Source organism: Hemitrygon akajei, chromosome 5 (assembly GCF_048418815.1).
Source record: "Hemitrygon akajei chromosome 5, sHemAka1.3, whole genome shotgun sequence".
Classification (NCBI taxonomy): domain Eukaryota; kingdom Metazoa; phylum Chordata; class Chondrichthyes; order Myliobatiformes; family Dasyatidae; genus Hemitrygon; species Hemitrygon akajei.
The window spans coordinates 103,607,673-103,751,851 of record NC_133128.1 but is presented as its reverse complement, the minus strand read 5'-3'; the positions used below and the strand labels follow the sequence as shown (position 1 = coordinate 103,751,851).

Genomic DNA, 144,179 nt, shown 5'->3' with positions numbered 1-144,179 from the left:
GCCATGCTGCACCGTCTCTGACCGAGGACTCTATTCCTATGTGGGGAATCGCCATGCTGCACCGTCTCTGACCGAGGACTCTATTCCTAGGTGGGGATTTGCCGTGCTGCACCGTCTCTGACCGAGGACTCTATTCCTAGGTGGAATCGCCATGCTGCACCGTCTCTAACAGAGGAATCTATTCCTAGGTGGATTTGCCGTGCTGCACCATCTCTGACCGAGGACTCTATTCCTAGGTGGAATCGCCATGCTGCACCGTCTCTGACCGAGGACTCTATTCCCAGGTGGGGAATTGAGATGCTGCACCGTCTGTAACCGAGGACTCTATTCCTAGGTGGGGAATTGCCATGCTGCACCGTCTCTGACCGAGGACTCTATTCCTAGGTGGGGAATTGCCATGCTGCACCGTCTCTGACCGAGGACTCTATTCCTAGGTGGAATCGCCATGCTGCACCATCTCTAACCGAGGACTCTATTCCTAGGTGGGGAATCGCCATGCTGCACCGTCACTTTTAGAGGACTCTATTCCCAGGTGGGGAATTGAGATGCTGCACCGTCTGTAACCGAGGACTCTATTCCTAGGTGGAATCGTCATGCTGCACAGTCTCTGACCGAGGACTCTATTCCCAGGTGGGGAATTGAGATGCTGCACCGTCTGTAACCGAGGACTCTATTCCAAGGTGGAATCGTCATGCTGCACAGTCTCTGACCGAGCACTCTATTCCTAGGTGGAATCGTCATGCTGCACCATCTCTAACCGAGGACTCTATTCCTAGGTGGAATCGCCATGCTGCACCGTCTCTGACGGAGGACTCTATTCCTAGGTGGGGACTTGCCATGCTGCACCGTCTCTGACCGAGGACTCTATTCCTAAGTGGGGAATTGCCATGCTGCACCGTCTCTGACGGAGGACTCTATTCCTAGTTGGGGAATTGAGATGCTGCACCGTCTCTAACCGAGGACTCTATTCCTAGGTGGGGAATCGCCATGCTGCACCATCTCTAACCGAGGACTCTATTCCTAGGTGGGGATTTGCCGTGCTGCACCGTCTCTGACCGAGGAATCTATTCCTAGGTGGAATCGCCATGCTGCACCGTCTCTAACCGAGGACTATATTCCTAGGTGGAATTGCCGTGCTGCACCATCTCTGACCGAGGACTCTATTCCTAGGTTGGGATTTGCCGTGCTGCACCGTCTCTGACCCAGGACTCTATTCCTAGGTGGAATCGCCATAGTGCACCGTCTCTGACCGAGGACACTATTCCCAGGTGGGGAATTGAGATGCTGCACCGTCTGTAACCGAGGACTCTATTCCTAGGTGGAATCGTCATGCTGCACAGTCTCTGACCGAGGACTCTATTCCCAGGTGGGGAATTGAGATGCTGCACCGTCTGTAACCGAGGACTCTATTCCAAGGTGGAATCGTCATGCTGCACAGTCTCTGACCGAGCACTCTATTCCTAGGTGGAATCGTCATGCTGCACCATCTCTGACCGAGGACTCTATTCCTAGGTGGGGAATTGCCATGCTGCACCGTCTCTGACCGAGGACTCTATTCCCAGGTGGGGAATTGAGATTCTGCACCATCTCTGACCGAGGACACTATTCCCAGGTGGGGAATTGAGATGCTGCACCGTCTCTGAACGAGGACTCTATTCCCAGGTGGGGAATTGAGATGCTGCACCATCTCTGACCGAGGAATCTATTCCTAGGTGGGGAATCGCCATGCTGCACCATCTCTAACCGAGGACTCTATTCCTAGGTGGGGATTTGCCGTGCTGCACCGTCTCTGACCGAGGAATCTATTCCTAGGTGGAATCGCCATGCTGCACCGTCTCTAACCGAGGACTATATTCCTAGGTGGAATTGCCGTGCTGCACCATCTCTGACCGAGGACTCTATTCCTAGGTTGGGATTTGCCGTGCTGCACCGTCTCTGACCCAGGACTCTATTCCTAGGTGGAATCGCCATAGTGCACCGTCTCTGACCGAGGACTCTATTCCTAGGTGGGGAATTGAGATTCTGCACCGTCTCTGACCGAGGTCTCTATTCCCAGGTGGGGAATTGAGATGCTGCACCGTCTCTGACAGAGGCCTCTATTCCTAGGTGGAATTGCCATGCTGCACCGGCTCTGACCGTGGACTCTATTCCTAGGTGGAATTGCCATGCTGCACCGTCTCTGACCGAGGACTCTATTCCCAGGTGGGAATTGAGATGCTGCACCGTCTCTGACCGAGGACTCTATTCCCAGGTGGGAATTGAGATGCTGCACCGGCTCTGACCGTGAACTCTATTCCTAGGTGGAATTGCCATGCTGCACCGGCTCTGACCGTGGACTCTATTCCTAGGTGGAATCGCCATGCTGCACCGTCATTGACCGAGGACTCTATTCCTAGGTGGGGAATTGAGATGCTGCACCGTCTCTGAACGAGGACTCTATTCCCAGGTGGGGAATTGAGATGCTGCACCATCTCTGACCGAGGACTCTATTCCTAGGTGGGGAATTGCCATGCTGCACCGTCTCTGACCGAGGACTCTATTCCTATGTGGGGAATCGCCATGCTGCACCGTCTCTGACCGAGGACTCTATTCCTAGGTGGGGATTTGCCGTGCTGCACCGTCTCTGACCGAGGATTCTATTCCTAGGTGGAATCGCCATGCTGCACCGTCTCTAACAGAGGAATCTATTCCTAGGTGGATTTGCCGTGCTGCACCATCTCTGACCGAGGACTCTATTCCTAGGTGGGGATTTGCCATGCTGCACCGTCTCTGACCGAGGACTCTATTCCTACGTGGAATCACCATGCTGCACCGACTCTGACCGAGGACTCTATTCCTAGGTGGAATCGCCATGATGCACCGTCTCTGACCGAGGACTCTATTCCTAGGTGGGGAATTGTCATGCTGCACAGTCTCTGACCGAGGACTGTATTCCTCGGTGGAATCGCCATGCTGCACCGTCTCTGACCGAGGACTCTATTCCTAGGTGGAAACGCCGTGCTGCACCGTCTCTAACCGAGGACTCTACTCCTAGGTGGAAACGCCGTGCTGCACCGTCGCTGACTGAGGACTCTATTCCTAGGTGGGGAATTGCCATGCTGCACCATCGCTGACCGAGGACTCTATTCCTAGGTGGAAACGCCGTGCTGCACCGTCTCTGACCGAGGACTCTATTCCTAGGTGGGGAATTGTCATGCTGCACATTCTCTGACCAAGGACTCTATTCCTAGGTGGAATCGCCATGCTGCACCGTCTCTGACCGAGGACTCTATTCCAAGGTGGAAACGCCGTGCTGCACCGTCTCTAACCGAGGACTCTACTCCTAGGTGGAAACGCCGTGCTGCACCGTCGCTGACTGAGGACTCTATTCCTAGGTGGGGAATTGCCATGCTGCACCATCGCTGACCGAGGACTCTATTCCTAGGTGGAAACGCCGTGCTGCACCGTCTCTGACCGAGGACTCTATTCCTAGGTGGGGATTTGTCATGCTGCACATTCTCTGACCGAGGACTCTATTCCTAGGTGGAATCGCCATGCTGCACCGTCTCTGACCGAGGACTCTATTCCTAGGTGGGGAATCGCTGTGCTGCACCGTCTCTGACCGAGGACTCTATTCCTAGGTGGAAACGCCGTGCTGCACCGTTTCTAACCGAGGACTCTATTCCTAGGTGGACACGCTGTGCTGCACCGTCTCTGACCGAGGACTCTATTCCTAGGTGGAATCGCCATGCTGCACCGTCTCTGACCGAGGACTCTATTCCTAGGTGGGGAATTGCCATGCTGCACCGTCTCTGACCGAGGACTCTATTCCTAGGTGGGGAATTGCCATGCTGCACCGTCTCTGACCGAGGACTCTATTCCTAGGTGGAATCGCCATGCTGCACCATCTCTAACCGAGGACTCTATTCCTAGGTGGGGAATCGCCATGCTGCACCGTCAATTTTAGAGGACTCTATTCCTAGGTGGGGAATCGCCATGCTGCACCGTCTCTGACCGACGACTCTATTCCTAGGTGGAATTGCCATGCTGCACCGTCTCTGACCGAGGTCTCTATTCCTAGGTGGAATCGACTTGCTGCACCGTCTCTGACCGAGGACTCTATTCCTAGGTGGAATCGCCATGCTGCACCGTCTCTGACCGAGGACACTATTCCTAGGTGGAATCGCCATGCTGCTCCCTCTCTGACCGAGGACTCTATTCCTAGGTGGAATCACCATGCTGCACCGTCTCTGACCGAGGACTCTATTCCTCATTGGAATCGCCATGCTGCACCGTCTCTGACCGAGGACTCTATTCCTAGGTGGGGAATCGCCGTGCTGCACCGTCTCTGACTGAGGAGTTTATTCCTAGGGGGAATCTCCGTGCCGCACCGTCGCTGACCAAGGACTCTATTCCCAGGTGGAAATGCCGTGCTGCACCATCTCTAACCGAGGACTCTATTCCTAGGTGGGGAATTGCCATGCTGCACCGTCTCTGACCGAGGACTCTATTCCTAGGTGGGGAATTGCCATGCTGCACCGTCTCTGACCGAGGACTCTATTCCTAGGTGGGGAATTGCCATGCTGCACCGTCTCGAACCGAGTACTCTATTCCTAGGTGGGGAATTGCCATGCTGCACCGTCTCTGACCGAGGACTCTATTCCTAGGTGGGGAATTGAGATTCTGCACCGTCTCTGACCGAGGTCTCTATTCCCAGGTGGGGAATTGAGATGCTGCACCGTCTCTGACAGAGGCCTCTATTCCTAGGTGGAATTGCCATGCTGCACCGGCTCTGACCGTGGACTCTATTCCTAGGTGGAATTGCCATGCTGCACCGTCTCTGACCGAGGACTCTATTCCCAGGTGGGAATTGAGATGCTGCACCGTCTCTGACCGAGGACTCTATTCCCAGGTGGGAATTGAGATGCTGCACCGGCTCTGACCGTGAACTCTATTCCTAGGTGGAATTGCCATGCTGCACCGGCTCTGACCGTGGACTCTATTCCTAGGTGGAATCGCCATGCTGCACCGTCATTGACCGAGGACTCTATTCCTAGGTGGAATTGCCATGCTGCACCATCTCTGACCGAGGACTCTATTCCCAGGTGGGGAATTGAGATGCTGCACCGTCTCTGAACGAGGACTCTATTCCCAGGTGGGGAATTGAAATGCTGCACCATCTCTGACCGAGGACTCTATTCCTAGGTGGGGAATTGCCATGCTGCACCGTCTCTGACCGAGGACTCTATTCCTATGTGGGGAATCGCCATGCTGCACCGTCTCTGACCGAGGACTCTATTCCTAGGTGGGGATTTGCCGTGCTGCACCGTCTCTGACCGAGGATTCTATTCCTAGGTGGAATCGCCATGCTGCACCGTCTCTAACAGAGGAATCTATTCCTAGGTGGATTTGCCGTGCTGCACCATCTCTGACCGAGGACTCTATTCCTAGGTGGAATCGCCATGCTGCACCGTCTCTGACCGAGGACTCTATTCCCAGGTGGGGAATTGAGATGCTGCACCGTCTGTAACCGAGGACTCTATTCCTAGGTGGGGAATTGCCATGCTGCACCGTCTCTGACCGAGGACTCTATTCCTAGGTGGGGAATTGCCATGCTGCACCGTCTCTGACCGAGGACTCTATTCCTAGGTGGAATCGCCATGCTGCACCATCTCTAACCGAGGACTCTATTCCTAGGTGGGGAATCGCCATGCTGCACCGTCACTTTTAGAGGACTCTATTCCCAGGTGGGGAATTGAGATGCTGCACCGTCTGTAACCGAGGACTCTATTCCTAGGTGGAATCGTCATGCTGCACAGTCTCTGACCGAGGACTCTATTCCCAGGTGGGGAATTGAGATGCTGCACCGTCTGTAACCGAGGACTCTATTCCAAGGTGGAATCGTCATGCTGCACAGTCTCTGACCGAGCACTCTATTCCTAGGTGGAATCGTCATGCTGCACCATCTCTAACCGAGGACTCTATTCCTAGGTGGAATCGCCATGCTGCACCGTCTCTGACGGAGGACTCTATTCCTAGGTGGGGACTTGCCATGCTGCACCGTCTCTGACCGAGGACTCTATTCCTAAGTGGGGAATTGCCATGCTGCACCGTCTCTGACGGAGGACTCTATTCCTAGTTGGGGAATTGAGATGCTGCACCGTCTCTAACCGAGGACTCTATTCCTAGGTGGGGAATCGCCATGCTGCACCATCTCTAACCGAGGACTCTATTCCTAGGTGGGGATTTGCCGTGCTGCACCGTCTCTGACCGAGGAATCTATTCCTAGGTGGAATCGCCATGCTGCACCGTCTCTAACCGAGGACTATATTCCTAGGTGGAATTGCCGTGCTGCACCATCTCTGACCAAGGACTCTATTCCTAGGTTGGGATTTGCCGTGCTGCACCGTCTCTGACCCAGGACTCTATTCCTAGGTGGAATCGCCATAGTGCACCGTCTCTGACCGAGGACTCTATTCCTAGGTGGAAATGCCATGCTGCACCGTCTCTGACCGAGGACACTATTCCCAGGTGGGGAATTGAGATGCTGCACCGTCTGTAACCGAGGACTCTATTCCTAGGTGGAATCGTCATGCTGCACAGTCTCTGACCGAGGACTCTATTCCCAGGTGGGGAATTGAGATGCTGCACCGTCTGTAACCGAGGACTCTATTCCAAGGTGGAATCGTCATGCTGCACAGTCTCTGACCGAGCACTCTATTCCTAGGTGGAATCGTCATGCTGCACCATCTCTGACCGAGGACTCTATTCCTAGGTGGGGAATTGCCATGCTGCACCGTCTCTGACCGAGGACTCTATTCCCAGGTGGGGAATTGAGATTCTGCACCATCTCTGACCGAGGACACTATTCCCAGGTGGGGAATTGAGATGCTGCACCGTCTCTGAACGAGGACTCTATTCCCAGGTGGGGAATTGAGATGCTGCACCATCTCTGACCGAGGAATCTATTCCTAGGTGGGGAATCGCCATGCTGCACCATCTCTAACCGAGGACTCTATTCCTAGGTGGGGATTTGCCGTGCTGCACCGTCTCTGACCGAGGAATCTATTCCTAGGTGGAATCGTCATGCTGCACCGTCTCTAACCGAGGACTATATTCCTAGGTGGAATTGCCGTGCTGCACCATCTCTGACCGAGGACTCTATTCCTAGGTTGGGATTTGCCGTGCTGCACCGTCTCTGACCCAGGACTCTATTCCTAGGTGGAATCGCCATAGTGCACCGTCTCTGACCGAGGACTCTATTCCTAGGTGGAAATGCCATGCTGCACCGTCTCTGACCGAAGACACTATTCCCAGGTGGGGAATTGAGATGCTGCACCGTCTATAACCGAGGACTCTATTCCTAGGTGGAATCGTCATGCTGCACAGTCTCTGACCGAGGACTCTATTCCCAGGTGGGGAATTGAGATGCTGCACCGTCTGTAACCGAGGACTCTATTCCAAGGTGGAATCGTCATGCTGCACAGTCTCTGACCGAGCACTCTATTCCTAGGTGGAATCGTCATGCTGCACCATCTCTAAACGAGGACTCTATTCCTAGGTGGAATCGCCATGCTGCACCGTCTCTGACCGAGGACTCTATTCCTAGGTGGGGAATTGCCATGCTGCACCGTCTCTGACCGAGGACTCTATTCCCAGGTGGGGAATTGAGATTCTGCACCATCTCTGACCGAGGACACTATTCCCAGGTGGGGAATTGAGATGCTGCACCATCTCTGACCGAGGATTCTATTCCTAGGTGGAATCGCCATGCTGCACCGTCTCTAACAGAGGAATCTATTCCTAGGTGGATTTGCCGTGCTGCACCATCTCTGACCGAGGACTCTATTCCTAGGTGGGGATTTGCCGTGCTGCACCGTCTCTGACCGAGGACTCTATTCATAGGTGGAATCGCCATACTGCACAGTCTCTGACCGAGGACTCTATTCCTAGGTGGAATCGCCATGCTGCACCGTCTCTGACCGAGGACTCTATTCCCAGGTGGGGAATTGAGATGCTGCACCGTCTGTAACCGAGGACTCTATTCCTAGGTGGAATCGCCATGCTGCACCGTCTCTGACCGAGGACTCTATTCCCAGGTGGGGAATTGAGATGCTGCACCGTCTGTAACCGAGGACTCTATTCCTAGGTGGAATCGTCATGCTGCACAGTCTCTGACCGAGGACTCTATTCCTAGGTGGAATCGCCATGCTGCACCGTCTCTAACCGAGGACTCTATTCCTAGCTGGAATCGCCATGCTGCACCGTCTCTGACCGAGGACACTATTCCTAGGTGGGGAATTGCCATGCTGCACCGTCTCTGACCGAGGACTCTATTCCTAGGTGGGGAATTGAGATGCTGCACCGTCTCTGACCGAGGACTCTATTCCTCGGTGGGGAATTGCCATGCTGCACCGTCTCGAACCGAGTACTCTATTCCTAGGTGGGGAATTGCCATGCTGCACCGTCTCTGACTGAGGACTCTATTCCTAGGTGGGGAATTGAGATGCTGCACCGTCTCTGACCGAGGACTCTATTCCTAGGTGGGGAATCGCCATGCTGCACCGTCTCTAACCGAGGACTCTATTCCCAGGTGGAATTGCAATGATGCACCGTCTCTGACCGAGGACTCTATTCCTCCGTGGAATCACCATGCTGCACCGACTCTGACCGAGGACTCTATTCCTAGGTGGAATCGTCATGATGCAACGTCTCTGACCGACGTCTCTATTCCTAGGTGGAATCAAAATGCTGCACCGTCTCTGACCGAGGAATCTATTCCTAGGTGGAATCGCCATGCTGCACCGTCTCTAACCGAGGACTATATTCCTAGGTGGAATTGCCGTGCTGCACCATCTCTGACCGAGGACTCTATTCCTAGGTTGGGATTTGCCGTGCTGCACCGTCTCTGACCCAGGACTCTATTCCTAGGTGGAATCGCCATACTGCACCGTCTCTGACCGAGGACTCTATTCCTAGGTGGAAATGCCATGCTGCACCGTCTCTGACCGAGGACACTATTCCCAGGTGGGGAATTGAGATGCTGCACCGTCTGTAACCGAGGAATCTATTCCTAGGTGGAATCGTCATGCTGCACCGTCTCTGACCGAGGACTCTATTCCCAGGTGGGGAATTGAGATGCTGCACCGTCTGTAACCGAGGACTCTATTCCGAGGTGGAATCGTCAAGCTGCACAGTCTCTGACCGAGGACTCTATTCCTAGGTGGAATCGTCATGCTGCACCATCTCTAACCGAGGACTCTATTCCTAGGTGGAATCGCCATGCTGCACCGTCTCTGACCGAGGACTCTATTCCTAGGTGGGGAATTGCCATGCTGCACCGTCTCTGACCGAGGACTCTATTCCCAGGTGGGGAATTGAGATTCTGCACCATCTCTGACCGAGGACACTATTCCCAGGTGGGGAATTGAGATGCTGCACCGTCTCTGAACGAGGACTATATTCCCAGGTGGGGAATTGAGATGCTGCACCATCTCTGACCGAGGACTCTATTCCTAGGTGGGGAATTGCCATGCTGCACCGTCTCTGACCGAGGACTCTATTCCTATGTGGGGAATCGCCATGCTGCACCGTCTCTGACCGAGGACTCTATTCCTAGGTGGGGATTTGCCGTGCTGCACCGTCTCTGACCGAGGATTCTATTCCTAGGTGGAATCGCCATGCTGCACCGTCTCTAACAGAGGAATCTATTCCTAGGTGGATTTGCCGTGCTGCACCATCTCTGACCGAGGACTCTATTCCTAGGTGGGGATTTGCCGTGCTGCACCGTCTCTGACCGAGGACTCTATTCATAGGTGGAATCGCCATACTGCACAGTCTCTGACCGAGGACTCTATTCCTAGGTGGAATCGCCATGCTGCACCGTCTCTGACCGAGGACTCTATTCCCAGGTGGGGAATTGAGATGCTGCACCGTCTGTAACCGAGGACTCTATTCCTAGGTGGAATCGTCATGCTGCACAGTCTCTGACCGAGGACTCTATTCCTAGGTGGAATCGCCATGCTGCACCGTCTCTAACCGAGGACTCTATTCCTAGCTGGAATCGCCATGCTGCACCGTCTCTGACCGAGGACACTATTCCTAGGTGGGGAATTGCCATGCTGCACCGTCTCTGACCGAGGACTCTATTCCTAGGTGGGGAATTGCCATGCTGCACCGTCTCTGACTGAGGACTCTATTCCCAGGTGGGGAATTGAGATGCTGCACCGTCTCTGACCGAGGACTCTATTCCTAGGTGGGGAATCGCCATGCTGCACCGTCTCTAACCGAGGACTCTATTCCCAGGTGGAATTGCAATGTTGCACCGTCTCTGACCGAGGACTCTATTCCTAGGTGGAATCGCCATGATGCAACGTCTCTGACCGACGACTCTATTCCTAGGTGGAATCAACATGCTGCACCGTCTCTGACCGAGGACTCTATTCCTAGGTGTAATCGACATGCTGCACCGTCTCTGATCAAGGACTCTATTCCTAGGTGGAATCGCCATGCTGCACTGTCTGTAAACGAGGACTCTATTCCTAGGTGGAATTGTCATGCTGCACCGTCTCTAACCGAGGATTCAATTCCTAGGTGAGGAATCGCCATGTTGCACCGTCTCTGACCGAGGACTCCATTCCTAGGTGGAATCGCCATGCTGCACCGTCTCTAACCGAGGACTCTATTCCTAGCTGGAATCGCCATGCTGCACCGTCTCTGACCGAGGACACTATTCCTAGGTGGGGAATTGCCATGCTGCACCGTCTCTGACCGAGGACTCTATTCCTAGGTGGGGAATTGCCATGCTGCACCGTCTCTGACAGAGGACTCTATTCCTAGGTGGGGAATTGCAATGCTGCACCGTCTCTGACCGAGGACTCTATTCCTAGGTGGGGAATTGCCATGCTGCACCGTCTCTGACCGAGGACTCTATTCCTAGGTGGGGAATTGCCATGCTGCACCGTCTCGAACCGAGTACTCTATTCCTAGGTGGGGAATTGCCATGCTGCACCGTCTCTGACCGAGGACTCTATTCCTAGGTGGGGAATTGAGATTCTGCACCGTCTCTGACCGAGGTCTCTATTCCCAGGTGGGATTTGAGATGCTGCACCGTCTCTGACCGAGGACTCTATTCCTAGGTGGGGAATTGCCATGCTGCACCGTCTCTGACCGAGGACTCTATTCCTAGGTGGGGAATCGCCATGCTGCACCGTCTCTGACCGAGGACTCTATTCCCAGGTGGGGAATTGAGATGCTGCACCGTCTGTAACCGAGGACTCTATTCCTAGGTGGAATCGTCATGCTGCACAGTCTCTGACCGAGGACTCTATTCCTAGGTGGAATCGCCATGCTGCACCGTCTCTAACCGAGGACTCTATTCCTAGCTGGAATCGCCATGCTGCACCGTCTCTGACCGAGGACACTATTCCTAGGTGGGGAATTGCCATGCTGCACCGTCTCTGACCGAGGACTCTATTCCTAGGTGGGGAATTGCCATGCTGCACCGTCTCTGACTGAGGACTCTATTCCCAGGTGGGGAATTGAGATGCTGCACCGTCTCTGACCGAGGACTCTATTCCTAGGTGGGGAATCGCCATGCTGCACCGTCTCTAACCGAGGACTCTATTCCCAGGTGGAATTGCAATGTTGCACCGTCTCTGACCGAGGACTCTATTCCTAGGTGGAATCGCCATGATGCAACGTCTCTGACCGACGACTCTATTCCTAGGTGGAATCAACATGCTGCACCGTCTCTGACCGAGGACTCTATTCCTAGGTGTAATCGACATGCTGCACCGTCTCTGATCAAGGACTCTATTCCTAGGTGGAATCGCCATGCTGCACTGTCTGTAAACGAGGACTCTATTCCTAGGTGGAATTGTCATGCTGCACCGTCTCTAACCGAGGATTCAATTCCTAGGTGAGGAATCGCCATGTTGCACCGTCTCTGACCGAGGACTCCATTCCTAGGTGGAATCGCCATGCTGCACTGTCTCTGACCGAGGATTCTATTCCTAGGTGGAATCGCCATGCTGCACCGTCTCTAACCGAGGACTCTATTCCTAGCTGGAATCGCCATGCTGCACCGTCTCTGACCGAGGACACTATTCCTAGGTGGGGAATTGCCATGCTGCACCGTCTCTGACCGAGGACTCTATTCCTAGGTGGGGAATTGCCATGCTGCACCGTCTCTGACAGAGGACTCTATTCCTAGGTGGGGAATTGCAATGCTGCACCGTCTCTGACCGAGGACTCTATTCCTAGGTGGGGAATTGCCATGCTGCACAGTCTCTGACCGAGGACTCTATTCCTAGGTGGGGAATTGCCATGCTGCACCGTCTCGAACCGAGTACTCTATTCCTAGGTGGGGAATTGCCATGCTGCACCGTCTCTGACCGAGGACTCTATTCCTAGGTGGGGAATTGAGATTCTGCACCGTCTCTGACCGAGGTCTCTATTCCCAGGTGGGGATTGAGATGCTGCACCGTCTCTGACCGAGGCCTCTATTCCTAGGTGGAATTGCCATGCTGCACCGTCTCTGACCGAGGACTCTATTCCCAGGTGGGAATTGAGATGCTGCACCGTCTCTGACCGAGGACTCTATTCCTAGGTGGGGAATTGCCATGCTGCACCGTCTCTGACCGAGGACTCTATTCCTAGGTGGGGAATTGCCATGCTGCACCGTCTCTGACCGAGGACTCTATTCCTAGGTGGGGAATTGAGATGCTGCACCTTCTCTGACCGAGGACTCTATTCCCAGGTGGGGAATTGAGATGCTGCACCATCTCTGATTGAGGACTCTATTCCTAGGTGGGGAATTGCCATGCTGCACCGTCTCGAACCGAGTACTCTATTCCTAGGTGGGGAATTGCCATGGAGCACCGTCTCTGACAGAGGACTCTATTCCTAGGTGGGGAATTGCCATGGTGCACCGTCTCTGACTGAGGACTCTATTCCTAGGTGGGGAATTGAGATGCTGCACCGTCTCTGACCGAGGACTCTATTACCGGGTGGGGAATTGAGATGCTGCACCGTCTCTGACCGTGGACTCTATTCCTAGGTGGGGAGTTGAGATGCTGCACCGTCTCTGACCGAGGACTCTATTCCTAGCTGGCGAATTGAGATGCTGCACCGTCTCTGAACGAGGACTCTATTCCTAGGTGGGGAATTGAGATGCTGCACCATCTCTAACCGAGGACTCTATTCCTAGGTGGGGAATTGCCATGCTGCACCGTCTCTGACCGAGGACTCTATTCCTAGGTGGGGAATAGCCATGCTGCACCGTCTCTGACCGAGGACTCTATTCCTAGGTGGGGAATTGCCATGCTGCACCGTCTCGAACCGAGTACTCTATTCCTAGGTGGGGAATTGCCATGCTGCACCGTCTCTGACCGAGGACTCTATTCCTAGGTGGGGAATTGAGATTCTGCACCGTCTCTGACCGAGGTCTCTATTCCCAGGTGGGGAATTGAGATGCTGCACCGTCTCTGACAGAGGCCTCTATTCCTAGGTGGAATTGCCATGCTGCACCGGCTCTGACCGTGGACTCTATTCCTAGGTGGAATTGCCATGCTGCACCGTCTCTGACCGAGGACTCTATTCCCAGGTGGGAATTGAGATGCTGCACCGTCTCTGACCGAGGACTCTATTCCCAGGTGGGAATTGAGATGCTGCACCGGCTCTGACCGTGAACTCTATTCCTAGGTGGAATTGCCATGCTGCACCGGCTCTGACCGTGAACTCTATTCCTAGGTGGAATCGCCATGCTGCACCGTCATTGACCGAGGACTCTATTCCTAGGTGGAATTGCCATGCTGCACCATCTCTGACCGAGGACTCTATTCCCAGGTGGGGAATTGAGATGCTGCACCGTCTCTGAACGAGGACTCTATTCCCAGGTGGGGAATTGAGATGCTGCACCATCTCTGACCGAGGACTCTATTCCTAGGTGGGGAATTGCCATGCTGCACCGTCTCTGACCGAGGACTCTATTCCTATGTGGGGAATCGCCATGCTGCACCGTCTCTGACCGAGGACTCTATTCCTAGGTGGGGATTTGCCGTGCTGCACCGTCTCTGACCGAGGATTCTATTCCTAGGTGGAATCGCCATGCTGCACCGTCTCTAACAGAGGAATCTATTCCTAGGTGGATTTGCCGTGCTGCACCATCTCTGACCGAGGACTCTATTCCTAGGTGGGGATTTGCCGTGCTGCACCGTCTCTGACCGAGGACTCTATTCCTAGGTGGAATCGCCATACTGCACACTCTCTGACCGAGGACTCTATTCCTAGGTGGAATCGCCATGCTGCACCGTCGCTGACCGAGGACTCTATTCCCAGGTGGAAATGCCGTGCTGCACCATCTCTAACCGAGGACTCTATTCCTAGGTGGAGAATTGCCATGCTGCACCGTCTCTGACCGAGGACTCTATTCCTAGGTGGGGAATTGCCATGCTGCACCGTCTCTGACCGAGGACTCTATTCCTAGGTGGGGAATTGCCATGCTGCACCGACTCGAACCGAGTACTCTATTCCTAGGTGGGGAATTGCCATGCTGCACCGTCTCTGACCGAGGACTCTATTCCTAGGTGGGGAATTGAGATTCTGCACCGTCTCTGACCGAGGTCTCTATTCCCAGGTGGGGAATTGAGATGCTGCACCGTCTCTGACAGAGGCCTCTATTCCTAGGTGGAATTGCCATGCTGCACCGGCTCTGACCGTGGACTCTATTCCTAGGTGGAATTGCCATGCTGCACCGTCTCTGACCGAGGACTCTATTCCCAGGTGGGAATTGAGATGCTGCACCGTCTCTGACCGAGGACTCTATTCCCAGGTGGGAATTGAGATGCTGCACCGGCTCTGACCGTGAACTCTATTCCTAGGTGGAATTGCCATGCTGCACCGGCTCTGACCGTGGACTCTATTCCTAGGTGGAATCGCCATGCTGCACCATCTCTGACCGAGGACTCTATTCCCAGGTGGGAATTGAGATGCTGCACCGGCTCTGACCGTGAACTCTATTCCTAGGTGGAATTGCCATTCTGCACCGGCTCTGACCGTGGACTCTATTCCTAGGTGGAATTGCCATGCTGCACCATCTCTGACCGAGGACTCTATTCCCAGGTGGGGAATTGAGATGCTGCACCGTCTCTGAACGAGGACTCTATTCCCAGGTGGGGAATTGAGATGCTGCACCATCTCTGACCGAGGACTCTATTCCTAGGTGGGGAATTGCCATGCTGCACCGTCTCTGACCGAGGACTCTATTCCTATGTGGGGAATCGCCATGCTGCACCGTCTCTGACCGAGGACTCTAATCCTAGGTGGGGATTTGCCGTGCTGCACCGTCTCTGACCGAGGATTCTATTCCTAGGTGGAATCGCCATGCTGCACCGTCTCTAACAGAGGAATCTATTCCTAGGTGGATTTGCCGTGCTGCACCATCTCTGACCGAGGACTCTATTCCTAGGTGGGGATTTGCCGTGCTGCACCGTCTCTGACCGAGGACTCTATTCCTAGGTGGAATCGCCATACTGCACACTCTCTGACCGAGGACTCTATTCCTAGGTGGAATCGCCATGCTGCACCGTCTCTGACCGAGGACTCTATTCCCAGGTGGGGAATTGAGATGCTGCACCGTCTGTAACCGAGGACTCTATTTCTAGGTGGAATCGTCATGCTGCACAGTCTCTGACCGAGGACTCTATTCCTAGGTGGAATCGACTTGATGCACCGTCTCTGACCGAGGACTCTATTCCTAGGTGGGGAATTGCCATGCTGCACCGTCTCTGACCGAGGACTCTATTCCTAGGTGGGGAATTGCCATGCTGCACCGTCTCTGACCGAGGACTCTATTCCTAGGTGGGGAATTGCCATGCTGCACCGTCTCGAACCGAGTACTCTATTCCTAGGTGGGGAATTGCCATGCTGCACCGTCTCTGACCGAGGACTCTATTCCTAGGTGGGGAATTGAGATTCTGCACCGTCTCTGACCGAGGTCTCTATTCCCAGGTGGGGAATTGAGATGCTGCACCGTCTCTGACAGAGGCCTCTATTCCTAGGTGGAATTGCCATGCTGCACCGGCTCTGACCGTGGACTCTATTCCTAGGTGGAATTGCCATGCTGCACCGTCTCTGACCGAGGACTCTATTCCCAGGTGGGAATTGAGATGCTGCACCGTCTCTGACCGAGGACTCTATTCCCAGGTGGGAATTGAGATGCTGCACCGGCTCTGACCGTGAACTCTATTCCTAGGTGGGGAATTGAGATGCTGCACCGTCTCTGAACGAGGACTCTATTCCCAGGTGGGGAATTGAGATGCTGCACCGTCTCTGAACGAGGACTCTATTCCCAGGTGGGGAATTGAGATGCTGCACCATCTCTGACCGAGGACTCTATTCCTAGGTGGGGAATTGAGATGCTGCACCGTCTCTGACCGAGGACTCTATTCCCAGGTGGGGAATTGAGATGCTGCACCGTCTCTGAACGAGGACTCTATTCCCAGGTGGGGAATTGAGATGCTGCACCATCTCTGACCGAGGACTCTATTCCTAGGTGGGGAATTGCCATGCTGCACCGTCTCTGACCGAGGACTCTATTCCTATGTGGGGAATCGCCATGCTGCACCGTCTCTGACCGAGGACTCTATTCCTAGGTGGGGATTTGCCGTGCTGCACCGTCTCTGACCGAGGATTCTATTCCTAGGTGGAATCGCCATGCTGCACCGTCTCTAACAGAGGAATCTATTCCTAGGTGGATTTGCCGTGCTGCACCATCTCTGACCGAGGACTCTATTCCTAGGTGGGGATTTGCCATGCTGCACCGTCTCTGACCGAGGACTCTATTCCTACGTGGAATCACCATGCTGCACCGACTCTGACCGAGGACTCGATTCCTAGGTGGAATCGCCATGATGCAACGTCTCTGACCGACGACTCTATTCCTAGGTGGAATCAACATGCTGCACAGTCTCTGACCGAGGACTCTATTCCTAGGTGTAATCGACATGCTGCACCGTCTCTGATCAAGGACTCTATTCCTAGGTGGAATCACCATGCAGCACCGTCTCTGACCGAGGACTCTATTCCTCGGTGGAATCGCCATGCTGCACCGTCTCTGACCGAGGACTCTATTCCTCGGTGGAAACGCCGTGCTGCACCGTCTCTAACCGAGGACTCTACTCCTAGGTGGAAACGCCGTGCTGCACCATCTCTGACCGAGGACTCTATTCCTAGGTGGGGATTTGTCGTGCTGCACCGTCTCTGACCGGGGACTCTATTCCTAGGTGGAATCGCCATACTGCACACTCTCTGACCGAGGACTCTATTCCTGGGTGGAATCGCCATGCTGCACCGTCGCTGACCGAGGACTCTATTCCCAGGTGGAAATGCCGTGCTGCACCATCTCTAACCGAGGACTCTATTCCTAGGTGGGGAATTGCCATGCTGCACCGTCTCTGACCGAGGACTCTATTCCTTGGTGGGGAATTGCCATGCTGCACCGACTCGAACCGAGTACTCTATTCCTAGGTGGGGAATTGCCATGCTGCACCGTCTCTGACCGAGGACTCTATTCCTAGGTGGGGAATTGCCATGCTGCACCGACTCGAACCGAGTACTCTATTCCTAGGTGGGGAATTGCCATGCTGCACCGTCTCTGACCGAGGACTCTATTCCTAGGTGGGGAATTGCCATGCTGCACCGACTCGAACCGAGTACTCTATTCCTAGGTGGGGAATTGCCATGCTGCACCGTCTCTGACCGAGGACTCTATTCCTAGGTGGGGAATTGAGATTCTGCACCGTCTCTGACCGAGGTCTCTATTCCCAGGTGGGGAATTGAGATGCTGCACCGTCTCTGACAGAGGCCTCTATTCCTAGGTGGAATTGCCATGCTGCACCGGCTCTGACCGTGGACTCTATTCCTAGGTGGAATTGCCATGCTGCACCGTCTCTGACCGAGGACTCTATTCCCAGGTGGGAATTGAGATGCTGCACCGTCTCTGACCGAGGACTCTATTCCCAGGTGGGAATTGAGATGCTGCACCGGCTCTGACCGTGAACTCTATTCCTAGGTGGAATTGCCATGCTGCACCGGCTCTGACCGAGGACTCTATTCCTAGGTGGAATCGCCATGCTGCACCGTCATTGACCGAGGACTCTATTCCTAGGTGGAATTGCCATGCTGCACCATCTCTGACCGAGGACTCTATTCCCAGGTGGGGAATTGAGATGCTGCACCGTCTCTGAACGAGGACTCTATTCCCAGGTGGGGAATTGAGATGCTGCACCATCTCTGACCGAGGACTCTATTCCTAGGTGGGGAATTGCCATGCTGCACCGTCTCTGACCGAGGACTCTATTCCTATGTGGGGAATCGCCATGCTGCACCGTCTCTGACCGAGGACTCTATTCCTAGGTGGGGATTTGCCGTGCTGCACCGTCTCTGACCGAGGATTCTATTCCTAGGTGGAATCGCCATGCTGCACCGTCTCTAACAGAGGAATCTATTCCTAGGTGGATTTGCCGTGCTGCACCATCTCTGACCGAGGACTCTATTCCTAGGTGGGGATTTGCCGTGCTGCACCGTCTCTGACCGAGGACTCTATTCCTAGGTGGAATCGCCATACTGCACACTCTCTGACCGAGGACTCTATTCCTAGGTGGAATCGCCATGCTGCACCGTCTCTGACCGAGGACTCTATTCCCAGGTGGGGAATTGAGATGCTGCACCGTCTGTAACCGAGGACTCTATTTCTAGGTGGAATCGTCATGCTGCACAGTCTCTGACCGAGGACTCTATTCCTAGGTGGAATCGACATGATGCACCATCTCTGACCGAGGACTCTATTCCTAGGTGGGGAATTGCCATGCTGCACCGTCTCTGACCGAGGACTCTATTCCTAGGTGGGGAATTGCCATGCTGCACCGTCTCTGACCGAGGACTCTATTCCTAGGTGGGGAATTGCCATGCTGCACCGTCTCGAACCGAGTACTCTATTCCTAGGTGGGGAATTGCCATGCTGCACCGTCTCTGACCGAGGACTCTATTCCTAGGTGGGGAATTGAGATTCTGCACCGTCTCTGACCGAGGTCTCTATTCCCAGGTGGGAATTGAGATGCTGCACCGGCTCTGACCGTGAACTCTATTCCTAGGTGGAATTGCCATGCTGCACCGGCTCTGACCGTGGACTCTATTCCTAGGTGGGGAATCACCATGCTGCACCGTCATTGACCGAGGACTCTATTCCTAGGTGGAATTGCCATGCTGCACCATCTCTGACCGAGGACTCTATTCCCAGGTGGGGAATTGAGATGCTGCACCGTCTCTGAACGAGGACTCTATTCCCAGGTGGGGAATTGAGATGCTGCACCATCTCTGACCGAGGACTCTATTCCTAGGTGGGGAATTGCCATGCTGCACCGTCTCTGACCGAGGACTCTATTCCTATGTGGGGAATCGCCATGCTGCACCGTCTCTGACCGAGGACTCTATTCCTAGGTGGAATCGCCATGATGCAACGTCTCTGACCGACGACTCTATTCCTAGGTGGAATCAACATGCTGCACAGTCTCTGACCGAGGACTCTATTCCTAGGTGTAATCGACATGCTGCACCGTCTCTGATCAAGGACTCTATTCCTAGGTGGAATCACCATGCAGCACCGTCTCTGACCGAGGACTCTATTCCTCGGTGGAATCGCCATGATGCACCGTCTCTGACCGAGGACTCTATTCCTAGGTGGAAACGCCGTGCTGCACCGTCTCTAACCGAGGACTCTACTCCTAGGTGGAAACGCCGTGCTGCACCGTCGCTGACTGAGGACTCTATTCCTAGGTGGGGAATTGCCATGCTGCACCATCGCTGACCGAGGACTCTATTCCTAGGTGGAAACGCCGTGCTGCACCGTCTCTGACCGAGGACTCTATTCCTAGGTGGGGAATTGTCATGCTGCACATTCTCTGACCAAGGACTCTATTCCTAGGTGGAATCGCCATGCTGCACCGTCTTTGACCGAGGACTCTATTCCTAGGTGGAAACGCTGTGCTGCACCGTCTCTAACCGAGGACTCTACTCCTAGGTGGAAACGCCGTGCTGCACCGTCGCTGACTGAGGACTCTATTCCTAGGTGGGGAATTGCCATGCTGCACCATCGCTGACCGAGGACTCTATTCCTAGGTGGAAACGCCGTGCTGCACCGTCTCTGACCGAGGACTCTATTCCTAGGTGGGGATTTGTCATGCTGCACATTCTCTGACCGAGGACTCTATTCCTAGGTGGAATCGCCATGCTGCACCGTCTCTGACCGAGGACTCTATTCCTAGGAGGGGAATCGCTGTGCTGCACCGTCTCTGACCGAGGACTCTATTCCTAGGTGGAAACGCCGTGCTGCACCGTTTCTAACCGAGGACTCTATTCCTAGGTGGACACGCTGTGCTGCACCGTCTCTGACCGAGGACTCTATTCCTAGGTGGAATCGCCATGCTGCACCGTCTCTGACCGAGGACTCTATTCCTAGGTGGGGAATTGCCATGCTGCACCGTCTCTGACCGAGGACTCTATTCCTAGGTGGGGAATTGCCATGCTGCACCGTCTCTGACCGAGGACTCTATTCCTAGGTGGAATCGCCATGCTGCACCATCTCTAACCGAGGACTCTATTCCTAGGTGGGGAATCGCCATGCTGCACCGTCACTTTTAGAGGACTCTATTCCTAGGTGGGGAATCGCCATGCTGCACCGTCTCTGACCGACGACTCTATTCCTAGGTGGAATTGCCATGCTGCACCGTCTCTGACCGAGGTCTCTATTCCTAGGTGGAATCGCCTTGCTGCACCGTCTCTGACCGAGGACTCTATTCCTAGGTGGAATCGCCTTGCTGCACCGTCTCTGAGCGAGGACTCTATTCCTAGGTGGAATCGCCATGCTGCACCGTCTCTGACCGAGGACACTATTCCTAGGTGGAATCGCCATGCTGCTCCCTCTCTGACCGAGGACTCTATTCCTAGGTGGAATCACCATGCTGCACCGTCTCTGACCGAGGACTCTATTCCTCATTGGAATCGCCATGCTGCACCGTCTCTGACCGAGGACTCTATTCCTAGGTGGGGAATCGCCGTGCTGCACCGTCTCTGACTGAGGACTCTATTCCTAGGGGGAATCTCCGTGCCGCACCGTCGCTGACCAAGGACTCTATTCCCAGGTGGAAATGCCGTGCTGCACCATCTCTAACCGAGGACTCTATTCCTAGGTGGGGAATTGCCATGCTGCACCGTCTCTGACCGAGGACTCTATTCCTAGGTGGGGAATTGCCATGCTGCACCGTCTCTGACCGAGGACTCTATTCCTAGGTGGGGAATTGCCATGCTGCACCGTCTCGAACCGAGTACTCTATTCCTAGGTGGGGAATTGCCATGCTGCACCGTCTCTGACCGAGGACTCTATTCCTAGGTGGGGAATTGAGATTCTGCACCGTCTCTGACCGAGGTCTCTATTCCCAGGTGGGGAATTGAGATGCTGCACCGTCTCTGACAGAGGCCTCTATTCCTAGGTGGAATTGCCATGCTGCACCGGCTCTGACCGTGGACTCTATTCCTAGGTGGAATTGCCATGCTGCACCGTCTCTGACCGAGGACTCTATTCCCAGGTGGGAATTGAGATGCTGCACCGTCTCTGACCGAGGACTCTATTCCCAGGTGGGAATTGAGATGCTGCACCGGCTCTGACCGTGAACTCTATTCCTAGGTGGAATTGCCATGCTGCACCGGCTCTGACCGTGGATTCTATTCCTAGGTGGAATTGCCATGCTGCACCGTCATTGACCGAGGACTCTATTCCTAGGTGGAATTGCCATGCTGCACCATCTCTGACCGAGGACTCTATTCCCAGGTGGGGAATTGAGATGCTGCACCATCTCTGACCGAGGACTCTATTCCCAGGTGGGGAATTGAGATGCTGCACCATCTCTGACCGAGGACTCTATTCCTAGGTGGGGAATTGCCATGCTGCACCGTCTCTGACCGAGGACTCTATTCCTATGTGGGGAATCGCCATGCTGCACCGTCTCTGACCGAGGACTCTATTCCTAGGTGGGGATTTGCCGTGCTGCACCGTCTCTGACCGAGGATTCTATTCCTAGGTGGAATCGCCATGCTGCACCGTCTCTAACAGAGGAATCTATTCCTAGGTGGATTTGCCGTGCTGCACCATCTCTGACCGAGGACTCTATTCCTAGGTGGGGATTTGCCGTGCTGCACCGTCTCTGACCGAGGACTCTATTCCTAGGTGGAATCGCCATACTGCACACTCTCTGACCGAGGACTCTATTCCTAGGTGGAATCGCCATGCTGCACCGTCTCTGACCGAGGACTCTATTCCCAGGTGGGGAATTGAGATGCTGCACCGTCTGTAACCGAGGACTCTATTTCTAGGTGGAATCGTCATGCTGCACAGTCTCTGACCGAGGACTCTATTCCTAGGTGGAATCGACATGATGCACCGTCTCTGACCGAGGACTCTATTCCTAGGTGGAATCGCCATGCTGCACCGTCTCTGACCGAGAACTCTATTCCTAGGTGGAATCGCCATGCTGCACTGTCTCTGACCGAGGACTCTATTCCTAGGTGGGGAATTGCCATGCTGCACCGTCTCTGACTGAGGACTCTATTCCCAGGTGGGGAATTGAGATGCTGCACCGTCTCTGACCGAGGACTCTATTCCTAGGTGGGGAATCGCCATGCTGCACCGTCTCTAACCGAGGACTCTATTCCCAGGTGGAATTGCCATGCTGCACCGTCTCTGACCGAGGACTCTATTCCTACGTGGAATCACCATGCTGCACCGACTCTGACCGAGGACTCTATTCCTAGGTGGAATCGCCATGATGCAACGTCTCTGACCGACGACTCTATTCCTAGGTGGAATCAACATGCTGCACAGTCTCTGACCGAGGACTCTATTCCTAGGTGTAATCGACATGCTGCACCGTCTCTGATCAAGGACTCTATTCCTAGGTGGAATCACCATGCAGCACCGTCTCTGACCGAGGACTCTATTCCTCGGTGGAATCGCCATGCTGCACCGTCTCTGACCGAGGACTCTATTCCTAGGTGGAAACGCCGTGCTGCACCGTCTCTAACCGAGGACTCTACTCCTAGGTGGAAACGCCGTGCTGCACCGTCGCTGACTGAGGACTCTATTCCTAGGTGGGGAATTGCCATGCTGCACCATCGCTGACCGAGGACTCTATTCCTAGGTGGAAACGCCGTGCTGCACCGTCTCTGACCGAGGATTCTATTCCTAGGTGGGGAATTGTCATGCTGCACATTCTCTGACCAAGGACTCTATTCCTAGGTGGAATCGCCATGCTGCACCGTCTCTGACCGAGGACTCTATTCCTAGGTGGAAACGCCGTGCTGCACCGTCTCTAACCGAGGACTCTACTCCTAGGTGGAAACGCCGTGCTGCACCGTCGCTGACTGAGGACTCTATTCCTAGGTGGGGAATTGCCATGCTGCACCATCGCTGACCGAGGACTCTATTCCTAGGTGGAAACGCCGTGCTGCACCGTCTCTGACCGAGGACTCTATTCCTAGGTGGGGATTTGTCATGCTGCACATTCTCTGACCGAGGACTCTATTCCTAGGTGGAATCGCCATGCTGCACCGTCTCTGACCGAGGACTCTATTCCTAGGTGGGGAATCGCTGTGCTGCACCGTCTCTGACCGAGGACTCTATTCCTAGGTGGGGAATTGCCATGCTGCACCGTCTCTGACCGAGGACTCTATTCCTAGGTGGAATCGCCATGTTGCACCATCTCTAACCGAGGACTCTATTCCTAGGTGGGGAATCGCCATGCTGCACCGTCACTTTTAGAGGACTCTATTCCTAGGTGGGGAATCGCCATGCTGCACCGTCTCTGACCGACGACTCTATTCTTAGGTGGAATTGCCATGCTGCACCGTCTCTGACCGAGGTCTCTATTCCTAGGTGGAATCGCCTTGCTGCACCGTCTCTGACCGAGGACTCTATTCCTAGGTGGAATCGCCTTGCTGCACCGTCTCTGAGCGAGGACTCTATTCCTAGGTGGAATCGCCATGCTGCACCGTCTCTGACCGAGGACACTATTCCTAGGTGGAATCGCCATGCTGCTCCCTCTCTGACCGAGGACTCTATTCCTAGGTGGAATCACCATGCTGCACCGTCTCTGACCGAGGACTCTATTCCTCATTGGAATCGCCATGCTGCACCGTCTCTGACCGAGGACTCTATTCCTAGGTGGGGAATCGCCGTGCTGCACCGTCTCTGACTGAGGACTCTATTCCTAGGGGGAATCTCCGTGCCGCACCGTCGCTGACCAAGGACTCTATTCCCAGGTGGAACTGCCGTGCTGCACCATCTCTAACCGAGGACTCTATTCCTAGGTGGGGAATTGCCATGCTGCACCGTCTCTGACCGAGGACTCTATTCCTAGGTGGGGAATTGCCATGCTGCACCGTCTCTGACCGAGGACTCTATTCCTAGGTGGGGAATTGCCATGCTGCACCGTCTCGAACCGAGTACTCTATTCCTAGGTGGGGAATTGCCATGCTGCACCGTCTCTGACCGAGGACTCTATTCCTAGGTGGGGAATTGAGATTCTGCACCGTCTCTGACCGAGGTCTCTATTCCCAGGTGGGGAATTGAGATGCTGCACCGTGTCTGACAGAGGCCTCTATTCCTAGGTGGAATTGCCATGCTGCACCGGCTCTGACCGTGGACTCTATTCCTAGGTGGAATTGCCTTGCTGCACCGTCTCTGACCGAGGACTCTATTCCCAGGTGGGAATTGAGATGCTGCACCGGCTCTGACCGTGAACTCTATTCCTAGGTGGAATTGCCATGCTGCACCGGCTCTGACCGTGGACTCTATTCCTAGGTGGAATTGCCATGCTGCACCGTCATTGACCGAGGACTCTATTCCTAGGTGGAATTGCCATGCTGCACCATCTCTGACCGAGGACTCTATTCCCAGGTGGGGAATTGAGATGCTGCACCATCTCTGACCGAGGACTCTATTCCCAGGTGGGGAATTGAGATGCTGCACCATCTCTGACCGAGGACTCTATTCCTAGGTGGGGAATTGCCATGCTGCACCGTCTCTGACCGAGGACTCTATTCCTATGTGGGGAATCGCCATGCTGCACCGTCTCTGACCGAGGACTCTATTCCTAGGTGGGGATTTGCCGTGCTGCACCGTCTCTGACCGAGGATTCTATTCCTAGGTGGAATCGTCATGCTGCACCGTCTCTAACAGAGGAATCTATTCCTAGGTGGATTTGCCGTGCTGCACCATCTCTGACCGAGGACTCTATTCCTAGGTGGGGATTTGCCGTGCTGCACCGTCTCTGACCGAGGACTCTATTCCTAGGTGGAATCGCCATACTGCACACTCTCTGACCGAGGACTCTATTCCTAGGTGGAATCGCCATGCTGCACCGTCTCTGACCGAGGACTCTATTCCCAGGTGGGGAATTGAGATGCTGCACCGTCTGTAACCGAGGACTCTATTTCTAGGTGGAATCGTCATGCTGCACAGTCTCTGACCGAGGACTCTATTCCTAGGTGGAATCGACATGATGCACCGTCTCTGACCGAGGACTCTATTCCTAGGTGGAATCGCAATGCTGCACCGTCTCTGACCGAGAACTCTATTCCTAGGTGGAATCGCCATGCTGCACTGTCTCTGACCGAGGACTCTATTCCTAGGTGGGGAATTGCCATGCTGCACCGTCTCTGACTGAGGACTCTATTCCCAGGTGGGGAATTGAGATGCTGCACCGTCTCTGACCGAGGACTCTATTCCTAGGTGGGGAATCGCCATGCTGCACCGTCTCTAACCGAGGACTCTATTCCCAGGTGGAATTGCCATGCTGCACCGTCTCTGACCGAGGACTCTATTCCTACGTGGAATCACCATGCTGCACCGACTCTGACCGAGGACTCTATTCCTAGGTGGAATCGCCATGATGCAACGTCTCTGACCGACGACTCTATTCCTAGGTGGAATCAACATGCTGCACAGTCTCTGACCGAGGACTCTATTCCTAGGTGTAATCGACATGCTGCACCGTCTCTGATCAAGGACTCTATTCCTAGGTGGAATCACCATGCAGCACCGTCTCTGACCGAGGACTCTATTCCTCGGTGGAATCGCCATGCTGCACCGTCTCTGACCGAGGACTCTATTCCTAGGTGGAAACGCCGTGCTGCACCGTCTCTAACCGAGGACTCTACTCCTAGGTGGAAACGCCGTGCTGCACCGTCGCTGACTGAGGACTCTATTCCTAGGTGGGGAATTGCCATGCTGCACCATCGCTGACCGAGGACTCTATTCCTAGGTGGAAACGCCGTGCTGCACCGTCTCTGACCGAGGACTCTATTCCTAGGTGGGGAATTGTCATGCTGCACATTCTCTGACCAAGGACTCTATTCCTAGGTGGAATCGCCATGCTGCACCGTCTCTGACCGAGGACTCTATTCCTAGGTGGAAACGCCGTGCTGCACCGTCTCTAACCGAGGACTCTACTCCTAGGTGGAAACGCCGTGCTGCACCGTCGCTGACTGAGGACTCTATTCCTAGGTGGGGAATTGCCATGCTGCACCATCGCTGACCGAGGACTCTATTCCTAGGTGGAAACGCCGTGCTGCACCGTCTCTGACCGAGGACTCTATTCCTAGGTGGGGATTTGTCATGCTGCACATTCTCTGACCGAGGACTCTATTCCTAGGTGGAATCGCCATGCTGCACCGTCTCTGACCGAGGACTCTATTCCTAGGTGGGGAATCGCTGTGCTGCACCGTCTCTGACCGAGGACTCTATTCCTAGGTGGAAACGCCGTGCTGCACCGTTTCTAACCGAGGACTCTATTCCTAGGTGGACACGCTGTGCTGCACCGTCTCTGACCGAGGACTCTATTCCTAGGTGGGGAATTGTCATGCTGCACATTCTCTGACCAAGGACTCTATTCCTAGGTGGAATCGCCATGCTGCACCGTCTCTGACCGAGGACTCTATTCCTAGGTGGAAACGCCGTGCTGCACCGTCTCTAACCGAGGACTCTACTCCTAGGTGGAAACGCCGTGCTGCACCGTCGCTGACTGAGGACTCTATTCCTAGGTGGGGAATTGCCATGCTGCACCATCGCTGACCGAGGACTCTATTCCTAGGTGGAAACGCCGTGCTGCACCGTCTCTGACCGAGGACTCTATTCCTAGGTGGGGATTTGTCATGCTGCACATTCTCTGACCGAGGACTCTATTCCTAGGTGGAATCGCCATGCTGCACCGTCTCTGACCGAGGACTCTATTCCTAGGTGGGGAATCGCTGTGCTGCACCGTCTCTGACCGAGGACTCTATTCCTAGGTGGAAACGCCGTGCTGCACCGTTTCTAACCGAGGACTCTATTCCTAGGTGGACACGCTGTGCTGCACCGTCTCTGACCGAGGACTCTATTCCTAGGTGGAATCGCCATGCTGCACCGTCTCTGACCCAGGACTCTATTCCTAGGTGGAGAATTGCCATGCTGCACCGTCTCTGACCGAGGACTCTATTCCTAGGTGGGGAATTGCCATGCTGCACCGTCTCTGACCGAGGACTCTATTCCTAGGTGGAATCGCCATGCTGCACCATCTCTAACCGAGGACTCTATTCCTAGGTGGGGAATCGCCATGCTGCACCGTCACTTTTAGAGGACTCTATTCCTAGGTGGGGAATCGCCATGCTGCACCGTCTCTGACCGACGACTCTATTCCTAGGTGGAATTGCCATGCTGCACCGTCTCTGACCGAGGTCTCTATTCCTAGGTGGAATCGCCTTGCTGCACCGTCTCTGACCGAGGACTCTATTCCTAGGTGGAATCGCCTTGCTGCACCGTCTCTGAGCGAGGACTCTATTCCTAGGTGGAATCGCCATGCTGCACCGTCTCTGACCGAGGACACTATTCCTAGGTGGAATCGCCATGCTGCTCCCTCTCTGACCGAGGACTCTATTCCTAGGTGGAATCACCATGCTGCACCGTCTCTGACCGAGGACTCTATTCCTCATTGGAATCGCCATGCTGCACCGTCTCTGACCGAGGACTCTATTCCTAGGTGGGGAATCGCCGTGCTGCACCGTCTCTGACTGAGGACTCTATTCCTAGGGGGAATCTCCGTGCCGCACCGTCGCTGACCAAGGACTCTATTCCCAGGTGGAAATGCCGTGCTGCACCATCTCTAACCGAGGACTCTATTCCTAGGTGGGGAATTGCCATGCTGCACCGTCTCTGACCGAGGACTCTATTCCTAGGTGGGGAATTGCCATGCTGCACCGTCTCTGACCGAGGACTCTATTCCTAGGTGGGGAATTGCCATGCTGCACCGTCTCGAACCGAGTACTCTATTCCTAGGTGGGGAATTGCCATGCTGCACAGTCTCTGACCGAGGACTCTATTCCTAGGTGGGGAATTGAGATTCTGCACCGTCTCTGACCGAGGTCTCTATTCCCAGGTGGGGAATTGAGATGCTGCACCGTCTCTGACAGAGGCCTCTATTCCTAGGTGGAATTGCCATGCTGCACCGGCTCTGACCGTGGACTCTATTCCTAGGTGGAATTGCCATGCTGCACCGTCTCTGACCGAGGACTCTATTCCCAGGTGGGAATTGAGATGCTGCACCGGCTCTGACCGTGAACTCTATTCCTAGGTGGAATTGCCATGCTGCACCGTCTGTAACAGAGGAATCTATTCCTAGGTGGATTTGCCGTGCTGCACCATCTCTGACCGAGGACTCTATTCCTAGGTGGGGATTTGCCGTGCTGCACCGTCTCTGACCGAGGACTCTATTCCTAGGTGGAATCGCCATACTGCACACTCTCTGACCAAGGACTCTATTCCTAGGTGGGGAATTGCCATGCTGCACCGTCTCTGACCGAGGACTCTATTCCTAGGTGGGGAATTGCCATGCTGCACCGTCTCTGACCGAGGACTCTATTCCTAGGTGGGGAATTGCCATGCTGCACCGTCTCGAACCGAGTACTCTATTCCTAGGTGGGGAATTGCCATGCTGCACCGTCTCTGACCGAGGACTCTATTCCTAGGTGGGGAATTGAGATTCTGCACCGTCTCTGACCGAGGTCTCTATTCCCAGGTGGGGAATTGAGATGCTGCACCGTCTCTGACAGAGGCCTCTATTCCTAGGTGGAATTGCCATGCTGCACCGGCTCTGACCGTGGACTCTATTCCTAGGTGGAATTGCCATGCTGCACCGTCTCTGACCGAGGACTCTATTCCCAGGTGGGAATTGAGATGCTGCACCGGCTCTGACCGTGAACTCTATTCCTAGGTGGAATTGCCATGCTGCACCGGATCTGACCGTGGACTCTATTCCTAGGTGGAATTGCCATGCTGCACCGTCATTGACCGAGGACTCTATTCCTAGGTGGAATTGCCATGCTGCACCATCTCTGACCGAGGACTCTATTCCCAGGTGGGGAATTGAGATGCTGCACCATCTCTGACCGAGGACTCTATTCCCAGGTGGGGAATTGAGATGCTGCACCATCTCTGACCGAGGACTCTATTCCTAGGTGGGGAATTGCCATGCTGCACCGTCTCTGACCGAGGACTCAATTCCTATGTGGGGAATCGCCATGCTGCACCGTCTCTGACCGAGGACTCTATTCCTAGGTGGGGATTTGCCGTGCTGCACCGTCTCTGACCGAGGATTCTATTCCTAGGTGGAATCGTCATGCTGCACCGTCTCTAACAGAGGAATCTATTCCTAGGTGGATTTGCCGTGCTGCACCATCTCTGACCGAGGACTCTATTCCTAGGTGGGGATTTGCCGTGCTGCACCGTCTCTGACCGAGGACTCTATTCCTAGGTGGAATCGCCATACTGCACACTCTCTGACCAAGGACTCTATTCCTAGGTGGAATCGCCATGCTGCACCGTCTCTGACCGAGGACTCAATTCCCAGGTGGGGAATTGAGATGCTGCACCGTCTGTAACCGAGGACTCTATTTCTAGGTGGAATCGTCATGCTGCACAGTCTCTGACCGAGGACTCTATTCCTAGGTGGAATCGACATGATGCACCGTCTCTGACCGAGGACTCTATTCCTAGGTGGAATCGCAATGCTGCACCGTCTCTGACCGAGAACTCTATTCCTAGGTGGAATCGCCATGCTGCACTGTCTCTGACCGAGGACTCTATTCCTAGGTGGGGAATTGCCATGCTGCACCGTCTCTGACTGAGGACTCTATTCCCAGGTGGGGAATTGAGATGCTGCACCGTCTCTGACCGAGGACTCTATTCCTAGGTGGGGAATCGCCATGCTGCACCGTCTCTAACCGAGGACTCTATTCCCAGGTGGAATTGCCATGCTGCACCGTCTCTGACCGAGGACTCTATTCCTACGTGGAATCACCATGCTGCACCGACTCTGACCGAGGACTCTATTCCTAGGTGGAATCGCCATGATGCAACGTCTCTGACCGACGACTCTATTCCTAGGTGGAATCAACATGCTGCACAGTCTCTGACCGAGGACTCTATTCCTAGGTGTAATCGACATGCTGCACCGTCTCTGATCAAGGACTCTATTCCTAGGTGGAATCACCATGCAGCACCGTCTCTGACCGAGGACTCTATTCCTCGGTGGAATCGCCATGCTGCACCGTCTCTGACCGAGGACTCTATTCCTAGGTGGAAACGCCGTGCTGCACCGTCTCTAACCGAGGACTCTACTCCTAGGTGGAAACGCCGTGCTGCACCGTCGCTGACTGAGGACTCTATTCCTAGGTGGGGAATTGCCATGCTGCACCATCGCTGACCGAGGACTCTATTCCTAGGTGGAAACGCCGTGCTGCACCGTCTCTGACCGAGGACTCTATTCCTAGGTGGGGAATTGTCATGCTGCACATTCTCTGACCAATGACTCTATTCCTAGGTGGAATCGCCATGCTGCACCGTCTCTGACCGAGGACTCTATTCCTAGGTGGAAACGCCGTGCTGCACCGTCTCTAACCGAGGACTCTACTCCTAGGTGGAAACGCCGTGCTGCACCGTCGCTGACTGAGGACTCTATTCCTAGGTGGGGAATTGCCATGCTGCACCATCGCTGACCGAGGACTCTATTCCTAGGTGGAAACGCCGTGCTGCACCGTCTCTGACCGAGGACTCTATTCCTAGGTGGGTATTTGTCATGCTGCACATTCTCTGACCGAGGACTCTATTCCTAGGTGGAATCGCCATGCTGCACCGTCTCTGACCGAGGACTCTATTCCTAGGTGGGGAATCGCTGTGCTGCACCGTCTCTGACCGAGGACTCTATTCCTAGGTGGAAACGCCGTGCTGCACCGTTTCTAACCGAGGACTCTATTCCTAGGTGGACACGCTGTGCTGCACCGTCTCTGACCGAGGACTCTATTCCTAGGTGGGGAATTGTCATGCTGCACATTCTCTGACCAAGGACTCTATTCCTAGGTGGAATCGCCATGCTGCACCGTCTCTGACCGAGGACTCTATTCCTAGGTGGAAACGCCGTGCTGCACCGTCTCTAACCGAGGACTCTACTCCTAGGTGGAAACGCCGTGCTGCACCGTCGCTGACTGAGGACTCTATTCCTAGGTGGGGAATTGCCATGCTGCACCATCGCTGACCGAGGACTCTATTCCTAGGTGGAAACGCCGTGCTGCACCGTCTCTGACCGAGGACTCTATTCCTAGGTGGGGATTTGTCATGCTGCACATTCTCTGACCGAGGACTCTATTCCTAGGTGGAATCGCCATGCTGCACCGTCTCTGACCGAGGACTCTATTCCTAGGTGGGGAATCGCTGTGCTGCACCGTCTCTGACCGAGGACTCTATTCCTAGGTGGAAACGCCGTGCTGCACCGTTTCTAACCGAGGACTCTATTCCTAGGTGGACACGCTGTGCTGCACCGTCTCTGACCGAGGACTCTATTCCTAGGTGGAATCGCCATGCTGCACCGTCTCTGACCCAGGACTCTATTCCTAGGTGGAGAATTGCCATGCTGCACCGTCTCTGACCGAGGACTCTATTCCTAGGTGGGGAATTGCCATGCTGCACCGTCTCTGACCGAGGACTCTATTCCTAGGTGGAATCGCCATGCTGCACCATCTCTAACCGAGGACTCTATTCCTAGGTGGGGAATCGCCATGCTGCACCGTCACTTTTAGAGGACTCTATTCCTAGGTGGGGAATCGCCATGCTGCACCGTCTCTGACCGACGACTCTATTCCTAGGTGGAATTGCCATGCTGCACCGTCTCTGACCGAGGTCTCTATTCCTAGGTGGAATCGCCTTGCTGCACCGTCTCTGACCGAGGACTCTATTCCTAGGTGGAATCGCCTTGCTGCACCGTCTCTGAGCGAGGACTCTATTCCTAGGTGGAATCGCCATGCTGCACCGTCTCTGACCGAGGACACTATTCCTAGGTGGAATCGCCATGCTGCTCCCTCTCTGACCGAGGACTCTATTCCTAGGTGGAATCACCATGCTGCACCGTCTCTGACCGAGGACTCTATTCCTCATTGGAATCGCCATGCTGCACCGTCTCTGACCGAGGACTCTATTCCTAGGTGGGGAATCGCCGTGCTGCACCGTCTCTGACTGAGGACTCTATTCCTAGGGGGAATCTCCGTGCCGCACCGTCGCTGACCAAGGACTCTATTCCCAGGTGGAAATGCCGTGCTGCACCGTCGCTGACCGAGGACTCTATTCCTAGGTGGAAACGCCGTGCTGCACCGTCTCTAACCGAGGACTCTATTCCTAGGTGGATACGCCATGCTGCACCGTCTCTAACCGAGGACTCTACTCCTAGGTGGAAACACCGTGCTGCACCGTCGCTGACTGAGGACTCTATTCCTAGGTGGGGAATTGCCATGCTGCACCATCGCTGACCGAGGACTCTATTCCTAGGTGGAAACGCCGTGCTGCACCGTCTCTGACCGAGGACTCTATTCCTAGGTGGGGAATTGCCATGCTGCACCGTCTCTGACCCAGGACTCTATTCCTAGGTGGGGAATCGCCATGCTGCACCGTCACTGACCGAGGACTCTATTCCTAGGTGGAATTGCCATGCTGCACCGTCTCTGACCGAGGACTCTATTCCTCGGTGGAATCGCCATGCTGCACCGTCTCTGACCGAGGACTCTATTCCTAGGTGGAAACGCCGTGCTGCACCGTCTCTAACCGAGGACTCTACTCCTAGGTGGAAACGCCGTGCTGCACCGTCGCTGACTGAGGACTCTATTCCTAGGTGGGGAATTGCCATGCTGCACCATCGCTGACCGAGGACTCTATTCCCAGGTGGGGAATTGAGATGCTGCACCATCTCTGACCGAGGACTCTATTCCTAGGTGGGGAATTGCCATGCTGCACCGTCTCTGACCGAGGACTCTATTCCTATGTGGGGAATCGCCATGCTGCACCGTCTCTGACCGAGGACTCTATTCCTAGGTGGGGATTTGCCGTGCTGCACCGTCTCTGACCGAGGATTCTATTCCTAGGTGGAATCGCCATGCTGCACCGTCTCTAACAGAGGAATCTATTCCTAGGTGGATTTGCCGTGCTGCACCATCTCTGACCGAGGACTCTATTCCTAGGTGGGGATTTGCCATGCTGCACCGTCTCTGACCGAGGACTCTATTCCTACGTGGAATCACCATGCTGCACCGACTCTGACCGAGGACTCTATTCCTAGGTGGAATCGCCATGATGCAACGTCTCTGACCGACGACTCTATTCCTAGGTGGAATCAACATGCTGCACAGTCTCTGACCGAGGACTCTATTCCTAGGTGTAATCGACATGCTGCACCGTCTCTGATCAAGGACTCTATTCCTAGGTGGAATCACCATGCAGCACCGTCTCTGACCGAGGACTCTATTCCTAGGTGGAAACGCCGTGCTGCACCGTCTCTAACCGAGGACTCTACTCCTAGGTGGAAACGCCGTGCTGCACCGTCGCTGACTGAGGACTCTATTCCTAGGTGGGGAATTGCCATGCTGCACCATCGCTGACCGAGGACTCTATTCCTAGGTGGAAACGCCGTGCTGCACCGTCTCTGACCGAGGACTCTATTCCTAGGTGGGGAATTGTCATGCTGCACATTCTCTGACCAAGGACTCTATTCCTAGGTGGAATCGCCATGCTGCACCGTCTCTGACCGAGGACTCTATTCCTAGGTGGAAACGCCGTGCTGCACCGTCTCTAACCGAGGACTCTACTCCTAGGTGGAAACGCCGTGCTGCACCGTCGCTGACTGAGGACTCTATTCCTAGGTGGGGAATTGCCATGCTGCACCATCGCTGACCGAGGACTCTATTCCTAGGTGGAAACGCCGTGCTGCACCGTCTCTGACCGAGGACTCTATTCCTAGGTGGGGATTTGTCATGCTGCACATTCTCTGACCGAGGACTCTATTCCTAGGTGGAATCGCCATGCTGCACCGTCTCTGACCGAGGACTCTATTCCTAGGAGGGGAATCGCTGTGCTGCACCGTCTCTGACCGAGGACTCTATTCCTAGGTGGAAACGCCGTGCTGCACCGTTTCTAACCGAGGACTCTATTCCTAGGTGGACACGCTGTGCTGCACCGTCTCTGACCGAGGACTCTATTCCTAGGTGGAATCGCCATGCTGCACCGTCTCTGACCGAGGACTCTATTCCTAGGTGGGGAATTGCCATGCTGCACCGTCTCTGACCGAGGACTCTATTCCTAGGTGGGGAATTGCCATGCTGCACCGTCTCTGACCGAGGACTCTATTCCTAGGTGGAATCGCCATGCTGCACCATCTCTAACCGAGGACTCTATTCCTAGGTGGAATCACCATGCTGCACCGTCTCTGACCGAGGACTCTATTCCTCATTGGAATCGCCATGCTGCACCGTCTCTGACCGAGGACTCTATTCCTAGGTGGGGAATCGCCGTGCTGCACCGTCTCTGACTGAGGACTCTATTCCTAGGGGGAATCTCCGTGCCGCACCGTCGCTGACCAAGGACTCTATTCCCAGGTGGAAATGCCGTGCTGCACCGTCGCTGACCGAGGACTCTATTCCTAGGTGGAAACGCCGTGCTGCACCGTCTCTAACCGAGGACTCTATTCCTAGGTGGATACGCCATGCTGCACCGTCTCTAACCGAGGACTCTACTCCTAGGTGGAAACACCGTGCTGCACCGTCGCTGACTGAGGACTCTATTCCTAGGTGGGGAATTGCCATGCTGCACCATCGCTGACCGAGGACTCTATTCCTAGGTGGAAACGCCGTGCTGCACCGTCTCTGACCGAGGACTCTATTCCTAGGTGGGGAATTGCCATGCTGCACCGTCTCTGACCCAGGACTCTATTCCTAGGTGGGGAATCGCCATGCTGCACTATCTCTAACCGAGGACTCTATTCCTAGGTGGGGAATCGCCATGCTGCACCGTCACTGACCGAGGACTCTATTCCTAGGTGGAATTGCCATGCTGCACCATCTCTGACCGAGGACTCTATTCCTCGGTGGAATCGCCATGCTGCACCGTCTCTGACCGAGGACTCTATTCCTAGGTGGAAACGCCGTGCTGCACCGTCTCTAACCGAGGACTCTACTCCTAGGTGGAAACGCCGTGCTGCACCGTTGCTGACTGAGGACTCTATTCCTAGGTGGGGAATTGCCATGCTGCACCATCGCTGACCGAGGACTCTATTCCCAGGTGGGGAATTGAGATGCTGCACCATCTCTGACCGAGGACTCTATTCCTAGGTGGGGAATTGCCATGCTGCACCGTCTCTGACCGAGGACTCTATTCCTATGTGGGGAATCGCCATGCTGCACCGTCTCTGACCGAGGACTCTATTCCTAGGTGGGGATTTGCCGTGCTGCACCGTCTCTGACCGAGGATTCTATTCCTAGGTGGAATCGCCATGCTGCACCGTCTCTAACAGAGGAATCTATTCCTAGGTGGATTTGCCGTGCTGCACCATCTCTGACCGAGGACTCTATTCCTACGTGGAATCACCATGCTGCACCGACTCTGACCGAGGACTCTATTCCTAGGTGGAATCGCCATGATGCAACGTCTCTGACCGACGACTCTATTCCTAGGTGGAATCAACATGCTGCACAGTCTCTGACCGAGGACTCTATTCCTAGGTGTAATCGACATGCTGCACCGTCTCTGATCAAGGACTCTATTCCTAGGTGGAAACGCCGTGCTGCACCGTCTCTAACCGAGGACTCTACTCCTAGGTGGAAACGCCGTGCTGCACCGTCGCTGACTGAGGACTCTATTCCTAGGTGGGGAATTGCCATGCTGCACCATCGCTGACCGAGGACTCTATTCCTAGGTGGAAACGCCGTGCTGCACCGTCTCTGACCGAGGACTCTATTCCTAGGTGGGGAATTGTCATGCTGCACATTCTCTGACCAATGACTCTATTCCTAGGTGGAATCGCCATGCTGCACCGTCTCTGACCGAGGACTCTATTCCTAGGTGGAAACGCAGTGCTGCACCGTCTCTAACCGAGGACTCTACTCCTAGGTGGAAACGCCGTGCTGCACCGTCGCTGACTGAGGACTCTATTCCTAGGTGGGGAATTGCCATGCTGCACCATCGCTGACCGAGGACTCTATTCCTAGGTGGAAACGCCGTGCTGCACCGTCTCTGACCGAGGACTCTATTCCTAGGTGGGTATTTGTCATGCTGCACATTCTCTGACCGAGGACTCTATTCCTAGGTGGAATCGCCATGCTGCACCGTCTCTGACCGAGGACTCTATTCCTAGGTGGGGAATCGCTGTGCTGCACCGTCTCTGACCGAGGACTCTATTCCTAGGTGGAAACGCCGTGCTGCACCGTTTCTAACCGAGGACTCTATTCCTAGGTGGACACGCTGTGCTGCACCGTCTCTGACCGAGGACTCTATTCCTAGGTGGGGAATTGTCATGCTGCACATTCTCTGACCAAGGACTCTATTCCTAGGTGGAATCGCCATGCTGCACCGTCTCTGACCGAGGACTCTATTCCTAGGTGGAAACGCCGTGCTGCACCGTCTCTAACCGAGGACTCTACTCCTAGGTGGAAACGCCGTGCTGCACCGTCGCTGACTGAGGACTCTATTCCTAGGTGGGGAATTGCCATGCTGCACCATCGCTGACCGAGGACTCTATTCTTAGGTGGAAACGCCGTGCTGCACCGTCTCTGACCGAGGACTCTATTCCTAGGTGGGGATTTGTCATGCTGCACATTCTCTGACCGAGGACTCTATTCCTAGGTGGAATCGCCATGCTGCACCGTCTCTGACCGAGGACTCTATTCCTAGGTGGGGAATCGCTGTGCTGCACCGTCTCTGACCGAGGACTCTATTCCTAGGTGGAAACGCCGTGCTGCACCGTTTCTAACCGAGGACTCTATTCCTAGGTGGACACGCTGTGCTGCACCGTCTCTGACCGAGGACTCTATTCCTAGGTGGAATCGCCATGCTGCACCGTCTCTGACCCAGGACTCTATTCCTAGGTGGAGAATTGCCATGCTGCACCGTCTCTGACCGAGGACTCTATTCCTAGGTGGGGAATTGCCATGCTGCACCGTCTCTGACCGAGGACTCTATTCCTAGGTGGAATCGCCATGCTGCACCATCTCTAACCGAGGACTCTATTCCTAGGTGGGGAATCGCCATGCTGCACCGTCACTTTTAGAGGACTCTATTCCTAGGTGGGGAATCGCCATGCTGCACCGTCTCTGACCGACGACTCTATTCCTAGGTGGAATTGCCATGCTGCACCGTCTCTGACCGAGGTCTCTATTCCTAGGTGGAATCGCCTTGCTGCACCGTCTCTGACCGAGGACTCTATTCCTAGGTGGAATCGCCTTGCTGCACCGTCTCTGAGCGAGGACTCTATTCCTAGGTGGAATCGCCATGCTGCACCGTCTCTGACCGAGGACACTATTCCTAGGTGGAATCGCCATGCTGCTCCCTCTCTGACCGAGGACTCTATTCCTAGGTGGAATCACCATGCTGCACCGTCTCTGACCGAGGACTCTATTCCTCATTGGAATCGCCATGCTGCACCGTCTCTGACCGAGGACTCTATTCCTAGGTGGGGAATCGCCGTGCTGCACCGTCTCTGACTGAGGACTCTATTCCTAGGGGGAATCTCCGTGCCGCACCGTCGCTGACCAAGGACTCTATTCCCAGGTGGAAATGCCGTGCTGCACCGTCGCTGACCGAGGACTCTATTCCTAGGTGGAAACGCCGTGCTGCACCGTCTCTAACCGAGGACTCTATTCCTAGGTGGATACGCCATGCTGCACCGTCTCTAACCGAGGACTCTACTCCTAGGTGGAAACACCGTGCTGCACCGTCGCTGACTGAGGACTCTATTCCTAGGTGGGGAATTGCCATGCTGCACCATCGCTGACCGAGGACTCTATTCCTAGGTGGAAACGCCGTGCTGCACCGTCTCTGACCGAGGACTCTATTCCTAGGTGGGGAATTGCCATGCTGCACCGTCTCTGACCCAGGACTCTATTCCTAGGTGGGGAATCGCCATGCTGCACCGTCACTGACCGAGGACTCTATTCCTAGGTGGAATTGCCATGCTGCACCGTCTCTGACCGAGGACTCTATTCCTCGGTGGAATCGCCATGCTGCACCGTCTCTGACCGAGGACTCTATTCCTAGGTGGAAACGCCGTGCTGCACCGTCTCTAACCGAGGACTCTACTCCTAGGTGGAAACGCCGTGCTGCACCGTCGCTGACTGAGGACTCTATTCCTAGGTGGGGAATTGCCATGCTGCACCATCGCTGACCGAGGACTCTATTCCCAGGTGGGGAATTGAGATGCTGCACCATCTCTGACCGAGGACTCTATTCCTAGGTGGGGAATTGCCATGCTGCACCGTCTCTGACCGAGGACTCTATTCCTATGTGGGGAATCGCCATGCTGCACCGTCTCTGACCGAGGACTCTATTCCTAGGTGGGGATTTGCCGTGCTGCACCGTCTCTGACCGAGGATTCTATTCCTAGGTGGAATCGCCATGCTGCACCGTCTCTAACAGAGGAATCTATTCCTAGGTGGATTTGCCGTGCTGCACCATCTCTGACCGAGGACTCTATTCCTAGGTGGGGATTTGCCATGCTGCACCGTCTCTGACCGAGGACTCTATTCCTACGTGGAATCACCATGCTGCACCGACTCTGACCGAGGACTCTATTCCTAGGTGGAATCGCCATGATGCAACGTCTCTGACCGACGACTCTATTCCTAGGTGGAATCAACATGCTGCACAGTCTCTGACCGAGGACTCTATTCCTAGGTGTAATCGACATGCTGCACCGTCTCTGATCAAGGACTCTATTCCTAGGTGGAATCACCATGCAGCACCGTCTCTGACCGAGGACTCTATTCCTAGGTGGAAACGCCGTGCTGCACCGTCTCTAACCGAGGACTCTACTCCTAGGTGGAAACGCCGTGCTGCACCGTCGCTGACTGAGGACTCTATTCCTAGGTGGGGAATTGCCATGCTGCACCATCGCTGACCGAGGACTCTATTCCTAGGTGGAAACGCCGTGCTGCACCGTCTCTGACCGAGGACTCTATTCCTAGGTGGGGAATTGTCATGCTGCACATTCTCTGACCAAGGACTCTATTCCTAGGTGGAATCGCCATGCTGCACCGTCTCTGACCGAGGACTCTATTCCTAGGTGGAAACGCCGTGCTGCACCGTCTCTAACCGAGGACTCTACTCCTAGGTGGAAACGCCGTGCTGCACCGTCGCTGACTGAGGACTCTATTCCTAGGTGGGGAATTGCCATGCTGCACCATCGCTGACCGAGGACTCTACTCCTAGGTGGAATCACCATGCTGCACCGTCTCTGACCGAGGACTCTATTCCTAGGTGGGGATTTGTCATGCTGCACATTCTCTGACCGAGGACTCTATTCCTAGGTGGAATCGCCATGCTGCACCGTCTCTGACCGAGGACTCTATTCCTAGGAGGGGAATCGCTGTGCTGCACCGTCTCTGACCGAGGACTCTATTCCTAGGTGGAAACGCCGTGCTGCACCGTTTCTAACCGAGGACTCTATTCCTAGGTGGACACGCTGTGCTGCACCGTCTCTGACCGAGGACTCTATTCCTAGGTGGAATCGCCATGCTGCACCGTCTCTGACCGAGGACTCTATTCCTAGGTGGGGAATTGCCATGCTGCACCGTCTCTGACCGAGGACTCTATTCCTAGGTGGGGAATTGCCATGCTGCACCGTCTCTGACCGAGGACTCTATTCCTAGGTGGAATCGCCATGCTGCACCATCTCTAACCGAGGACTCTATTCCTAGGTGGAATCACCATGCTGCACCGTCTCTGACCGAGGACTCTATTCCTCATTGGAATCGCCATGCTGCACCGTCTCTGACCGAGGACTCTATTCCTAGGTGGGGAATCGCCGTGCTGCACCGTCTCTGACTGAGGACTCTATTCCTAGGGGGAATCTCCGTGCCGCACCGTCGCTGACCAAGGACTCTATTCCCAGGTGGAAATGCCGTGCTGCACCGTCGCTGACCGAGGACTCTATTCCTAGGTGGAAACGCCGTGCTGCACCGTCTCTAACCGAGGACTCTATTCCTAGGTGGATACGCCATGCTGCACCGTCTCTAACCGAGGACTCTACTCCTAGGTGGAAACACCGTGCTGCACCGTCGCTGACTGAGGACTCTATTCCTAGGTGGGGAATTGCCATGCTGCACCATCGCTGACCGAGGACTCTATTCCTAGGTGGAAACGCCGTGCTGCACCGTCTCTGACCGAGGACTCTATTCCTAGGTGGGGAATTGCCATGCTGCACCGTCTCTGACCCAGGACTCTATTCCTAGGTGGGGAATCGCCATGCTGCACTATCTCTAACCGAGGACTCTATTCCTAGGTGGGGAATCGCCATGCTGCACCGTCACTGACCGAGGACTCTATTCCTAGGTGGAATTGCCATGCTGCACCGTCTCTGACCGAGGACTCTATTCCTCGGTGGAATCGCCATGCTGCACCGTCTCTGACCGAGGACTCTACTCCTAGGTGGAAACGCCGTGCTGCACCGTTGCTGACTGAGGACTCTATTCCTAGGTGGGGAATTGCCATGCTGCACCATCGCTGACCGAGGACTCTATTCCCAGGTGGGGAATTGAGATGCTGCACCATCTCTGACCGAGGACTCTATTCCTAGGTGGGGAATTGCCATGCTGCACCGTCTCTGACCGAGGACTCTATTCCTATGTGGGGAATCGCCATGCTGCACCGTCTCTGACCGAGGACTCTATTCCTAGGTGGGGATTTGCCGTGCTGCACCGTCTCTGACCGAGGATTCTATTCCTAGGTGGAATCGCCATGCTGCACCGTCTCTAACAGAGGAATCTATTCCTAGGTGGATTTGCCGTGCTGCACCATCTCTGACCGAGGACTCTATTCCTACGTGGAATCACCATGCTGCACCGACTCTGACCGAGGACTCTATTCCTAGGTGGAATCGCCATGATGCAACGTCTCTGACCGACGACTCTATTCCTAGGTGGAATCAACATGCTGCACAGTCTCTGACCGAGGACTCTATTCCTAGGTGTAATCGACATGCTGCACCGTCTCTGATCAAGGACTCTATTCCTAGGTGGAATCACCATGCAGCACCGTCTCTGACCGAGGACTCTATTCCTCGGTGGAATCGCCATGCTGCACCGTCTCTGACCGAGGACTCTATTCCTAGGTGGAAACGCCATGCTGCACCGTCTCTAACCGAGGACTCTACTCCTAGGTGGAGACGCCGTGCTGCACCGTCGCTGACTGAGGACTCTATTCCTAGGTGGGGAATTGCCATGCTGCACCATCGCTGACCGAGGACTCTATTCCTAGGTGGAAACGCCGTGCTGCACCGTCTCTGACCGAGGACTCTATTCCTAGGTGGGGAATTGTCATGCTGCACATTCTCTGACCAAGGACTCTATTCCTAGGTGGAATCGCCATGCTGCACCGTCTCTGACCGAGGACTCTATTCCTAGGTGGAAACGCCGTGCTGCACCGTCTCTAACCGAGGACTCTACTCCTAGGTGGAAACGCCGTGCTGCACCGTCGCTGACTGAGGACTCTATTCCTAGGTGGGGAATTGCCATGCTGCACCATCGCTGACCGAGGACTCTATTCCTAGGTGGAAACGCCGTGCTGCACCGTCTCTGACCGAGGACTCTATTCCTAGGTGGGGATTTGTCATGCTGCACATTCTCTGACCGAGGACTCTATTCCTAGGTGGAATCGCCATGCTGCACCGTCTCTGACCGAGGACTCTATTCCTAGGAGGGGAATCGCTGTGCTGCACCGTCTCTGACCGAGGACTCTATTCCTAGGTGGAAACGCCGTGCTGCACCGTTTCTAACCGAGGACTCTATTCCTAGGTGGACACGCTGTGCTGCACCGTCTCTGACCGAGGACTCTATTCCTAGGTGGAATCGCCATGCTGCACCGTCTCTGACTGAGGACTCTATTCCTAGGTGGGGAATTGCATGCTGCACCGTCTCTGACCGAGGACTCTATTCCTAGGTGGGGAATTGCCATGCTGCACCGTCTCTGACCGAGGACTCTATTCCTAGGTGGAATCGCCATGCTGCACCATCTCTAACCGAGGACTCTATTCCTAGGTGGGGAATCGCCATGCTGCACCGTCACTTTTAGAGGACTCTATTCCTAGGTGGGGAATCGCCATGCTGCACCGTCTCTGACCGACGACTCTATTCCTAGGTGGAATTGCCATGCTGCACCGTCTCTGACCGAGGTCTCTATTCCTAGGTGGAATCGCCTTGCTGCACCGTCTCTGACCGAGGACTCTATTCCTAGGTGGAATCGCCTTGCTGCACCGTCTCTGAGCGAGGACTCTATTCCTAGGTGGAATCGCCATGCTGCACCGTCTCTGACCGAGGACACTATTCCTAGGTGGAATCGCCATGCTGCTCCCTCTCTGACCGAGGACTCTATTCCTAGGTGGAATCACCATGCTGCACCGTCTCTGACCGAGGACTCTATTCCTCATTGGAATCGCCATGCTGCACCGTCTCTGACCGAGGACTCTATTCCTAGGTGGGGAAACGCCGTGCTGCACCGTCTCTGACTGAGGACTCTATTCCTAGGGGGAATCTCCGTGCCGCACCGTCGCTGACCAAGGACTCTATTCCCAGGTGGAAATGCCGTGCTGCACCATCTCTAACCGAGGACTCTATTCCTAGGTGGGGAATTGCCATGCTGCACCGTCTCTGACCGAGGACTCTATTCCTAGGTGGGGAATTGCCATGCTGCACCGTCTCTGACCGAGGACTCTATTCCTAGGTGGGGAATTGCCATGCTGCACCGTCTCGAACCGAGTACTCTATTCCTAGGTGGGGAATTGCCATGCTGCACCGTCTCTGACCGAGGACTCTATTCCTAGGTGGGGAATTGAGATTCTGCACCGTCTCTGACCGAGGTCTCTATTCCCAGGTGGGGAATTGAGATGCTGCACCGTCTCTGACAGAGGCCTCTATTCCTAGGTGGAATTGCCATGCTGCACCGGCTCTGACCGTGGACTCTATTCCTAGGTGGAATTGCCATGCTGCACCGTCTCTGACCGAGGACTCTATTCCCAGGTGGGAATTGAGATGCTGCACCATCTCTGACCGAGGACTCTATTCCCAGGTGGGGAATTGAGATGCTGCACCATCTCTGACCGAGGACTCTATTCCCAGGTGGGGAATTGAGATGCTGCACCATCTCTGACCGAGGACTCTATTCCTAGGTGGGGAATTGCCATGCTGCACCGTCTCTGACCGAGGACTCTATTCCTATGTGGGGAATCGCCATGCTGAACCGTCTCTGACCGAGGACTCTATTCCTAGGTGGGGATTTGCCGTGCTGCACCGTCTCTGACCGAGGATTCTATTCCTAGGTGGAATCGCCATGCTGCACCGTCTCTAACAGAGGAATCTATTCCTAGGTGGATTTGCCGTGCTGCACCATCTCTGACCGAGGACTCTATTCCTAGGTGGGGATTTGCCGTGCTGCACCGTCTCTGACCGAGGACTCTATTCCTAGGTGGAATCGCCATACTGCACACTCTCTGACCGAGGACTCTATTCCTAGGTGGAATCGCCATGCTGCACCGTCTCTGACCGAGGACTCTATTCCCAGGTGGGGAATTGAGATGCTGCACCGTCTGTAACCGAGGACTCTATTTCTAGGTGGAATCGTCATGCTGCACAGTCTCTGACCGAGGACTCTATTCCTAGGTGGAATCGACATGATGCACCGTCTCTGACCGAGGACTCTATTCCTAGGTGGAATCGCCATGCTGCACCGTCTCTGACCGAGAACTCTATTCCTAGGTGGAATCGCCATGCTGCACTGTCTCTGACCGAGGACTCTATTCCTAGGTGGGGAATTGCCATGCTGCACCGTCTCTGACTGAGGACTCTATTCCCAGGTGGGGAATTGAGATGCTGCACCGTCTCTGACCGAGGACTCTATTCCTAGGTGGGGAATCGCCATGCTGCACCGTCTCTAACCGAGGACTCTATTCCCAGGTGGAATTGCCATGCTGCACCGTCTCTGACCGAGGACTCTATTCCTACGTGGAATCACCATGCTGCACCGTCATTGACCGAGGACTCTATTCCTAGGTGGAATTGCCATGCTGCACCATCTCTGACCGAGGACTCTATTCCCAGGTGGGGAATTGAGATGCTGCACCATCTCTGACCGAGGACTCTATTCCCAGGTGGGGAATTGAGATGCTGCACCATCTTTGACCGAGGACTCTATTCCTAGGTGGGGAATTGCCATGCTGCACCGTCTCTGACCGAGGACTCTATTCCTATGTGGGGAATCGCCATGCTGCACCGTCTCTGACCGAGGACTCTATTCCTAGGTGGGGATTTGCCGTGCTGCACCGTCTCTGACCGAGGATTCTATTCCTAGGTGGAATCGCCATGCTGCACCGTCTCTAACAGAGGAATCTATTCCTAGGTGGATTTGCCGTGCTGCACCATCTCTGACCGAGGACTCTATTCCTAGGTGGGGATTTGCCGTGCTGCACCGTCTCTGACCGAGGACTCTATTCCTAGGTGGAATCGCCATACTGCACACTCTCTGACCGAGGACTCTATTCCTAGGTGGAATCGCCATGCTGCACCGTCTCTGACCGAGGACTCTATTCCCAGGTGGGGAATTGAGATGCTGCACCGTCTGTAACCGAGGACTCTATTTCTAGGTGGAATCGTCATGCTGCACAGTCTCTGACCGAGGACTCTATTCCTAGGTGGAATCGACATGATGCACCGTCTCTGACCGAGGACTCTATTCCTAGGTGGAATCGCCATGCTGCACCGTCTCTGACCGAGAACTCTATTCCTAGGTGGAATCGCCATGCTGCACTGTCTCTGACCGAGGACTCTATTCCTAGGTGGGGAATTGCCATGCTGCACCGTCTCTGACTGAGGACTCTATTCCCAGGTGGGGAATTGAGATGCTGCACCGTCTCTGACCGAGGACTCTATTCCTAGGTGGGGAATCGCCATGCTGCACCGTCTCTAACCGAGGACTCTATTCCCAGGTGGAATTGCCATGCTGCACCGTCTCTGACCGAGGACTCTATTCCTACGTGGAATCACCATGCTGCACCGACTCTGACCGAGGACTCTATTCCTAGGTGGAATCGCCATGATGCAACGTCTCTGACCGACGACTCTATTCCTAGGTGGAATCAACATGCTGCACAGTCTCTGACCGAGGACTCTATTCCTAGGTGGAAACGCCGTGCTGCACCGTCTCTGACCGAGGACTCTATTCCCAGGTGGGGAATTGAGATGCTGCACCGTCTGTAACCGAGGACTCTATTTCTAGGTGGAATCGTCATGCTGCACAGTCTCTGACCGAGGACTCTATTCCTAGGTGGAATCGACATGATGCACCGTCTCTGACCGAGGACTCTATTCCTAGGTGGAATCGCCATGCTGCACCGTCTCTGACCGAGAACTCTATTCCTAGGTGGAATCGCCATGCTGCACTGTCTCTGACCGAGGACTCTATTCCTAGGTGGGGAATTGCCATGCTGCACCGTCTCTGACTGAGGACTCTATTCCCAGGTGGGGAATTGAGATGCTGCACCGTCTCTGACCGAGGACTCTATTCCTAGGTGGGGAATCGCCATGCTGCACCGTCTCTAACCGAGGACTCTATTCCCAGGTGGAATTGCCATGCTGCACCGTCTCTGACCGAGGACTCTATTCCTACGTGGAATCACCATGCTGCACCGACTCTGACCGAGGACTCTATTCCTAGGTGGAATCGCCATGATGCAACGTCTCTGACCGACGACTCTATTCCTAGGTGGAATCAACATGCTGCACAGTCTCTGACCGAGGACTCTATTCCTAGGTGGAAACGCCGTGCTGCACCGTCTCTAACCGAGGACTCTACTCCTAGGTGGAAACGCCGTGCTGCACCGTCGCTGACTGAGGACTCTATTCCTAGGTGGGGAATTGCCATGCTGCACCATCGCTGACCGAGGACTCTATTCCTAGGTGGAAACGCCGTGCTGCACCGTCTCTGACCGAGGATTCTATTCCTAGGTGGGGAATTGTCATGCTGCACATTCTCTGACCAAGGACTCTATTCCTAGGTGGAATCGCCATGCTGCACCGTCTCTGACCGAGGACTCTATTCCTAGGTGGAAACGCCGTGCTGCACCGTCTCTAACCGAGGACTCTACTCCTAGGTGGAAACGCCGTGCTGCACCGTCGCTGACTGAGGACTCTATTCCTAGGTGGGGAATTGCCATGCTGCACCATCGCTGACCGAGGACTCTATTCCGAGGTGGAAACGCCGTGCTGCACCGTCTCTGACCGAGGACTCTATTCCTAGGTGGGGATTTGTCATGCTGCACATTCTCTGACCGAGGACTCTATTCCTAGGTGGAATCGCCATGCTGCACCGTCTCTGACCGAGGACTCTATTCCTAGGTGGGGAATCGCTGTGCTGCACCGTCTCTGACCGAGGACTCTATTCCTAGGTGGGGAATTGCCATGCTGCACCGTCTCTGACCGAGGACTCTATTCCTAGGTGGAATCGCCATGCTGCACCATCTCTAACCGAGGACTCTATTCCTAGGTGGGGAATCGCCATGCTGCACCGTCACTTTTAGAGGACTCTATTCCCAGGTGGAATTGCCATGCTGCACCGTCTCTGACCGACGACTCTATTCCTAGGTGGAATTGCCATGCTGCACCGTCTCTGACCGAGGTCTCTATTCCTAGGTGGAATCGCCTTGCTGCACCGTCTCTGACCGAGGACTCTATTCCTAGGTGGAATCGCCATGCTGCACCATCTCTAACCGAGGACTCTATTCCTAGGTGGGGAATCGCCATGCTGCACCGTCTCTAACCGAGGACTCTATTCCCAGGTGGAATTGCCATGCTGCACCGTCTCTGACCGAGGACTCTATTCCTACGTGGAATCACCATGCTGCACCGACTCTGACCGAGGACTCTATTCCTAGGTGGAATCGCCATGATGCAACGTCTCTGACCGACGACTCTATTCCTAGGTGGAATCAACATGCTGCACAGTCTCTGACCGAGGACTCTATTCCTAGGTGGAAACGCCGTGCTGCACCGTCTCTAACCGAGGACTCTACTCCTAGGTGGAAACGCCGTGCTGCACCGTCGCTGACTGAGGACTCTATTCCTAGGTGGGGAATTGCCATGCTGCACCATCGCTGACCGAGGACTCTATTCCTAGGTGGAAACGCCGTGCTGCACCGTCTCTGACCGAGGATTCTATTCCTAGGTGGGGAATTGTCATGCTGCACATTCTCTGACCAAGGACTCTATTCCTAGGTGGAATCGCCATGCTGCACCGTCTCTGACCGAGGACTCTATTCCTAGGTGGAAACGCCGTGCTGCACCGTCTCTAACCGAGGACTCTACTGCTAGGTGGAAACGCCGTGCTGCACCGTCGCTGACTGAGGACTCTATTCCTAGGTGGGGAATTGCCATGCTGCACCATCGCTGACCGAGGACTCTATTCCGAGGTGGAAACGCCGTGCTGCACCGTCTCTGACCGAGGACTCTATTCCTAGGTGGGGATTTGTCATGCTGCACATTCTCTGACCGAGGACTCTATTCCTAGGTGGAATCGCCATGCTGCACCGTCTCTGACCGAGGACTCTATTCCTAGGTGGGGAATCGCTGTGCTGCACCGTCTCTGACCGAGGACTCTATTCCTAGGTGGAATCGCCATGCTGCACCATCTCTAACCGAGGACTCTATTCCTAGGTGGGGAATCGCCATGCTGCACCGTCACTTTTAGAGGACTCTATTCCTAGGTGGGGAATCGCCATGCTGCACCGTCTCTGACCGACGACTCTATTCCTAGGTGGAATTGCCATGCTGCACCGTCTCTGACCGAGGTCTCTATTCCTAGGTGGAATCGCCTTGCTGCACCGTCTCTGACCGAGGACTCTATTCCTAGGTGGAATCGCCTTGCTGCACCGTCTCTGAGCGAGGACTCTATTCCTAGGTGGAATCGCCATGCTGCACCGTCTCTGACCGAGGACACTATTCCTAGGTGGAATCGCCATGCTGCTCCCTCTCTGACCGAGGACTCTATTCCTAGGTGGAATCACCATGCTGCACCGTCTCTGACCGAGGACTCTATTCCTCATTGGAATCGCCATGCTGCACCGTCTCTGACCGAGGACTCTATTCCTAGGTGGGGAATCGCCGTGCTGCACCGTCTCTGACTGAGGACTCTATTCCTAGGGGGAATCTCCGTGCCGCACCGTCGCTGACCAAGGACTCTATTCCCAGGTGGAAATGCCGTGCTGCACCATCTCTAACCGAGGACTCTATTCCTAGGTGGGGAATTGCCATGCTGCACCGTCTCTGACCGAGGACTCTATTCCTAGGTGGGGAATTGCCATGCTGCACCGTCTCTGACCGAGGACTCTATTCCTAGGTGGGGAATTGCCATGCTGCACCGTCTCGAACCGAGTACTCTATTCCTAGGTGGGGAATTGCCATGCTGCACCGTCTCTGACCGAGGACTCTATTCCTAGGTGGGGAATTGAGATTCTGCACCGTCTCTGACCGAGGTCTCTATTCCCAGGTGGGGAATTGAGATGCTGCACCGTCTCTGACAGAGGCCTCTATTCCTAGGTGGAATTGCCATGCTGCACCGGCTCTGACCGTGGACTCTATTCCTAGGTGGAATTGCCATGCTGCACCGTCTCTGACCGAGGACTCTATTCCCAGGTGGGAATTGAGATGCTGCACCGGCTCTGACCGTGAACTCTATTCCTAGGTGGAATTGCCATGCTGCACCGGCTCTGACCATGGACTCTATTCCTAGGTGGAATTGCCATGCTGCACCGTCATTGACCGAGGACTCTATTCCTAGGTGGAATTGCCATGCTGCACCATCTCTGACCGAGGACTCTATTCCCAGGTGGGGAATTGAGATGCTGCACCATCTCTGACCGAGGACTCTATTCCCAGGTGGGGAATTGAGATGCTGCACCATCTCTGACCGAGGACTCTATTCCTAGGTGGGGAATTGCCATGCTGCACCGTCTCTGACCGAGGACTCTATTCCTATGTGGGGAATCGCCATGCTGCACCGTCTCTGACCGAGGACTCTATTCCTAGGTGGGGATTTGCCGTGCTGCACCGTCTCTGACCGAGGATTCTATTCCTAGGTGGAATCGCCATGCTGCACCGTCTCTAACAGAGGAATCTATTCCTAGGTGGATTTGCCGTGCTGCACCATCTCTGACCGAGGACTCTATTCCTAGGTGGGGATTTGCCGTGCTGCACCGTCTCTGACCGAGGACTCTATTCCTAGGTGGAATCGCCATACTGCACACTCTCTGACCGAGGACTCTATTCCTAGGTGGAATCGCCATGCTGCACCGTCTCTGACCGAGGACTCTATTCCCAGGTGGGGAATTGAGATGCTGCACCGTCTGTAACCGAGGACTCTATTTCTAGGTGGAATCGTCATGCTGCACAGTCTCTGACCGAGGACTCTATTCCTAGGTGGAATCGACATGATGCACCGTCTCTGACCGAGGACTCTATTCCTAGGTGGAATCGCAATGCTGCACCGTCTCTGACCGAGAACTCTATTCCTAGGTGGAATCGCCATGCTGCACTGTCTCTGACCGAGGACTCTATTCCTAGGTGGGGAATTGCCATGCTGCACCGTCTCTGACTGAGGACTCTATTCCCAGGTGGGGAATTGAGATGCTGCACCGTCTCTGACCGAGGACTCTATTCCTAGGTGGGGAATCGCCATGCTGCACCGTCTCTAACCGAGGACTCTATTCCCAGGTGGAATTGCCATGCTGCACCGTCTCTGACCGAGGACTCTATTCCTACGTGGAATCACCATGCTGCACCGACTCTGACCGAGGACTCTATTCCTAGGTGGAATCGCCATGATGCAACGTCTCTGACCGACGACTCTATTCCTAGGTGGAATCAACATGCTGCACAGTCTCTGACCGAGGACTCTATTCCTAGGTGTAATCGACATGCTGCACCGTCTCTGATCAAGGACTCTATTCCTAGGTGGAATCACCATGCAGCACCGTCTCTGACCGAGGACTCTATTCCTCGGTGGAATCGCCATGCTGCACCGTCTCTGACCGAGGACTCTATTCCTAGGTGGAAACGCCGTGCTGCACCGTCTCTAACCGAGGACTCTACTCCTAGGTGGAAACGCCGTGCTGCACCGTCGCTGACTGAGGACTCTATTCCTAGGTGGGGAATTGCCATGCTGCACCATCGCTGACCGAGGACTCTATTCCTAGGTGGAAACGCCGTGCTGCACCGTCTCTGACCGAGGACTCTATTCCTAGGTGGGGAATTGTCATGCTGCACATTCTCTGACCAAGGACTCTATTCCTAGGTGGAATCGCCATGCTGCACCGTCTCTGACCGAGGACTCTATTCCTAGGTGGAAACGCCGTGCTGCACCGTCTCTAACCGAGGACTCTACTCCTAGGTGGAAACGCCGTGCTGCACCGTCGCTGACTGAGGACTCTATTCCTAGGTGGGGAATTGCCATGCTGCACCATCGCTGACCGAGGACTCTATTCCTAGGTGGAAACGCCGTGCTGCACCGTCTCTGACCGAGGACTCTATTCCTAGGTGGGGATTTGTCATGCTGTACATTCTCTGACCGAGGACTCTATTCCTAGGTGGAATCGCCATGCTGCACCGTCTCTGACCGAGGACTCTATTCCTAGGTGGGGAATCGCTGTGCTGCACCGTCTCTGACCGAGGACTCTATTCCTAGGTGGAAACGCCGTGCTGCACCGTTTCTAACCGAGGACTCTATTCCTAGGTGGACACGCTGTGCTGCACCGTCTCTGACCGAGGACTCTATTCCTAGGTGGAATCGCCATGCTGCACCGTCTCTGACCCAGGACTCTATTCCTAGGTGGAGAATTGCCATGCTGCACCGTCTCTGACCGAGGACTCTATTCCTAGGTGGGGAATTGCCTTGCTGCACCGTCTCTGACCGAGGACTCTATTCCTAGGTGGAATCGCCATGCTGCACCATCTCTAACCGAGGACTCTATTCCTAGGTGGGGAATCGCCATGCTGCACCGTCACTTTTAGAGGACTCTATTCCTAGGTGGGGAATCGCCATGCTGCACCGTCTCTGACCGACGACTCTATTCCTAGGTGGAATTGCCATGCTGCACCGTCTCTGACCTAGGTCTCTATTCCTAGGTGGAATCGCCTTGCTGCACCGTCTCTGACCGAGGACTCTATTCCTAGGTGGAATCGCCTTGCTGCACCGTCTCTGAGCGAGGACTCTATTCCTAGGTGGAATCGCCATGCTGCACCGTCTCTGACCGAGGACACTATTCCTAGGTGGAATCGCCATGCTGCTCCCTCTCTGACCGAGGACTCTATTCCTAGGTGGAATCACCATGCTGCACCGTCTCTGACCGAGGACTCTATTCCTCATTGGAATCGCCATGCTGCACCGTCTCTGACCGAGGACTCTATTCCTAGGTGGGGAATCGCCATGCTGCACCATCTCTAACCGAGGACTCTATTCCTAGGTGGGGAATCGCCATGCTGCACCGTCTCTGACCGAGGACTCTATTCCTATGTGGGGAATCGCCATGCTGCACCGTCTCTGACCGAGGACTCTATTCCTAGGTGGGGATTTGCCGTGCTGCACCGTCTCTGACCGAGGATTCTATTCCTAGGTGGAATCGCCATGCTGCACCGTCTCTAACAGAGGAATCTATTCCTAGGTGGATTTGCCGTGCTGCACCATCTCTGACCGAGGACTCTATTCCTAGGTGGGGATTTGCCGTGCTGCACCGTCTCTGACCGAGGACTCTATTCCTAGGTGGAATCGCCATACTGCACACTCTCTGACCGAGGACTCTATTCCTAGGTGGAATCGCCATGCTGCACCGTCTCTGACCGAGGACTCTATTCCCAGGTGGGGAATTGAGATGCTGCACCGTCTGTAACCGAGGACTCTATTTCTAGGTGGAATCGTCATGCTGCACAGTCTCTGACCGAGGACTCTATTCCTAGGTGGAATCGACATGATGCACCGTCTCTGACCGAGGACTCTATTCCTAGGTGGAATCGCAATGCTGCACCGTCTCTGACCGAGAACTCTATTCCTAGGTGGAATCGCCATGCTGCACTGTCTCTGACCGAGGACTCTATTCCTAGGTGGGGAATTGCCATGCTGCACCGTCTCTGACTGAGGACTCTATTCCCAGGTGGGGAATTGAGATGCTGCACCGTCTCTGACCGAGGACTCTATTCCTAGGTGGGGAATCGCCATGCTGCACCGTCTCTAACCGAGGACTCTATTCCCAGGTGGAATTGCCATGCTGCACCGTCTCTGACCGAGGACTCTATTCCTACGTGGAATCACCATGCTGCACCGACTCTGACCGAGGACTCTATTCCTAGGTGGAATCGCCATGATGCAACGTCTCTGACCGACGACTCTATTCCTAGGTGGAATCAACATGCTGCACAGTCTCTGACCGAGGACTCTATTCCTAGGTGTAATCGACATGCTGCACCGTCTCTGATCAAGGACTCTATTCCTAGGTGGAATCACCATGCAGCACCGTCTCTGACCGAGGACTCTATTCCTCGGTGGAATCGCCATGCTGCACCGTCTCTGACCGAGGACTCTATTCCTAGGTGGAAACGCCGTGCTGCACCGTCTCTAACCGAGGACTCTACTCCTAGGTGGAAACGCCGTGCTGCACCGTCGCTGACTGAGGACTCTATTCCTAGGTGGGGAATTGCCATGCTGCACCATCGCTGACCGAGGACTCTATTCCTAGGTGGAAACGCCGTGCTGCACCGTCTCTGACCGAGGACTCTATTCCTAGGTGGGGAATTGTCATGCTGCACATTCTCTGACCAAGGACTCTATTCCTAGGTGGAATCGCCATGCTGCACCGTCTCTGACCGAGGACTCTATTCCTAGGTGGAAACGCCGTGCTGCACCGTCTCTAACCGAGGACTCTACTCCTAGGTGGAAACGCCGTGCTGCACCGTCGCTGACTGAGGACTCTATTCCTAGGTGGGGAATTGCCATGCTGCACCATCGCTGACCGAGGACTCTATTCCTAGGTGGAAACGCCGTGCTGCACCGTCTCTGACCGAGGACTCTATTCCTAGGTGGGGATTTGTCATGCTGTACATTCTCTGACCGAGGACTCTATTCCTAGGTGGAATCGCCATGCTGCACCGTCTCTGACCGAGGACTCTATTCCTAGGTGGGGAATCGCTGTGCTGCACCGTCTCTGACCGAGGACTCTATTCCTAGGTGGAAACGCCGTGCTGCACCGTTTCTAACCGAGGACTCTATTCCTAGGTGGACACGCTGTGCTGCACCGTCTCTGACCGAGGACTCTATTCCTAGGTGGAATCGCCATGCTGCACCGTCTCTGACCCAGGACTCTATTCCTAGGTGGAGAATTGCCATGCTGCACCGTCTCTGACCGAGGACTCTATTCCTAGGTGGGGAATTGCCTTGCTGCACCGTCTCTGACCGAGGACTCTATTCCTAGGTGGAATCGCCATGCTGCACCATCTCTAACCGAGGACTCTATTCCTAGGTGGGGAATCGCCATGCTGCACCGTCACTTTTAGAGGACTCTATTCCTAGGTGGGGAATCGCCATGCTGCACCGTCTCTGACCGACGACTCTATTCCTAGGTGGAATTGCCATGCTGCACCGTCTCTGACCTAGGTCTCTATTCCTAGGTGGAATCGCCTTGCTGCACCGTCTCTGACCGAGGACTCTATTCCTAGGTGGAATCGCCTTGCTGCACCGTCTCTGAGCGAGGACTCTATTCCTAGGTGGAATCGCCATGCTGCACCGTCTCTGACCGAGGACACTATTCCTAGGTGGAATCGCCATGCTGCTCCCTCTCTGACCGAGGACTCTATTCCTAGGTGGAATCACCATGCTGCACCGTCTCTGACCGAGGACTCTATTCCTCATTGGAATCGCCATGCTGCACCGTCTCTGACCGAGGACTCTATTCCTAGGTGGGGAATCGCCATGCTGCACCATCTCTAACCGAGGACTCTATTCCTAGGTGGGGAATCGCCATGCTGCACCGTCACTGACCGAGGACTCTATTCCTAGGTGGAATTGCCATGCTGCACCGTCTCTGACCGAGGACTCTATTCCTCGGTGGAATCGCCATGCTGCACCGTCTCTGACCGAGGACTCTATTCCTAGGTGGAAACGCCGTGCTGCACCGTCTCTAACCGAGGACTCTACTCCTAGGTGGAAACGCCGTGCTGCACCGTCGCTGACTGAGGACTCTATTCCTAGGTGGGGAATTGCCATGCTGCACCATCGCTGACCGAGGACTCTATTCCTAGGTGGAAACGCCGTGCTGCACCGTCTCTGACCGAGGACTCTATTCCTAGGTGGAATCGCCATGCTGCACCGTCTCTGACCGAGGACTCTATTCCTAGGTGGAATCGCCATGCTGCTCCCTCTCTGACCGAGGACTCTATTCCTAGGTGGAATCACCATGCTGCACCGTCTCTGACCGAGGACTCTATTCCTCATTGGAATCGCCATGCTGCACCGTCTCTGACCGAGGACTCTATTCCTAGGTGGGGAATCGCCATGCTGCACCGTCTCTGACCCAGGACTCTATTCCTAGGTGGGGAATCGCCATGCTGCACCATCTCTAACCGAGGACTCTATTCCTAGGTGGGGAATCGCCATGCTGCACCGTCACTGACCGAGGACTCTATTCCTAGGTGGAATTGCCATGCTGCACCGTCTCTGACCGAGGACTCTATTCCTCGGTGGAATCGCCATGCTGCACCGTCTCTGACCGAGGACTCTATTCCTAGGTGGAAACGCCGTGCTGCACCGTCTCTAACCGAGGACTCTACTCCTAGGTGGAAACGCCGTGCTGCACCGTCGCTGACTGAGGACTCTATTCCTAGGTGGGGAATTGCCATGCTGCACCATCGCTGACCGAGGACTCTATTCCTAGGTGGAAACGCCGTGCTGCACCGTCTCTGACCTAGGACTCTATTCCTAGGTGGGGAATTGTCATGCTGCACCTTCTCTGACCGAGGACTCTATTCCTAGGTGGAATCGCCATGCTGCACCGTCTCTGACCGAGGACTCTATTCCTAGGTGGAAACGCCGTGCTGCACCGTCTCTAACCGAGGACTCTACTCCTAGGTGGAAACGCCGTGCTGCACCGTCGCTGACCGAGGACTCTATTCCTAGGTGGAAACGCCGTGCTGCACCGTCTCTGACCGAGGACTCTATTCCTAGGTGGGGAATTGTCATGCTGCACCGTCTCTGACCGAGGACTCTATTCCTAGGTGGGGATTTGTCATGCTGCACATTCTCTGACCGAGGACTCTATTCCTAGGTGGAATCGCCATGCTGCACCGTCTCTGACCGAGGACTCTATTCCTAGGTGGGGAATTGCCTTGCTGCACCGTCTCTGACCGAGGACTCTATTCCTAGGTGGAATCGCCATGCTGCACCATCTCTAACCGAGGACTCTATTCCTAGGTGGGGAATCGCCATGCTGCACCGTCACTTTTAGAGGACTCTATTCCTAGGTGGGGAATCGCCATGCTGCACCGTCTCTGACCGACGACTCTATTCCTAGGTGGAATTGCCATGCTGCACCGTCTCTGACCTAGGTCTCTATTCCTAGGTGGAATCGCCTTGCTGCACCGTCTCTGACCGAGGACTCTATTCCTAGGTGGAATCGCCTTGCTGCACCGTCTCTGAGCGAGGACTCTATTCCTAGGTGGAATCGCCATGCTGCACCGTCTCTGACCGAGGACACTATTCCTAGGTGGAATCGCCATGCTGCTCCCTCTCTGACCGAGGACTCTATTCCTAGGTGGAATCACCATGCTGCACCGTCTCTGACCGAGGACTCTATTCCTCATTGGAATCGCCATGCTGCACCGTCTCTGACCGAGGACTCTATTCCTAGGTGGGGAATCGCCATGCTGCACCATCTCTAACCGAGGACTCTATTCCTAGGTGGGGAATCGCCATGCTGCACCGTCACTGACCGAGGACTCTATTCCTAGGTGGAATTGCCATGCTGCACCGTCTCTGACCGAGGACTCTATTCCTCGGTGGAATCGCCATGCTGCACCGTCTCTGACCGAGGACTCTATTCCTAGGTGGAAACGCCGTGCTGCACCGTCTCTAACCGAGGACTCTACTCCTAGGTGGAAACGCCGTGCTGCACCGTCGCTGACTGAGGACTCTATTCCTAGGTGGGGAATTGCCATGCTGCACCATCGCTGACCGAGGACTCTATTCCTAGGTGGAAACGCCGTGCTGCACCGTCTCTGACCGAGGACTCTATTCCTAGGTGGAATCGCCATGCTGCACCGTCTCTGACCGAGGACTCTATTCCTAGGTGGAATCGCCATGCTGCTCCCTCTCTGACCGAGGACTCTATTCCTAGGTGGAATCACCATGCTGCACCGTCTCTGACCGAGGACTCTATTCCTCATTGGAATCGCCATGCTGCACCGTCTCTGACCGAGGACTCTATTCCTAGGTGGGGAATCGCCATGCTGCACCGTCTCTGACCCAGGACTCTATTCCTAGGTGGAAACGCCGTGCTGCACCGTCTCTGACCTAGGACTCTATTCCTAGGTGGGGAATTGTCATGCTGCACCTTCTCTGACCGAGGACTCTATTCCTAGGTGGAATCGCCATGCTGCACCGTCTCTGACCGAGGACTCTATTCCTAGGTGGAAACGCCGTGCTGCACCGTCTCTAACCGAGGACTCTACTCCTAGGTGGAAACGCCGTGCTGCACCGTCGCTGACCGAGGACTCTATTCCTAGGTGGAAACGCCGTGCTGCACCGTCTCTGACCGAGGACTCTATTCCTAGGTGGGGAATTGTCATGCTGCACCGTCTCTGACCGAGGACTCTATTCCTAGGTGGGGATTTGTCATGCTGCACATTCTCTGACCGAGGACTCTATTCCTAGGTGGAATCGCCATGCTGCACCGTCTCTGACCGAGGACTCTATTCCTAGGTGGGGAATCGCTGTGCTGCACCGTCTCTGACCGAGGACTCTATTCCTAGGTGGAAACGCCGTGCTGCACCGTTTCTAACCGAGGACTCTATTCCTAGGTGGACACGCTGTGCTGCACCGTCTCTGACCGAGGACTCTATTCCTAGGTGGAATCGCCATGCTGCACCGTCTCTGACCCAGGACTCTATTCCTAGGTGGAGAATTGCCATGCTGCACCGTCTCTGACCGAGGACTCTATTCCTAGGTGGGGAATTGCCATGCTGCACCGTCTCTGACCGAGGACTCTATTCCTAGGTGGAATCGCCATGCTGCACTATCTCTAACCGAGGACTCTATTCCTAGGTGGGGAATCGCCATGCTGCACCGTCACTTTTAGAGGACTCTATTCCTAGGTGGGGAATCGCCATGCTGCACCGTCTCTGACCGACGACTCTATTCCTAGGTGGAATTGCCATGCTGCACCGTCTCTGAGCGAGGACTCTATTCCTAGGTGGAATCGCCATGCTGCACCGTCTCTGACCGAGGACACTATTCCTAGGTGGAATCGCCATGCTGCTCCCTCTCTGACCGAGGACTCTATTCCTAGGTGGAATCACCATGCTGCACCGTCTCTGACCGAGGACTCTATTCCTCATTGGAATCGCCATGCTGCACCGTCTCTGACCGAGGACTCTATTCCTAGGTGGGGAATCGCCGTGCTGCACCGTCTCTGACTGAGGACTCTATTCCTAGGGGGAATCTCCGTGCCGCACCGTCGCTGACCAAGGACTCTATTCCCAGGTGGAAATGCCGTGCTGCACCGTCGCTGACCGAGGACTCTATTCCTAGGTGGAAACGCCGTGCTGCACCGTCTCTAACCGAGGACTCTATTCCTAGGTGGATACGCCATGCTGCACCGTCTCTAACTGAGGACTCTACTCCTAGGTGGAAACACCGTGCTGCACCGTCGCTGACTGAGGACTCTATTCCTAGGTGGGGAATTGCCATGCTGCACCATCGCTGACCGAGGACTCTATTCCTAGGTGGAAACGCCGTGCTGCACCGTCTCTGACCGAGGACTCTATTCCTAGGTGGAATCGCCATGCTGCACCGTCTCTGACCGAGGACTCTATTCCTAGGTGGAATCGCCATGCTGCTCCCTCTCTGACCGAGGACTCTATTCCTAGGTGGAATCACCATGCTGCACCGTCTCTGACCGAGGACTCTATTCCTCATTGGAATCGCCATGCTGCACCGTCTCTGACCGAGGACTCTATTCCTAGGTGGGGAATCGCCATGCTGCACCGTCTCTGACCCAGGACTCTATTCCTAGGTGGGGAATCGCCATGCTGCACCGTCACTGACCGAGGACTCTATTCCTAGGTGGAATTGCCATGCTGCACCGTCTCTGACCGAGGACTCTATTCCTCGGTGGAATCGCCATGCTGCACCGTCTCTGACCGAGGACTCTATTCCTAGGTGGAAACGCCGTGCTGCACCGTCTCTAACCGAGGACTCTACTCCTAGGTGGAAACGCCGTGCTGCACCGTCGCTGACTGAGGACTCTATTCCTAGGTGGGGAATTGCCATGCTGCACCATCGCTGACCGAGGACTCTATTCCTAGGTGGAAACGCCGTGCTGCACCGTCTCTGACCTAGGACTCTATTCCTAGGTGGGGAATTGTCATGCTGCACCTTCTCTGACCGAGAACTCTATTCCTAGGTGGAATCGCCATGCTGCACCGTCTCTGACCGAGGACTCTATTCCTAGGTGGAAACGCCGTGCTGCACCGTCTCTAACCGAGGACTCTACTCCTAGGTGGAAACGCCGTGCTGCACCGTCGCTGACCGAGGACTCTATTCCTAGGTGGAAACGCCGTGCTGCACCGTCTCTGACCGAGGACTCTATTCCTAGGTGGGGAATTGTCATGCTGCACCGTCTCTGACCGAGGACTCTATTCCTAGGTGGAATCGCATTGCTGCACCATCTCTGAGCGAGGACTCTATTCCTAGGTGGAATCGCCATGCTGCACCGTCTCTGACCGAGGACACTATTCCTAGGTGGAATCGCCATGCTGCTCCCTCTCTGACCGAGGACTCTATTCCTAGGTGGAATCACCATGCTGCACCGTCTCTGACCGTAGACTCTATTCCTCATTGGAATCGCCATGCTGCACCGTCTCTGACCGAGGACTCTATTCCTAGGTGGGGAATCGCCATGCTGCACCGTCTCTGACTGAGGACTCTATTCCTAGGGGGAATCTCCGTGCCGCATCGTCGCTGACCAAGGACTCTATTCCCAGGTGGAAATGCTGTGCTGCACCGTCGCTGACCGAGGACTCTATTCCTAGGTGGAAACACCGTGCTGCACCGTCTCTGACCGAGGACTCTATTCCTAGGTGGAAACACCGTGCTGCACCGTCGCTGACTGAGGACTCTATTCCTAGGTGGGGAATTGCCATGCTGCACCATCGCTGACCGAGGACTCTATTCCTAGGTGGAAACGCCGTGCTGCACCGTCTCTGACCGAGGACTCTATTCCTAGGTGGGGAATTGCCATGCTGCACCGTCTCTGACCCAGGACTCTATTCCTAGGTGGGGAATCGCCATGCTGCACCATCTCTAACCGAGGACTCTATTCCTAGGTGGGGAATCGCCATGCTGCACCGTCACTGACCGAGGACTCTATTCCTAGGTGGAATTGCCATGCTGCACCGTCTCTGACCGAGGACTCTATTCCTCGGTGGAATCGCCATGCTGCACCGTCTCTGACCGAGGACTCTATTCCTAGGTGGAAACGCCGTGCTGCACCGTCGCTGACCGAGGACTCTATTCCTAGGTGGAAACACTGTGCTGCATCGTCTCTGACCGAGGACTCTATTCCTAGGTGGAAACACCGTGCTGCACCGTCGCTGACTGAGGACTCTATTCCTAGGTGGGGAATTGCCATGCTGCACCATCGCTGACCGAGGACTCTATTCCTAGGTGGAAACGCCGTGCTGCACCGTCTCTGACCGAGGACTCTATTCCTAGGTGGGGAATTGCCATGCTGCACCGTCTCTGACCCAGGACTCTATTCCTAGGTGGGGAATCGCCATGCTGCACAATCTCTAACCGAGGACTCTATTCCTAGGTGGGGAATCGCCATGCTGCACCGTCACTGACCGAGGACTCTATTCCTAGGTGGAATTGCCATGCTGCACCGTCTCTGACCGAGGACTCTATTCCTCGGTGGAATCGCCATGCTGCACCGTCTCTGACCGAGGACTCTATTCCTAGGTGGAAACGCCGTGCTGCACCGTCGCTGACCGAGGACTCTATTCCTAGGTGGAAACACTGTGCTGCATCGTCTCTGACCGAGGACTCTATTCCTAGGTGGAAACACCGTGCTGCACCGTCGCTGACTGAGGACTCTATTCCTAGGTGGGGAATTGCCATGCTGCACCATCGCTGACCGAGGACTCTATTCCTAGGTGGAAACGCCGTGCTGCACCGTCTCTGACCGAGGACTCTATTCCTAGGTGGGGAATTGCCATGCTGCACCGTCTCTGACCCAGGACTCTATTCCTAGGTGGGGAATCGCCATGCTGCACCATCTCTAACCGAGGACTCTATTCCTAGGTGGGGAATCGCCATGCTGCACCGTCACTGACCGAGGACTCTATTCCTAGGTGGAAACGCCGTGCTGCACCGTCGCTGACTGAGGACTCTATTCCCAGGTGGGGAATTGCCATGCTGCACCATCGCTGACCGAGGACTCTATTCCTAGGTGGAAACGCCGTGCTGCACCGTCTCTGACCGAGGACTCTATTCCTAGGTGGGGAATTGTCATGCTGCACATTCTCTGACCGAGGACTCTATTCGTAGGTGGAATCGCCATGCTGCACCGTCTCTGACCGAGGACTCTATTCCTAGGTGGAAACGCCGTGCTGCACCGTCTCTGACCGAGGACTCTATTCCTAGGTGGGGAATTGCCATGCTGCACCATCTCTGACCCAGGACTCTATTCCTAGGTGGGGAATCGCCATGCTGCACCATCTCTAACCGAGGACTCTATTCCTAGGTCGGGAATCGCCATGCTGCACCGTCACTGACCGAGGACTCTATTCCTAGGTGGAATTGCCATGCTGCACCGTCTCTGACCCAGGACTCTATTCCTAGGTGGGGAATCGCCATGCTGCACCATCTCTAACCGAGGACTCTATTCCTAGGTGGGGAATCGCCATGCTGCACCGTCTCTGACCGAGGACTCTATTCCTCGGTGGAATCGCCATGCTGCACCGTCTCTGACCGAGGACTCTATTCCTAGGTGGAAACGCCGTGCTGCACCGTCTCTAACCGAGGACTCTACTCCTAGGTGGAAACGCCGTGCTGCACCGTCGCTGACTGAGGACTCTATTCCTAGGTGGGGAATTGCCATGCTGCACCATCGCTGACCGAGGACTCTATTCCTAGGTGGAAACGCCGTGCTGCACCGTCTCTGAGCGAGGACTCTATTCCTAGGTAGAATCGCCATGCTGCACCGTCTCTGACCGAGGACACTATTCCTAGGTGGAATCGCCATGCTGCTCCCTCTCTGACCGAGGACTCTATTCCTAGGTGGAATCACCATGCTGCACCGTCTCTGACCGAGGACTCTATTCCTCATTGGAATCGCCATGCTGCACCGTCTCTGACCGAGGACTCTATTCCTAGGTGGGGAATCGCCATGCTGCACCGTCTCTGACCCAGGACTCTATTCCTAGGTGGGGAATCGCCATGCTGCACCATCTCTAACCGAGGACTCTATTCCTAGGTGGGGAATCGCCATGCTGCACCGTCACTGACCGAGGACTCTATTCCTAGGTGGAATCGCCATGCTGCACCGTTTCTGACCGAGGACTCTATTCCTCGGTGGAATCGCCATGCTGCACCGTCTCTGACCGAGGACTCTATTCCTAGGTGGAAACGCCGTGCTGCACCGTCTCTAACCGAGGACTCTACTCCTAGGTGGAAACGCCGTGCTGCACCGTCGCTGACTGAGGACTCTATTCCTAGGTGGGGAATTGCCACGCTGCACCATCGCTGACCGAGGACTCTATTCCTAGGTGGAAACGCCGTGCTGCACCTTCTATGACCGAGGACTCTATTCCTAGGTGGAATCGCCATGCTGCACCGTCTCTGACCCAGGACTCTATTCCTAGGTGGAAACGCCGTGCTGCACCGTCTCTAACCGAGGACTCTACTCCTAGGTGGAAACGCCGTGCTGCACCGTCGCTGACCGAGGACTCTATTCCTAGGTGGAAACGCCGTGCTGCACCGTCTCTGACCGAGGACTCTATTCCTAGGTGGAATCGCCTTGCTGCACCATCTCTGAGCGAGGACTCTATTCCTAGGTGGAATCGCCATGCTGCACCATCTCTGACCGAGGACACTATTCCTAGGTGGAATCGCCATGCTGCTCCCTCTCTGACCGAGGACTCTATTCCTAGGTGGAATTACCATGCTGCACCGTCTCTGACCGAGGACTCTATTCCTAGGTGGGGAATCGCCGTGCTGCACCGTCTCTGACTGAGGACTCTATTCCTAGGGGGAATCTCCGTGCCGCACCGTCGCTGACCAAGGACTCTATTCCCAGGTGGAAATGCCGTGCTGCACCGTCGCTGACCGAGGACTCTATTCCTAGGTGGAAACACCGTGCTGCACCGTCTCTGACCGAGGACTCTATTCCTAGGTGGAAACACCGTGCTGCACCGTCGCTGACTGAGGACTCTATTCCTAGGTGGGGAATTGCCATGCTGCACCATCGCTGACCGAGGACTCTATTCCTAGGTGGAAACGCCGTGCTGCACCATCTCTGACCGAGGACTCTATTCCTAGGTGGGGAATTGCCATGCTGCACCGTCTCTGACCCAGGACTCTATTCCTCGGTGGAATCGCCATGCTGCAACGTCTCTGACCGAGGACTCTATTCCTAGGTGGAAACGCCGTGCTGCACCGTCTCTAACCGAGGACTCTACTCCTAGGTGGAAACGCCGTGCTGCACCGTCGCTGACTGAGGACTCTATTCCTAGGTGGGGAATTGTCATGCTGCACATTCTCTGACCGAGGACTCTATTCGTAGGTGGAATCGCCATGCTGCACCGTCTCTGACCGAGGACTCTATTCCTAGGTGGAAACGCCGTGCTGCACCGTCTCTAACCGAGGACTCTACTCCTAGGTGGAAACGCCGTGCTGCACCGTCGCTGACTGAGGACTCTATTCCTAGGTGGGGAATTGCCATGCTGCACCATCGCTGACCGAGGACTCTATTCCTAGGTGGAAACGCCGTGCTGCACCGTCTCTGACCGAGGACTCTATTCCTAGGTGGAATCGCCTTGCTGCTCCCTCTCTGACCGAGGACTCTATTCCTAGGTGGAATCACCATGCTGCACCGTCTCTGACCGAGGACTCTATTCCTAGGTGGGGAATCGCCGTGCTGCACCGTCTCTGACTGAGGACTCTATTCCTAGGGGGAATTTCCGTGCCGCACCGTCGCTGACCAAGGACTCTATTCCCAGGTGGAAATGCCGTGCTGCACCGTTGCTGACCGAGGACTCTATTTCTAGGTGGAAACGCCGTGCTGCACCGTCTCTAACCGAGGACTCTATTCCTAGGTGGGGAATTGTCATGCTGCACCGTCTCTGACCGAGGACTCTATTCCTAGGTGGAATCGCCATGCTGCACCGTCTCTGACCGAGGACTCTATTCCCAGGTGGAATCGCCATGCTGCACCTTCTCTGACCGAGGACTCTATTCCTCGGTGGAATCGCCATGCTGCACCGTCTCTGTCCGAGGACTCTATTCCTAGGTGGAAACGCCTTGCTGCACCGTCTCTAACCGAGGACTCTACTCCTAGGTGGAAACGCCGTGCTGCACCGTCGCTGACTGAGGACTCTATTCCTAGGTGGGGAATCGCCATGCTGCACCATCTGTAACCGAGGACTCTATTCCTAGGTGGAATCGCCATGCTGCACCGTCTCTGACCGAGGACTCTATTCCTAGGTGGGGAATTGTCTTGCTGCACCGTCTCTGACCGAGGACTCTATTCCTAGGTGGGGAATTGCCATGCTGCACCGTCTCTGACCGAGGACTCTATTCCTAGGTGGGGAATCGCCATGCTGCACCGTCTGTAACCGAGGACTCTATTCCTAGGTGGAATCGCCGTGCTGCACCATCTCTGACCGAGGACTCTATTCCTAGGTGGAATCGCCATGCTGCACCGTCGCTGACCGAGGACTCTATTCCTAGGTGGAATCGCCGTGCTGCACCGTCGCTGACCGAGGACTCTATTCCTAGGTGGAAACGCCATGCTGCACCGTCTCTGACCGAGGAACAATTTTCACTGGGTGTGTTTGTCATGAATTATGTCGACTGACAAACATTAACTGATGTTTCTACTGTCCACATCACCCAGAGTCATTGGTTCAAGTCGAATGAATGAATGGAATTATAAACAACAACTGACAAAATATCATGAGGAAAATATGCCATGACCTACAGCTCTTCCTGTGGTCTTGTGTATCATCAGACCATACCCATAGAAGAAAACTAAAATACGTCCAGTTCAGGTGGTAACAAGATGAACTATATCACTACCAGGAGCCCTCTTAGTCTCCCTGCTTACACCAACCAGCCAAAACACTTCAAACAAAGTCAACAACTACTGGACGTTATGAAGTTTATACCAATATAACTATATAACAATTAAAGCACGGAAACAGGCCATCTCGGCCCTTCTCGTCTGTGCCGAACGCTTACTCTCACCTAGTCCCACTGGCCCGCACTCAGCCCATAACCCTCCATTCCTTTCCTTTCCATATACCTATTCAATTTTACTTTAAATGACAATACAATTTATTTCGATATTACTTGTTATATTTTTGCTGATTTCCCCAACTTATAATGAATATTAATATGCCTTACCATAGCTAACATCTTTTTTATTGGTATAAGGATGGTCATTAATAATACAGTTTAAACTTGCACAAGTGTGCCTACTAATCATCCTAACCATGATATAATCTTATGAAATATTTTGAATAATATATAGCCTTAGGTATTTCCATACCTTAAGTAGTTTTCAATTATTTTATACCTTATGTACAGTAGAAAGTGCCAAGAGAAACGAGAAACAATCCAGTATGACAGGATCCTGCAGCAGTTTAACTCAATCTGATTACTTACACAGGCACGATCAAATAGCAAACAGCATTCACCAAAACCTTGCTTCAAATATAAACTTATAAAATACACCATTCCTTACTATACATACAAGCCTGATCCAGTTTCAGAGACAGAGTCCTACAAATTATATTACGACCGATCCATTATTATGGATAGGACAAGCATAATCTGGGTACCGATGTGCCTGGATTTGGTCCTTGAGTGGTATTTTATTTCCTACCTGACGGGCATACCTGCAGAGTTTCCCCCAATCCGGAAATAATATTACAAGATAAACAAGAAAGAGCAACTTAGTTAATAGATATAGCCATTCCAAACACACATAACATACAGAAATCATTAAGTGAAAAACATCAGAAATATGCTGAATTAAAAGAGGAAATTGAAAGACATGAACAGGGTACACATTGTCCCAATAGTAATATCTACAACTGGTTTCACCCCAATAGCATTAAACAATTAGTCCTACACAGCAATATTATGTAAATCTCCAGAAATCCACAACACTAAACACCACTAGAATACTCCAAAATTTCCTAGCAATTGAGAAATGAGTGTGCTTGGCTAAGCCTGTATCTCAGGTTCTGCCAGCTTGAGATGAGAAACAAAAATAAATAAACAAACAAACAAAGGGTTTTCTGTCCATCCGGCGCATCCCCGGGTGGCAGATTGGGGGAAACTCTGCAGATATACAGGGCAAGTGGGAAATAAAATATCACACACAGAGCAAAACAGAAACTAATCCAGGAACATCTGTACCCAGATTGGACAGTGCTTTGGTCAGTGTCTGTTTTGTGTTAGGGACAACTGAAACCAAAACCCGACTGCAGGTATAAAAAGCAATACCCTTTTGCTTTAGAAATGGAGAGATGTCTATGGAACAGTGATACAGCTACTGTCTGGGGATCACCAAGGCATGCCTAGAGCTAGCGCTGGGCATGACAGTCAGAGAACTGCTAGTGATGCACTGCTGAATGGGCTGGCAGGCATCAGAAAACCTGAGAAAGATACCCCCAGCATTCAAAGTAACCCATCAACATCACAGACTGTGGCTACTGCAGGTGTTTCTCGGTGGAGCGCTGAAAGCACTCAAGCAGTTAAGAGAAGAGATACATGAAACAGTCATTAGAGTAAACTCATTTCAGTGTATCTCTATTTTTGAGACTGACATGACAGCAGAGAGGGACAAACTTCATCAACAGTTTAAAGCACAATATCCCTTAATGCAAGTGATTGCACAACAAAAAGCAGATCAACATAGAGTGATAGTAAAAAATATCATAATCCCTACGGATATGTGAAAGCAAATAAAACATGAAGTTTCACAAGAGCTAGAAAGAGTCCAACCTATAGACTACAATGATGCTATATAAGAAAATAATAAATATGCCACCCCCTGAAACACTGCTGTAAATGTAGTTAATTCAGCAATTGCTCCAGAGCCTGACTGTAATAGCAACAACACAGATGTAGAGCCTCCACAGAATGCTGATGACAAAGCTGTGCTTCAAAAACAAAATTATCCTAACATTTAGCACCACACTAACAGAATACATGGGCATTGACTCAACAAAAAGACCCTACATACCAAAACAAACACATCAAAAGTTGTAAAAATTGTTAATAGTCTCAACAATATTATATTACTACAATATTTAGGAAAACTTGAATCACTTGAAGAACTACACCCAATAACATACTGCACAGCATTATCAGCAATGCAATTCAGTGACTCCAAAATAGAAGCGCTCACTAATAGAAACCCAAAACTGTGTAACGAAATGAGAACACCAAAATGCCAGAAGAGATTAAGAAACAAAATTAAAACCTTAACAGCAGAAATAGCCCACCTAATGGAGTATAAAATGGATAACTTGAGTAAGAAAATTAAGAAAAAAATCTAAGGAGATACTAAGGAAATATAAGCTCTATACGAGATATGCTCAGCCTAACAAAAAGATTGTAGAATTTATAGATACACTGAAACAAAAGCTTGGTGCATACAAATCCAGACTAAATTGATACTTGAAGTGTGCCAGATGTAGAGAACAGAATTACAGGTATCAGTTTAGGAGCAATGAGAAGAGCTTATAAAGCAGGGGTCACCAACCTTTTTTACACTGCGGACCGGCCGATGGGGGGGAGTTGTTAAACACCACCGGATAATACAGCGATACTCGAAGGGGGTTCCTTATGTCCAGTCTATTCCACAACTTAGTTTACATGGCTATCAGCACTTGCTTATGTCCCGCTTGCTCACATTTTTTCCGCTCCAAAAAACTCAACGGGTTTGTCTTTAAGTGTAGGATGCCTGGACTCAAGGTACTAAAGCAGTTTTGAGGGCTTCATTGCCTCATTAGACAGCTTCCAGGCCCGAATTCCAGCTTCCCGCCTGCCACCAGATGCCTTGGCCAGGTGGGGCTGGTCATGGGTGGGATGAGAGGACAAGGTCAGGGCCGGAGGTTCCCGTGCCAGGGCCGTGGCGGTCGCAGTCCGGAGAGAGTGACCAACCGAGTGAGGAGGAGTGCGACAGGTGTCCTTACAAAACAGATGAAGAAATTTCTTTAGCCAGAGGGTAGTGAATTTGAGGCATTTATTACCACAGGTAGCTGTGGAGGCCAGGTCACTGGGTGTATTTAAGGCAGAGATTGATAGGTTCTTGATTGGACACAACATCAAAGGTTATAGGGAGAAGGCCGGGGATTGGGACTGAGGAAGGAAAAAAGGATCAGCCATGACCGAATGACAGAGCAGACTAATTCTGCTCCTATGGTTTTATATTATATTACAACCAATCCATTATTACAGATAGGGCAATTCATAATAACCATCCGGATGTAATATTGCATGATAAACAAGCAACAACAACTTAATAGATATAGCTATTCTAAATGCTTTATTTTATTAATAAGGTTTATCTGTTGGGCGTTTTATTTTCCGCAGATTTTCAAAATTAAATCGTTCCTTTAATTACATTTTCTAAAAAATAAAAATTCAGTTGATTAATAAGTTAGGCTTGTTAAATTAGCCAATAGGCTTGGGAATATTCTGGAGAAAGTGCAGGAAAAAGATTGGGGAGATATTTTCTACAGGGAGATTGGGATCAAAGGAGAAAGAAAAAGAAGAATGAAGACGGATAAGCAACATAGTGGAAGAATATGGTGAAACAGTCACAGAACACATTGGAAGGACAGATTCCAATGTCAGAAAATCTTCATGCAGACCACAGTATCACAGAGAATGTGCAGCTATCTTTCAGTTTGCTAGCTAACACACAACATTGAAGAAAGTTCAACACCTTTTTCCTTGGATATTTATGTTTTGCTTGGGCAGATTTTTCAGTGCAGAACTGTTTCAGTACCATGAGTAAACAAAGTGAAGCAAACTGGATATACATACATATTACATATGTATATATATATATATATATATATATATATATATATACATATATATATACACACACACCAGAAATATGCTGAATTAAAAGATGAAATTGAAAGACTATGGAACATGAACAGGGTCCTAATGGTAATATCTACAACTGGTATCATGCAAAGTCACTACATAATAGCATTAAACAATTAGACCTACATAGCAATATTTATGTAAATCTCCAAAAAGCCACAACACTACACAGCACTAGAATAGTCTGAAAGTTCCTTGCAATTGAGAAATGAGTGTGCTGGCTATGCCCGTACCTCAGGTTTTACCAGCTTGAGCTGAGAGAAAATACAATAATAATAGTTTTTTTATAGAGCATTTTTCATACAAACAATGTAGTTCACAGTGCTTTACACTGGGATAAAGTGCAAACATGAAAATAAAAGACAAAAAGATGTTCAGTAAAAGCAGGGTAAAATAAATAGGTTTTGAGCTGGCAACTAAGTCTGCATTCCTTATTGAGTCTGCAGTTTAACAACATACTGTAGTTCAAAAATGATGACCTGCCAATGATCTTACAATGAAGCTTGTTTATTTTTAAGAGACTGGTGGAAGACTTGAGAGTGTGGACAGGATTATAAAATGAAAGTGATTCTGCGACGTACTCTGATCCCAGACCATTGAGAACTTTAAAAACAAGAACGAGAACTTTAAAGTCAACTCTAAAAGATGCAGGAAGCCAATTCAGAGTAGTTAGGATGGAAGTGATATGTTCTCTCCTCCTGATTTTAGTTAAAAGTCTAGCAGTGGTGTTCTGAGGGAGCAGAGGTTTGTCAATAGATTTCTTTGGAAGGCATGTAAAAAGTGCATTGCAATAATCCAGTCTATTTGATATAAAGGAGTGAGTTAGTTTTTTAGCTTTTTGCGATAGAAACATATATATTTGCAATATTTGTTAAGTGTAGAAATGTTGCTGTAGTCACTTTCTTTATGTGGGATAGGCAATGAAAACTTAGGAGGGGAATTGTAGACTTGATGCACACAAGCAGGAGTACTTTCTCCTAGCCTAACAAGCTTTCTTTTCCCCTGCAATTAGGTCCCTTGTCAGACTTTATTCAGTGATCCCCAATGACTGAAAGCATTATTCTATCTGCCCACAAATGCAGCAGCAGTTCAGTACCCAACTCCAGGCTGTGGCTTCTTCCTGCCAAGGACAGCAATCTAGAGACATGAGAGACTGCAGATGCTGGAATCTCAAGCAACAAACAATCTGCTGGAAGAACATGGGTTGAACAGCATTTGTGGGAGGAACGGAATTGTTGATGCTTTGGGTCAAAGTCCTGCATCAAGTCCTGACACAGTGTTTTGAGCTGAAAAGTCAACAATTCCTTTCCTCCCAAGGAAAGCAATCTGTCAGTCAAGCTGGCTTCAGGGCATGAAGGAAATAGTTATCACAAGCAACGATAACCATAAACTACAAGATTGTTAGAACCCATCTTGTTCACTAATATCCTTCATATCCTGAGTCTCCTTAGCAAAACCACAGGAGTACCTTCACTAAATCACTGCAGCACCAAAATACCTCATCACCATGTTCCAGCGAAACTTTGGAATTCCAATAACATCCAATTTACTCATATCAACAATGGACACAAATAACTTCTATACTTTAAGAATACCAAGCTTATGGGGAATAATTTAGAGTTTTTAGGAATAAATGCTTGGTGTCAGTGTCTACTGTAGCTCTGTTTGTGTCAGTAAACTGTGCGTTCAAATCATATTCCAGAAATGCAAAGGCAAACTTGAAGCTGAAAATGCTAATGACAAATAACATTTCCTAATCTGTCAATTTTAAAAAGTTAGATATTTCTGTTTTGCATACCAAAGTGGATGATCTGAATATTTTTCTACATTTTTCCTGCAAATCTGTTCTATAAGGGTTCTTTGCAAACATGAGGAAATCTGCAGGTGCTGAAAATCCAAACACACAAAATGCTGGAAGAACTCAGCAAGCCAGGCAGCATTTATGGAAAAGAGTACAGTCAACGTTTCAGGTCGAGACCCCCTTCATTAGGGACCTGTAATACCATTTCCTGCAACCCTGTTTGATAAAGCAAACTGCAGATTTCAGCATATTGGTCCATTTCAGTGATGCATTGGCCAGATGGTGTAGATAAGCGCATCATGTAGCTAAATGAATGAATCAGCTACAAGAAAACAAGAAACTCCATACAGATCCATGGGATTGGATCCATGGGCACAAATAGCATAGCTTGAGAATTCAACTCCATCAATGACACATCTAAACCATTGCACATTTCCCAAACTCTCAACCTATCCTTTTCAACTACCCACATTCCCCAATGCCTCAAACAACCCACTCTTTGAACTCACCTTCCCTGAGCCCATCAAGCTTTCTCCTCAACACAAAGATACATGAATATGGTAGCCCAAGAGTCTCCCGAGTGGCCCCATGATCTGCCCCATCTATCAATCTTTGAAAATCTACCTCCTCTTCAAATACCTCCAGTAAGCTAACCATCTCAACCATCCAGGGTAGAGAAGCCCAGAGGTTTGGCAGCCTCTCCAACAAAACAAAAATGCACTTCAGTTTTAAGTAAATTTTCTGATCTTGAAAACATGTCTCCTCATTTGAGGTTGTGCCAGTAGTAAAAAAATCTCAACATTTACTCTGTCATGCCCCTTTGGGCCCTTAAATGCTTCAATGAGATCATCCTTCATTCTTCTGAACTCCAAAGCATAGAGATCAAACTCCAAGAACAATTATCTCATCCTACAAATTAGATAAGCGAATCACTCCTGGAATGTCTCCGATGCCAGTATATCCTTTCTTAAATGAAGGAACCAAAACTGTAATCAGTACTGCAGGTACAACTTCACCAATATACTGCACATTTGGAACAATCCCCCAGCAATAAAGGCCAGTCTGTCATTTGTCTAACTACTTGCTGCATCTTGAGATGAACATTGTATTCGTGCAAAAGAATTAAATTCCCTCATTTACAATCTCTTCCCTTTATATAACTGCCTGCCTTTTGGCTCCTTTTACCTCACAATGGATCATATTGAACTTCATTTGTCTGGTTTGTACCCAGTTAATCTATTAGCCTGTTGCACAATCCAAATATCCTCATTATATCCTCTCCTTTCACTGATTTTGTGTCATTTTGTGTCATTCCCATAAGTTAAAGTTTCTAAATTAAAACTCTCTACCCCATTTGTTTTCTTTAAACCTTATATGCTTTGCACTGTAAAAATATATTTTCAACTGTTTCATGATGACAAAATGTACAGACCCCAGAAGGTCAAGATATAAGGAATGTTTTCCGACAAGATATAAGGAATAATTAAGCATACATGCCCAATTCTTAGTTATGTCAAAATAATTCCTTCCCTTCTTGTTTTATCCCCTTCTCCCAATCAAGCCAACATTTTTATGTATTCTGTAAAGGTGTCTCTCCGTATGCCCATTTTCCCACAAGTCTTGCCATCAGCCCCTAATTCAAACCCTAGCAGCCCCTTAGCTTCTGATTGGCTATGGAAGGTCTATATCCACTGTAGAACTTTTAACAGTTTTCTTAGCTAAACAATCAACCCACTTATTCTCCTCAACACCTCGATGTGCAGGAACACTTAAGAAGCAAACATAAAACCAGTGCTCTATACTGTATACAAAACAATGTTTGAAGAGCTTCCAACAGTAAATCTGTTGCTAGAATGACCTGATTTAAGACTCTGAAAAGGGATCTGAACAAATTACAACTTTAGATGGACAAATTTCCTCTATTCACTGTAAGTCTAAAATAATGGAACCTGCTGTACACATAAAAGCATTAGTAAGGTGTTTCTTTATCATCACCTGCAATTCAGGCAAAAAACAGCCACACCTACATTCCCAGTTAAATTCTCTTTTGATCCATCTGTAAAAATGGATAATATACCATAAAAATTTGCTTTAATGTATTGATGAACCAACAGAGTTTTCAGCATAACAGCTAAAATTGTGTCATTTAAAATGAACTGAAGTTATTGGAAAAAACCAAGGTGGATTACGGAGAAAGCCATAGTGGGACATATTGCATAATGCAATAAACTCACATTCCCAGCATGATAAGAACCCAGACGCCCATATCTAAAATCAGTCTTCTTGTGATGTTTCCTACAGACTTCCAGCAGGGTGATCATTTCTCTCAAAACTCCTCAAATCAATCCAGTAGGTTCACATCAACTTCAGCCTCCACAACTGTAAGGGTAATTATTCCATTTCTACCAGTAAAGCCAAAACAGGTGATGTTATTGTATCACAACACAGGCTTAAAGCCTGTGCTTATATCACATCCAAACACTTTACATTTGAAGATGAAGCTGATTCATAAGCCACACAGCCATAATCAAGAACTGATCCATGTAAACAGATATAAATGGTCAACAAAAATTTTTGTATAGCACCCCAAGAATACCCACATAGACACCTGAGAATATTTAATGCTCCTTTACATTTATCAATTATTTTACTGATAGGGCCCTTCCATGTCAGCTCATTATGCATCCACATGACTAGAAATCTTACCACTGACACTTCAAGACTTTCACCAAATACAGTTGCAAGGAAAAGGGAAACCCTTTGCAATTACCTATTTTTATGTATTAACTACCAATAAAATGTGGTCTGAACTTCATCTAAGTACCAATAATGGAACCAGACAGAGCAGTAGTTTGACATGGACAGATGGAGCAAAGGGCCTGTTTCTGTGTTGTCTCTATAATATTAGAACGGAGAACGAGGCAAATGTAGACTAGGAGCAGTTAGGTCTACATCTGACAAATGGAACTCAATCAAAAGCGAAGTCATGAGTGTTCACCTCCAAAGTGTTTCCTGAGGCTCAAAGGCAAGTACTTCACCTTTACATAAGCTAGCGCTAGCGTTAAAAGATGCTTAGCACTTTTGATGAAACAGCGAGTTGAAGTGGTGAAGTTGCAGGCCTGACAAGACATGACCAAGATTCGCTTTGTGCTCTGGTTTATTGGCAGAGAAAGCAAATCCATCAGGGAACACAAATCTAGAAAGTCCGGGGAAGGTCAGCACATCCGGTACATCGCGAGCAAAGTAGAAACAGTGGTTTAAATAGTAATTTACTTTTAAGAATTTAAATAAATACAATCATTTAATCTTGTCATTCAGTAGTTCTTCCCCTTAAAACTATAATAATGTAGCCTCTGCGTAGCCAGTTTTGCCTATGTTCGGATTCATGGACCCTCCCCCACACCAAATGGTCGGTCATATGCGAGAATCCAACACCTCGGAACAAGTTGGCTGAACTCGAGGATGAGGTAGCTGACCTGCAGTGTCATAGAGAATTGGCAGGGGTGCTCCAGATGTCCTTGAGGGAGATGGTGTGCACAGCAAGTGAGCCACGGGTTGAGACTCTGGAACAGAAAGGAAGACCGTGGAAAGGAAGCACAGGGTAAGAGGTGTACACTGTCTGGGGGCATCAACCCCAGAGTTGGAAGTTTCCAACCATTTTGAACATCTAGCGATACACGACAACTATGAAACCCTGGGGGTAGGCAAGACAGAGAAGGCCCGTAGGACCCTCTCTCATCCTAAACCGAAACCCCATAAAAAGGAAGTAGTGACAGTAGGGGGCTCAATTATCAGGGAGATTGAGAATCAGGTGTGTACTGACAAGGAGTCTGGTATGGTGTATTGCCTAACAGCAGGAGCGCAAATAGGAGACCTCCCAGGACAAATCTGCAGAGAGATAGCAGACAACTGCAGGAAACATAAAGTCGTGATAGTAGGGGACCTACTATCCTGGTCACCTCATTATAGGAAGGATGTGGAAGCTATGGAGAGGGTGCAGAGGAGATTTACCAGGATGTTGCCTGGATTGGAGAACAAGTCATATGAAGCAAGGTTAGCAGAGCTGGGACTTTTCTCTTTGGACCGTAGAAGAATGAGAGGGGACTTGATAGAAGTCTACAAGATTATGAGAGACATAGACAGGGTGGATATTCGGTACCTGTTTCCCAGGGCACCAATAGCAAACACCAGAGGACATATGTACAAAATTAAGGGAGGGAAGTTTAGGGGAGACATCAGGGTTAAGTTTTTTACACAGAGGGTTGTGAATGCCTGGAATGACTTGCCAGGGATGGTGGTGGCGGTTAAAACATCAGGGGTACTTAAGAGCCTCTTGGACAGGCACATGGATGAAAGAAAAATGGCCGGTTATGGGGTAGTGTGGGTTTAGTACTTTTTTTAAAGGATTATATGGGTCGGCACAACATGGAGGGCTGAAGGGCCTGTACTGTGCTGTAATGTTCTATGGTTCTATGGGATTTTAATTTTCCACATATTGATTGGGACTTCCATACTGTTAAAGGTCTAGACAGGTTAGAGTTTGTAAAATGTGTTCAGGAAAGTTTTCTAAATCAATATATAGAGGTACCAACTAGAGAGAATGCAATATTAGATCTTCTATTAGGAAATGAGTTAGGACAAGTGATGGAAGTGTGCATAGGAGAACACTTAGGGTTTGGTGATCATAATGCCATTAGTTTCAACTTGGTCATGGATAAAGATAGGTTTGGTCCTCGGGTTGAGGTACTAAACTGGAAAAAGGCCAAATTTGAAGAAAGGATCTAAAAAGTGTGGATTGGGACAGGTTGTTCTCTGGCAAGGATGTGATTGGTAAGTGGGAGGCCTTCAAAGGAGAACGTTTGAGAGTGCAGAGTTTGTATGTTCCTGTCAGGATTAAAGACAAATTGAATAAGAATAAGGAACCTTGGTTCTCGAGGGATATTGGATAAAGAAGAAGAGAGAGATGTATAACAGGTATAGGCAACAGGGAGCAAATAAGGTGCTTGAAGAGTATAAAAAGTGCAAAAAAATACTTTAGAAAGAAATCAGGAGGGCTAAAAGAAGACATGAGGTTGCTTTGGCAGTCAGGGTGAAGGATAATCCTAAGAGCTTCTACAGGTATATTAAGAGCAAAAGGATAGTAAGGGATAAAATTGTTTCTCTTGAAGATCAGTGGTTGGCCATGTATGGAACCAAAAGAAATGGGGGAGATCTTAAATGTCTTTTTTTGCATCTGTATTTACTAAGGAAACTGGCAAGGAGTCTATAGAAATAAGGCAAACAAGTAGTGAGGCCATGGAACCTATACAGTTTAAAGAGGAGGAGGTGCTTGCTGTCTTGAGGCAAATCAGAGTAGATAAATCCCCAGGACCTGACAGAGTATTCCCTCAGACCTTGAAGGAGACTAGTGTTGAAATTGCAGGGGCCCTGGCAGACATATTTAAAATGACGGTATCCACGGGTGAGGTGCTGGAGGATTGGAGGATAGCTCACATTCCGTTGTTTAAAAAAGGCTCTAAAAGTAATCCGGGAAATTATAGGCCGGTAAGTTTGATGTCAGTAGTAGGTAAATTATTGGAAGGAGTACTAAGAGATAGGATATACAAGTATTTGGATAGACAGGGACTTATTAGGGAGAGTCAACATGGCTTTGTGCGTGGTAGGTCATGTTTAACTAATCTATTAGAGTATTTTGAGGAGGTTACCAGGAAAGTGGATGAAGGGAAGGCAATGGATGTTGTCTACATGGATTTCAGTAAGGCCTTTGACAAGGTCCTGCATGGGAGGTTAGTTACGAAGATTCAGTTGCTAGGTATACATGGTGAGGTAGTAAATTGGATTAGACATTGGCTCAATGGGAGAAGTCACGGAGTGATAGTGGAGGATTGCTTCTCTGAGTGGAGGCCTGTGTCTAGTGGTGTGCCACAGGGATCAGTGCTGGGTCCATTGTTATTTGTCATCTATATCAATGATCTGGATGATAATGTGGTAAACTGGATCAGCAAATTTGCTGATGATACAAAGATTGGAGGTGTAGTGGACAGTGAGGAAGGTTTTCAAAGCTTGGAGAGGGATCTGGACCAGCTGGAAAAATGGGCTGACAAATGGCAGATGGAGTTTAATGCAGACAAATGTGAGGTATTGCACTTTGGAAGGACAAACCAAGGTAGAACATACAAGGTAAATGGTAGGACACTGAGGAGTGCAGTAGATCAGAGGGATCTGAGATTACAGATACATAATTCCCTAAAAGTGGTATCACAGATAGATAAGGTCATAAAGAGATTTTTTTGGCACTTTGGCCTTTATAAATCAAAGTATTGAGTATAAGAGTTGGAATGTTATGGTGAGGTTGTATAAGACATTGGTGGGGGCGAATTTGGAGTATTGTGTGCAGTTTTGGTCACCGAATTACAGGAAGGATATTAATAAGGTTGAAAGAGTGCAGAGAAGGTTTACAAGGATGTTGCCAGACTTGAGAAACTGACTTTATTCCCTGGAGCGTAGAAGAATGAGGGGAGATTTGATGGAGGTGTATAAAATTACGATAGGTATAGATAGAGTGAATGCAAGCAGGCTTTTTCTACTGAGGCTAGGAGAGAAAAAAAAAACCAGAGGACATGGGTTAAGGGTGAAAAGGGAAAAATTTAATGGGAACATTAGGAGGGCTTCCTCACACGGAGAGTAGTGGGAGTGTGGAATGAGCTGCCAGTTGAAGTGGTGAATGCAGCTCACTTTTAACATTTAAGAAAAACTTGGACAGGTACATGGATGAGTGGGGTATGGAGGGACATGGACTAGGTGCAGGTCAGTGGGACTAGACAGAAAAATGGTTCAGCACAGCCAGGAAGGGCCAGAAGGCCTGCTTCTGTGCTGTAATGTTCTATGGTTCTATGACAGGAGCACAAATAGGAGACCTCCCTGGATGAGTAGATAAGATCCTGGTCAGAGCTGGGGTGGATCAGTAGTCATTGCCAACATTGGATCAAATGACATAGGTAAAGGGCAGGTTGTCAGTTCTACCAGACAAATTTAAGGAATTGGGGGGAAGCTAAGGGACAGAACTGACAAGGTAGTCTTCTTGTAAGTTCTGCCTGTGCCCTGTGCCAGTCCAGGTAAGATGGAGGAGGTCAAAAGGTTGTACATGTGGCTCTACTCATGGTGTTGGTTAGAGGGGCATGGGTTTCCGGGACAGATGGAACCTCTACTGTCGGGACGGGTTGCAGTTGAACCGGAGGGGGCACTAATGTTCAGTTAGTAGAGGACTGTTTAAACTAGGAAATGGGGGGAGGGGGGAGGGAGACTTAGAACAGACTGGATTCAACTGTTCCAACACCTTAATGGAGGATAACACATCAGAACATAAACCCATAGGCTTCAAAAATGTTAAAATGGGTCAGAATAGGATGAAAAGCTTCGGTAAGGATGACCTATATAAATGCAGTAAGAATTAGAATTAGAATTTTATTTCTTACATCCATCTCACAGCATGAAAATCTTTATGATGTGTCTCCATCACTGGGAAGGGAAATGTGGGAGGATATTGCCCACACAGTAAGATTGTATAGATACTTGCTTTGTACATTGGTCCTGGCCTTAATGCTGTGGTACCATTTGCCAGATGGAAGCAGCTGAACAGTTTGTGGTTTGGGTGACTGGATAATCCTTCAGGCCCTTTTTACACACCTGCTGCTGTAAATGTCCTTAATAGACGGAAGTTCACAACCACAGATGTGCTGGACTGTCCGCACCACCCTCTACAGTGCCACACTCACCTGTAGAGGAGGGATGCTTATGTGAGAATGCTGTCCTTGGACTACAGTTCAGGATTCAACACTATAATTCCCTTCAAGCTCGACAAGAAACTCAGATCTTGGCCTTCACCCTGTTTTGTGTAGCTGGTTCCTGGACTTCCTATCAGAATAAAATAACTGAGCTGGAATTAAATGCAAGTGCGTATAAGTGTGATATAATAGCAATGACTGAGCCCTTAAATTCACTTGGTCCATCTCGGACACTTCTCTCCCCTTTCTTGATCTCTGGAGACAGACTATCCACTGACATCTTATACAAACCCACTGACTCCTATAACTATCTCGACTATACCTCTTCCTACCCTGCCCAATGCAAAAATGCCATTCCCTATTCCCAGTTCCTCCGTCTCCGCCGCATCTGCTTCCAGGATGAGGCTTTCTGTTCCAGGACTTCTCAAATGTCCTCTTTCTTTCAGGGTTGTGGTTTCCCTTCTGGTGTCATCAAAGATGCCCTCACCTGCATCTCCTCCATTTCCCACACTTCAGCCCTCACCCCATCCTCCCGTCACCACAACAGGGACAGTGTCCCCCTTGTCCTCACCTACCACCCCACCAGCCTCCGGATCCAGCATATTATCCTCCGCAACTTCCACCACCTTCAACAGGACCCCACCACTAAGGGCATCTTTCCCTCTCTACCCCTCTCAGCTTTTCGCAGGGATCGTTCCCTCCGCAACTACCTGGTCCACACGTCCCTCCCCACAGAACTCCCACCTGGCACATCCCTGTAAGCGCAAATGCTACACCTGTCCCCACACCTCCCCCTTACCACCATTCCGGGCCCCAGACAGTCCTTCCAGGTGAGGTAACACTTAACCTGCGAGTCTGCTGGAGTCATCTATTGCATCCGGTGCGGCCTCCTCTACATCGGCGAGACCCGACGCAGATTGGGGGACCACTTCGTCGAGCACCTCCGCTCCGTCCGTCACAATAGACAGGACCTCCCGGTTGCCACCCACTTCAACTCTGCCTCTCATTCCCATCTAGTTATGTCCATACATGGCCTCCTCTACTGCCATGATGAGGCCAAACTCAGGTTGGAGGAGCAACACCTCATATACCGTCTGGGTAGCCTTCAGCCTGGTGGTACGAACATTGAATTCTCCAATTTCTGGTAATTCCTTCCCCCTCCCCCTTCCCCAGGTCCCTCTCTGTATCTCTCCCCTTTCAACTTTCTGCTTCTTTATCTCTACAGTTCTTTCATGCTTATCCCCTCCCCCCTTTATCTTCCCTCTGATTGGTTTTCCACCTGGCGCCTCTAGGCCCTACCCCCTCCCCTATCTCTATTACTGGGCTTCGGCCCTCTCTTCCCCCCCCCCCCCCCCCCCCCCATTCCTGATGAAGGGTCTCGGCCCGAAACGTTGGCTACTCTTTTCTCACGGATGCTGCCTGACCTACTGAGTTCTTCCAGCGTTGTGTACGTATTCTTTGATCCACAGCATCCACAGTTATATTTTTGTGTAATGACTGAGCCCTGGTTGACTTAAAGAATGTTAATGAATATAGTATTAAAGGAAAGATAGGCAAGATCGTAAAGGTGGAGGAGGAGTGGTATACATAAGAGAGAATTAAAACAATGTAAAGGTGGAGGAGGAGTGGTATACATAAGAGAGAATTAAAACAATGTAAAGGTGGAGGAGGAGTGGTATACATAAGAGAGAATTAAAACATAAGGCTGCTTATGATAGGGGATGAATTGAGACTTAAGATATAAAGATATCTTCTCAGATCTATTGAGAAGATATCTGGGTGAGAATTGAAAGCTATAAGGATAAATGAATAACATTGGATGTATGTTATAGACCCCGTCCCCCACCCCCAGTGCTGATGGTGAGTTTAGTAAATACTTATTCAGAATATTGAAAAAGCAAATTCTAAGGGTGATGTTATAGTTTTGGGTGACTTCAATTTCTCAGATATTGAGTGGGAGAACCCAGTAGATTATAGGAAAATGAATGCATTGAGTTGTTGAATGATTGTTTTTGACCCAGCCTGTTAATACAGCAACAAGAGGGAAGGCCTGTCTAGATTTGATATTCTGTAACAATCAAGATAGAATTTTTTGGGAGTACTGTATATCAGGAAAAAAAAGCGATTAAATTAAATTTCAAAAAGGCAAAGCTTGAAATTTTTTGCCTACAAAGACTTCAGAAGGTAAACTGGAAGGAACTGCTTGGCATTGAGTCAGTTGAGGAACAATGGGGTCAATTTAAACAGATAATTCGCACACTGCAGGAAAAGTTCATACTCGAGGTCAAGAGAAGTAATAAAAAAACATAAATCAACTACATGGATGAATAAAGTTATTCATAATAAGTATTGAAGACAGCTATATGAATACAGAAAAAACAGTAATGATGTTAAACAGAGCATATGAATATATGAAAGCTACTGTATAATCAAGAGGGAAATTTGGAATGCCAAAAGGCAGATTGAGGAGGATATTGCTGATAATGCTAAGATTGATCCTGAGGGGTATTTTCAATGATTTAGTAGTGGGAGAAAAAAGTCAAGGAGGAAGTTAAGTGTATTAGGAATAATAATGTTAAGTTATGCAGAGAAGAACATAGCTGATACATTTCATTAAGGGTATAAGTAAAGTGGATGTCAGCTGCTACTTCAAAATTAATCTATCATCGAGGACATGGGGCCGTAGGTGGAGACTGCTTAAAGGGAGATTTCAGACTAACATCAGGAAGCATTTCTTTACACAGCGAGTTGTGGACACATAGAACAAACCACCTAGTTGTGTAGCTGCGTAGTACCTTAGACACGTTCAAACCTAAACTTGGTAGTTATTTCAACACTCTAATTTCGCAAGCTTTTTTGGCCCGTTCCTAGCAAAATGCTTTCTAAACTTTCCGCTTCTAATTGTTCATGTGACCAAAAGACGACATCGTTGTTCACGTGACCCTGAAGCAGCCGTCTTTGTTCACGTGGTTCCAAAGACGGCGCCGTCGTTCACGTGATCCTAAAGACGGCGTCGCCGCACCATGTGACTCACGCCGAGTGAAGCGGCAAGATGGCAGCAGTGGAAGGGCCTATTCAGAGGCTGAGGTGCGGGAATTTCTAGTTTGGGCCTGCTATCGGCAGGAGAAGCATACTGGTGTTCGGGGTTGGGTCGCAGGGGCTTGGTTATGTGGGGTAAACTAGCGATACCGCTGATGGTTGTGGTTCTCAGAATTCAGCTCGTGGTAGGAGGATGAGTGTGTGCACTGGTCTTTAGTATGTGTGAGGGAAAGTGAAGTCGGTGAGAATGGAAATGGAGATGTGAGTGGAGCTGAAGATGGTTGAAGAGTTTTTTTGGATCCTGTGCCTCTTTCTTTCATTGTTTTGTTTTAGTTACAGTCACAAGAAGTTCAGAGCCTTACTTAAGAAAGAAAAACGTAAGCGAAAGCGTCAGGCAGCGGCCAAACAGAGAGACGAAGGTTGGTGGTCGTCATGCTTGTTTTAGGCTTACAGTTCACTAGAAAATTAAGAATGTCAATCCAAATTAAATACTCAATGTATACTATTCTCCGTCAATTAGTATGGGGTGGGGTGTCACATAGTTTTCTGCATTCAAATATAATTTCTGTTACAGTGAAGATTTACTTGGGTTGGTTGCTACTGTAAGATTATAATTATGATTTACTACTTGGGTAAATATATAGGTACAGAGTAACACACAATGCCAGAGGAGCTCGGCAGGTCAGGCAGCGTCTACAAAATGAATAAGCAGTTGATGTTTTGGGCCTAGACCCTCATCTAGATTCAGCATGACCTCGTAATGGTACATGGAGCTTAGAAAAATAGAGGGCTGTAGGTAAGCCTAGTAATTTCTATGGTAGGGATATATTTGGCACAACTTTGTGGGCTGAAGGGCCTGCATTGTGCTGTAGGTTTTCTATGTTTCTATAAGTTAGTGCACGAGTAACACCCACTCATCCCTATGAAGTAATTGTCTTAAATTCGGGATTATCTTTCACTACACAGATACAATCAAGGCAGCTGAAGTTTGAAATTTGAAGACTGATACAGGGTCTCCATCCAAAACGTTGATTACCCCTCTTGGCATGCTGATTTATTCCAGCAGTTTGTTTTTTGTTCCCGTTTTTAGCATCTGCATCTTAAATACGTAGCCAAGTAATCTTCTACACAAGGCTTGGCTGCTCCTGTGTCTTGGTAATGAAGCAACTTTCATCAGCTCCAGCTCTCTCAAATTGTTGTATTAATTAGTACTTCCTCAGAGCGAGCAGGTCCAGAGAAACTTTGATTCAAATATATAGTTATATTTCCACAGCTTATTGAGGGGTGAACACATTTAGCTTTCAGTAACAAAAATTAACATCTCTGGAAGCTCTCATCAACTCTGGCATATATGGAATGAGAAACAAAGTTGTAGTTGTCAAGACCATAAGAAAGAGGAGCAGATTGGCCCATCGTGTCTGCTTTGCTATTTCATAATAGCTGAACCATTATTCCCCCCCAGCCCCAATCTTTTGCCTTCTCCCTGTGTCCCTTCATGCCCTGAACAATTAAGAATCTTATCAACCTTTACCTTGAATACTTCGTCTCCACGGTTATCCGTGGCAACGAATTCCACAGATTCACCACTCTGGCTAAAGAAATTCTTCCTCACCTTCATTCTAAAAGGACGCCACTCTATTCTGAGGCTGTGCGCTCTGGTCTTGGACTCTCCAACCACAGGAAACATCCTCTCCACATCCACTCTTATCAAGGCCTTTCACCATTCGGCAGGTTTCAATTTGGTCACCCCTCGTTCTTCTGAATTCCAGTGAATACAGGCTCAGCCATCTAACACTCTTCATATGACAAGCTGTTCGATCCTGGAATTACTTTCGAGAACATCCTTTCGAAAATAAAGGGCCCAAAACTGCTCACGATACTCCCAAGTGAGGCCTCACCAGTGCTTTATGAAGCGTCAACATTGTATCCTTATTTTTATACTCTTGTCCTCTTGAAATGAATGCTAACATTGCATTTGCCTTCCTCACCACAGATTCAACCTGCACTTTAACTTTTAGGGACTCCCAGGTCACTTTGCACCTGAGAGTTTTCAGTTGCCTCCCCATTTAGAAAATAGTCTAACTTTTCATTTCTTTGGCCATTCTCCTACTCTAAGTCCTTCTGTGGCCTCTATACTTCCTCAAAACTACCTGCCCCTCCACCTATCTTCGTATCATCTGCAAACTTTGCAACAAAGCCATCAATAACCATCATTCAAATTAAGGTAGCTGGGTGACTCAGGAGAGGGAAGGGGAATAGACAGAATGAGCTGAACACCCCTGTGGCCGTTCCCATCAATAATAAGTATACCATTTTGGATACTGTTGGTGGGGACGACCTACCAGGGACAAGTTGCCATGGTCGTGTCTCTGGCACCGAGACTGGACTCTCAGCTCAGAAGGGAACCAAGGAAAAGAGGAAAGCAGTAGTGTTAGGGGGATAAATAAGAGGTTCTCTGGGAGAGATCGAGAATCCCGGATGGTCTGTTGCCTCCCTGGTGCCAGGGTCTGCGATATCTTGGATTGAGTTCTCAGTATTCTCAAGTGGGAGGGTGAGCAGCTGGATGTCGTGGTCCATGTAGGGACCAGTGATGTGGATATGAAGAATTAGGAAGTCCTGCTAAGAGAATTTAGGGAGTTAGGTGCAAAGTTGAAGTACAGGACCTCCAGGGTTGCAATCTCAGGATTGCTACCCATGCCACGTGCTAGTGAGGCTAGAAATAGGAAGATAATGCAGCTAAATACATGGCTAAGGAGTTGGTGCAGGAGGGAGGGCTTCATGTTTCTGGACAATTGGACCTTGTTCCAGAGAAGGTGGGACCTGTTCCGATGGGATGGGTTGCACCTGAACTGGAGGGGGACTAATATCCTTGCAGGAAGGTTTGCTAGTGGGGGGGGGGGGGGGTTTAAACTAGATTTGCAGGGGGAGGGGAACCAGAGTGTTACAGCAAATAGTGAGGGGGAGGAGGATAAAGGTCATGCGAGAACTGCAAGTATAGTGCATGGAGTAAGGCCAGATCTAACATATTAAGAGGCTTTGAGGAAAGAGAAGCAGAATAAAGGGTGTTAAGGTAGAAGGGCTAAAGTGCATGTACTTCAATGCAAGAAGCATCAGGAACAAAGGTGATGAACTGAGAGCTTGGATACATACATGGAATTATGATGTAGTGGCCATTACAGAGACTTGGCTGGCACCAGGGCAGGAATGGATTCTCAATATTCCTGGATTTCTGTGCTTTAAAAGGGATGGGGGGAGGGAAGGAGGGGTGGCATTACTGGTCAGGGATACTATTACAGCTACAGAAAGGATGGGTAATGTAGCGGGATCCTCTTTTGAGTCAGTATGGGTGGAAGTCAGGAACAGAAAGGGAGCAGTTACTCTATTGGGAGTATTCTATAGGCCCCCTGGTAGCAGAGATACTGAGGAGCAGATTGGGAGGCATATTTTGGAAAGAGGCAAAAATAACAGGGTTGTTATCATGGGTGACTTTAACTTCCCTAATATTGATTAGTTTTAATTGGGGAAGGGCAAATTATGAGGCTATAAGGCTAGAACGTGCGGGTGTAAATTGGGATGATGTATTTGCAGGGAAATGTACTATGGACTATGGAAATGTACTTGGGGATCCCTTGCAGGATGTTAGGGTAAATTTGTCCTGGTGAGGAAGATAAAGAATGGTAGGGTGAAGGAACCATGGGTAACAAGTGAGGTGGAAAATCTAGTCAGGTGGAAGTGTCAACCTGAAATTATTAACCTGCTCAGTTGAGGAAAAATGCCAGAGACACGAAATTACCTCTGAAGCAGCTTTTATTCAGAGAGGAGTTCGCAGCCCCCACGCACTTCATGCGTACGGTAGCCAACTCCCAATTTGTCGGTTTACAAAGGTAATACTTATACCCAGAAGCAGGGTACTACATTCGCAAATATGGTTACTGATTCAAATTCATCAATTGATTGGCTATTGCATAGCTAAGCACGCAGAATACTCAGAATTAACAAAAGTTCAAGCGTAATACTTGGAATTACTACAGATGCACTTCAAAACACTTGAAATAGGTATAACTTAAAGTACTTTGCCAAACACATTGTCTTGTGGTCGCAGGTTCCCTTTTCCTTGTGGTCTCCACGTCTAGCCTGGCACCTTATTTTAGCTACCTCTCCTTACTTCCCCAATGACGTACCTCTCTCTTGTCCTGTCTACATATTTTGCTACACTTACCCCTCGCCCACCCCCTCTACACGTACCCCTTACCCTCTTCACATTCTCATTCCCTCCTGTGATCATGAAATGATCACTTGTCAATATCGTGAAAATCCTCTGGTGCAGGTTCGAGGAGTTCGGTGGCCTCACCGGTTGCCCGTATTCCCATCAGTGGTTTAGCCGGCAGCAGGTCCCCTAGCGAGGCCATCATGCGGTTCAGGACACATTTGACAATAGCGATAGAGACAAAAATCCCGATAATAGCGATCAGCGCGTAAATAGCCCCATTGATCAACCAGTCCTTCCACGCACTTAGTCCCCAGTCCCCCCACCCTGCCCAACCTGTTCCTTCCTTGATGGATCCTAACTGTTCATCTATTTTGTTCATGTACCGTGTTATGTTGGTGGTAGCATCGTCTAGCCCCATTATGCATTTGTCCTTTACGATAGCACAGAGCCCTCCCTCCCTGGTGAGGAGATAATCAAGTGCACAGCGGTTTTGCATGGAGAAGAGCCGCAGTTGGTTAAGGCTGTCGGTTATGAGTCTTAATGCTCCCCTGGTGGCGTTCCCGAGGCTCATGAGACCACAGGCCAGATAGTTCCGATTGTGGGCCGCCATAGCGGCTCCTGATGCCCCCAAAGAGAAAAAACCATATCCGGCCACCTGACCTGCGGTTAGGGTGGTCAGGACTTGGGAATCTGCTCAAAGTTCCTGGGAGACCTCTCTCTTGTACCTCCCAGGCAAGTTCCAGGGCAAGGGACTGTTGTAGGGAGGAGGGTGCCATAGACCACCGAGGAAGGGTATGGGTACTCCAGGAAGTTGGTGGCAATGCTGTTGTAGAAGAAAAAATACCCCGGGAGGGTATACATGGTCTCAGTGCAACCCTCACCCTTTAGGTGTATGGTATCACTCCATTCTGCTATACTGGCAGGTGCGTACACTCGTTTGGTACCCCTGCGATATTCAGGTCGTAGGAATACCTGATCGTTGACTCGGAGGAGGGTGCGGTTCCCCTCCCCACAAAGAAGTTGCACCCCCTTGGCCAGGGACTGGCACTTTGTCTCATGGCAAAAGCAAGATATCCCTAAGGGGTTCTTGGTGGGATGACACTCCCTTTTCCTACAGGGCTTGGAGAGGCAGGTGACGTTATTCGAGACATACACGTCTGAACATCCCCACCCTGTTCCAAAGTAGCAGTTCTCATATACTCGGTCACCCTTCGGGGGTTTGGGATTCTCCTCTCACCAGAGATCTTTTCTCATCCACCTGTTGGACATGGGGAATAAACAGTCCGCAACCGGGGCCGTGGAAGAGTCATAGAGAGTTCCACCCTCTTTCCCTCAGGCAATGTTTTGCTGGCTGATCAACAGGATCCCAGTGCGGGAAAACGGTAAAGAGTGAGGAGACACTGGCGGGGTGGGGATAGCAAACGATGGTTGTAGTGCCATACAATCGTTTGTGCACGTTTTGGAAATAGTTGCCACTTATAAACTCCGAGGAGGGTCTTTCAAGGGTGGGGCCTTTGGGGAAGCCCCAATCCCTTTTCTGCCTTGAAATGTCCCCCTTCGATCCTTTTAGGGGTTTTGGTTCCTCGTCCAGCCGTCCCTCAACCTCTGTCCTATACCCCACTGTCCCTAAAAGAATATAGATAACCAAGAGCATCCTACCTTCCATTGCCAGAGCATAATTTCAACGATGTGACACCACAAGGAAAAAGGAATTTAAACACACAACAGTTCAATCAAGTCCGTTTGTCAGTTCCTTCTGTGGTTTCTAGCGAGTCCGAGGTCCAGCGCTTGCAATCGCTCAGATGAATCCAATGTTCTTGTCCCTTCACCTTGACAGCAGAGAGGGTCTGCAAGAGGACCTGGTATGGTCCTTTCCACAGGGGTCCCAACTTGGGTCGATCCCAGTTCCTTATTAACACCCAATTTCCTGGTTCTGCTCCCTGCCACTCGCCTTCTCTGTCAGGAAGAGGTCTTGAGGCTTCCTTCACCTGAGTGTGTAGGGACTTAAGAGACAAAGTTAAATGCTTGAGGTAACACTGCAGTTCCTCGCCCATCATTTGTAGATCTACTTGTATTGGTGGGGGGTTTTGGTCACTGCCCCATGGGGTTCTATTTGGGTGCCCGTAAACCCTTTCAGCAGCAGTTAGCCCGGTACCGGTTTGAGGTGTAATGCGCATGTGATACAGTGCCAGGGGAAGGACTTTAAGCCAATTTAGTCCTGTTTCAAGGGTCAATTTAGTTAGTTTGTCCTTCAGGGTGCCGTTTGCACGTTCCACGATTCCTGCAGCTCGGGGGTGGTGGGCACAGTGAAATTGTTGTTCAATCTTTAGTATTTCGCAGAGTTCTTTGTTTACTTACCCAATGAAGTGCGGGCCGTTATCAGATGATAGTCTTTGTGGGATACCAAAACGAGGAATAACTTCTTTCAGTAGCATCCGCACTACCGTGGAAGCCTTGTTGTTCGTTGTGGGGAAGGCTTCAATCCATTTACTGAAGACGTCAATGATAACTAAACAGTACTTGTAACAATTCACCTTAGGTAACTTGATAAAGTCCATTTGTAATGTGTCAAATGGTCCTGCTGGGGTTGGGGTGCACCCTTTATCACATCTAATAGATTTACCTGGGTTTACTTTTTGGCAAATTAAGCAACCCTTTGCCCATCTCTCCACTGCCTCATTCAAACCATGTTTTCAACAACATACACATTCCCTCCTGGCCGAGGTGGGTGTCAGAGTGGAGGCGGTCGACCAGGACAGGCAGGAGAGTATCAGGAATACAAATCTGACCTGCTGGGGTCTGCCAGAGGCCCGTTGCGTTATTAATAATACAACCATGTTTTTTCCAAACATCAATTTCACTCGCAGGGGCGTCCCCCTGTAATCGGGCGATGTCGGATATGCCTGGGCTATCAACCGGCTGCCTGGCAAGCAAAAGGCGTGGGGTTGAATCCACAGTTATTGCTTTAGAGGAGGAGGTTCGCTTGGCTGCCAGGTCTGCTCTGGCATTGCCTTTACTAACGGGAGAGTCATCGGATAAGTGGGCGGCACATTTAATAATTGCGAGCTCCCTGGGGAGCTGGATGGCTTTGAGCAAATTGTCAATGTAGAGGTGGTGGCAATGCTTTTGCCAGCCGATGTTTAGAAGCCCTGCTGCGCCCATAGTGTGCCAAAATCGTGAGCGACCCCAAATGCGTAGCGTGAATCCGTGTAAATATTGGCTGTCTGACCTGAGGCGAGGATGCATGCACGAGTGAGGGCGAAAAGCTCAGCCTGCTGGGCCGAGACTGGTGGGTGGAAGGCTGCTGCCTCCAGGGTGGTGTGTGGGGTCACAATGGCATAACCTGATTGCCGGACACCGTCCGGGGAGACAGAGGATGAGCCAGCCACAAGAAGTATCAGGTCTGGATTGTCGAACTCAATGTCCTGGAGGTCTGGCCGCGGGGAAATGAGGAAGTGGTTTCGTTCTACGCAGGAGTGGGGAGGCTCGGATAGAAGGTCGGGCGGGTGATCCACAAAGGCAGCAGGGTTAAGTGTGGTACAATAGGCGAACGTCAGCAACGGATTATGGATAAGAGTGGCTGAGTCTCGCCTGAGTGAGATGTTGAGTTTGGTGCATGGTTAGGAGGGCAGTTACCGCATGGGATGAGTAGACCGTCACTGGTTGATGCAGGGTTAAGTTGGATGCTGCGGTAACCATAAGGTAAACGGCAGGAAGTATTTGAGTGCACGGGGGGTATCCCTGGGCTACCGGGTCCAGCGGTGCTGAATAATAGGCAACCGGACGCCGCCGGTCCCCATGTGTCTGGGTGAGAATAGCTGTTGCACATAAATCGACAATGGAAACGTAGAGCTGTAAAGGCCTGTCATACAGTGGCCGACCCAGTGCAGGTGGGGCAGAAAGGGAGGCCTTAAGAGAGTTAAAAGCGGCCGATTGGTGCTCGTCCATTATCAAGGGAAAGGGGGCCTTTGGAGAGGCTAAAGGGGTGAGCGGCTTAGGCATGCAGCGTTAGGGATCCATTGTCTGCAAAAGTTCACTAGGCCAAGGAATTTACGCATTTGCTTTGGAATTTGTGGAGGGGGTGTCTGGGATATGGGTCGAGTTCTGTCAACCGTTAGTGCTCGATCTGCGGCACTAAGCAAGACACCTAAAAACTTCACCTGTGTCTGCGTTCGTTTTACCTTTGTCAGAGGAATCACGTATCCCGGGGAATGTAGGGCATGGAGGAGATAGTTTGAGTCCTCCTCACAGGCATGCTGAGTCTCGCTAGCCAAAAGCAGGTCATCAACGTACTGGATGAGCGCTGAGTTTTTAGGGAAGGTGAGGTCTTTCAGTTGGCCACAAAGGGTCTGTGAGAAAATAGTGGGGGAGTCCCTAAAGCCCTGGGGAAGTTGGGTCCAGGTGTATTGGCGATCCTGGAAAGTGAAGGCGAATAAGTAGTGTGAATCCTCAGGTAAGGGTGTGGAGAAGAAGGCGTGTTGTAAATCTATAAAGGTGAACCATCGTGCAGTGGCGGGTATCTGGCCCAGAATGGTTGCGGGGTTGGGGATGGCGGCATGTTCAGGAGAGATTATGTCATTAATTGCCCTTAAATCTTGCCACTCGGGGCATCCGGGCTTTGGCACTGCTAAGATCGGGGTATTACAGGGCAAAAGGTAGGGGACCAAGACGCCCTGTTCTAAGAAGGAGGTAATAAGTAGGTGGACACCCTGAACGGCTTCCGCTTTGAGAGGGTACTGCGGGATCCGGGGCAATCGTGAGTTGGGCTTTGCCTGTATCTGGACGGGGGCTACCGGAGTAAGGCCTACGTCAGTCTTGGAGGTTGCCCATATCTCGGGGGGGGGAGGGATTCGCAGCAGGGGTCAGTCGGAGGCTGATGGTGGTGCGGGGTTCCTGAGGTGTCACATTGCTTGTCGAAGAAAAGAATGCTATCACTTTCCACTTCCTGCGGGTTTCCTGTCAGGGAAGGGTCTGCCTGCTGCAGCACCCTAAAGACGGCAGGGCCCAATTCCATAGCTGCATGACCCTCATTTACGCGGAGGGTTATATGAGGGCTTATTCCAGGGGACTGCTGCCACAGGAAGTCGGGGACATGGGTGGCTAAGGCTACGCCTGCCTCCGCAGTCACAATGGCAAAGACTGAAATTGGGAATTCAGTTCCCAAGTGTGGGGTGAATAAGGCTGCCAAGACTTCTGAGCGTCCTGAAGAGTCGTACGCAAGGGTCACATGGGGAGTGAATGGGGGCTCGAGGGCGACTGGCGAGCAGGAGGGGAGGTGGGCGAGGTCCAACGCCTATCATTGCGGGGGAACGTGAAGCCAGAACGCCCAATGGGTAGAAGGTTCAGTCAGAGTGAGACCATCACTGGTGAGGGTGAGATGGAAACGACAGAGTATGTCCCTTGCTGCTAGGTTGACACCAAATTGGGGGTCACCGCAAATCTGATAAGGGACTCATAGTGGTTATAGCGAGTGGGGAGTTCTTCGGTCATCTGGAACTCCTGCACCAGAGCTGACAATCCCGAAAAGGGAAGTTGGGAGTCAGAAAGGGGGAAGGCGTATCGAATGCAAATATCACGGTCCAGGGTGGACGAGGTGGCCCCGGTATCAAGGAGGAAGGGTATGCGTACGGAATGGACCCAGAGGTGAAAAATTGGTTCGTCCTCTGCAGACTGAGAGAGAACCGGCAGGTTGCGCGGATAGCCTTGAGAATCCCACTCGCCCGCCTCCCGTCATTGTTGGAAAGGGTTGGCGGTTGTATAAGGGGGCCTATTCCGAGGGGGTCCAGGTTGACCCCTATCCCAGGGTTCCGGCGCAGGGAAACGAGGAGGGCAGGGGTCAGTCCTTCGGAAACAGTGGTCTCTTGGCGGCGGCATTCTGTTGGGCAGGCGCTGGGGTCCCCTGGGGAAGGTTCGACGGGCAGGTCCGTACTGTCCATTTGGATGGTCGTAATGCCCATTTCCATAGTCATCTACCCACCCGCGAGGATACACCACAGATTCCGTCGGATACCCTGTTCCCCCGTCAACACGGAGGACGCTGTATCATTTCTTGCTTAACAAGAGTCGGCGCAGATTTGCCCTGCGCCCAGAAATGGGTTACCAGGTGTCACATCTGGCTTCTGGTTTTGTCAGTCCAGTCTAAGGGGTGTGTCTTTATGACCTTCGAGACCTCGTCTGGGAGGCACTGGATAAGGATGGCATTGAAGTGTGGGGAGGGCTGTGCAGTGTTAAATGCCAGGTAAGTGGCATAAATGGAGCAGAAATGGTCAAAAAAGTCAGGACAGTCCTCTTCCTTTTTCGGGCGGGTCTCCATCACCCTAGTAAGATCTAAAGGTTGTTGCAAAGCCCTTCGGAGAGCTCGGCAGATGCGTTCCATTTTGCTCCCTTTCGCCGGGGACCTCCCGTTCCAGATCCTCGTAGGTTTCTAATGGGCCATATTCCCCCAAATTAGCACACCATTGTTCTGCCTCAGTAGTGGTGAGGGCCATACAGCATAAACTAAAAAGATCCCTCGGGGTTGCCCGGTAGATCTTAATAGTACTCAGCAAATATTCAATGAACTCCTCCGGTTTCTGCTTTCTGTCCGGAGCGCCCTGCATCACTACCAGCATTTCACTGGGCTTCCAGGGGGTATACACAGAAACCATCAAGGGATTTTGCACAGCGTCCTCAGCCTGGGCTGGATTGTGACAAGGGTTAGGGACCTCTCACATTGACATCTGTCAGGGTGGGGGGGGGCTTGGATCCACCCAGATCTTTAGCAGGGTAGGGCCAATCGGGGTACTTCCGAGCAAGGGCTGCGTCAGGATTATCCTCTGGGTCAGTATCATCACTGGAGGGAGTAAAGTCTGAGTCAGGGTCAAACTCGTCCCCTTGGGGGTCTATCAATGGGCCGTCACCCACATAGAGGTTCCGTCTTGTCCATTTATGAGTCATGTGGTTCTTAGGGGTCGCAGGTTTAGTACCGTGTGTGTTCCCCTTCCCGGTTTTGGCTCCGTTACGGGCCGCAATGGGGTCGGTGAACCGTGGGCTTGGGGTCGGGAGTGCATGGGGGGGGGGGGATGATCATGGGTCAAGGTACAGGCGGGACAGGATTTGCAGCCCCCGCTAGACCTTAATCAAATTAAATATGTATTGCTCCAGAGCTTCCAACCCCAAACCCCACGCAGGGACTCTAACCCCACTTCCTATACCAGGGGACTCGAACCCCAAACTTCTTAAACCAGGGGACTCGAACCCCAAACTTCTATGTAGTTCTCACTTGTTATCTGTGTCTCCCAACTGAGGTTCTCCGTTTGGTCCGTGGAGGCCGTAGGATGGTCAGCCGGAGCCGAAGGGGTCGGAATGGGGAGTCAGAGAGGGAGAGAGAGACCGAGAAAAATCTCTCAGAGGGCCCTTCCGTCTCAGCCCGCTGATCGCTTACGCCGGATCCTGGACTGCCAACTGGTCAGCTCCTGGCTGGCTCGCCACTCTACACTTACCCCTTACCCTTTTCACATTCTCAGAAGAAGGCAGCATACATGAGGTTTAGGAAGCAAGGATCAGATGGGTCTATTGAGGAATATAGGGTGGCAAGAAAGGAGCTTAAGAAGTGGCTGAGGAGAGCAAGAAGGAGGCATGAGAAGGCCTTGGTGGTACGGTAAAGAAAAACCCCAAGGCATTCTTCAATTATGTGAAGAACAAAAGGATGACAGGAGTGAAGGTAGGACCGATTAGAGATAAAGGTGGGAAGATGTGCCTGGAGGCTGTGGAAATGAGCAAGGTCCTCAATGAATATTTCTCTTCGGTATTCACTAATGAGAGGGAACTTGATGATGGCAAGGACAATATGAGTGAGGTTGATGTTCTGGAGCATGTTGATATTAAGGGAGATGAGGTGTTGGAGTTGTTAAAATACATTAAGGCGGATAAGTCCCTGGGGCCTGAGGGAATATTCCCCAGGCTGCTCCACGAGGCGAGGGAAGAGGTTGCTGAGCCTCTGGCTGGGATCTTTATGTCCTCGCAAACACGAGGAAATCTGCAGATACTGGAAATTCAGGCCACACACACAAAATGCTGGTGGAACATAGCAGGCCAGGCAGCATCTATAGGGAGAAGTACAGTCAATGTTTTGGGCCGAGACCCTTCATCAGGACTAACTGAAAGAAAAGATAGTAAGAGATTTGAAAGTAGGAGGGGGAGGGGTAAACCTGAAATGATAGAAGACAGGAGGGGGTGGGGTGAAGCTAAGAGCTGGAAAGGTGATTGGCAAAAGGGATACAGAGCTGGAGAAGGGAAAGGATCGTGGGACAGGAGGCCTAGGGAGAAAGAAAGGGGGAGGGGAGCACCAGAGGTAGATGGAGAACAGGCAAAGAGTGATTGTGAGAGGAGCAAAGAGAGGAAAAAAGGAGGGGGGGAATAAAGGATGGGGTAAGAAGGGGAGGGGGCATTAACAGAAGTTAGAGAAATCAATGTTCGTGCCATCAGGTTGGAGGCTACCCAGAAGGAATATAAGGTGTTACTCCTCCAACCTGAGTTTGGCCTCATCATGGCAGTAGAGGAGGCCATGTATGGACATATCAGAATGGGAATGTGAAGCAGAGTTCAAGTGGGTGGCAACTGGGAGATCCTGTCTGTTGTGGCGGACGGAGCGGTGGTGCTCTTTGAAATGGTCCCCTGATCTGTGTTGGGTCTTGCTGATGTAGAGGAGGCCGCACTGGGAGCACCGGATGCAATAGGTGACCCCAACAGACTCGTAAGTGAAGTGTTGCCTCACCTGGAAGGACTGTTTGGGGCCCTGATGTAGAGGAGGCCGCACTGGGAGCACCGGATGCAATAGGTGACCCCAACAGACTCATAAGTGAAGTGTTGCCTCACCTGGAAGGACTGTTAGGGGCCCTGAATTGTGGTAAGAGAGGAGGTGTAGGAACAGGTGTAGCACTTACGCTTGCAGGGATAAGTGCCAGGTGGGAGATCTGTGGGGAGGGATGTGTGGACCAGGGAGTCGTGGAGGAAAAGATCCCTGCAGAAAGTGGAGAGGGGTAGAGAGGGAAAGACGTGCTTAGTGGTGGGGTCCTGTTGAAGGTGGCAGAAGTTGAGGAGGATAATATGCTGGATCCGGAGGCTGGTGGGGTGGTAGGTGAGGACAAGGGGAACACAGTCCCTTTTGTGGTGACAGGAGGATGGGGTGAGGGCCGAAGTGCGGGAAATGGAGGAGATGCGGGTGAGGCATCATTGATGACGGCAGAAGGGAAACCGAGATTCTTAAAGAAAGAGGATATTTGAGATGTCCTGGAACGGAAAGCCTCATCCTGGGGGCAGAGGCGGCGGAGATGGAGGAACTGGGAATAGGGAATAGCATTTTTGCATTTGGCAGAGTGGTAAGAGGTATAGTTGAGGTAGTTATGAGAGTCAGTAGGTTTGTAGAAAATGTCAGTGGACAGTCTGTCTCCAGAGATCGAGAAAGGGGAGAGAAATGTCCAAGATGGGCCAAGTGAATTTGAGGGCTGGGTGGAAGTTAGAGGCATAGTCGATTAAATTGAGCTCAGCATGGGTGCAGGAAGCAGCACCAATGTAGTCATCAGTGTAGCGAAGGAAAAGTTGGGGAGCAATACCAATATAGATTTGGGTACCAGTACAGAAAGCTTGTAGACAGTGCGAGAGGGAGGATAAGCGGGTGATAGAGAAGGGACGCACTCAGACCAAAGGGCTGAGATGTGTATTTTAATACAAGGAGTGTTGTGAACAAAGCGGATGAGCTTAGAGTGCGGATCAGTACTTGGAGATATGATGTGGTGGTCATTACAGAGACTTGGATGGCTCAGGGACAGGATTGGTTACTTCAGTTGCCAGGTTTTAGATGTTTCAAAAAGGACGGGAGGTAAGAGGTGGGGGTGTGGCATTGTTGTTCAGAGATAGTGTCACGGGTGCAGAAAAGGTGGATGCCACGGAGGAATTGTCTACAGAGTCTTATGTTGATGGGGGTTAGGAGCAGGAAGGGGTCAATAACTTTACTGGGTGTTTTTTATAGGCTGCCCAATAGTAACAGGGATATTGAGGAGTAGATAGGGAAACAGATCCTGGAACGTTGTAGTAATAACAGAGTTGTGATGAGAGATTTTAATTTCCCAAATATCGATTGGCATCTCCCTAGAGCAAGGGGTTTAGATGGGGGAGAGTTTGTTAGGTGTGTTCAGGAAGGTTTCTGACACAATATATAGATAAGCCTACAAGAGGAGAGGCTGTACTTGACTGGTATTGGGAAATGAACCTGGTCAGGTGTCAGATCTCTCAGTGAGAGCGCATTTTGGAGATAGTGATCATAATTCTATCTCCTTAACAATAGCATTGGAGAGAGAGAGGAACAGACAAGTTAGAAAAGAGTTTAATTGGAGTAAGGGGAATTATGAGGCTATCAGGCAGGAAATTGGAGGCTTAAATTGGAAACATGTTCTCGGAGAAGTACAGAAGAAATATGGCAAATATTCAAATATTTGTGTAGAGTTCTGTACAGGTACATTCCAATGAGACACGGAAGTAATAGTAGGGTACAGAAACCGTTTACGACAGACACATACTTTATTGATCCTGAGGGAAATTGGGTTTCGTTACAGTTACACCAACCAAGAATAGTGTAGAGATATAGCAATATAAAACCATAAATAATTAAATAATAATAATAAGTAAATTATTCCAAGTGGAAATAAGTCCAGGACCAGCCTATTGGCTCAGGGTGTCTGACCCTCCGAGGGAGGAGTTGTAAAGTTTGATGGCCACAGGCAGGAATGACTTCCTATGACGCTCAGTGTTACATCTCGGTGGAATGAGTCTCTGGCTGAATGTACTCCTGTGCCTAACCAGTACATTATGGACCGGATGGGAGACATTGGCCAAGATGACATGCAACTTGGACAGCATCCTCTTTTCAGACAACACCGTCAGAGTCCAGTTCCACCCCACAACATCACTGGCCTTATGAATGAGTTTGTTGATTCTGTTGGGTGTCTGCTACCCTCAGCCTGCTGCCCCAGCACACAACAGCAAACATGATAGCACTGGCCACCACAGACTCGTAGAACATCCTCAGCATCGTCCGGCAGATGTTAAAGGACCTCAGTCTCCTCAGGAAATAGAGACGGCTCTGACCCTTATAGACAGCCTTAGTGTTCTTTGATCAGTCCAGTTTATTGTCAATAAACAAAGGCTGTAATAAATCTAGTCAAGAAGAAAAGAAAAGCTTACAAAAGGTTCAGAGAGCTAGGAAATGCTAGAGATCTAGAAGATTATAAGGCTAATAGGAAGGAGCTTAAGAAGGAAATTAGGAGAGCCAAAAGGGGTCATGAGAAGGCCTTGGTGGGCAGAACTAAGGAAAACCCCAAGGCATCCTACAAGTATGTGAAGTGCAAGAGGATAAGACATGAAAGAATAGGACCTATCAAGTGGGAAAGTGTGTATGGAACCCGAGGAAATAGCAGAGGTACTTAATGAATACTTCAGTATTCATATTGGAAAAGGATCTTAGTGATTGTAGTGATGACTTTCAACAGACTGAAAAGCTTCAGCATGTAGAAATTAAGTAAGAGGATATGCTGGAGCTTTTAGAAAGCATCAAGTTGGATAAGTCGCCGGAACTGGATGAGATGTACCCCAGGCTATTGTGGGAGGCGAGGAAGGAGATTGCTGAGCCTCTGGCGATGATCTTTGCATCATCAATGGGGACAGGAGAGGTTTCCGAGGATTGGAGGGTTGCGGATGTTGTTCCTTTATTCAAGAAAGGGAGTAGAGATAGCCCAGGAAATTATAGACCAGTGAGTCTTACCTCAGTGGTTGGTAAGTTGATGGAGAATATCCTGAGAGGTAGGATTTATGAACATTTGGAGAGGTATATATTTAGGAGTAGTCAGCATGGCTTTGTCAAGGGCAGGTCGTGCCTTACGAGCCTGATTGAATTTTTTGAGGATGTGACTAAACACATTGATGAAGTAAGAGCAGTAGATGTAGTGTATATGGATTTCAGCAAGGCATTTGATGAGGTACCCCATGCAAGGTTTATTGAGAAAGTAAGGAGGCATGGGATCCAAGGGGACATTGCTTTGTGGATCCAGAACTGGCTTGCCCACAGAAGGCAAAGAGTGGTTGTAGATGGGTCATGTTCTGCATGGAGGTCAGTCACCAGTGGAGTGCCTCAGGGATCTGTTCTGGGACCTGATTTTTATAAATGACCTGGATGAGGAAGTAGAGGGATTAGTTAGTAAGTTTGCTGATGACACAAAGGTTGGAGGCGTTGTGGATAGTGTGGAGGGCTGTCAGAGGTTACAGCGGGACATTGGTAGGATGCAAAACTGGGCTGAGAAGTGGCAGATGGAGTTCAACCCAGATAAGTGCGAAGTGTTTCATTTTGGTAGGTGAAATATTATGGCAGAATATAGTATTAATGGTAAGACTCTTGGCAGTGTGGAGGATCAGAGGGATCTTGGGGTCCGAGTCCATAGGACATTCAAAGCAGCTGCGCAGGTTGACTCTGTGTTTAAGAAGGCGTATGGTGTATTGGCCTTCATCGATCGTGGAATTGAATTTAGGAGCCAAGAGGTAATGTTATATAACCATATAACAATTACAGCACGGAAACAGGCCATCTCGGCTCTTCTAGTCCATGCCAAATGCTTACTGTCACCTAATCCCACTGGCCCGCACTCAGCCCATAACCCTCCATTCCTTTCCTGTCCATATACCTATCCAATTTTACTTTTAAAATGACATTACCGAACCTGCCTCTACCACTTCTACTGGAAGCTTGTTCCACACAGCTACCACACTCTGAGTAAAGAAATTAAGAATTACTTTAAAGAAATGTTGCAGCTATATGGTACCCCGGTCAGAGCCCTCTTGGAGTACTGTGCTCAGTTCTGGTCGCCTCACTACAAGAAGGATATGGAAGCCATAGAAAGGGTGCAGAGGAGATTTTACAAGGGTGTTGCCTGGATTGGGGAGCATGCTTTATGAGAATAGGTTGAGTGAACTCGGCCTTTGCTCCTTGGAGCAAAGGAGGATGAGTGTGACCTGACGGAGGTGTATAAGATGATGAGAGGCATTAATGATGTGGATAGTCAGAAGCTTTTTCCCAGTACTGAAATGGTTGCCACAAGAGGACATGGGTTTAAGGTGCTGGGGAGTAGGTATGGAGGAGATGTCGGGTAAGTTTTTTTTACTCAGAGTAGTGAGTGCATGGAATGGGCTGCCAGCAGTGGTGGTGGAGGCAGATACTATAGGGTGTTTTAAGAGGCTTTTAGATAGGTACATGGAGTTTAGTAAAAATAGAGGGCTGTAGGTAAGCCTAGTAATTTCTGAGGTAGGGACATGTTCGGCACAACTTTGTGGGCCGAAGGGCCTGTATTGTGCTGTAGGTTTTCTATGTTACTAAGTGGTTTTGGCATAGAATAGATGGGCCAAAGGATTTGTTTCTGTCCTGTACTTTTCTATAACTCTGGCATGTACCAAAATGTTAACCTCTTAGTACCTTTTTGAGAATTTCTGTAGAACTGTGATTACAGCAGATTTTGTGAAATGCCTCATTGGAGATTTGTCACTAGTGACCTAGATATAAAATTAAATGGATGACTAACCCTGTTGGCTGTGCATTTGAATTTTATACTTGCATCTGTTTGTAAAGTTTCAAGAATGTAATTATATTCATCAAATTACAGAACTAGTTTGTGAAGATGAGGTAGAAGAGGCAGAAGAGCCTGAAGAAGAGTTGGAGGCTGAAAGGTCAGTGCTTTTCTGTGGTGAAGATATTTTCATTTTTAATGAAAAAAGAGTTACATTCACTTTTGTTAAAGTGATAGAGTTATCAAGTTATTGGAAATATTAGTAGAAATCTACTTTAAAAACAAATCAGTAACTAATTTTTGTTTTAAAAAGACCAGATGGTTGGCAAAGTCTTTCTTTTGTACTATGTGTACTGTATTTTGCGAGAGCTGGCCTAATAATTAAATTGAGGTGATTTTTGTAGCATTACAGCGTAAAGATCAAAATGTAATCTATCTTTTTATGTGTCAGCAATGTCTTAATATGGGAATCAGCTAGGAGTAATCTGTATCAATATTCTGTTTACTACCCTAGTTTCATCATGATCTCTGAGTACATAGTAACATCTGAGGAATAAGGAACTCTTGTTCCATTTGTACAAACCTGAGACACATGAGAGTGCAGATGCTGGAATCTGGAGGTCCATCTTAAAATATTAGATACTCAGTACTGCAGGTGCTGGAAATCTTGAGCAATACACACATGGTGCTGGGGGTCAGGGAGCATCTATGGATGGGAATAAACAGTTGATATTTCAGGCTAAGACCTTTCATCAGGACTGGAAAGGAAGGATGGAGGGAGGAAAGAGTACAAGGTATCAGGTGATGGGTGAAACCCGGAGGGGGTGAATTTGATTGGTGGAAGAGATAAAGTGCATGGAAAAAAGGGAAGAGGAGGAGCAACAGAGGGAGGTGATGGCCAGGTAAAAAGAGAAGTTGTGAGAGGGGAACAAGAATGGGGAATGATGAAGCGGGGTGGCAATTACCAGATGCAGTGGAGACGAAGGAACTGATCCAGAATCTGTTCTCAGGATGAGCTTTTCATTCCAGAACTACAGAGATGTTCTCCTTCAAAAAAGGGCTTCCCTTCCTCCACCATCATTGCCTCCCTCACCCACATCTCTTCCATTCCACGTACATCTGCCCTCATCCCATCCACCTGCCCCCCCTACCAGGGATAGGGTTCCTCATGTCCTCACCTACCACCCCACAAACCTCCATATCCTGCACATAATTCTCCGTAACTTCTGCAATCTCTCAATGGAATCCCACTGCCAAGCACATCTTTCCATAAGCATCTCACCCAATGTGACTCCCTTATCGGCTTGTTGCTCCCCACTGATCTCCCTCCCAGCAAGCTGAACAGGTGCCACCCCTGTCCCTGTGCTTCCTCACTACCATCTACCATTTAGGACCCAAACATTCCTTCCAGGTGAGGCGACACTTCACCTGTGAGTCTGTTGGAATCATATACTGTATCAGTGCTTCCAGCGAGGCCTCCTGTATATTGGTGAGACCCTACGTAGATTGGCAGACTGCTTCGAGCACCTTCAATTTAAACGACAACAAACGGGATTTCCTGGTGGCCAGCCATTTCAATTCTACTTCCCATTCCGACATGTCAGTCCATGACTGCCTCCACTGTCACGATGAGGACACACTCAGGTTGGAGGAGCAACACCCTTGTATTCCATCTGTGTAGCCTCCAGTCTAATGGCATGAGCATCGATTTCTGGTAATTGCCCCCTCCCCACCCCTTCACCATTCCCCATTCCTGTTTCCCTTTCACACCTTCTCTCCTTAACGCCCATCACCTCCCTCATGCTCCTCCCCGTTACCTTTTTTCCATAGTCTTCTGTCCCTTCCTGTCAGATTCCCCCCTTCTCCAATCCTTTATCTCTTTCACCAATCAACATCTCAGCTCTTTATTTCACTCCGCCCACTCTCCTGGTTTCACCTATCACCTTCCACCTTGTACTTCCTCCCCTCTCCACCTTCTTTCCTCTTCCTTTCCAGCTCTGATGAAGAGTCTTGGCCTGAAACGTTGACTGTTTATTTCCATCCATAGATGCTGCCTGACCTGAGCTCCTCCAGTGTGTATTTAAATATTGATCAGAAATCCTGGATATTGTGCAATGAATGTAAAGCTGGTGTTCCCAGTAATTAAGGCCTAGGGTGTAGGTACAGTGCTTAGGAAGTTACCCTACAGCAATACTGTGTTGAAGTACTGGATAAATTTGTGGCCTCTGTATTTAGGGGTGATTACCTTGCTTTGAGGCAGTTAGCAAGCAATAGTTTCAGCAAATTCACTTCCTACAGTGAATGGGATTGTCCCTTGAGGATAAGTTGAATTGAATGACAGAAGCTCTAGAGGTATCTGATATTCATAAGATTCAGAAAGGGCATGACAAGATGGGTGTTATTTGAATACTTCTAGTGGAGGAGATTAGAACTATGATGGTAGGTGTTGGTACAAGGGATCAGCAATTTACAATTGAGATGAAGATGAAAATCGATAACTTGTACCTGGGAGAATGTTTGATTCTATTAATAAGTATACACAAAGTTGTGATAGAGTTTCGATCTACTGGGATTATTATGGCTTGGACAGCATGGTGAATTTAGTTTTGATGTCCAAGTGTGCTTTCAAAGTGGAGGAGCAGAGAATAATTGGGTTGATAACTGGATGACGGTAATTCACATCTACAATATTTAATAGAATGATACAGCATGCTTAGGGTTCAGATGAATGTGAGAAGATACCATTAAAGCTTAATTCTAAAAAGGTATTACAGGATAAATAGGTGCTAAGCGTATAAAATTAGAAAACGTACTTGGAACATTTTAGAAGCAAGATGAAAAGTTACTTTGGGAGTTAATTTTTTTGTAATTTCAGGTATGGAGTACTTCAATTAAGATCAGGAGACTCCTTGGACTCAAGGGGAATTGAGTGATGAAAGGATTGAGTGAGGTGATTGTCTTCCAGGATCAGCATCATCTTGCTAAATAGTGATAAAGGGCCATATTGACTCCTTTAGCAATATTTTCTTGTAGTCTTGGGTTTCAGAAATGATAGATAAGTGTCCACTATCAGTATTCATCATCTCCATCAATTCTTCTCCGTCTCCATCTGAGTAATTAAGGAATGTATATTTTCTGTTTCAATTGAAATGATAAATTATATTGAATAAAAAGGTGATTATACTATAACTGTAATTAGCCATAGGGTGAAAATGGTGGGTTTAGTTGTATTTCCAATTCCAGTTCAGCACTGCTGTTATGGTCTTGTTTTGATAACTATTTTTCCTCCTCTAGGGAGCGTTTGCATTTAGAATGGTTGGAGAAAGAAAAGAAGGCACAGGAGGAGTTCCAACTAAAAAAGGAAAAGGAAGCAGCAGCACAGAAAAGGCAGGAAGAGGAGGAGGTAATCTGATTTTTAGCTCTTCAGCACCTTGAATTGATTATTTTGAGAACAGTGGGATTAGAATGGCATTCTACATCATTTGCTCTGAGGATAAACTGGGTAAAACTGGATATGTAGTTCATAATTCAAATAACTGCTTGTGGCTTCAGATTGTATAAAATTCCTGCTGTTGTACAAAATGTGGGTTCATTAATAAGGGATCTTGTAGGGAGGACTATGCTTATTATTAGCATAAATATAATTTTAAATGGAATTCGGCAATGAGTCAGTTGGAAAGGAATTTAACATTGTTAGTATGAAGAATGTAATGTCTAAAGTATTTGGAAAATTAGATGCAAAGCTTTGCTTAGAAATAAACATATTTAAAATCCTTGCCAACATTCTAATATACATTCCACTCAGAAATAAGGCCTGTCAAAAATGGGAGCTATGCATAGCTGAGAAAATTTACCAGAATTATTATAGGAATACGGGCTCTTATTTATGAGGACAAACTAGAGAAGTTGGAGTTAATGCCTTTGAAATTGGGAAGTTGACAGCAGATCTGCTATTTCCATTGACGGAAGGGTTAAGAATTGAGCTTAGAATGAAGGGGTTTGGCAAAAGAGCAAAAAGTGTTGTGAAGAAATAATTTTTACAGTGATTGGTTAGGGTCTGGAATGCCTTGTGGTAGAATGATGGAGGAATTCAGGCCCTTCAGTCTTAGTTGTTGATGCTGACCAAGATGCTCATCTGAGCTGTTCACATTTGGTCCATATCCCTCTAAACCTTTCTATCCTTGTAGTTGTCGAAGAGTCATTTAAGTGATATTGTATCTGCCTCAACCATTTCCTCCAGCAGCTCATTCCATTTAAGCATTGAATGAAAAGTTGAATATACTATAACTGTAACTAGCCATAGGGTGAAAACGATGTGGGTTTAATTGTATTTCAGATTTCATTTCAGCAGTACTGTTTTGTATTGTCTTGTGTTGATATCTTAGTAAATCACAACACAATTTTCCCATTTCCTCGTTCCATGTAAGAACTACCTTCTGGATGGAAAAAGGTTGCCTTTCAGGACCCTTTCAAGTCTTTCCCTTTTCACCTTAAACCTTTGTACTTTAGTTTTTGATTCTCTTTTCTCTTGACTTTATACAGCTCTGTAAATTTACCCTTCCATCTCCTAAGCTCCAAGGACTAAAGTCCTGGTTCATAGAATAGTACAGCACATTACAGGCCCTTCGGCCCACAATGTTGTGCTGACCCTCAAACCCTGCCTCACATATAACCCCCCACCTTAAATTCCTCCATATACCTGTCTAGTAGTCTCTTAAACTTCACTAGTGTGTCTGCCTCCACCACTGACTCAGGCAGTGCATTCCACACACCAACCACTCTCTGAGTGAAAAAACCTTCCTCTAATACCCCCCTTGAACTTCCCTCCCCTTACCTTAAAGCCATGTCCTCTTGTACTGAGCAGTAGTGCCCTGGGGAAGAGGCGCTGGCTGTCCACTCTGTCTGTTCCTCTTAATATCTTGTACACCTCTATCATGTCTCCTCTCATCCTCCTCTCCAAAGAGTAAAGCCCTAGCTCCCTTAATCTCTGATCATAGTCAACACAACCTCACCTGATACCCCATCCTTGTATTCTAAGATGGACATTCCAGGATGTTGTCTGGAACTTGCTGGCTGTCTGGATTTTATTGCCGTAGTCCTAGATGCAGAAGCCAGCAAGATTTGTTGTGCTCTTGCAGTGTGAGTTAATGTAGAATGACATCACTGGTGCTGGTGAACCACAGCAAAGTTCTGTGGACTGCAGACAATACTTCTAAATATGCTGTTAACTATACCTCTTTCGAATTACTCACTGCAATCTGCAGTAATAAGTTTCCCTCTAAATCAACTTAATGATCTCCAGATTTCACTATTGTCTGAAGGTCTTGGCAGGTATGGCCCTTTAAGCAGACGAAGGTTCATTGCCATGGCTGGAAGCTAGGCAGGAGGGGAGAACTCCAAGCCAGGCTGAAAACGCAGAAGTATGAGGTCTCCTCTACCCAGCATCTTGTTAGCAAATGTATAGTAGTTGGAGAGCAAAATTGACGATCTGAGGGCAAGATTGCTCTATTGAATGGAAATGAGGGACTGTTGTACTCCGTCTTACCGAGCTTGGCTATCTCCCAGCATGCTGAACACAGTGGTCAAACCGGAAGACTTAATCGGTTTTCCATATGGACTGAACTGCTGATTTGGAAAAGACATTTCATTGCTTTTGTTATGGTTATTATTCTGTAGATTTATTGACTATGTCCACTAGAAAATTAATCTCAGGGTACTTTGATAATAAAATTTACTTTGAACTTTACCAAAAGGACCAAACTGCTGGTTTGGAAAAGACGAAAGGTGGAGGTGAATGTTTCATGATAAACTCTCGGTGGTCTTCGATATGGCAGCTTTGTTCCCCAGACATCGTTCACCTCGTGGTCAAATGCTGTGTGTTCTCCTTACCTAGGGAGCTCTCCATAATCCTGATCACAGGTTGCGTACCACCACTGGCCAACTATAATCAAACGCTTGAGATGGCTTGATGCTGTCTACAAGCAAATGGTCCATCCAGGCGCATTTCAAATCTCTTTGGGAACTTCGACCAGGCATACGTGACGAAACCTCTGCTCAATTACTATCAGCATACAATTTGTAGCACTAGAGGTCCCAAAACACTAGATGCTATTATACTAAGATAAGAAATGTCTATCATTGTGGGGTAAATCTGATCACTTGGCTGCCCTCCTGCAGACAGGCAGAGAGTAAAGAGCAAAGCTCCAGAGATGGGGGACAGCCAAGAGGTGGTTGTGGGAGGCAGAGAAGCAGCTGTGGGATTGCATCGTGTCAGTGGACTGGGCTGTGTTCCAGAGCTCATCTGTGAATTAGAATGAATATACTATGGTTGTAACAGCTTTTAATAAAATAGTTGTAGATGAGTGTGTCCCGCAAAATCATTCGGTCTTCCCTTATTAGAAACTCTGGATGAACCATGGGATCCACAATCTGCTGAGAGCCAGATCAGAGGCATTCAAGTCTGCTGACCAGGAAGTTAGAAGAGGTCCAGCTACGATATCCAGAAAGCCATCTTGTGGGTTAAGTGGCAATTCTAGACTAAACTTGAATCAATGAAGGATGCTCAGTGGTTGTGGCAGGGTTTAAATACCATCACCTCTTATAAATCAACAGGACTTCTTCCAGATGCTTGTTTTGACCATCAAAACATTGGGGAACCACCATGAACTCCCACAGCCCCCATCCTATGACTGAAATCCTATGATTTCAGACTGAGGCCAACATGCAAGCAGTGTTCAGGAGGGTATACCCACAAAAAATGTCTGGCCTAAATTGGGTTCATGGCCAGGACCTGTTCTAATCAACTGGTTGGAGTGTTCACTGAGCAAACACGAGGAAATCTGCAGATGCTGGAAATTCAAGCAACGCTCACAAAATGCTGGTGGAACACAGCAGGCCAGGCAGCATCTATAAGGAGAAGCACTGTCGACGTTTCGGGCCGAGACCCTCCATCAGGACCTGCTGTGTTCCATCAGCATTTTGTGTGTGTTGTTGGAGTGTTCACTGAGATCTTTTACCTTCTCACTTCGGCAGTTTGAAGTACCCTGTTTCTAGCAGGCTTCAATTATAATGGTGCCTAAGAAGAATGTAATAACCTGCCTCAATGACTATCATCTAGTAGCACGTACATTCTTGGAGTTTTGAGAGGCTGGTGATGAAATATATCAACTCCTACCTGACAAACAACTTGGATCAACTCCAATTTGCCTAATGGAACAACAGGTTCACAGCAGATGCCATCTCATTGGCCCTTCACTCAACCCTGGAACATTTAAACAACAAATGCATACACCAGGATGCTCTTCATCAACTACAGCTCATCATTTCCTCAAACATAATAAGCTCCTAGACCTTGGCTTCTGTACTTGACCAAATGGATCTTCCTTTTTATCACTTGCAGACCTCTGTCATATCAGTTTGGCAACACGATCCATCAACACAGGTGCACCACAAGACCATAAGACAAAGGAGCAGAAGTTGGCCATTCGGCCTATCGAGTCTGCTCCGCCATTTCATCATGAGCTGTTGCAATCTCCCCTTTAGTCTCATTCCCCTACCTTCTCGCCATAACCTTTGATGCCCTGACTACTCAGATACCTATCAATCTTTGCCTTAAGTACACCCAATGACTTGGCCTCCACTGCCGCCCATGGCAACAAATTCCATAGATTTGCCACCCTCTGGCTAAAAATTTTTTTTGGTATCTCTGTTCTGAATGGGTGCCCTGCAATCCTCAAGTCATGTCCTCTTGTACTAGACTCCCCCACCATGGGAAACAACTTTGCCACATCCACCCTCTCCATGCCTTTCAACATCTGAAATGTTTCTATGAGGTCCCCCCTCATTCTTCTAAACTCCAAGGAGTACAGTCCAAGAGCCGTCAAACGTTCCTCATATGTTAACCCTCTCATTCCCGGAATCATTCTAGTGAATCTTCTCTGAACCCTCTCCAATGTCATCACATCCTTTCTTAAATAAGGAGCCCAAAACTGCACACAGTATTCCAAGTGAGGTCTTACCAGTGTCTTACAGAGCCTCAACATCACATCCCTGCTCCTATACTGTATTCCTCTAGAAATGAATGCCAACATTGCATTTGCCTTCTTCACTACCAATTCAACCTGGAGGTTAACCTTAAGGGTATCCTGCACAAGGGCTCCCAAGTCCCGTTGCATCTCAGAACTTTGAATTCTCTCCCTATTTAAATAATAATCTGCCCGTTTATTTCTTCTACCAAAGTGCATGACCGTACACTTTCCGACATTGTAATTCATTTGCCATTTCTTTGCCCATTCACCCAATCTATCCAAGTCTCTCTGCAGACTCTGTTTCCTCAGCACTACCGGCCCCTCCACCTATCTTTGTATCATCAGCAAACTTAGCCACAAAGCCATCTATTCCATAATCCAAATCGTTGATATACAATGTAAAAAGAAGCGGCCCCAACACGGACCCCTGTGGGACACCACTGGTAACTGGCAGCCAACCAGAATGGGATCCCTTTATTCCCACTCTGTTTCCTGCCAATCAACCAACACTCTATCCATGTATGTAACTTTCTCGTAGTTCCATGGGCTCTTATCTTGTTTAACAGCCTCATGTGCGGCACCTTGTCAAAGGCCTTCTGAAAATCCAAATACACAACATCCACTGCATCTCCCTTGTCTAGCCTACTTGTAATTTCCTCAAAATATTGCATTAGGTTTGTCAGGCAGGATTTTTCTTTAAGGAAACGATGCTGAGTTCTGCCTATCTTGTCATATGCCAAGACGTACAAAAAAGCTGGATGAACTCAGCAGGTTGGGCAGCATCCGTTGAAAGAAGCAGTCAACGTTTCGTGTCGAAACCCTTCATCAGGACTAAAGGAGGAGGGGGCAGGGACCCTATAAAGAAGGTGGGGAGGGTGGAAAACCAATCAGAGGAAAGATCAAGAGGTGGGGGAGGGGATAGGCAGGAGAGGTGAAGAAGGAATCTAAGGGGAAAGCACTATGGGTAGGAGAAGAAGGCAGAATCATGAGAGGTGATAGGCAGCTAGAAGAGGAGACAGAGTAGAGGTGGGATGAGGAAGGGAGAGGGAGGGAATTACTGGAAGTTGGAGAATTCAGTGTTCATACCAAGGGGCTGGAGACTACCCAGACGGTATGTGAGATGTTGTTCCTCCAACTGAAGTTTGGCCTCATCATGGCAGTAGAGGAGGCCATGTATGGACATATCCGAATGGGAATGAGAGGGAGAGTTGAAGTCAGTGGCAACAGGGAGATCCTGTCTGTTGTGGCGGACGGAGCGTAGGTGCTCGACGAAGCGGTGCCCCAATCTGTGTCGGGTCTCGCCGATGTAGAGGAGGCTGCACTGGATGCAATAGATTACCCCAACAGACTCACAAGTGAAGTGTTGCTTCACCTGGAAGGACTGTTTGAGGCCCTGAATGGTGGTAAGAGATGAGGTGTAGGAACAGGTGTAGCACTTACACTTGCAGGGATAAGTGCCAGGTGGGAGATCTGTGGGGAGGGACGTGTGGACCAGGCAGTCACGGAGGGAACGATCCCTGCGAAAAGCAGAGAGGGGTAGAGAGGGAAAGATGCCCTTAGTGGTGGGGTCCTGTTGAAGGTGGTGGAAGTTGCGGAGGATAATATGCTGGATCCGGAGGCTGGTGGGGTGATAGGTGAGGACAAGGGGGACACTGTCCCTGTTGTGGTGACGGGAGGATGGGGTGAGGGCTGAAGTGCAGGAAATGGAGGAGATGCGGGTGAGGGCATTATTGATGATGGCAGAAGGGAAACCAAGATTCTTAAAGAAATTGGACATTTGGGATGTCCTGGAACGGAAAGAACTTGGAGCAGATGTGGCGGAGACAGAGGAACTGGGAATAGGGAATAGAATTTTTGCATTTGGCAGGGTGAGAAGAGCTATAATCAAGGTAGTTATGGGAGTCAGTGGGTTTATAGAAGATGTCAGTGGACAGTCATCTCCAGAGATAGAGATCGAGAAAGGGGAGAGAAGTATCTGAGATGGACCAAGTGAATTTGAGGGCTGGGTGAAAGTTAGAGGCAAAGTCAATAAAATTGACGAGCTCAGCATGGGTGCAGGAAGCAGCACCAATGTAGTTGTCAGTGTATCGAAGGAAAAGTTGGGGAGCAGTACCAGTATAGATTTGGAGCATAGACATTTCCACATAACCCATGAAGAGACAGGCATAGCTACAACCTTGATCTGGAGAAAGTGGGAAGAGCCGAAAGAGAAGTTATTAAGTGTGAGTACCAGTTCCGCCAACCTGAGGCGTGTGGTGGTGTTGGGGAACTGGTGAGGTCTATTGTCCAGAAAGTAGCGGAGGGCTTTGAGGCCTTCTGGATGGGGAATTGAAGTGTATAAGGATTGGACATCCATTGTGAAGTGGTCGGGACCGGGGAACTGGAAGTTATTGAAGAGGTGGAGGGCATGGGATGTATCCCAGATGTAGGTAGGGAGTGACTGAGCTATGGGTGACAAAATGGAGTCGAGGTAGGCAGATGCACGTTCAGTGGGACAGGAGCAAGCCGAAACTATAGGCCTACCAGGACAGTCAGGCTTCTGGATCTTGGGGAGGAGGTAAAAGCGAGCAGTGCGGGGTGTGGGAATTATGAGTTTTTTGGTTGAGGATGGAAGGTCTCCGGAGTTGATAAGGGCAGTGATGGTACAGGAGACAAAGGTTTGATGTTTTTTTGGTGGCGTCCTGTTCCAGGGGTAAGTAAGAAAATTCCCCAACTTCTGGTAATTCCCTCCCTCTCCCTTCCCCATCCCACCTCTACTCTGTCTCCTCTTCCAGCTGCCTATCACCTCTCATGACTCTGCCGCCTTCGACTACCCATAGTGCTTTCCCCTTAGACTCCTTCACCTCTCCTGCCTATCCCCTCCCTGCTTCCCCTCCCCACCCCTTGATCTTTCCTCTGATTGGCTTTCCACCCTCCCCACCTTCTTTATAGGGCCCCTGCCCCCTCCTTTAGTCCTGACGAAGGGTTTCGACCCGAAGCATTGACTGCTTCTTTCAATGCATGCTATCCGACCTGCTGAGTTCATCCAGCTTTTTTGTACGTCTTGATTTGAGCACAGCATCTGCAGTGCACTTTGTGTTTGTCATATGTCACCAGGTACTCCGTAACCTCATCCTTGACAATCGACTCCAACAACTTCCCAACCACCGATGTCTAGCTAACAGGTCTATAATTTCCTTTTTGCGTCCTTACCCCCTTCTTGAATAGCGGAGTGACATTTGCAATCTTCCAGTCCTCCGGAACCAGGCCAGAATCTATCGACTTTTGAAAGATCATTGCTAATGCCTCCGCAATCTCCACTGCTACTTCCTTCAGAACACGAGGGTGCATTCCATCTGGTCCAGAAGATTTATCTACCCTTAGACTATTCAGCTTCCTGAGTACTTTCTCTGTCGTAATTGTGACTGCGCGTTTCTCTTCCCTGACACCTTTGAATGTCCATTATATTGCTGATGTCTTCCTCAGTGAAGACTGATGCGAAATACTCGTTCAGTTCCTCTGCCATCTCTTTATCTCCCATTACAATTTCTCCAGCATCATTTTCTATTGGTCCTATATCTATTCTCACCTGTCTTTTACTCTTTATATACTTGAAAAAGCTGTTAGTATCTTCTTTGATATTATTTGCTATCTTCCTTTCATAGTTCATCTTTTCCCTCTTAATGACCTCCTTAGTTTCCTTTTGTAAGCTTTTAAAAACTTCCCAATCCTCTGTCTTCCCACTAATTTTTGCTTCCTTGTATGCCCTCTGCTTTGCTTTTACTTTGACTTCTCTTGTCAGCCACGGTTGCATCCTTTTTCCATTCGAAAATTTCTTCTTCTTTGGAATATATCTGTCTTGCACCTTCCTCACTTCTCGCATAAACTCCAGCCACTGCTGCTCTACTGTCCTTCCTGCTGGTGTCCCTTTCCAGTCAACCTTGGCCAGTTCCTCTCTCATGCCACTGTAATTTTCTTTACTCCACTGAAATACAAGGCCCTGAGCTTTACCCCTGCTCTACTCACCTTATGCTTATGGCTGTGTGGCTAAGCACTGCTCCAGTGTCATATTCAAGTGTGCTGATGACACCACTGTTGTAGGCCAAATCAAAGGTGGTGATGAATCAGCATATAGGAGGGAGGATGAAAATCTAGCTGAGTGATGACAAGAACCTCTTACTAAATGTCAGCAAGACCAAGGACTTCAGGAGAAGAAAATCAGAGGTTGATGAGTCAGCCCTCATTGGAGGATTAGAGATGGAGAGGGTCAACAACTTTAAATTCCTCCTTTTTCCTTTATCAATTTTTTATTAATTAAATAAAAAGTACATATATAAATGAGGAGAATTATCACAAATATCTATATCAATAACAGTTCGAATAAAAGGAAAAGTAAACATTGTCAAGATTAAACAGTATTAATCTAATAGTATATAATAAAGAAGTAATTGATTCTCCTCTTAACTATAACCATATAACTTTCTAAATCCTTTCGCATCTCCTCAAAGTTAGCCTTTCTCCAATCAAAAATCTCAACCCTGGGTCCAGTCCTATCCTATTCTTATCCATAAAAAGAAAAAAAAAGAAATTTTTATAATTGAAATGTACAGAAAAAAAAACCCAAAATACAAAAAAAACAAAAGAAAAAAAACTGGGCAGCTCTAACTGAGAGTCAAAGCAAAAAAAAACAAGGAAAAACTTTCTGATCAAATCCAAAACTTCAAAAAGGTAACTGGAAGGGCCATAAGTCGGAGCATATGAAAATATTGAATAAAAGTTTGCCAGGTTTCCTCAAATTTAGAGGATGTATCAAATGTCTGACGGCTTATTTTCTCTAAACTTAAACAGGACATAATGGAGGTAAGCCAATAAATAACAGGTGGATTAGAATCCTTCCATTTAAGCAAAATGCAATAAAGTTGTAAAAGCTATCATCTGTTGAGCAGAAACAGGGCTATCTCCTGCTTCCGATGGAATGATCCCAAAAATTGCTGTAAAGAACCGAATTGTTGTAAATTCGGTTGTAGGTCCAAACTCAGAACCTTTGATAAAGTTTGAAAGACTTCTTTCCAAAAATTATCTAAATTGATACAAGACCAGAATATATGTGTTAAAGTAGCCACCTCAATATTACATCTATCACAAATAGGATTAATATTAGAAAAAATACGGGCTAATTTGTCCTTTGACATATGCGCCCAATGCACTACCTTGAACTGTATCAAGGAGTGATGGGCACAAATAGAAGAAGTATTTACCAAATGAAAAATTTTATCCCATTGATTATCGGAAAGTGACTTTAGAAACTCCAATTCCCACGCAGCTTTAATTTTATCATTAGATAACATATGCAAATTCAATAACCATTTATAAATTATAGCTATCAGTCCTTTTTGAAATGGTTTGACCTGAAAAAGAGTATCAATAATATTGGGTGAGTAAACCGGGGAAATCTGGCAGTAAATTATGTAGAAAATTCCTAATTTGTAAATATCTAAAAAAGTGTACATTAGATAGGTCATATTTATCCACTGAGTGAAAGACATTAGACAATTACCCATGAACAAATCTAAAAAAGTTACAAACACGAGGAAATCTGCAGATGCTGGAAATTCAAACAACAACACACAAAATGCTCGTGGAACACAGCAGGCCAGGCAGCATCTATAGGGAGAAGTGCTGTCAACGTTTCGGGCCGAGACCCTTCGTTAGGACTAACCGAAAGGAAAGATAGTAAGAGATTTGAAAGTACTGGGGGGAGGGGGAAATGCGAAATGATAGGAGAAGACCAGAGGAGGTGGGATGAAGCTAAGAGCTGGAACGGTGATTGGCAAAAGTGATACAGGGCTGGAGAAGGGAAAGGGTCATGGGACAGGAGGCCTCAGGAGAAGTGGGGGGGGGGGGAGGAGCACCAGAGGGAGATGGAGAATAGGCAAACAACTAAATATGTAAGAAGGGGAGGAGGGGCATTAGCGGAAGTTAGAGAAGTCGATGTTCATGCCATTGGGTTGGAGACTACAACATATAAGGTGTTGTTCCTCCAACCTGAGTTTGGATTCATTTTGACAATAGAGGAGGCCATGGATAGACATATCAGAATGGGAATGGGACGTGGAATTAAAATGTGTGGCCACTGGGAGATCCTGCTTTCTCTGGCGGACTCAGCGAAACGGTCTCCCAGTCTGCGTCGGGTCTCACCAATATATAAAAGGCCACACCGGGAGCACCAGACACAGTATACCACACCAGCCGACTCACAGGTGAAGGGTTGCCTCACCTGGAAGGACTGTCTGGGGCCCTGAATGGTGGTGAGGGAGGAAGTGTAAGGGCAGGTGTAGCACTTGTTCCGTTTACAAGGATAAGTGCCAGGAGGGAGATCGGTGGGAAGGGATGGGGGGAGGGGGGGAAAACGAGTGGACAAGGGTTAGTCTTGACGAAGGTCTCGGCCCGAAACGTCGACAGCGCTTCGCCTTATAGATGCTGCCTGGTCTACTGTGTTCCACGAGCATTTTGTGTGTGTTGTTGTCTAAAAAAGTTACTATTCGTTTGGTTTTCCAAATTGAAAAGGTCTGATCAAAAATTGAAGATTTAAAAAAATAATTAAGATGGATTTTACTAGAAAGTAAGTTATTAAAGTCAAAGGATTAATGAAATTGAAACCAAATTCTTAATTTATGTTTAATAATAGGATTAAAATCTCGACTACCGATCTTAGAAAGCAAAAAAGGAAGAGGAGCTCCCAATAAAGTTTTTCTCCAAATCCACCCATAAGGGTGGAAATATAACAAATGTTAATTGCCCAGTAGTACAATCAAAAGTTTGGCAAAGCCGTGCCACCATACTTTTTTAATTTCTGCAATAAAGGTTTACTCAATCTAGGTTTTTATTATTCCAATAAAAAGATAAAATTTTAGAGTCTATTCTATAATCAAAAAACAGTTTAGGAACAGAAGAGGGGATAGCTTTGGAATACATATAAAAACTTTGGTAACACTATCATTTTAATAGCATTAATACGGCAAATGCCATAGGAGACCATTTAGAAATTATTTGCTGCGTATACACAATGGAAGAAAGTTATATTTATACAGGTCGTTAAAATTTTTGGTAATTTTAATGCCGAGATAAGTAAAGTGATTTTTAGCAATACTAAAAGGAAATTGGTCATATTGACCAAAATATTTGTTAATAGGAAATAACTCACTTTTATGCAAATTTAATTTATATCCAGAATAACTACTAGATTCAGAAAATATAGATAACAAAGCAGGAATTGATTTCTTAGGATCTGAAATGTAAACTAACAAGTCATCTGCATACAATGGAACATATTCCTCAATGTTATTATGTCAGAGGACCTGTTCTGGGCCCAGCAGGTAAGCACAATTACGAAGAAAGCACAGCAGCGTCTTTACTTCCTTGAGAGTTTGTGAAGATTCGGCATGACAAGCTAAAACTTTGATGAACTTCTATAAATGAGAGTATATTGACTGGCTGCAACACAGCTTGGTATGGAAACACCAAGGCCCTTGAATGGAAAATCCTACAAAAAGTAATGAACATAGTCCATGGCTAAAGCCCTCCCCACCACTGAGCACATCTACATGAAACGCTGTCACTGGAAAGCAGCATCCATCATCGGGAACCCCAACATCCAGGCCATGCTCTCTTCTCGCTGCTGCTATCAGGAAGAAGGTACATGAGCCACAGTGCTCACACTACCAGGTTCTGGAACAGTTATTACCCCTCAACTATCAAGTTCCTGAACCAGAGGCTAGAAATTCACTCAACTTCACTCATCCCATCATTAAAATGTTTCCACAATCAATGGACTCACTTTTAAGGATTCTTCATCTCATGTTCTCTGTTTATTGCTTATTTATTAATATTTCTTTCTTTTAGTATTTGCAAATAGTGTCTTTTGCACACAGGGTGATGCCCAAGTTGGTGCAGTCTTTGATTCTGTTTGCCCACAAGAAAATGAATGTTAAGGTTGTATATGGTGACAAATATGTACTTTGCTAAAAATTTACTTTGAACTTCAAATGTAGGTAGGCAGTAACTGTTGGTAGTAATTCCAGGCATCAGATCAACTCCAAAAAGGACTATTAAGTTTTATGAATAGTGTCTTCTTGGGAGGAAGCAATATCTTAATTAAGTGAAATACTAATTATGCTGTCTCCACAGAGAAGAATGCAATATGCATTCAATCATGAAAGGAGATCTTGCTTTTGTATGTGGATTAATGGTGTCAGTTAGTCACTTTATATTGTCATTCACAGCTTTGTCAGTCTGTTTGTACCAGGAAAAAAATGTTTAAATTATTTCCATTATAGTAAAACTATTCTAGAAATGACAAAATATTCTAGTCCAGGGGTTCTCAACCTTTCCTATGCCAATGGCCAGTACCATTAAGCAAGGGGTCCATGGCCCCCAGGCTGGGAACCCCTGCTCTGGTCAAATTCAAAATTCAAATTTGTATTTAGAAAATGAAAAGTGATGTGTACCTTAAACATGAGATACGTTCATCATTAATGTATGTTTGTGCAATGAGGTATGTCACCAATGTGCTTATCTTCTGTCTCCAGAGGAAAATCCGCGAAGAATGGGAACAGCAGCAGATGAGAGAAAAGGAAGAAGTGGAGCACAAACGTCAGGAGCGAAGAGAACGAGAGGTGATTCCAGCACTTGGAGGATAAATTCACAACATATATATCCTCTTTAAAAAGCATTTTGGGATCTTAACATTTCTGCATTTAGACTTGAAATAGGGCTTTGTGGACAAAGATGATGCAGTACATACTTTTCAAACTGGGTCCTGCAAATGGAATACCTCATGTATCTGAGGGCAGAGCTTAAGTACGTCAAAGTCACTTAAGGCATATTTAATAGCAGGATACATTTCAATGCCCTGTTATGATAGTGGTTCCTTAAGTTTTGGAAAGCTTAGAACCAGAAAGTCTGTTAAATAAAATATAATGAACTGTTAGTCTCCATAGTGAAGAGCTAAACTAGTTAGCTCTGTAAGGTATTTGGATTGGGTGGATTAAATCTGATAGCAAGTTTAAGTTGCAATCTGTTAAAATTTAGTTACCTTACTTTAAATAAATGCACCAGGAAGTACTTCAGTAAGTTCTGTCATTTTTTTGTGCAGCGTGTAATCATAATATTGACACTATTCCATATTTTATTGTGGAGCATGGTTGGTGGATATTGGTCTGTAGTTCAGTTTTGAGAGAACGTCATGATTAAAAGTTGCAAAGATTCCAACGTTTTTCAAGGTTATGCCAATGTAGTACAAAGAATAAAGTTATAAACCTTAGGAATTTTATAGAAACTGCAATATTCCTTACAATTTTGTTTTTTTGTATCAGCATTGTATTTACATAATGAAAATTATCTGGACCAAAACAAACGATATTCCTTAACAGTCCTGTACAAAAGAGCATCCACCGCTCGTTCTTACTAATTCATCAAGATGTATCTTTTTCAAAATACTTAACATGCAATTAGCAATTGTTTCATAGATTCTTTGTTTAAAATGTCACCTTGCCCCGTATAAAATGTAAAAGATTTACCTGTGGAAACATTTTTGTCTCAAACCTTGGTGTTTAATCATGACCAGTTTAGTCAAGTCTTGCAGTGTGCTTTATATTAACTGCTAGAGCCAAATTTATACAGAAGTGGTCTTGTCATATACGCATAAATAAGGGAAATCAATTCATGTTGTGTTTTTGGTATTTTTCAATGAATCTGTGCTGCAATACTGAGCATCTAGCAAATAAGGTCTGAGCTAGTCTTAATAACCATATAACCATATAACAATCACAGCACGGAAACAGGCCATTCCGGCCCTCCTAGTCCGTGCCGAACTCTTAATCTCACCTAGTCCCACCTACCCGCACTCAGCCCATAACCCTCCACTCCTTTCCTATCCATATACCTATCCAATTTTACCTTAAATGACACAACTGAACTGGCCTCTACTACTTCTACAGGAAGCTCATTCCACACAGCTATCACTCTCTGAGTAAAGAAATACCCCCTCGTGTTTCCCTTAAACTTTTGCCCCCTAACTCTCAAATCATGTCCTCTCGTTTGAATCTCCCCTACTCTCAATGGAAACAGCCTATTCACGTCAACTCTATCTATCCCTCTCAACATTTTAAATACCTCGATCAAATCCCCCCTCAACCTTCTACGCTCCAATGAATAGAGACCTAACTTGTTCAACCTTTCTCTGTAACCTAAGTGCTGAAACCCAGGTAACATCCTAGTAAATCGTCTCTGCACTCTCTCTAATTTATTGATATCTTTCCTATAATTCGGTGACCAGAACTGTACACAATATTCCAAATTTGGCCTTACCAATGCCTTGTACAATTTTAACATTACATCCCAACTTCTGTACTCAATGCTCTGATTTATAAAGGCCAGCGTTCCAAAAGCCTTCTTCACCACCCTATCTACATGAGACTCCACCTTCAGGGAACTATGCACTGTTATTCCTAGATCTCTCTGTTCCACTGCATTCCTCAATGCCCTACCATTTACCCTGTATGTTCTATTTGGATTATTCCTGCCAAAATGTAGAACCTCACACTTCTCAGCATTAAACTCCATCTGCCAACGTTCAGCCCATTCTTCTAACCGGCATAAATCTCCCTGCAAGCTTTGAAAACCCACCTCATTATCCACAACACCTCCTACCTTAGTATCATCAGCATACTTACTAATCCAATTTACCACCCCATCATCCAGATCATTTATGTATATTACAAACAACATTGGGCCCAAAACAGATCCCTGAGGCACCCCGCTAGTCACCGGCCTCCATCCCGATAAACAATTATCCACCACTACTCTCTGGCATCTCCCATCTAGCCACTGTTGAATCCATTTTATTACTCCAGCATAAATACCTAACGACTGAACCTTCTTAACTAACCTTCCATGTGGAACTTTGTCAAAGGCCTTGCTGAAGTCCATATAGACTACATCCACCAGGCACTTAGTAGCAATATGGCTCAACTTTTCTTTGTTTCACTTTTTTTGGTAAATGGATTGAAATGATAGTCTGTACCATTTCTATGTTCAATTTTGTTGTTTTAAAGTAACGGGTATTTTGGCGGTCAGGAATTCACTTTCTAAAACTCGCAATCTTAACAAGTATAATCAGATATGTAGAAGACATACTGCAGGATTTTTACCAGTACTATGTTTGCACCATTTGTAGGAAGCTGTTCAGAAAATGCTGGATCAGGCGGAAAGTCAGGTACTGTCTGGTTTTTGAACAATTATGCAATTTGAACTGTTATGGAAACTTGTATTTTAAGTTACAATGGAAACTATTTGGTAAAGTCTTATTTATAGCTGAATAGATATTAAAGGATCTAAATCTACACTGAATGACTAGGAGGTATTTGCATTGATCAAAGCACTATCAAACAATCCCACTTTATAGCTCTGCAGGTCATGGCATTTCAGCTAGTTTAATGATGGTTTGTGTCTCTACAATCATGTCAGGCAGAGACTTCCAAAGCCCTACTACTGTTGGATTCTGATGTTTAAATCCAATGTTCTTTTAGAAGTCAGGAACAAGGCATAAAACTTATTACTTCATAATCGTTTTATTAAATGTTGATCGAACAAAGAGAATACCAGAACAATGACAGGGGCTCTTACTACTTGAAGAGGGGATCTAAAGATGGTGCCTAGCATAAAATAGCTACTTTTATACCAAAAAGATAAGAAAATTCTGTAGATAACAATAATCCAATTAGAAAATACTTATTTAATACTGTGGTAAAATTAACCAATGAGAAAATACCAGCTACTTAATGAAAGAATAAAAAAGCTTTAGAGTTATACTTTGTATTGCCACTAGAGGCATATTAAACTTGTGGATATAAAGGCTACTTAAAATACAAGCAGATAATTAATTGTTAAACTGCAAAGAAAGTGACAAAGCAGTTCGATTGAAAAATCGCCCTCTTCAGATCTCCTTAAATCCACCAATTGCTTTAAATCTTTGCCTCCTAGTTGACTCCTCTTCCTAGAGTAATAGGTTACATAAGATTATCCGCTTCAACTGAAATCTCCCACAGCTGCCTCCTTTTCTAAATTTTATTTCCTCCAACATTTATTTTAAAGGCCTGTAATGAAAAAGTCATTCGTAGTACCAATGCAAAGTGCACTGCAGATGCTGTGGTCAAAGCAACATGTACAACATGTTGGAGGAACACAGCATGTTGGACAGCATCCGTGGAAACGAGCAGTCAACATTTTGGGCTGAGACCCTTCGTCAGGACACGTCAACGTTAGTACCTGACGAAGGATCTCGGCCCGAAATGTTGACCGCTTGTTTCAAAGGATGCTGTCCGACCTGCTGAGTTCCTCCAGTGTGTTGTACGTGTTGACACATAGTACCAAGTTTGTCCATAAACTACTTAATAATTGATGGGGTATCTTGAAAGTGTGATTATGGGAAATGCATGGCAAGCTGTCGTTAACACCATTGCAGACATAATAATAATCAAGGATACTCAACAACAGGAATAGGCGACTTGGTCTCAAACCTGGACAACAATTCAAAGTGATCATAACTGTGTCCCAAGCTTCATCTTCTCTTGTCAAGTCATGAATCATACAAGCCCTCAGCCCACTGTGCCATCAAGTACCTGCAATAGTCCTATTTTATTTGAACTACTGCTTTCTCATTCTGTTTGATTAAACTTTCCATTACTATAACATTCTGCCCTATCTGAAATCTTATTGACTATTTGATGTTCATTGAAACTTAAATTCCTTTATTCATAATAGTGCCTAGGTATTATGCATAACAGAAAGTCGACAGGACCTTAATTTAAACAAGTGTATATTCATTATCAAGCTGTTGGTTAGGACTTGAACCTGCAACCTTCTGACATGGGTCAGGAGGGCTAGCAGATGGGCTGCTCTATACTGCCAGGTGCAAATCATTAAGCTGTGGCCCTGGGACTGAACCTTGAACATCTGTGAAGAAGTAAGAACAGTCATCTTGTGGATAATAACTTGCTGTTTATTCGTGCCTCTGCTTTCAGTCTGATTACATGCATGTTAATTCTGTCTGTCACTATAATTGCCATTATGTTACCTTATTAATTGTTCAAGAATGATCATCCTTAACCTCTTGCATTATTGCTATTTATTTTGCCAAAAGATTGAGAATGGTGGTATGTGGCATAATCCAGAAGCACCAGAAGATTATGGAACAGAAAAGGATAAGTCATATTGTCCATTCTTTCTTAAGACTGGGTCTTGCAGATTTGGTGATAGGTGAGTAAAATGTTTCTTGTGCTTCTGAAGTCAGTATAAGGTAGCAGAGCATGGAAACAGATTGTACAGTCCACTTGTTCATGCCAACCACAGCATCCTCCCTACTAGGTCAGTTGCCTGCATTATGCCTGTAGCCCTCCAAATCCCCTCTCCTTCATGTACCTATCCAAATGCCTCGTAATAATGCAGTTATACCCACCTTAACCACTTCGTTTGGCAGCTCATTAAAATACTTTCTACCCTCTGTAAAGATGTTACCTCTCGTGTTTCTAAAGTCTTGCTCATCTTGTGCCCTCTAGATTTGTACTTCTCAAGCTTGGAAGGAAGACTATGGCGGTCGACCTTTATGATTCTTAAAAACTGCTACGAGGACATATTTTGTTCTGCGCTCCAGCATGACTAACCTCTCTCCACAACTTGGACCCTCTAGTCCAGGCAGCTTTCTTGTAAATCTCTTTTGCATCTTCTCCAGCTTGATAATGTCTTACCTATAACAGGATGACAAAAACTGTACACGGTACTCCAAATGCGTCCTCACCAATGACTTGTACAGTATAACTGCAACATAATGTCTGTACTCCTAAACTTGATGCTCTGACTGATGAATGCCAGCTTGTTAAACCATTTCTCCACCACCTTGTCTGCTAGTGCTGCCATTTTCATTGCTGGCTGCTCTTGTACTCCCAGGTCCATTTGTTCCACAACACTGGACAGTGCTCTGCCATTCGTCCTACTGTTTACTGTCAAAAATGCATCTTCTTACACTTAACCAAAGTTGAAAGCCATTTGCCATTCCTCAGCCCATTTGTTAACTGATAAAGATCTCTTTATAATTCTTTGCTTTACTATCAACAAGATCCTCTAATTCAGAATAATAGAAGTCTTACCACATGTTAAAAGGACTAGCTAGGCTGGATGTGGAAAGGATGTTTCCTCTGGTGGGGGTATCCAGGACTAGAGGGCACAGCCTCAATATTGAGGTTCTACCTTTTAGAACAGAGGTAAGGAGGAATATTTTTAGCCAGAAAGTAGTGAATCTGTAGAATGTTCTGCCACAGACTGCAGTGGAGGCTAGGTCTGTGGGTATATTCAATATTTGATAGGTATCAATGAGATTCCCTCCCCCATTCAAAAGTTCATTTGTTATCAAATCATGCATCTATATAACTTGAAATTTGTATTCTCCAGATAGCCACAAAAACAAAGAATGTGAAAGTCGTTCAGAAACGTCAAACCCACTCTCTTTCACAAAAAAAAGGCATCATAATCATCACCCCCTCCCTACTCAAAATAGAACAGGAACATCAACCCCCAAAAAACAACCCCTCCCCCACACAAAAACTAACAGAACATCAACACCCCCAAGCACCTTCCCCTCGCACAACAAAATGGAACAGGGACAGGCGATTTATAATAAAACAATATAAAATCCGTAAGTCTGGAAGAAGTCCACAGTTCATAAACACAGTAGTGCAATCCATAAACGCAGAAACATGATACAGTACCATCCTCCGGTATCACCAACATTCATCAAAAGAGAGGCATACCCGCCTGTCATGGTGAGCCACACAGCCATAGGCCACTCACAGACTCCTCCTCCAGTAGCAATCTAAAGGCAGGCAGTCACCACTGAAACTTTCGCTGCCACATTTGCCTCAATGTCTCAATCTGCATCGATGTTTTAATTGGCGATAAATGGATGCTATAAACAGTGAAATGGAGTCGAACATCAGCTGATTCCCCATCTCGAAGCCATCCAAGTATGCGCTGTCTTCTCAGAGACAGCAAAGTGTTGCGTCAATCAAATGGTCTCCAACCTATAATTGCAGGCTCAAACGCTTAACATTCTTCTAAACTCCAGCGAGTACAGGCTCAGGAGCCATCAAACGCTCCTCATACATTAATCTTTTCATTCCAGAATCATTTTCATCAGCCTCCTCCAGACCCTTTCCAATGCCAGCACATCTTTCCTTAGATAAGGGACCCAACCTGATCACAATACTACAAGCGTGACCTGACCAATGCCTAGGCGTCACATCCTTGCTGTTATCTACTCCTCTCGAAATGAATGATAACATTGCAATTATTTTCCTTAACCACTAGGGAATCCTGCATGATAACTCCCAAGACCCTTTTTACCTGATTTTTGAATTTTCTCTCTGTTTAGAGAATAGTCTACAGCTTTATTTCTTCTACCAAAATGCATGACCGTACACTTCACTGCACTTTCTGACCCGCCTGGCTTCACCTATCACCTTCTAGCTATCCTCCTTCCCCACCCTTCACCTTTTTATTCTGGTGTCTTCCCCCTTCCTTTCCAGTAGTGGCTTGAAACTTTGACTGTTTGTTCATTTTCATGGATGCTGCCTGAACACTGACTTCCTCCAGCATTTTGGGTGTTTTACCTGTCAAAGGTCTTCTGAAAATCCAAGTAAACAATGGTTTCTTAAGGAAACCATGATGACTTTGGCTGATTTTATCATGTGCCCCCAAGTACTCTGAAACATCATCCTTAATAATAGACTCCAACATTTTTCCAACCACTGCAGTTGGACTAAATGGCCTGTAATTTCTTCTTCCTTCCTCCTCCTTAGAGTGCAGTGACATTATTAATTTTCCAGTTTCAAAATACTAATGCTTCCACAATCTCTTCAGCTGCTTCTTTCAAAACCCTGGGGTGTAGTTCATCTGGTCCAGGTAACTTACCTGCTTTCAGACCTTTCAACTTCCCAAGCACCTTTATGCTGTCCTTGAAACATAGAAACAGAGAAAATATACAGCACAATACAGGCCCTTCGGCCCACAAAGCTGTACAGAACATGTCCCTACCTTAGAACTACCTAGGCTTTACCCATAGCCTTTTATTTTTCTAAGCTCCATGTAGAAATCCAGGAGTCTCTTAAAAGACCCTATCGTTTCCGTCTCCACCATTGCCGCTGGCAGCCCATTCCACGCACTCACCACTCTCTGTGTTTATAAAAAAAAAACTTACCCTTGACATCTGCTCTGTACCTACTTCCAAGCACCTTAACACTATGCCCTCTCGTGCTAGCCATTTCAGCCCTGAGAAAAAGCCTCTGACTATCCACATGATCAATCCCTCTCATTATCTTGCAACCATATAACAATTACAGCACGGAACCAGGCCATCTCAGCCCTTCTAGTCCGTGCCGAACGCTTACTCTCACCTAATCCCACTGACCCGCACTCAGCCCATAACCCTCCATTCCTTTCCTGTCCATATACCTATCCAATTTTACTTTAAATGACAATACCGAATCTGCCTCTACCACTTCTACTGGAAGCTCATTCCACACAGCTACCACTCTCTGAGTAAAGAAATTCCCCCTCATGTTACCCTTAAACTTTTGCCCCCTAAGTCTCAACTCATGTCCTCTTGTTTGAATCTCCCCTACTCTCAATGGAAAAATCCTATCCACGTCAACTCTATCTATCCCCCTCATAATTTTAAATACCTCTATCAAGTCCCCCCTCAACCTTCTACGCCCCAAAGAATAAAGACCTAACTTGTTCAATCTTTCCCTGTAACTTAGGTGCTGAAACCCAGGTAACATTCTAGTAAATCTTCTCTCTCTACTCTCTATTTTGTTGACATCCTTCCTATAATTCGGTGACCAGAACTGTGCACAATACTCCAAATTCGGCCTCACCAATGCCTTGTACAATTTTAACATTACATCCCAACTCCTATACTCAATGCTCTGATTTATAAAGGCCAACATACCAAAAGATTTCTTCACCACCCTATCCACATGAGATTCCACCTTCAGGAAACTATGCACCATTATTCCTAGATCACTCTGATCTACTGTGTTCTTCAATGCCCTACCATTTACCATGTATGTCCTATTTGGATTATTCCTACCAAAATGTAGCACCTCACACTTATCAGCATTAAATTCCATCTGCCATCGCTCAGCCCACTCTTCTAACTGGCCTAAATCTCTCTGCAAACTTTGAAAACCTACTTCATTATCCACAACGCCATCTACCTTCGTATCATCTGCATACTTACTAATCCAATTTACCACCCCATCATCCAGATCATTAATGTATATGACAAACAACATTGGACCCAGTACAGATCCCTGAGGCACACCACTAGTCACCGGCCTCCAACCTGACAAACAGTTATCCACCACTACTCGCTGGCACCTCCCAACCAGCCACTGTTGAATCCATTTTACTACTTGAATATTAATACCTAAAGATTGAACTTTCCTAACTAACCTTCCATGCGTAACCTTGTCAAAGGCCTTACTGAAGTCCATATAGACAACATCCACTGCTTTACCCCCATCAACTTTCCTTGTAAGCTCTTCAAAAAAATTCAATAAGATTTGTCAAACATGACCTTCAACGCAGAAATCCATGTTGACTGTTCCTAATCAGACCCTCTCTATCCAGATAATTATATATACCATCTCTAAGAATACTTTCCATTAATTTACCCGCCACTGATGTCAAACTGACAGGCCTATAATTGCTAGGTTTACTCTTAGAACTGTCAGAGCCCCTGCTATTTCTACACTAACTTCTCTCAAGGTCCTAGGGAATATCCTGTCAGGACTCGGAGATTTATCCACTTTTATATTCTTTAAAAGCGCCAGTACTTTCCTACTTGTTTTCCTTACACAATTCAATACCAAAAAGAATACCAAAAAGAGATTGTTCAAAATTTTCCCCATCTCTTTCGGCTCCACACATAGCTGTCCACTCTCCTTCTCTGAGGGACCAGTTTTATCCCTCACTATCCTTTTGCTATTAATATAACTGTAAAAACCCTTTGGATTTATTTTCACTTTACTTGCCAAAGCAACCTCATATCATCTTTTAGCTTTTTTAATTTCTTTCTTAAGATTCTTCTTACATTCTTTATATTCCTCGAGCACCTCATTTACTCCATGCTACCTATATTTATTGTAGATATCTCTCTTTTTCCTAACCAAGTTTCCAATATCCCTTGAAAATGATGGCTCTCTCAAACTTTTAACCTTTCCTTTCAACCTAACAGGAACATAAAGATTCTGTACCCTCAAAATTTCACCTTTAAATGACCGCCATTTCTCTAATACATACTTCCCATAAAACAAATTGTCCCAATCCACTCCTTCTAAATCCTTTCGCATCGCCTCAAAGTTAGCCTTTCTCCATTCAAAAATCTCAACCCTGGGTCCAGTCCTATCTTTCTCCATAATTAGATTGAAACTAATGGCATTGTGATCACTGGACCTGAAGTGTTCCCCAACACATACCTCTGTCACCTGACCTATTTCATTCCCTAACAGAAGATCCAACACTGCCCCTTCTCTAGTTGGTACCTCTATGTATTGCTGCAAAAAGCTATCCTGCACACATTTTACAAACTCCAAACCATCCATCCCTTTTACAGTATGGGCTCTACCAGGACACCACCTGTTGCTTCAAGAAGAAAAGGCTGAGTTCACTCAGCCTATTCTCATTAAACATGCTCCCCAATCCAAGCAACATCCTTGTAAATCTCCTCTGCACCCTTTCTATGGTTTCCACATTCTTCCTGTAGTGAGGCAACCAAAACTGAGCATAGTACTCCAAGTGGGGTCTGTCCAGGGTCCTATGTAGCTGCAACATTACCTCTCAGCTCCTAAACTCAATCCCATGATTGATGAAGACCAGTGCACCGTATGCCTTCTTAACCACAGTCAACCTGTGCAGCAGTTTTGAGTGTCTATGGACTTGGACCCCCAAGATCCTTCTGATCCTCCACACTGCCAAGAGTCTTACCATTAATGCTATATTCTGCCACCATATTTGACCTACCAAAATGAACCACCTCACACTTATCTGGGTTGAACTCCATCTGCTACTTCTCAGCCCAGTTTTGCATCCTGTCAATGTTCTGCTGTAACTTCTGACAGCCCTCCACACAATCCACAACACCCTCAACCTGTGTCATTAGCAAATCTAACCGATCCCTCCACTTCCTCATGTAGGTTATTTATAAAAATCACCATGAGTAGGGGTCCCAAAACAGATCCCTGAGGCACACCACTGGTCAGCGGCCTCCATGCAGAATATAACCCGTCTACAACCACTCAATCAGGCTCGTAAGGCACGTCCTGCCTTTGACAAAGCCATGCTGACTATTCCTAATTATATTATGCCTCTCTAAATGGTCATAAATCCTGCCTCTCAGGATCTTCTCCATCAACTCACCAACAATTGAAGTAAGACTCACTGATCTATAATTTACTGGATTATCCCTACTCCCTTTCTTGAATAAGGGAACAACATCCACAACCCTCCAATCCTCTCTCGTCCTTATTGATGATGCAAAGATCATTGCCAGCAGCTCAGCAATCTCCTCCCTCGCTTCACACAGTAGCCTGGGGTACACCCCGTCCAGTCCCGGTGACTTATCCAACTTGATGCTTTCCAAAACTCCAGCACATCCTCTTCCTTAATATCTACATTCTTAAGCTTTTCAGTCCACTGCAAGTCATCCCTACAATTGCCAAGATCCTTTTCTGTAGTGAAGACTGAAGCAAAGTATTCATTAAGTACCTCTGCTATTTCCTCCGGTTCCATGCAATCTTTCCTACTGTCACACTTGATTGGTCCTATTCTCTCATGTCTTATCCTCTTGCTTTTCACATACTTGTAGAATGCCTTGAGATTTTCCTTAAACCTGTCTGCTAGCCTTATCTTCTAGATTCCTATCATTATCTAGTTTTTTGAACCTTCCGTAAGCTGCTCTTCTTGACTAGATTTACAACAGCCTTTGTACACCACCATCCTTTGTACCCTACCTTCCTTTCCATCTCATTGGAGTGTACCTACTCAGAACCCCTGAACATTTGCCACATTTCTGCCGTACATTTCCCTGAGAAGTGTTTCCAAATTGTTTTAGTTCCTGCCTGATAGCCTCATATTTGCCCTTACTCCAGTTAAATGTTTCCCTAACTTGTCTGTTCCTATCCCTCTCCAATGCCAAGGTAAAGGAGATAGAATTATGATCACTATCTCCAAAACGCTGTCCCACTGGGAGACCTGACACCTGTTCAGGTTCATTTCCCAATACTAGATCAAGTACAGCCTCTCCTCTTGTAGACTTATCTACATACTGTGTCAAGAAACCTTCCTGAACACACCTAACAAACTCCACCCCATTTAAACCCCTCACTCTAGGGACATGCTGATCAGTATTTGGGAAATTAAAATCTCTCACCACAGCAGCCCTGTTATTATTCCTCCTTTCCAGAATCTGTCTCCCTATCTGTTCCTCAGTGGCCCTGTTACTATTGGGTGGTCTATAAAACAAAACATCCAGTAGAGTTATTGACCCCTTCCTGTTCCTAACGTCCACCCACAGAGACTTCGTAGACAACCCCTCCATGACTTGCTCCTTTTCTGCAGCTGTGACTCTATCTCTGATCGACAGTGCCACGCCCCCACCTCTTTTGCCTCCCTCCCTATTCTTTCTGAAAAATCTAAAGCCTGGCACTTGAAGTAGCCATTCCTGCCCCTGCACCATTCAAGTCTCTGTAATGGGCACAACATCATTGCTCCAAGTACTGATCCACACTAGACCTCGCATTAAATGAGACGCATCTCAAACCATTGGACTGAGCTCGCCCCTTCTGTATCACCTGCCTATCCTCCCTCTCGTACTGTCTCCAAACTTTCTCTATTTGTGAGCCAACCTCCGTTTCCTCCGTCACTTCAGTCTGGTTCCCACCCCCCAGCAATTGTATTTTAAACTCTCCCCAGTAGCCTTAGCAAACCTTCCCACCAGAATATTGATCCCCCTGGGATTCAAGTGTAGCCTGTCCTTTTCGTACAGGTCACACATGTCCCAGAAGAGTCCCAATGATCCAGAAATCTGAATCCCTGCCCCCTGTTCCAATCCTCAGCCACGCATTAATCCTCCACTCATTTTATTCCTAGTCTCACTGTCACGTGGTACAGGCAGTAATTCTGAGATTACTACCTTTGAGGTCCTGCTTCTCAACTTCTTTCTAATTATGTCGTTGGTACCAATATGTACCACGACCTCTGGCTATTCTCCTTCCCACTTCAAGATATTGTGGACGCGATCAGAAACATCCCCGGTCCCTGACACCTGGGAGACAAACTACCATCTGCGTTTCTTTCCTGCATCTTTAGAATCGCCTATCTGACCCCCTAACTATAGAGTCAACTATAACTGTTGCCATCCTCTTCCTTTCCCTACCCTTCTGAGACACGGCTAGATTCTGTTCCCCCAGGTAGGCCGTCTCCCCCTCCCCCCCCCCCCCCAATAGTACTCAAGCAGGAGTACTTAATATTAATGGGGACAGCCACTGGGGTACTCTCTGGCAACTGCTTCTTGCCCTTCCCTCTCCTGACTGTTACCCAATTCTCTGTCTCCTGTGCTGCCGGGGTGACTACCTGCCTATAGCTCCTCTCTATCACCTCACTCTCCCTGACCAGAGGAAGGTCATCGAGCTGCATCTCTAGTTCCCTAACGCGATAACCTACCTGGCCTAGACCCTTTATTGCTTAAGCCCCGTTGAGTCAAAGCCTTCCTACTCTGTCGCCCGTTCTGTAAATCTGTCTTTCTTTTAAACTCTTCCCGCTGTTCTCACTGGCCGACCTCCACGCACTTGCACAGTCGTGCCCCATTCAAACCTTGTTAGCCATGGTTGCCTAATCTCTGTTTAGAATACTACTCTTTTGGGATGCACTTTCGAATTGCTTCCAGAAACTCCAACCATTGCTGTGATGTTGTCATCCCAGCTAGAATCCTCTTTGAATCAACTTTGGCCAGCTCTTCTCTCATGCCACTGTAGTTCCCTTTACTTCACTGTAATACTGATGCATTTGATTTTAACTTCTCCCTCTCCTACTGCAGGGTGCTTCTATCATATTATGATCACCATCTCCTGAGGGTTCCTTTACCTTATGCTCCCTAATCAAATCTGGTTCATCACACAATACCCTTTCACACATCACACATAATTGCCTTTCTCTTATGGACTCAACCACAAGCTGCTCTACTTCTCTTAGGATCCAGCACCAACCTGATTTTCCCAAACTACTTGTATGTTGAAATTGGCCATAACTATAATAATGTTGCCCTTTTTACATGTCTTCTATCTCCTGTGTAATTTGTACCCCATACCCTGGCTGCTGTTCAGAGGCCTGTACATAACTCCCTTTAGGGAGTTTATATACAGTTTCTTACCCTTGCAATTTCTTAACTCTATCCACAATAATTCTACATCTTTTGATCCAGTGTTGTCTTTCTAAAGGTTTGATTTCATTTTTTACCAACAAGGCCACCCCACCCCTTCTGCCCAACAACCTGTCATTTCAGTAGAATGGGTATCCTTGGATGTTAAGCTCACAACTGTGATCTTCTTCCAGCCACAACTCAGTGTTGCCCACAGAGCCATACTGCCAATAAATTACCCATCTTATTCTGTATACTGCGTGCATTCAAACATAACACCTTCAGACCTGTACTTATCACCCTTTTCAATTTTACCCCCATGTTATCATAAGTTAAATTCTTATCCCTTTCTATGCTTTTTGTCTTTTTTATTTATTCTGGGGTCTTTCATAACCACTTCTGCACTCCCTTCCCTTTTACTTTATCCTCACTTTACCAAACTGAAACTACAATTTTAACACACAACCCATCCCACTGACTGCAATTTTGCCTTTTCAAGTGTATATCCTTAGTCTCTGTGCACACTGTATCTATTTGTATATCAACTGCCCCATCCTCTTCCCTATCACTCCGGTTCCCATACACCTGCCAAATTTGTTTAAATTTCCCAACAGTTCTTGCTTCGGCTTGATACCCTTCATCTGTACTAGTTAATGTCCAGAGTGAGATCTCTGTGAAGACTGAGTGGGAAGGTGATGGATGGGAAAGAATTCTGATAGCTTTGCCTCTTAGCTACATTAATAATAACTTGGGGTAGTCAAATATCCTGTCAGAATACCTTTAGGGATGGGAGGAAATCAGAGTTCCATTTGCTGCAAGGAATAGGTAGCACCCACGGTTTCAATTGATTCCATTTTAGTGGATTCTAGGAGCTTCTCTTCTTTTGAAGACTGAAGGAGTTGAAGAGATTTCAGTCTGAAACATTGTTCAGTTTTTCATCCCATGAGGCCTGATGAGTGTTTCCTACTTTTTAATTTATTTTGCGTTTCCCGTCTACCGATTTATTTATTTTTTAAAAAACATTTTACATAGAACAGTACAGCACAGTACAGGCCCGTTGGCCCACAATGTTGTGCCGACCCTCAAACCCTGCCTCCCATATAACCCCCTACCTTAAATTCCTCCATATACCTGTCTAGTAGTCTCTTAAACTTCACTAGTGTATCTGCCTCCACCACTGACTCAGGCAGTGCATTCCATGCACCAGCCACTCTGAGTGGAAAACCTTCCTCTAATATTCCCCTTGAACTTCCCTCCCCTTACCTTAAAGCCATGTCCTCTTGTACTGAGCAGTGGTGCCCTGGGGAAGAGGTGCTGGCTGTCCACTCTGTCTATTCCTCTTAATATCTTGTACACCTCTATCATGTCTCCGGTCATCCTCCTTCTCTCCAAAGAGTAAAGCCCTAGCTCCCTTAATCTCTGATCATAATCCATACTCTCTAAACCAGGCTGCATCCTGGTAAATCTCCTCTGTACCTTTTCCAATGCTTCCACATCCTTCCTATACTGAGACGACCAGAACTGGACACAGTACTCCAAATGTGGCCTAACTAGAGTTTTATAGAGCTGCATCATTACATCACGTCTCTTAAACTCTATCCCTCGATTTATGAAAGCTAACACCCCATAAGCTTTCTTAACTACCCTATCTACCTGTGAGGCAACTTTCAGGGATCTGTGGACATGTACCCCCAGATCCCTCTGCTCCTCCACACTGCCAAGTATCCTGCCATTTACTTTGCACTCTGCCTTGGAGTTTGTCCTTCCAAAGTGTACCACCTCACACTTTTCCGGGTTGAACTCCATCTGCCACTTCTGCATCCTATCAATGTCTCTCTGCAATCTTTGACAATCCTCTACACTATCTACACCACCACCAACCTTTGTGTCGTCTGCAAACTTGCCAACCCACCCTTCTAACCCCACATCCAGGTCGTTAATAAAAATCACAAAAAGTAGAGGTCCCAGAACAGATCCTTGTGGGACACCACTAGTCACAACCCTCCAATCTGAATGTTCTCCCTCCACCACAACCCTCTGCCTTCTGCAGGCAAGCCAATTCTGAATCCACCTGGCCAAACTTCCCTGGATCCCATGCCTTCTGACTTTCTGAATAAACCTACCATGTGGAACCTTGTCAAATGCCTTACTAAAATCCATGTAGATCACATCCACTGCACTACCCTCATCTATATGCCTGGTCACCTCCTCAAAGAACTCTATCGGGCTTGTTAGGCACGATCTGCCCTTCACAAAACCATGCTGACTGTCCCTGATCAGACCATGATTCTCTAAATGCCCATAGATCCTATCTCTAAGAATCTTTTCCAACAGCTTTCCCACCACAGACGTAAGGCTCACTGGTCTATGATTACCTGGACTATCCCTACTACCTTTTTTGAACAAGGGGACAACATTCGCCTCCCTCCAATCCTCTGGTACCATTCCCGTGGACAATGAGGACATAAAGATCCTAGCCAGAGGTTCAGCATTCTCTTCCCTTGCCTCATGGAGCAGCCTGGGGAATATTCCATCAGGCCCCGGGGACTTATCCATCCTAATGTATTTTAACAATTCCAACACCTCCTCTCCCCATTTTAAATTTTCATTTAAAATGATACAAAGTTCAGATATGCAAACATGGGAAAATCTTCAGATGCTGGAAATTGAAGCAACACACACAAAATGCTGGAGGAACGCAGCAGGCCAGGCAGTATCTATAGGGAGAAGTACAGTCAATGTTTCAGGTCGAGACCCTTCCTGATTTTTAACAGCTCATTCATATGTGATTATGTATTTCCTTGTACAGATGCTCTCGTAAACATGTTTACCCAGCATCAAGTCAGACTCTTCTTATCAGAGCCATGTTTATTACTTTTGGCATGGAGGAAAGTAGGCGAGACGACTATGATACTGATTCTGGTCTGGAGCATAGTGAAGAGGACATTTACCAGCAGTTTATAGATTTCTATGAAGATGTGTTGCCTGAATTTAAGAGCATTGGAAAAGTTATACAATTCAAGGTAAGTTATTCATTTGTTCTTATTATGTACCATTTACAGTTGGGTCAGCTGATCAGTGCTGCCTTTTATGCTCTGTTTAACTTGCCTCGGATCTATTCCTTTAAGCATTGTTTTTCCAACTTCCCTTTTTAAAGGCAGACTGCCATCTGCCTTTGCTACCTGTGATAACCAGCAGTGTATTCTCATTTTGTTTCCTGTTGGATTTATTAGTGATTAATTTTGTATCCCTAGTTTTGAACAACTTTAACATTCCCTACTTGATGTAGATGAATAGATAGATACTTTATTCATCCCCATGGGGAAATTCAACTTTTACATCTACCTGATCGCAGCTACAGAATTTTATATCAGTTTGGTAATGTTTCAGCTGCCTTTTCCAAAAAGCCTTATTCTTGTCAACCTTAGCCTGTTTATTTTGTTACCACTCTCATAATTATTGAATGATTTTCAGTGCTTCCATATTTCTGTTACAGCAATTAGAATTGTGGACAATACAACAACTACCTAAAGCCCATTACTATCAAAGCAATGACCACTTATGTTTTTTTCTAGTCTAACATCCTAGATTATTGTGACTATAATCAGCCTAGAAACATCCAGTTGATCTACTGTACTCTGCAAAACCTTCCATACGTTTGTTGCACAGAAGTGGAAATAATGCTTTCATGGCTTAAAATCTAGATATTTATTTCAAAATCTTTATTGTCTGTCATTTAGTTTTACTCAGGTCTCTTGCAGTGTTCAAGTGTATGCTTGACCTTGCCACAGTCAGTCTGAACTTGCCCCTGTCCACAGGGATCTTCTGATTGCTAAGCTGAATCTAACTGATGTAGTCATGTGGAGTTGGGTAGCTCTAGCTGAAGTGGAAAAGCTGTTTTATGGCTTGGGCTTCCATCAGTTTGCAGTTTTCCATTCGTGTCACTGTGCTCCCTGTCTACAGTGCACCCAGTCACATTCCTTACCTACCTGTCCAGCCCAAGACTGCCTTCTAGCCTCCCAGCACGTGCTCAGTGTGCTACCCTAAGGTAGTATACAAACATCGCTCTGAGGAATCAAAGCTTGAGCTGGAGGAAGTACTTCTTAATCAAAGCATATTCAGATCCCATCAGTTAGGTCATGTAGCCAAATTCCAGTTGATAATATTAGGCATTGGCAGCCAAAGTGAGTATTTTTTCACCTAAAGCTGTAATGTCCTCCTTTTTCCAGGTCAGTTGCAATTATGAGCCACACCTTAGAGGAAATGTATATGTTCAGTATCAAAAGTAAGTTTATTCACTTTTGCATTATACTAAATATATTCCAGATACACCAAAATATTATTGCATTTATATAAACATTTTGGAAAAAATGTACAAAGCATGTAAGTTTGTGGGTGATATTAAAATCGAAGGTGTTGAATACAGGTGGCCCCGTTTTTCGAATGTTTGCTTTACAACAGCTCGCTGTTACGAAAGACCTACATTAGTACCTGTTTTCGCTAACCAAAGAGGATTTCCGCTTTTACGAAAAAAAGATGCCCGCTTTATACCTGTGTTTACCCCAAGAAAGACTACCATGACCGTGAAGCCTTGTGCAGGCAGTTGTGTGTGCGTGCGTGCGTGTATGCACCGATTTTTATTTATTATTTCCCTCCACATCGATTTTGGCTTGCTGTCTTCCTGATTTTGATAAGTGAAACTACACTACATACAATATTTCTATTTCATATAGGCTGTATATTTATCATATTATTCCTGCTTTTATTATATGTTCATGTTATTTTAGATTTTGTGTTATTTGGTAGGTTATTTTTTGGGTCTGGTTACGCTCAAAAAATTTTCCCATATAAATTAATGGTAATTGCTTCTTCACTTTATGACATTCTGGCTTACGAACCATTTCATAGGAACGCTGTACCTTCAGATAGTGGGGGAAACCTGTATAAACGTAGAAGGTTACGAAAAATTACAGATTTTGATCAGTTATGTGGGCTGAGGGTTAGCAAATGGCTTTCAATCTAGATAAATGTAAGGTATTGCATTTTGGAAGATCAAATCAAGGTAGGGCGCTGGAGAGAGTAATGGAAGAGGAACGTTGGAATGCAAGTGCATGGTTTGCATAAAACTGCATTGCAGGTAGATAGGGTGGTGAAGAAAGCATTTTATTTGCTGGCCTTCAACTTGGATATAGAAGTTGGCAAGCTGAGTATTGAGTATTGTGTAGTTTTGGTTACCCTCTTTTCAGGAAAGATGTTACTAAACTAGAGAACAGAAAAGATTTAAGTTTGCTGTCTGGACTTGGGGGCCTAAATCACAAGGAGAGGTTGTGTGGAGTCAGATTTTTACTCCCTGGAATGTAGGAGATTGAGGAGTGAATGTAAGAACATGAGGGGGCACAAAAGGTAAAAGCATGAAATCTTTTATCTTTTTCCCAGGGAAGGGTTGCAAAAACAAGATCAGAGGCAAGAGATTTAAAAAAATGAAATCAGAGCCAACTTCATGTGTAGGATGGTATATATTTGGAATAATAATACTTAATTGATCCCAAGTGGGAAATTCTTTCATTACAGCAGCAACATTTAAAAACGCACTTAGCTCTGTGCTTAACTAATAATAAATACAGAATAAAAATAGTAATATTTTAAAGATAGTGTACCGATGTACAAAATAATAAAGCAGAGACTAATGTACACTTTTCATAGAGATGAACTGTTGTATATGCTGAACTGTCAGTAGTAGTTGACAGTCATGTTAGCAACATTTAGATAATTGTATAGAAGTGGTTAAGGGGGCAGGTGGAAGCAGGTTGCTGAGCAACACAGTGTGGATGAGTTGGCCTGAAGGGCCTATTTCTGTGCCGTATGACTATCACACTGGTTACTTTTGGTTAAGTCACTTCTGTTCAGTGAGGAATTATTGCAACCTGAGTTAAATCACTAGCCGATGAAGGGGTTGATGTTGAGGGGTTAGATGGTCTCCTTTGCCCTTCAGATGTTTTTTGGGACACTTAAGTTGGTGTGAACAGGCAAACTACTGTTATTTTATGATCTTGCCAGGGATTTCGTCCCATTGTGTATCATTCCCTTGTTATCAGGGGAATCGGCCTGTGCAGCGATACTGAGATGAAACTTCTAATCAGACGGGAGAAAAACTGACAAACTAGCTTTGTTCCTCAGTTGATTTTCTTTTCTCCAGGGGAGATACATATTAGTAGGTCACTCCCTTGTTCACTTGAAAGCTTATTTTGCTATTCTGTTTATATATCCAGTATTCTGCTGTCTTGTAAAATATTTGTCAACCTGTATGATAAAATATTTGTCAACCTGTATCAACCCTGTATGATATTAAGATGTACTCAGTGTCACCAGATGTTGCTAACAAGAGTTTGTTTTGCTGCAGAGAGGAGGAATGCCAGCAGGCCTTTGCATTATTCAATGGGCGTTGGTACGCAGGCAAACAGTTGCAGTGTGAATTCTCACCAGTAACCCGATGGAAAACAGCAATATGTGGTTTGTTTGTTTTTGTAAATAGTTTCTCATAATGATCAATTAAATCTTATCATTGGCTACCTAGCTTCATTTTGTTATTGTACAATAAAATCTGGCAATCTAGCTAATAGGATTAACATTTTATCGTATTATAAGTTTTCATTAGGCTTGTCCATACAAAATCAATTACAGGTTGTCCTCAGGTGATCAACAGGTTCCATTTTTGTAGCAGTAAACATTTTGGAGACTGACCATCACTCCCTGACCTTCAATACTGCCTTAGACAGAAATAGGAGCAGGCACTATGAGAAAGTGTTTAATGGGAGAGACACGAGAATGTAAATTGGGAACATGTTCTCAAGGAAATACACAATGGAAATGTGGAGGTTGTTCAGGGAGCACTTGCATGGGTTCTGGATAGGTTTGTCCCATTGAGGCAGGGAAAGGGTGAAGGCAAGAGGTTGTCAAGAGATGTGTAACATCTAGTGAAGAGGAAGGTTTAGGAAGCAAAGGTCAGAAAGGGCATGAGACGAACTTAAAGGAAATGTCTTTGGAATCACAGGGGTTATGGAGATCTTTAATGAATACTTTGCTTCAGTGTTTACCAGTGAGAGGGGCCTTAGTGAATGAGGACAGCATAGAGCAGGCTAAATGGTGGAACTTTTGGGAAAACATTAGAAGGGACAGGATATATCCCAGGTTACTCTGTAAAGTGAAGGAAGAGATTGCTGCACTGTTTATGATCTTTGTGTCCTCCCTAGCCATAGGAGTAAGTAGTTTCAGAATATTGGAGAGTGGTAATGTCATTTCACTAGTGTCTGAAGAGTGAAGCGATTTGCTTTGAGGTCGAACGTGAGTCAGAGTATAAGATTAATGGCAGGATTTTTAGCAGTGTGGAGAAAGAGGGGTTCTTGGGGATCAAAGCCTATAAGATCCCTCAAGATTGATGTGCAAGTTGTTGGGGTGGTTGAGAAAGCATTATAGATGTTGGGGTGTCTGAGTTCAAGAGCCATAATGTAATATTGTAGATCTATATGACTCTGATTACATTACACCTGGGAGTACTGCATTCACTTCTGGTTGTCTGATGACTGCTGTGGAAGCATGAGAGAGGGTGCAGAGGAGATTTACCAGGATGCTGCCTGGATTAGAAAGTATGTCTAGAGATCTAGGGCTTTTCTCTTTGGAGTGGAGGATGAGCTATGATTTGATAGTAAACAGCCAGTGCCTTTTTCCCAGGGCAGCAATGGCTAAATACAATAGGGTATACTCGTAAGGTTTTTGGTGGGAAGTGGGTGGATGTCAGAGGTAGGTTTTGCAAAGTGGAAGTACCTTGAACACACTGCTGAGGAGGGTGGTAGAGTTAAATACATCAGGGGCATTTAAGAGACTCTTAGGTACATGATGGAAGGAAAATGGAAGGCTAGATTGATCTTGGAGTATGTTAAAAGGACATGACATTCAGGATCAAAGGACCTGTATACTGTTTTATGTTCTCTAAGTTGGGAAATGCTGATGGACCACTTGATACAGTTAATCATTTCTCTGCAGTATCATAATGAATGGCATTAAAAGCACAAGACAAATTTTTTAAATGGTTATTAAAAATGGAGAGAGCAAAAAACAATTCTGCCATTTGAAGGAACAAACAAGTTTGTACACCCGACTTGCATTTCATATTATGGGAGCTCATTTGTCTGTATGTCTCTAAATTGGGTGTTTGTAACCTGAGGATGGACTGTATTTTGGTTAAACAATGGCATGCTATCAGGAACTGGCTGCATTTTTGTGACTGTTACTATTAATAATTCTCTCAACAGGACTTTACGAAAGGCGCAAGTGCCCTAGAGGCAAACACTGCAATTTCCTTCACGTGTTCAGGAATCCTAACAGTGAATTTTGGGAGGCTGATCGAGATCTTTGTATGTCACCGGAGCGCAGGAAGTTCCATTCTAACAAGTATTCTGAGAGGCGAGAACGAATCAGCCATCGTTATGATAATCACAGTGGATCCAGGAGGAAGTATAGTTGTAGTCCAGACAAAAAGCAGAGGAGGTCTGGAGAGCCTGAAAGGAAAAGGAAGAGAAGCAGAAGCAGAGATAGGAGATGGTTGCAGAGGTCCAGGAGTAGGAGCCAGGACAGAAAACGGTCCCGAAGCAGAGAGCGGTATCGCAGAAGCTGGAGTAAAGAAGTTCGCAAATCACAGAGGTCCCGGAGCAGAAGTCAAGACCGAAGGAGGTCCAAGAGTAGAGAGAGGTGTCGGTATAGGTCAAGGAGCAGGAGCCTAGATCAGTCATTGAGCAGAAGTCGGTCTAGATCCAGGAGCAATAGTCAAGACCAGTCCAATATCAAGGACCCAGACACAGAGAGATCACGGTCAAGAAGTCGAAGTCCTTATCATGGTTGGAACAAGAAAAGCAAGAGGGAATCAGAAAGCAAAGAGAAAAGAAGTAAAAAGAAAACAAAGAAAGGTAAAAAAAACAAGCATAAGTCTGAAACCAAATCAAAAAACTCCAAAACAAAAAGACTACAATGTGATCACAGACACTTGCCAGCTAGTTCAATAGCAAAGGATACACAAGTCACTTCAGATCATCCTGATCTGAGAAGCTTCTCTACATCCCCTAGTGCAAAGAGCTCTGAAAGTGATACCACAACACCTGCCAAAGTGGATGAAGCAATTGAAGCAGAAACAGTTGATGAACGAAGGTAATTTTCTTTTAAACACGGAGACTTATCCAAGGTTACAAAACAAGGACTACCAGAATGTTATATGCAAAATCCTTCATTTTGCTTGTCTTGAATGGATGTAAGATGTCTGGATTCTACTGGTGAAAGTGGCAGGGAGGTGGACTGATCAGCTGATGGGTTTCTTGAGGCTGAAATGGGTGAGAAGTCCATTAGAGGAAATGGGTGGAAGGAGGGATTGAGCAGAGTGGGTACAGCAAAGATATAAGTGGGAATGGCATAGTTGCAGCATAGGTACTGATGTAAAGTGTTTATTCAGTATTCCAATTCATTATCTTCCTTCCAGGTGAAGTGCTGCAAGATGCTTTGTCTTTGGCTCCCATAGAAACACTGCAAAGCCGAAGAGAAATTAAGGGACTGCTCTCCTGTTGTAGGACTGGAAAGACTGGTTGAAAATGCATGCTGTTCGCATTTGGGAGTATCCTGAAAGAATGCAGAATCCTTTGTATTTTGGGAGTTAAGATCAGTTTTGCACTAGTTTTGTTGCACATGTTGAGCAATCGTGTGCTATCATTGCAATTTCAGAATGAGATGAAACTTCTGTACTGTACATGACACTGTACTTCTGTCACATGCCAGATTTGCCTGCTTGAACTAGTACTGGGACCATGGCTGCCAGTACTATAGATGGAATGTAAATTGAAATGTAGTTGTTAAATTATAAATGTTACATTTTAGTCAGTTTCTTGTATATATGGATTTGTAAAGGAAGCTTACCGTCTTGTTTATGAAGTTAGGACATGTGTAGCAACTGAAGCTGGCCTTTATTTCAATAGTAAATTATCAATGTGGATTACATAGCCAGCATACACTTCCCTATTTTTCTCATTCAGTATCTATTTTGCTTATAAATATCCCATAGCATGCTCAGTGCTTTTTATTTGGAGGTAGTGTGTGGAAACAGGCCCTTCCAGCCCACAGCTAAATCACAGGGCAATTTATAATGGCTGACTAACCTAACCAGTCTTCCTTTGGACTGTGGGTGGAAACCGGAGCACCAGGAGGAAACCCGTGCGCTTCATGTATGAGCTTTCTTGGAGGATGCTGGAACTGAACTCTGAACTTTAATACCCCAAACTGTGCTAACAGCTATGGAATTAACTTTTATGCCATTCTGTAAATTTAAAATCTAATACCAGAACTCAATAAAATTGGATTTACAAGATTTAATTTTATTTATCCCAGAGCAATTGTGACATGCAATATTGGGTAAAAGCTGTAGTCTGAGAAAAGATGCAATTACAGAATATAGGCAAAGACAGCATAGGTTTTTGAAAAGAAAATCATGCTTAACAAATTCACTAGATTCTTTGGTGATGTTCAAGTAAGAAACAATGAAGTTAGAGTGGGCAAATATATGGTAGGTGGTTAACATGGAAGAATATGGGGTTATAAACAGTTGTAAAATACAGAGAGAGTACCTGAGTGTTGGTGAAGAAGGAAGATTCAATGAGACCAGGGTGTCTTGTACACCAATCAATGAAAGCAGATAGGACAGCCAGTGCTCCATTGTCCTCTATCAAAAGACTATTTGAGTTCAAAGCAAGGTCTTGGTATGCCCAATCTTGAAAATGTATGCACAGTCTTGATCTTGTCATAAAGGGTCACAAGACTAATACATAGCATGATGACATTAACCCACAGGGAAACTGAACAGACATTAGTACAGTCGGCCCTCCTTATCCGTGGGGGATTGTTTCCGGGACCCCCCACGGATACCAAAATTCACGGATGCTCAAGTCCCTTATTTAACATGTCAGTGCAGTGGTCTTTAGGACCCAGTGGAACCCTGGACTTTATTTAACATGTCTCCGTGCAGTGGACATTAGGACCAGGCGGCGCAGCTCTGAATCTGCAGTGTTTCTGTTCACAAAAATAATCACAATCACGATTGAAAATAAGGTGTAGTAATGAAGCGATCGGAACAATTTTAATGGAGCATGTGAAAGGCCTTGCCCTGATAAAAGCTACAATTATTACTAAGCAACACAGTGGTTAAATTATTGAAATACGTATGTTTCTTAAGTGTTTGGTATGCATAGAAAGGTGAAATATGTACTATATACTAAGAAAAAACGTTTGACTGACACTAAATAATACCGGATGTACCTGTTCTGACCCCAAATCCGACTTAGACGGACTGAGGAATAGAACTCATTCATAACCCAGGGACTGCCTGTATTTTTAGGTCATTTCTAGATTACTTATAATACCTAATACAATGTAAATTCTATGTAAATTAATGTTATAGGGAATAATGACAAGAAAAAAATAGTCTGTACATGCTCAAGCAACGAGTGCTGAAGAGAGAACTTCCAGGTTTTCCCGATCTGTGGTTTGTTGAATCCGCATTGTATTCCCAATACAAAAAAAAAATTTAGACTCTAGGGAGAACCTAATTTCAAACAACTTGGATACCAAGATAATCTTTAACTCTAAATGTATTTAATGATATTCTAGTGTGTGCAGCAGAATGGAAGAGTTAAAAGTACTGGACTCACAAAGGTGGACAAAGGGGCAGTAGGGATAACCCTAGAAACAACAGGTCAGTGTTGGGGAACTGGTAAAAGATTGAGGGACAGGCAAACAGTTAATGATGTGGACCAATCTATGCTGTGTGTTTGATTCCATAATTATTAATTTTTGCATATGGAATTACCAATACCCATCAACCCAATTCAATTCTACCTATGGTGCTGTATGGAGTTTGCATGTTCACCTTAATGTTAGCTTGGGTTTCTTCCAGGCACACTGGTGTTGCCTCAGGCCAAAGATGTGCATGTTGCAAAGTTAGTTGGCTTCTAGAAATTGCCCCTAGTGTGCATTTACTTTTTTGGGGTGGAGAGAAGATATTGGTAAAGTGTTAAAAGCAATATAGGGAGAATAAATGAATGCATTACAGAATTGGTGAAAAGGTGATACAGTGCATCTGTAGTATTTCAATAACCCTTATAAGCAATTTTTCATTCCAGGCTGTTGATGAACATTTGCTGAAAAATAAAGAAAATGCTGATAATAGACCTGTACTACTTCCAGTCTGGTGTACTAGAGTTTGTGTCCATCACCTGGTTTTGTAAATATTGGGGGAAACCAGGCTGATTCCTTTCCCATTGTCTACCACTTTAGTTACACACTGCACTCCCATGATGCATTGGTCTGTTATAATGAAGCTTAACACAAGCTGAGGAAGAGCATGCAAGGAAGGTCTGATAGTCTAAACTGTATTTATTTTAATACAAGAAGCCTAACCAGTAATGATGGATTGAGTATAAAAGACTGAGCTACTATTGCCATAATGGAAAGATAGTTGAGACAGGAGAAGGACTGGTAAGATCTGAAGCACAACAGCATTTTTGATCACAGAAGCACTTAAAATATTTCGGGGAAATACTTTGAAGCTATATTGGTGGGACCTAGAAATAAGAGTGGGATGAGCAATACAGTTATACTACAGGCTCTCCCATTGTCCATCAGAACTACAGGGACAATTGTGTTTGTAGACAGCTGCAAGAATAATTTAGTAGGTGATTTTGATTTGCCACATACTGGCCAGGACTGCCAGAGTGTAAAGTGCTTCAGTAGGGCAGAATGTTAAGTGTCCATGAAAGTTTTCTCAAAATATGTGGACAACTCTACCAGAGAAAGAGCAGCACTAGACTTTCTATTGGGAAATGAGGCAGGGCAAATGGCTGTCAATGGGCAATCTCTTTGGGACCAGTGACCACAATTCTATTAGTTTTAGTTATGGAAAGCAAAACTGGTCTGTAAGAGAAACTTCTGAATTGGGGTAAAGTAAATTTTGATGGAATGTAGGAAACTGAGGGTGACCTTATAGAGGTAGATAAAATAAAAAGTGACAGAAAAGTATATGGTCACTGTTTAAACTGCTTGTAGATCAGTTTAAAATTGAGGGCATAGATTTACAGTGAAACAGAAAACTTAAAACTGTCTCAAAGGGCAACTTTTTCCATACATGGTTGTGGTAATGAACAAACTGCTAAGGAAGATGTAAGGGCACGTATAATTACAATGTTTAAAAGAGACATGGATAGAAAAGACCTAGAGGTGTACATGGGCCAAAAGGCCTATTTCCATGCCGGATAGCTCCGACCATGTTTTCTTCATGTTCTCTACTTCCACTCCCTCACTGACCCAATAACTATTTTCACACCTCATCCCCAGTTATATCCTATTTTCCTCTCTGCAATTTAAGATCCTTTGTCTTCTCAGCCTTGATGAAGGGTCTTCAACCTGAATTGTTCACTGTTTTTAACCTGCTGTCCATGGTCATCTTTACTCATTGTCCCTTTCGACAAACTAGAATCTTTACACCATTACCAATGGGATACGTAATTTTTTTTGGTTAGAGAGATTATACATCAATTACAATAACTAAAGCAGAGACACATTCTTATAAGTGTCCATTAACTTACCAGAATGAATGAACTGGCAAACCACCTACAATTAGAGTTCAAATCAAGGGGTCTATATAAAAGCACTCCTTTGTTTTAATCATAAATCTGTGCTACTGGTAAGCAGTCTTTGTCTTACACTGGTTTATCACAAATGTTCTTTAAAAAATTACATACTATTATAATAATGAAAATAATGATGCAGATTAAAAAAGAGCAGCATTGGGAGAATACCTGAATTGACTGTTGAACAACAATAACCAACAGCAGGCTTTCAG

The 144,179-nt window shown here is 48.3% G+C and overlaps 1 protein-coding gene across 3 annotated transcripts; it reads left to right on the top strand.

Annotated features, from left to right (window-relative positions):
• The first annotated feature begins 81,874 nt into the window (after positions 1-81,874).
• On the top strand, positions 81,875-142,518 carry zrsr2 (zinc finger (CCCH type), RNA-binding motif and serine/arginine rich 2). Of its 3 annotated transcripts, none has more exons than XM_073046151.1 (12): positions 81,875-81,967; positions 82,253-82,338; positions 99,812-99,875; positions 103,010-103,118; positions 116,310-116,396; positions 118,958-118,996; positions 120,923-121,038; positions 133,062-133,275; positions 134,482-134,537; positions 136,653-136,762; positions 138,562-139,450; positions 139,776-142,518. In XM_073046151.1, the coding sequence occupies exons 1-12, from the start codon at positions 81,933-81,935 to the stop codon at positions 139,777-139,779; spliced, it is 1,809 nt and encodes a 602-aa protein (XP_072902252.1). In that variant the 5' UTR covers positions 81,875-81,932; the 3' UTR covers positions 139,780-142,518. The 3 variants fall into 3 exon arrangements, with proteins under 3 accessions (XP_072902252.1, XP_072902253.1, XP_072902254.1); XM_073046152.1 differs by having other exon boundaries at positions 81,905-81,967; positions 82,259-82,338; XM_073046153.1 differs by lacking the exons at positions 81,875-81,967; positions 82,253-82,338 and adding an exon at positions 93,279-93,575.
• Positions 142,519-144,179: the final 1,661 nt, after the last annotated feature.

What these genes read in the sequence shown, in the direction of transcription:
- zrsr2 (XM_073046151.1), top strand. Translation starts at nt 81,933, where the DNA reads ATGGCAGCAGTGGAAGGGCCTATTCAGAGGCTGAG. An exon ending in GAAGAGTTGGAGGCTGAAAG is followed by an intron (nt 99,876 to 103,009) that starts GTCAGTGCTTTT and finishes TTCCTCCTCTAG; the next exon opens with GGAGCGTTTGCATTTAGAAT. An exon ending in TGGATCAGGCGGAAAGTCAG is followed by an intron (nt 118,997 to 120,922) that starts GTACTGTCTGGT and finishes TTTTGCCAAAAG; the next exon opens with ATTGAGAATGGTGGTATGTG.